Consider the following 144,179-nt stretch of genomic DNA (forward strand, 5'->3'; position numbering starts at 1 on the left):
TTGTAAACCCATCAGATTATTCAAAGTAGTAAGCAGAATATGAAAAACATTTGGATAATTTGGTCATGCCTGTCCATTCTCTTATTTCCTCGCAGTTTTTACCCTTCTCCTTGGGTAATGGTAATCCTACGCTTTTGTGCTTTTAACTTTTAAAGAAACTTTTGCAATGTCACCGAGTGGCTTGTTCCCACCTATGAAAGATTCTGCTCACCCATTCTTGTTGCAGTGTGGAGTCAAGGTGTTTCTGGGCGCCTTGTCACTATGCTCCCAGCAGAAGCTCACCCCTTGCCATGCCACATTCCCTCAGATTCCTGCCATCTGCAGCTCTTCATTGCCAGATATGTCCCCACACCATCCCTACAGAAGGCTCATATTCCTCTCTCCTGCCTCAGTCATGTCCATGTGCTCCTGTTCTCTCCCCTTTGATCACTGCTACACACTTAAGCCAGAGCTTCCCTTGGGCAATGGAAAAGCACTGCAGCAGATCCTATGCAAGAGCCCTCTCAACCCAACACAGGCACTTAGAAAATGCAGCTGTCAAACCCCAGGGCACACTGCAGTGACCCTCTCCAGCAGAAGAGACGCTTCTCAAGAGCCACTTAGATCCTAACAGGCTCAGTCAACCTGAACACAACGAGAACCACTCTTCTAACGTTTGCAGACACTTTCTGGAAGACACAGTGGAAATGCTTCAGGTGTTCAGGCCATTTCTCTCTTGGTAAAGAAGGAAACAGACAAAGTTATTTTGTTTGTTTTAATTGATCACTGGTTAAATTGTAATACATTTCAAAGCAAAATATTCTGTTCAAGGACGTTGTACCAAACATTAAATCTACTTTTAAACAAGGCTTAATTTGACTATTTTACCTTATATACATACAGGTATAAGTTTCATTTCACTAGTAGCAAAATTACACAGTACATTGCATTTCCTGAAAGATGGCAAAACCAGGAACTGAGTGTCGGTTCTGTCATTCCACACACTCCAAATCAGAAAAAAACACAGGTATTCAAAGTACAATCACAACTACAGGTAAATACAATAAGGACTTCAGAGAAAGCCAAGACCTTATGAGAGATGACAATCACTTCTAGAAATCTACATTGCAAATATACAGTACATTCCACTAGAGTTTTGGGAGTTCCCACAATGCCTCTTAATCCCCTTTTGGTAATAAAAGCTTCTATGACAACATGTATCCTTCATAAAAAGTACTGAATTAGTATTTTTGGAGCATATGCTGGAAGCCTAATGCAGTCTAAGCTGCAGTTCACAATAAGCTCACCCAAACAGAGAGTAAGCAAGCATTGCAAGATTCATCAAGTTCAGAACCAGAGCTCAGCTCCTCGTCATTGAGCTTCTGGGTGCGAGAGCTGCTCTGCACCAGGGACAGGCTCAAGGGTGGGAAATGATACATTCCTTTTACAGCTTTCGCAGGTCAATCACCTGCAGGTTCTTGACAGAAAATGTCAACTGAGTCATACAAGAATAATTTTAACTTATTTACAAAGCAGCCGTTACATTGCAATTATTAGACAATTAAGGACACAGCTAAGGAGCGACAAGGTTTCCACACTTATGCTATTCCTGAAAACACTTCTGTGAGCAGCAGTGAGTGCAGCTGCCAGCAAGTATGCAAACACTGCCACTGCTGGGAAAACTGCAGTCTGGCCTCGGAAAGTGGAATGGTGCACAGAACCCAGCAGCCCCAAAGGCCTGATGAGATTTCTGTTATACTCAAACTCCGCTTTGGTTTGTGCAAAAAATTGACCTTGTGCATGTAGCTTTCACAAACCAACTGTTGCTCTGTGCTTGACAAGAAAAAATGGGAGGAATTGTCCAGAATTACCAAGAACATGGAGGTAAAACAAGGCATTTTTCATGAGCACTAGTTACCCTCACTAGTTACCCTGACTCTGCCACTGTTCCAAGGAAATGTACTTCATCAGCGCTTTTGGAGGTTTTCTGTTCTGTACTGGCTGAAGAAGCTACCACTGATTAGAAAAATAGCTGAACTTGACCCAGCTAACAATGCTGAGGACCTTTTCCTTCCAGGCTTTATGTCTAACTAACCACGAACACTCTTTGCTGCTCCTAAGGAACTCTGACAGCACTAGAAAACACCAAAAAGACATGCCTGAGGTTGAAGACACCAACTGATTTCCTCCAGTTAAAATACATCATTTGTTTCTATTAGGCAGATTCCAGCCACACACACTCTTAACACCAATTCTTCTTCATACATCTCTGTTTTGAAAGCTATTTTGCTGGACTCTCCAGATCTAACAGCAATGTAACACAAGTAATTTGTAATTAAAAAAAAATAGTGGAAACCTGCCCAAACATTTTTTGAACCTGCTTTATATAAACTTTGGGGGGAAAAAAAAGCTAAGGACTTGGTACTCCAACTTGTTAACAGTCAGTCAGCAGTGTTCTAAAAGGGATGGAAAGCAGGCTGCAAACCAGGTTCTCTCTACCAGTCTAAACCTGTTTTTAGCTGAGGTAGGCAGCAATAGGTCAGTGGAGAGAGAATTAGAAAACAATATTTCAGATGTACTTTAGAGCCCTGGTGTTTTTCTCTACTCTTCCTGTTATCTATCTTGTGCTGTTTTCCCTTTTTTCTTGCACTAACCATCTCAGCCTACTTACTTTTGTAAAGTGAGCCCTGGTAGACTGCAAACAATACATGATATTAGTCAGGTGTTGTTACCAGACAGAGGAACAACCAACGCGGGCCAGCAGGCACCATGACTTGCTGCAAGAGTCGAGGAGGTGCTTCATAAGAGAACCTCAAGTGCCTCATGCAAATCCCTGGAGTACATGCATGCATGCAGAATATCAGCCTGCAGGTAACACCTGGTGACCTCACCTTCAAGCTTCACAGCCAGCAGAAGCAGATATAAAGTTCAGCTTTCAGGTTGTGGCTTCAACACTTCAAAACTTAACTGTGCAATGAGCAACTAACATGAATAGAAAATAAACATTTTAAGAAAAGAGAGAATCCAGCCAAGTCTCTGATTAATATTTTTTTTCTGAAGCCTGCTCTAAAAGCTTTTCAGTTTGTAGACACTAAGAACACAACTACAGTGAAATATGTGTGTCATTTGAGTGCACTCCTAGTTCATACAGCAGACAGACAATTAACTACCAAGTACAAATCAAAAGTTTGAAAAGCCCTCAATCCCAGATTGTCTACCATTTTTTATTAGTGTTTTAAGATGAATTCATAAAACTGCTGGACTTTTTTCTTCCAAATTACCATCTCCTACTAAAGCAACATTAAGACTCAATACACAATTATATGAAATATACTTTAACTTCCCTCCTCCCAGGTTCTTGTACTTAATATATAAGCCTTACACTAAGAAACACCTTTGGTGGTCCTCATGCTGCTTTGTGTTGCACAGAAAACAAAACTTCCATTTATTATGTTCATATTCACCACTTGAACTTTTTTTTAATTTCCAAGTTACAGTTTGCTTACAGAATCTTTATGAAATCCCCATTGTTTGCACATTCTTGTATGTAACACAGAGAAATGGCACAGTGACAAAAAATAAAACCAAAATCAAAACACCCTACCCCAAATAGTTTCGTTGTCAAGATTTATCAGTTTACCAAACAAAGCTTCTCCCAGATTCTTAGCAGCAAAATTCAATTATGTAGAAAGGAGAAAGACAGAGAAATCAGCCAGTTCCCCCACAGAACTAGAGCTGACTAAGCCATAAAATAAGCTGAGCAGCTCTGTCAATCCAACAGAAGTTTCAGTAATTATGTAATGGCTCTTGGAAGAATCCATAGCCAAACTTCTTGAATTTCCATAATTTTTAAAAGAGAGAGCTAATTTCAAGAGATCTTCAGTTCCAGGTAAAATACCTGCACTCATGTTTTTTCTGCTAATTAAAATCACATCTAAGGTTCTTCTCTGGTGTTCCAAGAAAATTTTGCAAGCAAGACTAGAGAAATTTTTAAAAGCTTAATGTAGACATCATCCAGAAAACAACCAAATATACAAAGCAGAAGAAAATCTTTTCCTCCCAACTGTCATGTTTTAATTTTTCAAACACATATTTTGAGAAAAGAGCAATTAAAAATGTATGCCTTAAAATTAAGTTGCCTATACATGCTGAATGAACATGGGTTTTTAAAGCAGTCCTTCCTTATTCTAAGCAGTCCCCTTAAAAATGCTTTATCTCTTACTTGTATATAGCACTACAAAGTCATTATAAATTTGTGCTTTTCTTTTTAAACCTATTCCTAGATAGTATTTGCCCTAGAACTGTAAAAAGGTCTCCCACAAACCTATCCTACCAGCAGAAGCCTTTAATTTCCATGGTTGAAGAACACACACACACAGAGAATTAATGAAGTATCCAAAGGAAAAAAGATTAACTCTTACTTTAAATCAGACAGCAAGTTACATACATTTATAAAGATATCTACTAAGATTTAAGACTGCTTCAAAGCAGTAACTAAAATACAACAGCAGCTATGAATAATACATAACCTTCCTGATTCATAACTGATCCTAGCTTCACCAAAAAAAAAAAAAAAAGAAAAATCACAGCAGCTAAATATATATGCAAATATACACAAATGAAACCTTTGATCAGAGGTTAATAAGTAACTGTGTTGTATCAGAGCTAGAGACTAGACTTTGCAAGTGTTCAGCAGCTCTTGGGCTGGCGCAGCAGTGGAAAATCTCATCCAATGCACCTTACAGGTGGCATTAGAATCTCATGTTTCCTGTTCAGAAGTTGCTCAGCTGAACAGTTATCTCTGCTAATAATACAGCTTTCCTCTCAGTTAAGCATGCAAAATGTACAAAAAGGCAAGTGATCAAAATATCCCCTTGGATGCCCAACTGTCCGGTTTCAGGAGACTGCTGCTGAAGATTTAATAGCTCAGCACTAATTTTCAACATTTTCAAACTTGATATGAAAATTTCATTTTGTTATTACACAGAGTATAACAGTCATTGGTTGTTTGCATCATCCACCCCAGCACTAGTGAAAAAGTGCCTTCTGAACAGGGATGAGAAAACATGGCAAGTTTTGTTACCAAGCTGTGTCTCTACTCATCTTGCACTAAGCAGTGCATGGAAATAGGTGAGCAGAAAGTCAACAGTACACCAAGACATGCCATGTTTTCACATGCACTGATGCCATGCGTATCTCAAAAATACACAGGTTCAAACATGCAGCAAAATGTTTGTTAAAGCACTTTAAATGCTCATCAGATGATAATGAGTGATTTAATACTCAGACAAATCAAAGCACAGTAAAAGGTTTGTGCTTACACTTCAAGTTTCAGAGTAAAATTGTTTCTATCAGAGTATTTGAAGTGCAATGAAAGCAAAGTTCCACTGAATTCAGAAGCAAAAGACACCATTTAAAGAACTAGGAAAATAAGCACAGGTCAGACTACTGCAATAAATAAACAAAACAGCAGGAACATGCAGACCTCAGAGTCAAAATTTCTTTTTAGATTCATGATATGTAAAAAAAAAAAAAGTAAAAAGAAAAAATAAAATCCAGAACAACCCTGTCTGACTTTCCCACATGTGCTGTCTTTTTGGCTAAACAACTGTTACTCCATTGTAAGGAACACAGACATTACCAGAAAACATTATTTACAGAATGATTATCAGATTGATTATATAAAATACAGATGAAAATATACACCCTTAGGTTTGAGACAAGCCAAGCAAATTTACTGCTGCTAACTAAAGCACTTTGAAGAAGGCGACAGGCACCAAATATCAAAACTGAATCACAAAACTACTCGAAGTAACAGACAAATTTGGGACGGTAGAGGTACAGCAAAAATCAATTAAGTTGGAATGATTTATAACTAATACTAGCCTATCACTTATTACTTAGCTTCATTCAAATTCTATTTTTCTTATACAAAACTGAAGAGAAACCTTTACTCCCAGACTGTGATTTCTTCAGCAGCTTTTTTCTTAATGCATCTATGTAATGCTTTGTACTCTACATCTTACAAAATACATCCCCACATGTAAGTGCATAACTAGAAACTGTGCTGAAATTGTGGAAAAGCGCTTCATAAATCTCAGGCGCAATAAAGTCATAACAATGATCAGCTTCAGTTTCTGGAAGCAGTTCTGTGAAAGGTGAAGTTTCAGAAAAGGGACTTTGATCCCTGGTTTTCAAACTCTGACCATGCATCATTCAATTCCATGAAGATCATTTTGGCATATTGCTCATAGGGTTGTCCTGTGGCCTGGAAACAAAGAGAATGCACCATAAGTATAAAAACATTAGAAATTAGGTCTTTAGAAAAGATTCCATCCCTTTTATATTGCTGTCTTATTCAAAAGCTATAGACTGCTCTGTGAATATAATTTTATAGAGAACTCTCTCCAGCCTTATCCAAAGTTTGCCATGGGTACTTTTTAAACAAATACAAATCCTTGGTTTCCTTATGTTACTTTCAGTACAATTCAGAAGTAATTTAAATTTAGCTAAAAACAATTTTCAAAGCTGTTCTTTTCATAAATACTTTAAGTTACTATTACTTACTAATCAAATTAAGTCATTTTTGGAATTGCTTCCTGAAAGATCTTGCAGCAGTCTACAAGGATAAAATCTGAGTCCTCTTTAAGACAACTTCTTTTGAATGAAATTCCCAGGAGAAAAATCTGTTGCTGGTTGTGAATGACACTAAGACTCAGCATGACTGGCATAGCGCTTCCTGTGTGTTTGCTTCCATACTCCTGATTCCCTGCCTGTTTCACAGCTGCCACTCTGGGCCAACACAATCCAACCCTTGCGGTTAATAAACGCCCAGTCCCAAAAGATGGTTCTGTTCAATAAAAAAGGGAAGCCCCAGAGCCCCGTCCAGTATCCTTCCCCTTCTCCTGCTGCTTAGCTTTTGCCACCTACAGTACTTTATCGACGCATAACAGGTAAGTGGCAAAATAAAAGAACAAGGAACACAATATGCCTTAAACAGAGCTGGGTTCTGACACTGATGCATTATGGGCCTTACAGAAAACACCTAAAAAAACTGCCACAAAGGTGGAAGAAGTCACATACCCAAGGACTCTGAAGGAGAGGGGAACTAAAAAACCAAAAAATGTCATGTTTGTAATGGACACAAGACAACATAGGATTTAGACTACTGTTCACTAAACCACCAGTGAATGCAAACCTGAAAATTCAAACCAGGTATATCCAATGTTTCTCTTTCTATCTAATGCAAGAGCTCAAGAAGCTACCTTGATAAATTGGGATGCATTTAGAATTTTTAAAAAGACAGCTGCAATGTGTGGGAATCCACAAAATTAGATGGTTTTGGGAAAGCTGCAACAAAGGCAGGCCTCAGAGACAGCAGAACTGTGATTAGAGCTAAGCAGTAGCCATGAGATAGGTCAGCAGAAAATTATTTTAAAAGTAGAAAAGCAAGGACAAATATAACAATGGTCTGTGTATTAACGCTTGTCTAGAATAATTCCCTAAGCTACAGAAAAGTTTATCTAGTGAGATATTAGGAACTTTCAAGCTTAATAATGGATTGTGCATTGTGTTTTAAGGCTTACAAGCAGGTATTGCATTCTAAATAAGCAAGCATTGTTTTAACCAAAGGTACATGTGCTTATAGTGGTTGTACAGAACTACTGTCAATATGTTTCTGCTTAAAGTAAGTTATAACATTAAGTTCTTGGTCTGCTGCCTGGGATGGCATTTTCCCATTGTCACAACTATGTAATGAGACTGATGCTGAAAAATAAAACAGCTCAAGGCACGTTCCACAGCAGTCCTGTCCAGTTCATGATTTGTACACAGACCCCCAGCTGGCGATACAATGTAATATTCATTACCTATTTTCATCTGATAACTCGACTATTCTAGTAAGTTAACTTTTTTTTGTAAAAATGGTTTAGTAAATGAGGTTCAGCAGGTTTTTCCTACCAGTTTTGCTGTGGCAGTCTCTGAGTCTCCATACTAGTTCTAACAGACTTGAAGTACCAGCTCACAGAAATGAAACAGATTCCAGTAATCAGCATTAAATCTGCCATCTGTCAGTCAGAACCCAGCATGACTGACGCCGGTGCTCAGTACAGCCCTCACGGGATATTTCATTTGTTAACCCTTCTCTGTTGAATTCTGTGCTGTGTCAGGACAGAATACAACATGAATAATCCTGTACTACCTGAATGCAGTAGGACACCACATTCAGAAGACAATGGAACCACAGTGAAGAACATCTAGAGCGCTGACTGAGAAGCAAAGCATTCGCCAGTAACCGGTATGGTATGGTAAAAGCAGTTTGTATTCCTCCTATAATCAAGAAGATCAGAGGAAAACTCTCACCTTATCAGGATGAACCACAAGCACTGCTTTCCTGTAGTATTTCTTTACTTGTTCAGGAGTTACTAGATCTGCCATGCTGACTGGTTTCCATTTATTTTCTCCTTCCCAAAGCACTGTATGTAGAGTGGATATTAATGCTCTGATATTTCTCTCCTTTCCTTCTATCCATTCAAGAATCTGGGAAAAATCAGAATATATAGAACTGAATGCAGCACTGTAAGCATTCTCAGTCTCTAGAGACATAATCTTCATTCTCTGCAAGACCACACGATCATGGATCAAGTGCAGTTGTCCTACTGCACTCACTCTCCAAATTCAACAGCCTTAGCCACTCAAAAGTGATACTTTATATCTATCACTAGAGAATACTTCATTGTTACTAGTTTATTGCAGAAATTCAGTCATTGCAAGAGAAATTAATGGAGTAATTAAAAATATGTTACAATTAGATATTACATTTATCTTGTCCCTGTCAGGGCACATACACAAATTATTACTTGATTTGTACAAAAGTGTGAATATATTTTAAAACTCCTATTGTACAAACTTTGTACAAAAGATCATGTTTGGTAATAATTCATGTTTATTTAAGCAACCTGCAGAGGCGCACAGACAAAAGTGCTCTTTGAGATATCCCCAAAGTCAATTAAAGCAATGTTGCTCAGACTTTAATGGCAATATTCATAACATAGGGATACAGTGTCTTCATTGAACCTTTGCTATCACCAGTGAGAATGGTAACTAAGTATCTGTACTTATTTCCACTCATGATGATTTCTGTTAAAAGGTACTCATGCACTCTCTTCAGGAAGGACACTTTGTGAAAACAAATTTCAGCATTCCTTTAAAGTTCATTTACAAACTTTTCTGAAGCACCATAAAGACTAAAAAACTGGAAGCATATTAATATGTGAAGCTATCAATGACTAACAGGTCAAAAAAATCTGAACAAGGAACACATTCCAAACTAGTTATATATCCTGTCTCCAGAACTGCACCTTCTAGTAATTTCTTAGGACAGCAGCAGCAATTCTTAACCAGAAAATGAAAGTACGTGATCACCCTGAAGACAGCTATTCATTTTTAAAGCGTATTTTTGTATTATCAGCTACATCCATCTTTTCTAAACCATGAGCCTTTCGTTTCTCTTTTGGTCATTGCATCTTTCTGCTCTGTTATCAGCAGTTCTAAGCATAAGATCAGATTTTCACTTGAATCAAAATCACTGTTAAACAAACCTTGAGTTTCAAGGGGTCCATATCTTTAGACATCTCTTGTTTTCTCATCTCAGCAATTGTCTTTGGTCCCTTTTTATCAGATTTTGCTGAAAATCCTTGATTAGATAAGAGATCCTCAAAGTCATTTTCTGAAACTTTTGGCTTCTGACCTATGAGAAGAGAAAAAACATTAAATGAAAAGTTTCACTGGAGAATACATTAACAGGGGAAATATATTGCCCTTAGATACACCTGGATGGCATTTATCACTGCCATGACAAATATCCTTCAGTGACGCTAAAAGCCATAAAAGCAAAAAGGATAAAAATAAAAAGGATCTTTAACAAACTTTCAGTCCAGCTGAGCAGATAACCTAACATGCTAACCTCTGACTAAATACTTGCAGGTCATCTTTTTTTTAAAAATTGAGTAGATTTGAGGGAGCACACATCCATCCATAATTTTGGAAATGGCTCAATTTTTCCACTGTAAGTTAGTTTCAAATGCTATGTAGCAGTTTTTCAAGTAACCATATACTCAATAGTATCATTGAAAGCATGTAGTCAACACCTAAGCATGTTTGAAACTTATCCAGAATAATTAATGGCTAAAATACCAACATGAATATTCATTATAAAACCAACAAATTTCAGAGAACTGTAGAATAACTGAACTCTGAAGAGGCCTCTGGATATTATCTAGCCCAATCCCCACTCAAAGCAGGGACAACCAGGTACATGTTAGGTCCTTGTCCAGCTGAGGTCTATCTGTTTTTAAGGGAGAGGAATCACAACAACCTGTTTCAGCATTTCATCATGCCAATTGATTTTTTTGCCTTGTTCTACAGACTTCCTGTGCTGCAACCTATACTCACTGCCTCTGCATCCTGACACCTTTTTCCAGATATGGACCAACAGAATAATTTCAACTTAAAGAAGTACCTGCTGATGACTTATATGTCAGTTTAAGGGAAGCATAATCCTAATACCGACACACAAGAAAATAAAATTTTCCAAGAAAGTTCATACAGAAGAGGTCAAGCCTAACCCTATAACTCCAGGTTTGCCTACTCAGTTGGAACATGTTAAAGGACTGTATGATTCCATCAGGTCCTGTTCCCATGTCTCTTTCAAGCACAAGAATTTTCAGTTAAAATTACTGAAATTTTAACTTCTACTGAATTTTAGCTTCTCAAGACAAGCTACTCTTCTTCAGCTAGGAAAAACAGTGTATCCTTTATCTTTGTATCACAAACAGACTAACATGAAGCAACATTATCAACCATCTCTCCCCGGATGGATCAAATTTACCTTTCTAAACTCACTCATACAAAGCCAGTTCCCATGTGGGTGAGTAATTATAGCCTTGAAACTTTATGCCCAAAACTTGTGTATACCTGTGCTAACATCAGTTTGTCTGTTATGCACTGGGATAGCTTTGGAAAGGCAGGATACCACATTTGGCAAGTGTTTTTCTGTTTTCTACTGGACACAAATGTAAATAAAAATATGAAGGTAGAAGAGCTTCTGCAGGAAACAGCACACCCAACTAACTTCACATGGGACATTATAAGTAATACACATTCAAAAAACTTACCAAAGCTTGGTGCTCTGACTCCTCTTTCTTCTCGTCCCCCAATAACACTGAAGTTTACTGTGTAGTTGGGCTTAGCTGCTGTGCTGGACTTAGTTTGGGACTGCCATGAAGTACTTTGTGGTTTGGAGGATTTCTGCCACTGACTTCCTAGCTTCTGAGATGGAGCAGTCTTCTGACTAAATCCACTACCCAAGAGTCCACCAGTGGATGAACCTAACAAAAAAAAATACTAACTTAGTTGTTCAGTTTAACAGTCACCTGTTTAATACAAGTTAGACAGTTTGGTCTTGACATATAACCACAAAGCTTACAGTGTAACAGGAAAGCATAGGTAAAATGAAGTTAAGAGTCTCATTAAGAAGTAATTTGGATAGCAGGAGCTGGAGGCTTTACTGAAAGTCTTCTCTTACAACTCAAGGTTTCAAATGTCAGTTGTAGCAAAAACATGCACCCTTATCTGAAGGGTCAGGCACGTGTCAGGCTAGGAGATAATATGGCTGTGACAGTAGTTCTGCCTCCCACTTCTGCTAATATGCAGTGCCTAATAAGTAACTAATTCCAAAAAATGGTAACAGACTGAGAAGATTTTCAAATGAATGTTTTCAAAGTCTCTAATGGTTCCTTGCAATACTGTTTAAGGAAGATGAGAACATTATTCTATAGCAGCATTCAAAGGGAATATACTGCACATGAGTAAGAAAAGTACTGCAGCCTGCAGGAGATACTGGAATCACCCTCCTGTGGCATAGGCCAAGCCTGTCTGAGTACACACAGCAATGCAAGCTTGATTCCCTCTTTCAAAAATGGCTCCTCACACTTCAGCTCTCCTGACGCCTCCCTTTTGAAGGCTGTTCATACCTCTAACTTGCACAAGAGGATGTCTCCCCATGGCCATGTACAAGACACCACATTATATCTTGAAATATCACACCTGATAAAACCCAGTAATGCAATACAATACCCAGTAAAATCTAGGAATGCACTGCTTTTTCATGAAATCACTCAACTGCAGTCAACTCAGTTTCAGTCATTGACAATTTGTGAAATTTACAGAAAAAGAAAATTGTTACTAATCAGAGCAAATAACCCCGCATACTGAAACATTATCTCTTTCACCTATTCTTTCAAAGCATTCTACGTTCATTATTGCAATTTTCAAGGCTGACAAATTCCTCCTGTAGGACAAGTCAATGCCTCACTGTTCAAAAAAACTTATCAACACCACATTCCTACTTTCTGATAGAAGACCATTCCTAAAGAAGAGTGTAATAACATCAACCAGCACAGCACAGTATTGGTATCCTACCAGTATGCTAATACACTACTTTTAGCTGCTATTTCTTTTGAGTTTACATAGCATTCATATTTAAGCAGCTTGCACTCATAAATTTTCTCCCAGAACAATGTCTTGTATGTGGAAGCAAAAAAACTCCTTTGAAAAACACAACAGAGTGTGGTATTCCAGTTGTATTCCAAAAGTGAATTCCAATTCTTGTGATGCCTCAAAAATTCATTTCAAGCCTGGGAATGTTAACTAGGACAGTCACATCTGGCTACTTCTTAATGTAGTATTTCTTCCTATTGAAAGATAACTGAAAGAGTAATTAATCAACGCAAGTCCTGCTAAAATTAGTTTGATTTCTTCCATCTGATTCAGTGTGGGCTATACCTACATCTTCAAGTCAAGAATACATTGACTTTTTTAGTGCCACACTATCTGTGCATTTAAAAACCTGCGCTAATCTGAATTAATAAACTAGGAAATTTCTGAACTTTTTTTTTACTGCAAAGCAGCCTCATTGGTACTGCTTCAACATCAGAATTTTGTAGTGTTATGCCCAAGCTACATCAAGAAGACAAACACTGCATGGTACCTAGTCTTTCTACAAGAATTCCACACAATTCAATACACAGTGCTAACTGCCAAGGCAACAGGGTAATACCTCCAACAGCTCCAAGCTAAGGGAAAAGCAGGTTTGCTCAATTCAGCGACACTAGGCTGCTCTGAATCATTCTGTGTACTCTCTGCAGCCGGTCACATTTGTTATGGCAGGGTGGGCTCTGAAATGCGATGACTTCAGCTCTTTTGTGAGTGCTACAGGACTAAATTCCTGAGTTTCAGGCCAATAAAACACCCTGGAACAACAGTTACTCTGCAGTGTGTCTTATCTTCCAGAACTCCTTGTGCCCTTCACTGCAAACTGACAGATACTCATAATGCTTTTGGTACTGGTGAGCAATGTATGGCCCTTGATTTGTGCTCATCTTACAAACATGGTAGATGTGAATAACACAGCTATGAACATCTACTGAATTCAAAGGAAAGTACTGAATTAACTGTTACTTTGTAACTAAAAAAATTTAGCTAATTCAATCCAGCTTTCATTTTAAATCCTTCAAGAACAGTATTAATCAATGTTAAGTAAGAAACCTCATGCTCAGTTACTGAATCAGCAACTCCTGATTTCTCTTGCCATCTCAACCCGGTTCTCAAGCATTAATTATTTTTACTGTCCCTATATCACATTTGTAGTTATCTTCTGAAATATTATTCTGGATGTTAAAAAAAAAATCTGGAAAATTCAATCTTTTCTTGTTACTCACCAGCTCTCAGCAAATACCTCAAGCTAGATGTTGACAATTAAAAGGAAACACTTCCCTTTATAGGCTGTCCGTAACATTTATTAGTGCAAGAAGCAAATCAAACAGTAAAGGCACTAAATATAGTCTATCAAAAGCAAGATCTTACCTGGAAGACCAGATCCCAGATTAGCAAGATCAGCAAAAGGATCAAAGTTCTGAGCTTTCGCCTGGCTAAAAGACAAACCTGAAGACACACTGGACTGGCTTCCGGTGGTAAAAACTTGGCCTGTATAATAAGAAGACACATCACATACGTAGTCAGTTTGCAAATTGAGAGAAAGAATAGAAGTAGTATCTACACAACACCTCATGCAAACCTCCCCAATATTCTACTTCACAACATCTTTTTCCACCACAAGAATCATAATACCTTCACAAACAGGCTTCAGCTGTGGTGATGCTACATTGCTGGTTTTTGAGGAATCTGCCCAAGAATCCCACCCACTTAAGAGATCTGGGTGGCTTGTAGACGATGATATTTTAGGTGGCTCTGGTGTTAAATTGCCTACAAAAATAAAAAGAAATGTTTTCGTGTTTAAGAAAACCATAGTAATAGTATATATATTTGCCAATACCAACAGAATGTGTATCACATTGTCAGCTACACAGCTTGCTTAAATCTCTCAGTAACAGTCTTAAATAGGACTCAGAAGGGTTGTACCACTGGAATTTCTCCACTTCTATTCTAAAATATCCCACACACTTCATAGATAAGGTATTTTCATGCACAGGCAATGCTATGAATTTAAGAGCTTAGGTCTCCTGACCAAAAGGACTAGCTCAGGTACAGATCTAGGGCATGTCGCTGTTCCTGACAACACAGCTGGTAAGTGGAAAGCAGCAGTGCTCCATGAATGGTGCTGTTTATCACTCAGCAGTCTGGGTGTTACACAGGTGAAGCCAGGTCACTTCAAAATGCAGGTTTGCCTAACCCAGGTTGCCAGTAACAAAGGGGCCTCTCGGCCAACTAATACACTCTTTGAGGTGTAACACACAAATGAATGCACACAATTGAAGAGCAGGATACAGGAAGAGTGATTTTTTTTTTCTGGGAAAAGGTTAAGAATCTCTAGCTGCATGGATAAAACCCACGTTTTTATACACCATGGCATCTAAATGAAATTGTTGTGTTTAAAAGCATACAAGGGTGCTGCCACTAACTCCTGGAAAATGTCATATCCCATCTAACGGTATTATAACTGCCATCCCTGACACTCCCAAATTATTCCCCACTTACACACTCACCAAACTATGAGGTGAGACATCCTCAGAATGAGATATGCTATGTACAGAACACTCAAAACCGCATGCCAGCTCAGAGCATTCTCCTTGAGCAGAGCTTGTGGACACTCACAGTGAAGCAGGAGAGCTTTTGAATGTAACCCCTACTTTAATGCTGTAACAACTATCAGTGCTGCAGGGAGAGGGGATATTTCAGTAAAGCACATTTAGTGGTGGTCTAAGACATTTCACAGACATAGGGCTAACCCAGACATCCTTACAAAAGCAGTAACATTCTGAGGCTTTGAAAGTCTCAACTACTACATCACAGCTTTTCACTTGCCTCAGCATCTCAGCTTTACATTCTAAATATTAATATCAAATCCTCTTAATTAAGGAAATAATTAGAAGTAAATTAAATACCCTTATAGTACCTCAATCTACTAATACCATTCATAATTAGATCTTACAGCTGCAAAGTGAGCTCATCAAATACTGTGCAACAAATATCTGCTGAAAGCCTATATTTCAGCAGTACTCTCTGCTGCATGTTAGGGAAAACAAGAGAATAAAATGCAAGAAGTACCCACCATTTCCATCCCTTTCTCCAGACCCAAGCTTCATCTCCCTGCCTCTAAAACCATGGAAGAAACAATACGTATTGGTCGCAATACTCAGGACCCCAGCTATTTGTTATACCACAGTGTCACTGGCTATAAATCAGCACCTATTCATCAGCTTAGAACTTTGTTGTATCATATTCCACTCCCAAAATTTAAGCGGGCCTTGAATATTGATTTTCAGGCTAGAAATTATTTTGTCCTACAATCTCTGCTATTAAAGGTCTTTTTACAGGAGCATAAGAAAATTAACACCATCATATGAAATTAATTACTATGAAAACAAATTGAGAGAAACAGGAACAAATTAAACTACAGATGAATGCATTTGAAGGCTTGAGAACATACTATAGGAATGATCTGTTTTATAACAGTTGGCTTAAAGAAGTCAAGTTCATTGCCTCCCCCGCCCTGAACTAAGCAGGAAGTAGCCTACTGCTACATACAGCAGTAAATTCACTATAAATAGTAAAAGCTCATATACAACCACTACACTTTTCAGAAAAATCTGAAACAATGCAGTGCACAATATACTGAACAGATAACTCATTCCTCCTGAAACAATGTGGGCATTATGTCAGATTTTAACACCAAAAAAAAGTGTTATCAAAGTCAAAAAGTTGAGCACTGTTCCAGGGCTCAACTTTTTGACTTTGATATTTTGACTTCTACATATTCTGAAGAGGTACAATGAAACCATACCGAATCCCTATTTTTGTAGCTGACACATTGCATTTCACAGGGACATTAAGATAAAGTAGCAGAATTCCTACAGAAGTGGTAAAACATGAACTATAGCTCAATATTCCACATACGGAAGCAATTAAGATCTTGAACATGTAAATCCAAACCTGGTTGTCTGAAGTTTTTTAATATGCATTTTGATAATCCTTAGCCATACAGCAATGAACCACTGGAGGTCACAGCAAAGAATGCTGTTCTTTACTAGCACTGCTCAAACCAAGCTAAGGTGCAATAATAAGTTGGTGGTAATCAGATCATACTTTCAGCTTCCCAAAATAAGAGACCTGCATTTTACTACACACAACTTCACATGAGGGTTTTCTTTATTTAACTTGTCATGTCTACAGGAAATCCTTTAATCACAAACAGGATTTTCTGTGAACCAAGAGGCTGGTTTAGTATGATGCAAGGTTTTTTTAACCTTATCTAAAGCCTGTCTGAAAACTCAAGTTCACAGAAACTAACTTCTCCTCAGGAGAAAACTACACTGACCACTCAGGGTTCTTTTGATCACCTTCCAAATCTCCTGCTGTCTTTGAGGGAAGTATATCTTGACTCAGCCTGCACTAAAGATGATCTGCTACTTAAAAAGTACAAAAGAAAATGAAGTTAACTTGTTAATACACAGCTATTTAGCAGCAACAGCACAACATTTTCCTATTACAGGACAGAATGCCTTAAAAGACCAGATATTGTGTAAGAACTATCTTTCATTTTAAAACTCCTATGATTTTAAATTTTAACCCAACATCTGAGAAATACAAGGTTAAAGTTCTACGTCTTGAACTTGTGTTCACTGAAACATCTTTTCTCCTGATATCTTTAGCAGTTTAGTAATCATTTACTAACACACAAAGCCCATCCATCACTAAAATTTGATTCTAGATGCTTACAACTGCTCCAAGAGTAGAGTCATTAAATCTCATTACTACAGCTTATTTTGAATGGTCACTGCCATTGCTACTAACTTATTTTTGGTTTAAAAATTTTCTCCTTTTAATGATATCATGTTTGCACTGTCTTCTGCTCACTTATCACAGTTCTTCTGAACATGTAATTTGAGAACATGTTCTTATTTTTCCTCTCTTTTCCAGTTACTAGTGATCCTGTCCTTTCAGGACTCAAAAAATCACATTAGGTGCAACATAATTATCAATATGCCTTACTTACTTGATAAAATTGATACCTGTAACTGGATAGGATGCTAAAGGCTCAAATACATACATCATTTCAGCTAAACACATATATGAGCTCTCATTTGAAAGACAAATGTAAAGGAGTATGAAATGCTACCCCAGTTCCTCCACCTCCATACAGTTTTTAAAGACTGCATTGCAATAGAGAAATATTGGGAAATCAGTGTAAAACAGTAGGCTAAAGAGAAAATGGGTATATTTTAAATACCTTTTCCTATGTTAACAGAAAGCTCCAGAAATTACATTAAAATAGCAGGTATCTAATACACTTACCAGGGTGCAAACTATCAAATAAAATCAGGAGTAAGCACAAAACAATAAGCATTGAAGTCAGATGTAAAAATATTCCTTTTTTTTCTCTACTTGCTCAAATGTTATTAACAGCTGACTATTGATGGTGATCTTAAGGCTGCAAATAAACATTTAGTGAACAGAAATCCATATTTTTTCCCCACTTTAATTTAATATATAAAAGCTTTTTCTGTGTCCTCTCTGATAATAGAGTTCTGGTATTACTAAACTTGGAGAAAGGAACTGGGAACATTCTTATAATGTGTAAAAATATTTAATGTGAAGAAATTAAAAAAGACTGAGACAGACTCTTCTCCGTGTTGCCCACTGGAAGGACAAGAGGCAATAGGCAATAAAGAGGCAATAAACACAGGGAACTCCATTAAAAAATACTTTCTTTCCTCTAAGATCTCCCCAAACTCGGCATAGATTGCCCAGCTATAGAGTCTATAGCACTGGAAATGCTAAAAGCCAGAAAGGACATGACACAGTCCTGAAGAGCCCACTCTACAAGACCCTGCTTGAGCACATCAGCTAGAGTATCTCCTCTTGGAGGAGGAGAGGTCCTGCCTCTCCAGTGAGTTAGATTTTGGGTGAGATCATAAAATATGCTGAGCAACACAGAGTCTAGCTTCTGGCTCTGCACAGGAAAGCCCCAAGGATCACATCATGTGCCTGAAAAGTGTTCTCCAAACACTTCTGGAACTCTTGTTAGGCTAGTGCTGTGAACACTTCCCACTGTTCCAGTGCTCAACCAGCCTCTGGGAGAAAAACCTTTTCCTGTTATCAAACCTAAACGTCCCCTAACACAACTACAGGCCATTCCCTTGGGTCCTGTCACTGATCACCACAGAAGCCATATCAATGTAGACCTCTCCTCTTCCCCTCACAAGGAGGTTGATGACTGCAATGAGGTCTCCCCTCAGTTTCCCCTTCTCCAGGAGGAACAGAGCAAGTGATCTCAGCTGCTCCTCATACGGCCTCCCCTTAAGCTCTTCACCATACTCGTGGCCCTTCTTTGGACAGTCTCTAATGGTTTAATGTCTATTTTTATATTATGGCACCCAAAACTGCCCCCAGCACTCAAGGTGAGGCAGCCCCAGCACAGAGCAGAGTGGGACAATCCCCTCTCTAGCCTGGCTGGTGATGCTTGCCTGATGCACCTAAGGACATGCTTGGCCCTCCTGGCTGCCAGGGCCCTGCTGACTCATTCAGGCTGCCATCAACCAGGACCCCCAGGCCCCTCTCCATGGTGCTCCTCCCCAGCATCTCATTCCCCAGTCTGTCTGCATCCAGGTTTCCCCATCCCAGGTGCAGAATCTGGTGGAAATAATGCTCCACAGACCAGTATTGATCACATCTTCTATTGTGCAAAATATTTATGTTTGGTAACCTCACACAGGGACAGCAATAGTGGAATAAAGCTGGCAACTTTACAAGTACTCAACTGAAACATATGGCTCTTACTATCTACAGGAAAGAACCAAAACATTGCAAAGGAGGCAGCAAGTGGAATCTTCTCAGTAGAATCAAGCACAGCTGGAATATAACGGTTAGTAATATGATAGAGAGGGCAGTCAGCTGAGTAGCCTTTTATTTCAAAGAGGAAGCCCTTCTCTCAGTCAGACAATGCATTTTTTTCTGTCCAGTTTATCTGTACCTAATACTCAGACTGCATCACTCAGACTCAGCGTCAACTAGAGCAACTGCTAAAGAAAGAGAGGCAAGTCAAAGCTGCATGCAATAAGCCCAGGGAAGAAATCACTGGATTCAGGAAAAGGTGTGTGATAGCACCATTCCTAGCTACCTGCATGTTGTAAGTAGGTGTCTGCATGAGAAGAGACCTGGGCTTCTCTGTTGGACACAGCCAGCTCCAACAGATTCACCATAAGCCACAGCTGAGCTTCCCAAACTAGGTGTCTTTGGGAAAACATGTTTTCCCAAAAAATACTGCACAGCAGCTGTAAGAGAAGGGACAGATACGACAGAAACAGCTCTGAGGACATTAAGGTAGGTGGAGAAGGAAGGGGAAGCCGTGCTCCAGATGCCAGAGCAGAGATTGCCCTGCAACACATGTAAAAAACCACAGTAGAACAAATATTCAAGCTGCATCCTGTGGAGGACCCTACACAGGTGGACATGTCCTCGATGAAGCCACAGCCCAGGGAGAACAGCCCACACAGCAGGAGGTTCCTAGCAGGACCTGCAGTGCCTGGGAGAACCACATCCTTATGGCAATCTCTTCCGAAAGGACTGCACCATACACAGACCTGTGTTCTTAAAAGATTGTATCCTGTGGGAAGTGCCTATACAGAAATAAGGGACTGAGAGAGTAGCAGAGAAGAGCCTTCACAGACTGATCACAACCCATATCCCTATGGAGAGAACCCTCACTTTTCTTTGAAAGCCAGATTTTAAAAAGGTTAAACACTAGTAGCTCTACCACTCGACCATTTTTGCAAATGTCTGTTTCTCCTTAAAGAATGATGAGAAGACTGAACATATCACAAAGATTTTTGTTTAAAGATTAACAGATTTTAAAATAAATGCATGAGGAAAAGGCTTCACCAAGAATATATCGGAGAAATGAAACAAATAAGATTAGAGTATTACATAATGTACTTTGTAAGTATATTAGCAGAATACATTCAGGTCAGGAAGGTGCAAGCCAGCCTCAGCCTGCACTTTAAGAACTGGCTGTATTATAACTTGACTTGCTCATTTGTCTTCCAAAGCTTCCAGAAAATCTTTAAAACCTGAATACAGTCAACATAGCATACTATCATCTATAAAATAAGTTTCCAGATGTTTGGGTACCCTCAGTTATTAGATTATTGAGAGGAAACTCCAACTCCTAACATATGGTTAGCAATACTAGAAATTCTGTCACATCATGAATAATAGCATGACATTATACAGGAAGCACTTGCTTCTTGGTGCATTTGCATCTGTACTTCCATAGTACATAGCTAATTAAAACAGCAATCACAACAAGTGGATCTATTAAGACACTAATCCACTAAGCTGAAACACAAATGCACAGAAGAGAAGAAACTGTTGAGAAACAGAACACCAGAAGCACACTTACCTAAATTTAAGAAATCTGAGCTGGAAGAAGGTGGAAGTGAACTTTGTGTGGAAGGAACTGTATTAGCTGTAGATGTTGAGGTTGGATTAAGGAAGTCCCCAAAGAGGTCTGGACCAGACAGGGCTTGATTCTCTGAGCTTGACGACATTGTGAATGGGTCAAATGGATCGGCTAAAAAAGAAGCAGAAAACAAAATTATCTCATGACAAACTGGAGAATAAATGAGGCTGAAAAAACCTTACTCCTCTGAGGGCATAGACAAGAAGCAAAATTCATGCTAGTAACTGCAGCAGCCTTCTATGAATTTTGGCTGTGTGGCAAAGAGTAACCATCTATTCCTTCCTCTAGACAAATGAACTTTCACATGGTACAGCCATACATAATATAAACAGCTATGTCTTCTAACAAAAGCAGCAAGACTGCATACGATTCAACAACATTATTATTTTCATCCATTTAAGACACATCTTAAGTTTGCGTGACCATCTGAGACACAGAAGAATTGCATTTTTTAAATACTCTATAATGTCAAATCTGCAACAGATTTGAAGAAAATGGACTATGACACTATTAAAAAGAATATGAAGTAAAACATTCATACTACCATTCAGACTTGAAGGCATTGGCGATTCTGGGGCAGAAACACGTCAACCCAAGAATGAAAACCAATAGAAGTAAGACTTCAGCAGGTCTCTAGTGATCCCAATGAAGAAAAAACTAACTGGAAGAGTATTTATAGTCAGCATGGAGTAACATGTGACAGTCAGATGGAATCAGGGCTTTAGATATTCCTGTTTCTGCTGCCCTCTAGGGTCAAAACCCCTGAAGAGCCCAGGGAGTCCTGCCAGATTCACTCAGAAGCTGAAGAGAAGGAATAATCCTGCTGTAATACCTCAGCACATCCTCAGGTAATGACAACACTTTACAGGGCTCAACAACATTTCAAGCAAATTTACTATAGCATCACACATAAACAAAACCTCAAGTTTGTTATGCAAGCCAAAATACAACAGTGGCCAAATATTCTCACTTCTGCAAGTATCTTTCTTAATACAATTAATAACATTGAATGAGAATGACTACAAGAATGAGATATATACATGACTACTTATCAGATATTTCATGCAATAGGCATGGCTAAAGAAAGATAACATAATTAATGTTTCCTTTTATAGAATTCTAACTATGTAAAAATGGTAAATTACAATTATTCTTCCCTGACCACTAGAACAAAGTTTAATAGTAAATTTCCTCAAAACAAGAAAACATGTTAAACCATCTAAATGCTCTGTGAAAAATACTTCTAGTTGTCTATAAATGAAAGCTTTTAGTACCTATGAATTATCTTTCTGCAAACAAACAAAATCTTGTAATGGTTTTCCAGCTTATGCAAGTAATATTCCCAGAAATCTTACCATTAACTTTAGGGAGAGAACTGTTATTCCCATAAAGTGACAAAAAGATGAGTATCCACTGGTAAGAGGAACAGAATCTCTGAAGTAAAATACCTTGCTTAAATACCAAATAGACAGCACTATGTAGCATTCTCTTTAAGGACACTGACTTGTCAACAACATTAGTAAAACCAGCAAGAAAACATCTTTTAGCAGTATCATTATCCTACTGGTTTGAACAATAATCTACAGGATTTCCAGCTGCTCAGCAGTCTTATGTGATTAACACTTAAAAATCACACAGACATTTGACCTAAGCAGCACACCTCTATACATCTAATGCCATTGCTTTACCTAAAGTTCAAGTTACGACAAGTCTATGCCTTAAAAAGGAAAGTCATGGATTTAGAAAAGGATCTAGCATGCAACATTCATATGGAAAAGCTAAGAATTCCTTAAGATACTGAGTTCCCTTGAAATGCAAAATTTGATACTTTTCTATTTATAGAATTTAAAGTTAACAGGATGCTGGCAACATAACAGAATATCTGGGTAACCTACAGGAACTTCTCTCCTTCATGCAGAAGTAACACCTGATCTACTCAGTCTTGCTACAGACAAGTCTTCACCATTCACTATCTTGAAACACAGTACTTATTTTCTAAGCACAATGCAAGCAGCAGTTTTCACGTGTTGTCCAGGTGACAAGTACTGATATTAAACTCACATACCTGAAGACACAGCTGCTGCTGAAGATGAACTCTGAGTAGCAGCTGGATGCTGACTGCTGAAAAAGAAATCTGTTCCTTGTCCCAGAAGATCTCCAGTGTGCTCGTTTGAAACCTGTGACACACTGCTCACAAACAGATTGTTCAACAAGTCAGCATTACTTGATGACGAGTTTATTTCTGAGATAGGTTGTTTCTGTTCTGCTGAAATATCAGAGTCTAGTCCCAGCAAGTCTACATTCTCTTCAGGGAGAGATTTTTGTAACAGTGCAGATGGTGCTTCAAAACTGGCTTCAAAAAGCAACTCTCCTTCTGGAGTAGAGTCTTTCTCATCAACAATTACTGCACTTCCTTCATCTGGAAATGTTGGGAACTCCTCATCTGAAGGATCACTCTCTTCCCTGTCATCAGACAGCTGAACACAATCATTTTTAGATGAGCTGTCTTCTATTCCACTTTCTGGAGTTTTTCCTTCTTCAATAGAAAAAAAAAAAAAAAAGAGTAACATCTTTAAATAATGAGCATTATTCTTCTGACTAGGGTAAGAGAAACTTTCATGGTGACATCATATGAAGTTAATTCCTAACTAACTAAAACTCATATAACAACTGATGAAAAAGGAACTACATGCTGCCTGCCACCTCTTTGTACAGGTCAGAAAAAGCAGCAGTTGACTACCATATTTGCCACTCCACAAAGGTAGGCATTACAAATTTTTCTCAAAATGAGACTGACTTGGACATTCACCTCAGATCACTATGTCTCTTAGAGCTTACAAGATTTCTCAGTAACTGCTGTACTCAGTAAAAGCATAAGGAGCTGCTGACATTTTTAACAACAAAGCAGCAACCAGAAAAGGGAGTAAAAAATGTGCTATAAAATTACATTTTCTTAGTCCTACTTACTGATCTGGACCCCACAGGCTAGTCTACTTTGTTTCCTCTGTTCCTCAGCCAAAGTGGGGCTGTGGGAGTGAAAAGCTTCCTTGCAGACCTTTAAGGTTAAGATTTTTACAGAAAAAGAAAAATTTAGCTCAGCATTTAAGTTATACTCAACACCAAACCCCCTTACTTGGTGTTTATCCAAATGAAGCAGAATAACCGCTTGTTATTCTGCAGAGCTCACTCTTTAAATAGCTTTTCCTCATGGTTAACGAATTAGAGAGTTTTGCTACCTAAGAAGGCTTAAGCATTCACTGGAAGGCATACAAGACAAACATAAACCACACAGGACTTCAGAGGAAAACCTGTACCTTTCCAGTCCAGGGAGTGAAAGAAGTTGTTTGCATCAGTACTACCGCTGTGCGGGGATTCTGTATCAGTAGGTGCACTTTCTGAAGACTGCTCCAACTGGGATGCCTCTGCTTCATACTGTGCAGTTGAACCTGGCTGTCTAGGCAACTCTGGTTTCCCTATAAAACATAATTTAAGCCAGAGCCCTTAGAGAGAAACTTCTCAATCCTCCACATGGCAGCTGATACTTGTCTTTCAAGCTGACTGCTGTAGGAAGACAATTATCTCCAATCTATTGCTCTGCAAGTGCAAATACCTGCCCCCACCATCTTTGAAATTAGCATTAACTTCTTTTCAACTGCAAAAACTGATAAAACCCAATTTTGAACTAGGACATTAAATCAGAATCATAGAGTAAAACTCAAGCATTCTATTTACATTTGTAGGAGAATGTAATTAACACCTCACTTGTACCAACCATCCCCTAAAACACTCAAGAGCTATGCAATAAGAGACGTAGTAACACTCAAGAGCTATGCAATAAGAGACAGAAAAACGCAAATGCAGTAGTAGAAAAACCCAGAATATGCAAAACCACTGAAGAACATGGAGTGGGTAAAAAAGGGGTGGTACACTGTATGATGCTATTAACTGCTTCTTATATTTCTTATTTTACTGAAATGAGGTATTAAGTGATTCTTGTGTAAGATTCAGTTGCACTGTTACCTACTGCTGTATCACCTCTCAAAACCCTAGTTTCCTCGAGACAAATGAAGAAGACTTCCTAAATTAGTCAATATTCATCCACTGTTTGAAAAAAATGGATGGATGGATGGATGGATGGATGGATGGATGGATGGATGGATGGATGGATGGATGGATGGATGGATGGGAGAAACCTATTTGTCCAAATTTAAATACACAACTGGTAGAGCACTTTTTCATTCTCCTTCCACGTTCTCAGTTGTAGCTTAGAGATGCTGAAAACATAGTCTGTCTCAGAAAACACACATAAAAGATCATAACTGATGAAAGAGTAAATTCAATTTTAATGGCAAGGTTTGTTTTTTTTTTTTAAATCAGTTCACAGCGCTTACTTTTGTCCTATTCCCTTCCCACCAGTCTTAAGAAATACTTTCAGCGTAATTTGAAATCCTTACATTTCCTGTACCAATCAGAAAATGGAAGCCATTAAGAAAATAAGAGTAAGTTTTACAGAGCCCCGTCATCAATGACGATGTAAAGCTAAACACCTTAGCTTTAGAGAGCTGATAGTTGTGTTCACAGAATGATTAAGCTAAGTTAAATAGAAAACAACCTAAATCATAATACAAACAACACATACCCTGCTTAAAAGAAAAAAAGGCCAGCAGCAACACTCTTGTATGAAAAGAAATGTACTTGACAGCACAGGGTAAGATCTCATGTATAACTAAAATCACCATAGTAATCTTTGTCATGCTTCTTTATCCTTGAAACACAGAGAAGGCTTAAGAGCCTGAATGAAAATGTCAAAGCTAATCACTGATACCAGGAGAAGAAGAAAGATACTGAACAGCACTAACTGCAACTAATGCAGGCATCTACAGATAAAGATAAATACAGATGATAAAATAGTGTCTGCTGGAACATATTAGGAAAAGAGCAGGAAATTAATTACAACATTACATGGCTATGCATAAAAATGTTGATAAAAACATTCTTAGCTAAAACCAATTGTGAGGAATGCTCACATAATTTTAAATTAAGTTATACTGGTGCCAGTTTAGCCAAATAAATCCCATTCAAGACATTGTGCCTACAAATACTGACTGTTCTAATTCCATTTGCTAGAAGTCCCTCCCTGCAAATGGCCTATTCATAGCTTTGTAAGCTATGAAACCAAGCACAAGTAAGCACAGTAGAAGTAAGACAGGTATAATTATAATCCTCATTCCTGGAGGATAACTTAAGCTCCTCCATACAATGCATATTTTAAACTGATATTTACAGTTAAATTTTTACTGATTTCTTTCAATTAATGGAACATCAAAAATTAAACAAAAGCCTCAAACACTATGTACACTGAAAACCTTCTCACATTCTCTAGTTTTTCAATAGATTCATTACCAAATTTTGATAAAATCTCTTGCTGTTCCTCTCGGGTGGAGAAGAGGATCTTGGGATTCAGTCCCTTTATATTCATGTTATCCCAAGGCGGCTGTTCACAGCTGGGCCTGTCTCTGGGCTCCACCTCTACTTCAAGATTGACTTGAAATAAATCAGGGTATTTCTCTTGTATGTCACAGGCATCCAGATCATATCTGTAAAGACACAGACAAGAAGTTTCTTGATGCTGATGGCTAACTGGATTAGATCTATTGCAGTCCAAAACAAAACTCCAAAGCAATTAGAATAAGACATTAAAAATGCTGTATTTGTTTACTTTTCCCATTTTAAACAGGTAGTATTTTTTTACATTGTTTGTATCATGAACAAAACATTTTCTTTCCTTAAGGTGAGTAAACAAAACACTCTTATTGCAATCAAAGTAATCTAATTCCTGCACTGACTATATTTCCTAGCCCTAGCATATGTTGATATTTGGCAGGTTAAGCAGTTTCAAAGACAACTTCTTCCAGTCTCCTACAAAAAGGTGTCAACATACTTGGCAAATTTCACTGTAGTGGCATTTCGGGGCACAAAGCCTGTATGGAACTGAATTTGAAACATCTTCATTGAAGCCATCTGTTGAAAACAAGAAACAGGAAACCGTATAAATCCACATAAACAGTATGTATAGTGTTCTGTCTTTAACATAATGCAAAGTATTACCAGTATTAAAATATTTTGGAGTACTTGCTTTGCTACAAAAATTTCCATTTAATTACAGGTGTACTTTATCTTGAAAGATTTAAATGCACTTGAGACAGAACATAAATAGATCTATTACTAGCACTAACAAACCAAAAGACCTTTAGTCAGGTATGTTTCATCACTAACCTCAAAACAGACTATCAAAGTCTAAAGTATTTCCAGATCCTGTTCTGGAGGCTAAAATTGTATGACCCTTGCTCCTTTTCAGAATAGCATATGCTCAGAAAAATCCATTGTGCAATATGCCAACCAAGAAATATATGTACGTCACGTACAAAGGAATAGATTTAAAACAGTTTTAAACATACCACAATTAAAAGGACACTTCAGAAGCCATGCAAGGAGGGTTTTTTTGTGCAACTTCAAGTCAGCCATTCATTCCAGACAGAATTGTAGGGCTTTTGTGGACTGACTCATTTTTATCACTCAACTTTCACAGAAAAACTACTTTCTCATGCCTGATGGGAATACAACTGTCCAGAAAATGCTACTATAGAATATTCAGGTAGCTCCTGATCTTGCACAAATCCTAATTACAGCTTACTGATCAATGTAGCCTGTATTTGTTTCCTAGCATTAGTCACAACACCTGTGATATAGTCTTGCCAGTCCTTACAAAGAAGTCATGCAGTAGTAGGCCAGAAAATATGATATAACACAACTGAATTACGAAAGCTTTTCTTGTAAATGAGTATTTACCAAACATCATAGCCAGAAACCAAATAATACAAAAAGCATTGCCACAGATTAAGGGGGCGTTGATCCTTCCCCTCTATTCAGCACCAGTGAAGCCTCATCTGTAACTGCAATGCCCAGTGCTGGGCTCCTGAGTACAAGAGAGACATGGACACACTGGAGAGAGCTCCCCTGATTCTTCAGTCCCTACCATCATTTTCCTAGAAGATAAACTGAACTCTCTCTCTAATTAGCTGGCAGAAAGTTGAAGACATTCATAACACCCAGCTCTAAACAGAGGAGAAATCTTGAAATGTGGTGGTTAATCTCTGTAAGAGATCTGCAGAGCACTTTAGGGGCAATTTACAGCACATAAAACTAAGGACACATTGAATATTGTTCCATCAAACCTCCAAACCCAGATCATCACACACACTGTTGATGTGTCATGCATTATAGCTGACAGCTGAGAAAATTCTAGTATTTTCTATCAGTGAACAGATGCCAGAAAAACCACATCAAAGAAACTCTATCATGAATAAAAGTGATGTGGTACAAGGAGTATAACCTAACCTTGGCTAAATTTTGTCAGTTTTGTGCTTTTCTCCTGATGACCTTGAACCATACAGTAGTTGTTTTTGCACATCAAGGAATCATTTCACTGAGTTTTTAGTTTTAAGGTATTCTGGAAGGTCTTGTTGAACATGACAAAATTTGATACCTTCCTACTCACAAAGCAGAAAAAAAAAACCCAGGGGGAAAACAATTTCAGTAAACGCTAACTATGTATGAATACACGTGTATGTCCCACATGTACTGAAACAGGCTGAAAAACTGTCTTATCAATTTCCACAAACCTCCAAGCTCTAAACTTTGTGCTATCTGTCCTTATATTTTACATGGATTTCCAAGTTTAATTGGGTTACTTATCTGGAGAAAAGAAGAACACGCCTCTCTTTTAAAAAAATTTGAAGACAGGCTTCATTAACAAGTTTTTTGTGGTCTTGCAATACATTTGCATCCACAGTTGAATTAAGAAAGGAAATATGCATTCTCCCTAGCAGGACAAAGACATGTAAGAAAATCAGCTACAAAAACTGAACCTGACTTTAGAAATAGGCTGTAAAACCAAATGGATTTTTCTGGCCTGTTTTGTACAGGCAATCTCTGGAATCCCACTTTTCTGCTGAGTGGTATTTTTCCTTTGTTTGCAGTTTGTGCGCAGAGAATTAAAAAGTTCTGGCTTGTGCAACTGAACAGATAGTAATTGCTGCCTCAAAGAAATCTGGCTGGGGACTTTCTTTACAAACATAACAATTATCAGTACAGAAGTACTTTCCAGAAATGCTTACAAAAGCATCTACATGTACAGCATTATGAGTGGACATAGTCAGAAGGCTTGAAAATGTTGAATTTACAAATGAATGAAAACCTCAAACACTTCTCCAAACAAAGAATAGTAAATAAAGCAAAGTATTCAGTAGATAACTAGTAAGTTACAAAACTGCAACCAAAAAAAACCACGTCTTCCATTCAGACTCCTAAATTAATCATTACCTTGGCTTGTAGTCGTCCTCCTAGAGTTGACCTGGCATGATAGATCACAATGAGAACATCTCCTTGGACTGTTATACCCAATGGGATTACTGCTTTACCATCTTCAATTTTGAACTCCCTAAAGGAAAAAAGAAAACATAACCAGAGTCAATTCAGTTTAAAAAGAGATTAAATAGTGTATTACTTTAGATTTAGCCTGCTTTCTCCAAGGTTTTCAGTAGCTGAAAAGGTACAAGGACTTCAGTATTCTCCCATTTTTCTTGTCTATTATTACCCACATCCAGCAGTGTTAGTACCATTTGCAACTGTGCCGACACCAGAGCTGTACAGGGGCTAATAATCAGTCACCTCACAGCTGCCATGTCTGGGGGATCCTTACGGTTTCCATGACTGAGACACGGTGTTATGCTCAGCACAAGTACATCAGGGATCAATGTTCCCAGTGTTACATCACATGGAGTGAGAAGAGAGTCTTGCTCACTGCCTCACAGTGTCCAGTGTGCCACCCCACCATCACCCCCACTGTTCTGCAAGACCAGCTAATGTAACAACCACATTCACGATTCACCTTTTGAGATCAGCTAAAAGGGGACAGAGGATTCTAGAAACACATAAATGCTAGAAAAACATAACCTGCTGTTTCAGAGTAAGTCATAATCTGTACTTACTTCATTTTGTCATATTCCTGGGAGGTAGTGGTTATTCTCTCATCTCCCACATAAACCTCACAAAAAGGCCTGCAGCCATTACGCTGCTTACTGAAAAGCGGAACGGGAGTCATGACAATTGATCTGACCAGGATAGGCTTGCTGTGAGGAATAATGGGTTCTTCAGCCATCATGTCACACATGTACTCAATGTATCTGCCAAAACCAGATGGTACTCATTTAGTCAGAGCACAAAATTCTAAGAACCGAGTGAACACATAAGCAAGTTACTTCTTACCCAGTCACTAAGCATTGTTAACAGTGAAACAATGGGAACACTTACCACCACCCCCAGCAAACAGATTTTCAAATCTGACAGAATGACACTAAAGGAACTATAGCTTTACATACTTGTAAAATAAACTAGTCTCTATTTCAAAAGGTCTTAAAATACTAATCTAGGAGAAGTATTAATTTTGTATCTTATACATGATGGCTCACTCAAATCTTCCTAAAGGCTTTAAATTTGTCCTGATTATTATAAATAATTTTGTGGAGAATTCCTTTAAGTATACATGAAGTAAATGTGTACAAAAACATAATCTGTAATTTATACTGAACTAATACTTTATTTCCCATCCTTCAAAATCTAATCCATTTTTTAGGAAATACCCTTACTACCAGTGTCACTTGTGATTCATACTTTATAGTTATAAGATCTATCAAATTAAGTCAAATAAACAGTTTAAAACATTTGTCAAAGTATATGCAAGTCACCTCTGCATGCACTCCAAAAAAAAAAGCACTACTTTTTACCCAATTGACAAAGATAATTTCTGGTGTTCCCTCAGAGCTTGCAGTGCTCAGACATAATAAAACCTATTGTAATAAACTAGGAAACATGAAATAAGTCTCACACATGTGGAAGAGGATTTTATAATTAAGAAAGCATTCAAAAGCTCTGCATACCCTTGTCTTCACTCCTGACACTTCTTCACCACAGGATATACTTGACCCATTTCTGATGGGTACTTACAGGCTCAGAAAATTCAGAACCACCTTTAGTTCACGATACAGCAAAGTACTTGGAAAAACAGATGCTTGAAAACAGACATTACTGAAATAATTTATCTTTCTAAAGACATCCTATACCATATTGAGAATACTCTACTTGCTTCAAGAGTACCTTACCTTTTATGAGAAGGCCAAATGCCAGGTGGACAGCGTTTCATACTGAACATATAAACAGCAGCTTCAGCAGTAGTGAAGAGACGACAAAAACACAGAAAAGAACAGACTACAACAGCAGATGCTGCTCTTCCATCCTAGTAAAAAAAAAAAAAAAAAAGGTAGCTTTGTAGTAAAACTAGTGGAAAAAGCATTATCCAAGTATCCAAGTTACTGAAGAGCACCCCATTATGTATTCTATATCCTATCATTATTTAATGTCATGATGTTCAAAGTCTAGTCCCATTGATTTGAAGTTTGAAGTTTGTAGCTTAGTGTGAAAGGTTTTCATTTAACTTCGACATCATACAAAAGATATTACATAATACTTTCTTGTTCAAATGTGAATAACTACTTTAGCTTAACACTATTTGAAATTTTCAGTTTATATTCTTTACCTTACTGTCACTAATACCTATTTTTTAGGTTTGTTTCCTGGCTGCTATCTGAAATCCCAGAACACTGCTACTTTTGACTGACAGCCATGGACTTCTGCTGCAAGAAAAGTACAAAGACTCAGAAGAACTAAACCACACTAAACTCTTTAGACTTCTGTCTAAAACTGTTAAGAGCTTGCCAAGAAACAAAGAGAAATAGATTAAAACAGAGATTTTTTCTGCAAGAATCCCTGCTACACACATATCCCAGATACATCCCTGTATCATAAAAGGCAGAAGATTTGAAAGAGATAATGGTTGACAGAAGAGGACTTCTCCAGGTTTGTTGGCTAGCATCATGGAATAGAATTTTTACCATTCATTTCTTAAAGTTCTGGTGTACACTGTACATCTGACACAAAGCCATGTAAATACAAAAGTTTGCCTCACATGTGAGGAAAATAAATGAGTTGAGTACCTTGAACAAAACACTTCAAGGGAAAGATGTTACAAAAACTGGTGCTAAATCATCACATCTGCTTCTTACCTACTTGACCAGCAATCAGTGATACCGAGGTAGTAGAATTCTGTATTATTCTGTATTATTGCATTAATACAGAATTAGATGCCTAACCTTACAACAGCACTGAAAATTATACTGGCTTTCAGGAGGTGACATCAACTTGCTTTCTACTTTCAAAACACTACATAACTCACAAATATGGTTTGTCAGATTAACAAATCCTGGTTTTGACTCTGATAGTGATATTCCTTATTGATGGCTATACCATATCCCCAGACGGGTTTTGAATGCTTTCCAGCAGCATTGCAAGTATATACATAGCCATGTTTCATTTTTTACTCTGCAGCAAAATAAGAATGTCAAAATTTCACATGCAATTCTCTTAAACAAATGCAAGAGTGACCTAATTTTCAAATTCATTCCTCTCCCTACCATGTTTAACATAAGGTGGCTCTATAGACAGTTTTATGGCTTTTTTTGGTTATATCAAAGTTAATAATACTTTGGAGAATAGTGCAATCTACAGAGCAATCTGGTGCTAGCAAAAGCAGGTAAACCAGAAGTCTTATAGTCAGTTTCTGAAATTCTGTGCCTACAGACTCCATTCTAAATGGACAATAATGGGATATGCAGTGTGCACCCATCTATCACACAGAAAACAAAAAAATGGAGCAAATACTGAAAGAGTAGAGCAGTTTTTTCTTTCTTCCAAAGGATACTTTCCCTTAATACTGCCTGTATACTGCCTTCCACTCTAAATGCAAGTAAGTAATGGCTACATTACCAGACCAATTTCCCTAACTACAAAATTGATGCAAGTAACTTCCCTACAACACAGCAGGAAGGAGTTGACTCTGGGGCATCCAGTAAAGAAAGCCAGTAACAACCACAAACTGAATAGATACCAGCACCCTCCTTCACAATTTAAAGTTCTATTGAATAAAACACTTCAGACTTAAACCAATTTCTTACAAGGCAATGCACAATGCAAACATTTTTCTGGTCTTGTTTCAGCCATAAATGCATGTTCTTGCATATGCTATAGAGATTCTGAAGATTTGGTGCTCGTCTTGCTGGCCAGCCACATTCAGAAACCTGCAGTGAAAGAGACAAGAGACGTTGAGAAACAGTATAATACTGACACATATACACAACTTAGATTATGCAAATGTCTACAAGGCAATTTTACACTTGAATGCCACCCTCATGTTGAAATTAAGAAAGACACTCAAGAAAAGCAGTGTTACACAATGTAAACACCTCCTTTTAGAATGAAGTGCAATAAAGCTTCAGTTCTGTCTACAAATCTGCTACACAACAAGTACCAAGAACTCAGATTACTACCTGAAATATTCTTAGAGCAAGGAGTAAAATAAAAGAGCTTTCAACTTAATTTGTGCACACATATTTAAGCAAAAAAAACCCCAAAAAACAAAAAGACACCACCAAGAAAAACCCAAAAAACCCCAACAACAGAAAGATTAGTCTTCTTTTAATATTTGTCCTTTGTTCAAAGAGCTTGAATGGTTCAGTAATATTCCATTTATAATTACAGCTTCAAAACACTAACAAAAAATCAGTTTCACTGCTAAGAATTTATATCCTTAAAATCAATTGTCCAGTAAGGATGCAGGATATGAAACTTGATTCTTGGGGCACTTGTAACACCTGAAGAGTAGATATATTAAGGACCGAGAAGCAAGTTACAAATGAAGCTTTTTGTATTTATTTTTAGTCTCCACTGCAATTGCCAGATATTGACGAAGAAGCAACACGGTCTTCAGTATCAGCAACATGACTTCCTATCTAGATAAAGACAGGGTTACTCTGAGATAAATTACCTGAACTGATTATCACAAAAAACTGTGTTTGTGCCAAGCACAGGAAAAAAGGCTGAAATAAACAGTCTAAGTCTCCCACAACTTTTCATTATACTCTGGTATTTTAATTTAAAAATAAGACCATTTCAGAAAGCATCACTTTGCAAGAGATTTAAATTGCACACTCCTTTGTTAGTGCAAGCTTATGCAAAGTCATCAGTAAACAAAGAAAAGCTAAGGCAAAAAGTCCTTTATATCCCTGTTCACCACAGGATTCAATGTGGGCTTCAGTATACCACAAATATTACAACAGTAGTGTGTGCTGGATACAGCGGGAGTAATTTTCTCCATAGTAACTAAATGAAGCCACGTTTTGTATTTGTGAGGGAACCAGTGTTGATAACACAGGGATTTTTCTTTTATTGGTAAGCATGGCTTAGACAGAGTTAAGATCTTTTCTGCCTCTCACATCACCTCACCAGCAAGCAGGCATGGTGTGCATAAGAAGCAGGGAGGGGACACAGCCAGGACAAGTGACCCCAGCTAACCAAAGGAATATTCCATAACATAGGACTTCATGCTCAACTCATAAATCTGTGGGAAAAAGAATGGAAGGGGAAACATTTAGAGCGATAGCATTTGTCTTCTGAAAGAATCATAATGCATGATGGAGCCCTGCATTCCTGTACACCTGCCTGCCCATGGGAAAATGTGGATAAATTCCTTGTTTTGCTTTGCTTGTCCCTGTGGTTTTTGCTTTACCTATTATACTCCTTTTATTTCAACCCACAAGTTCTCACTTTCACCTTGTGATTCCCTCCCCATTTTCACCAGGGAGGAATAAGCAAGCAGCTTGGGTGCTGGCTGAAGGTAAATCACAACACCGCAAAAGAATCATATTGAAGTGTTGCAGCTTCAGACCAGAACACAGCCTAAAAAAAAGTGTATTCAAAAAAGCAAAAAGTACTGACTTTTTTCCTTTTAATTTACCATTTACTTTCCACTCAAACACTAGGTTTCCTACAAGATGTAACAAAAACAACACTACTTTCTGTTTATTTAGCTGAGTTTTCAGCTCTAGGTGTCCTGACAATTAGGAGAATTATGGATGGTGCTCAAACTCTCAGAGGAACCTATTCCAAAAAGGACTCCAAACTAGCAGAGAAGCTAATTTTAAATCTATCATTAATTTTAACCAAGATTAAAGAAATTTGTAGAAGATCCATACAGACAGAAAACAACAAGAAACCAGTCACATGTAATTTCATAAATCCCTTCTAAGCGAAGTGTCATAATTAAGAATTTTTAGAAGCTGTTTTCCTCTGATCATGTTTAAAGGCTAGCCATAATTACCTTTGGTCAGCATTAAAGTAAATCTAAACTTCTTTAGGTTCCTACAAGGCTGCTCTCAACCAGCACTGAACAATGAAGTTAGTCAGTATTGCTAAACATCTCAATTTCAATAGAAAGGTAAGAATTCCAAATACAATTAGAGTTTCCAAGTAAAGTAACTGCCTTCCTAAATATTCTTAGACAATAGAGTGGTCATGAACCTGTAATGTTTCAACTAATTATGACCTACTATGACTTCTGAACAAAACCAAGATCATATTACCATTCTTAGTACCAACACATCAGAAATACCAGGTGAATAGACACCCCAGACTTGCATAACCAAAAAAATCCATTGGTAAGCAAATTCCCAGTCACAGAATTTATCATTCCGTAAATAGAGACTGATCACTTTGCAGGATGTGGAATAAATCAGTTCACCACATCAGTCTCAGACTTTCCAGCAATCTAGTGCTAAAAAAGAATTGCTGAACATTTTGCTTTGAGGTACCTGCTACAAATAATCATGCAGTAGATTTCCTGTGTAATCAAGCTTTTTTGCCTTCCATCTTGAACAGTCTCTGCCTGAACCTCATATTGAACCACATAAAGAAGCTGATTGCATTCATACAGAGAGGCAGTAATGTCTTCTTTCAAGTGTGACAATACTTTATCTTGTTCACAAGGAAACAAAAGGAAGTGACAGCACTAGAAAGAATACCTTAAATATACCTCACCTCAACATTTTAAGTCAACTCTGGTAACTGAAATAATGCTAAGGATGGCTCTGTATACTAAGGGCCAAAAGGCTTTATTATTCTGTAACAAATAATGGTTCTAGACTCTCTTCTTGGCAGACAGTATTGTGTGGAAGGGGCATGATCCCTACAGAGTGTTAAGGTGCTGGACAACTCACAACACAGTAACAGTCCCAACTGTTGAGCCAGGACAGTTGAGTTTTACTTAGGAGCAAACACTGAAGCCCAGTGTCTTGGCACCTAAAAAGATCTTCTCAATACCTTGTTGCTGAATTAGGCAAATGCCTTCATATTAGTGTCAGAGAAATTGTCAGGAAGGATAATGGAGGCTCAGGTAAGCTACAACAATACTGAAGATGGTGGGAGCAATCAGTCAGCTATGGCTGAGTCATATGGGAATCAAATGGTATGTAGTGGGACAAGGAGAAACTCCACTGAACAGGCTATGCAAATCAGTCACCATGTACTTGATACAGGAAAATGGTAGAATATAGAAGACTCTGACATTTTAGTAAGACTTTCATTACTTTAAGTATTCTTCACTTAAATTTGAAACACATAATGTACATGAGCATGTTTTCAAAGATATTACTATCGTAGAAAAAACAGACTTTAGTCTGCTTAAGATTAGCAAGATTTTTTAAGATTAAAGATTAGTCCACTACCAGTTAAGTTTGGTTTTAAAGCAAGGACAAGGAAAACATAGGTAACTCTTTGTGTTTATACTTACTCTTTTGTCATCGTTTCGATTAACCTACTTTAACCTATTTTACAATAGAAAGCTGAAGGTAGAATGAAAACATTATGTTTCAAGGCCTTTTAGAGAAATACACAAAAACCATACAAACCCTGTTATGGAATCTTGAAGGTCTGTATGTTCTCGGAGAGAGATTGTACACAGCATAATGGCCAGGATGTTTAGAGTCCAGACACAACCGCACATCTTCTATGTTATTTTTGATGGCAGATTCTACACCTTCAGCTGGAAAGGACATCACTGAAGACAGAACAAACAGCAAGTGAATTTTTTCATGTATTAAGAGCAAGGAAAACTTATGTTTAACAAATATATACATATCATACCAGCAATTCTGGAAGTGATGTATGATATATCCAAGTCTCCTTTTGCATAACTGAAAGAGAACACATTGGTTTTAATACTGGGACATACAACCATTCAAGTCGTTAAGTCTAAAGGGCAGATCTCTCAGGTGGCACCCACCACTACAAACAATGTCTCATTTCTTCCATCTGAGGCTTGTTACATTCACATTTATAGGGTTTCAAAACAGAGCTTTCAGAACAGATTCTGTGTTTAAGCAGTTACTCTTTTAAATTAGTCGCACCAAAACCAGCTGTGGGATTTTGTACAGATACCTTTAATCTTTAACTCACTCCACTAGCCCCTGCTCTTACTGATAAAAATGCATTGAAGGGTGTCAGTTTGAAAGCCTAATGATGATACACTAATATCTTTAATGAAGAATATCTCAATGCTTAAAAGAAAGACTACTAGTTGAACATCAAAGTTTAAAATTACATAACTCTTTCATTTTACTCTCTATCACAGATGGCCATGCTGCCCAATATCCAAATTCCATATGGACAGTGTTAAGAACACTTTCTTGTCTAGCCATTCAGGAAGGACTCTGGCAGCACACCTGAACCACCACCAGACCTTCACTGCCAGGACTGAAGCCCCTCTGCAGCTGGAGAACCAATGGGTGTCCCACTTGACTCCCTACACACCCCACACTCACACAGGCAGACCAGGTTTCCTTACCCAGGCTTCCCACAGCAGAGTCCCAGATCTCTGGCTGCTAAAAGAAATTTAATCCTCCTGCAGCAACAGAGTAACAGCTGGAGCTGCTGCCTCCCAGGAGGGACTCCCAATAAATGAAACAGTAAGCTTTTATACTCTCATCGTTTATGGGTGCCAAAGTATGGGGTCTTCCTGCGGGGTCCTCGGCTCCTGCAGTGCCTCAGTGTCCAGTCACCAGGCTGGGTCACAGGCCCCAGTGTCCTTTGCTGTGCCAAACATTGGCAGTTCCTGGCCTCTTGCCTCAGGCTCCCAGCCAGACTCAACCAGCAGCTCCTACTGCAGCTGCACCCCGAGCTACCTGCACTCAACAGAGAGAGCACCACAATCTCTTTCCTCATTTAAATAACTCCTACAAAAATTCACTTCCAGAACTCCCATAAGTGAGCAAGGCATTAGTCATTACTCATCTCTCTCTCATACAACTGTGCACAGTTTAAAAGTGCAGCCTTTTCAAAAAAAATCTCCCAGTGATACTTAGGTCAATTCCTGGCACCTTTACCTAATCATCCACACTATGTCAAAAATTAACTAATTTAAGACCACTATTACTTTTTTTGTTTCTAGGGTATCTGCTATGTAGCAGAATGAAAAAAGAAGAGAAAAAAACTGAAGAGAGCCAGTGTAGGCCAACAACCTTGAGTATAACTACACAGGTGTGCACTCCTGGATTGGCAAAATTAGAGCAAAACTCACCAAAAGAATTTGATTTAGACTAATAGGTGAATTTGATTTACACTACCTTAAATATCTCATTAGTCTATTAACTTCAGAATATTAAAATGTCTTTAAAACACTATGATGCATATTTAATTAATTCAGAGGCACTAACCAAACTTCTGTATCACAACAAAATTTCAAGACACTGCTTAGAAGAGCAGACCTAGGATACTGCACTCAAATTTTGAAACACCAAGAAAGAACACTAAGTTTGGATTCTTTACTGCTTGCTACTAATGATGGAAGTTACAGGGACTGATTAAAAGTATACATTGTATATATAAATGTATATTTAATAATCAAGGATAGTGAGGAAGATCTTAGATTAGGAAAGAAAAATCTTCTGAATGCAACGCCATTTAACAGTATTGATTCAGCATGGCATAATCAGTGTCCTAGCAATGATAATGACTCACTGTCTTTAAAACCACAAGAGAGTTTGAGTCTCTCTAGACACAACATAAAAAAAAAAAAAAAAAAAAAAAAAAAAAAAAAAAAAAAAACCAACACAAAACCCTCAACCTTGAGAAAACTTGCATAAGAAGGTAGACCAATGGGCACAATTTCAAAATTTTTTGCACCTTCGGAAGGATATATTTCATCATGTAAGATCAGGTGGTAATCCTGCTGCAGCCAAACTAATTAAGGCAGAAATTTACATTCAGAGCTAATAATGATTGCTTACTAAAATTCGTGATGGCTCTAGTCCTTTACAGAGATGAGAAGTGTCAAATGCTATTTGTTGCTACATCCAGCAGTTTCAAGTAAGAAAACGTGTAATCATTCTAATATCAATTTTTTTCTGTATCAAGGTAAAGGACCAACTAATATCACAGCTGTAGAACACAGAACCTTCAGCACTGTAACACCGAGGTTAAGCAACAGCTCGTAACATTGGCACAAAACTATTAAGAGCAAAAAACCAACAGTACTCACACCCATTCCCCTGGGAAGACTTTCAGATAATACCTTCTTACTACAACACCACTCAACTGAGCTTTGGTTTTTACATTTGTCTAAATTAAAAAGCAACATTAGGAGCATGGATCTCACCACACACACATATATGTAAGAGTGCAGTTTAGTATGTCAACAACAGAGCACAGCATAACCAACTTAAGCTTTACATTTAGCAGGAGTATTCCAAGTATGTGACTATTACACTCAAAAAGCTTCAGAATTTTCAAGTAGTTTTAATTAAAATGAAGCTTCTTAACTGTAAAAAATCAACACAAGCCTCCAGAAAATCACCATATCCTTGGATTCACTGAACTTTATTCTGAAGACTTCACAGCTATTTCAGTAGAAAGACCTGAACACAAGGTACTCTGTTTTCAGTGGAGTGTTGTATGTCAGAATGGTAACTGAGATTTCTTTAAACGGTAAGAAGGTGAAAAAAACATGTATTCTTCACACTGTTTAAATATTCCTGTGCATTTCAAGATAAAATTCTCTAACTAAAAATCACAAATAAGGTCTTTCCTTTCATAGCCTTAACAGCAGAAATTTCATTTAGATAGCAGTTTTGCTGGCAGGTTGTAACAGAAGAACAGCATGCAAACATAGACATACAGAGAGGGTTCTCAGCCTCTCAGATCCAAAATGGGAAACTCTGTGTGTTTTTAAGAGTCTAATTAAGTTCAAAAAAACAAGTATGATACGGCATCAACATTTAGTCACTTATCTGATGATACAGACTTCTTCAAAACCAGGACTACTTTACCGTGGGACAGGACTAGACTAGTCTAGTCTCTGTGTGGAGGCAGGGAGTTATTTCCTTACAATATCTAATGGGGGCCTACAAGAAACCTGGAGAGGGACTTTTTGCAAGGGCAGGTAATGACAGGATATGAAGGAATGGCATTAAACTGAAATAGAGCAGACGGATATTAGTCTGGTCTAGTTGAAGGTGCCTGCCCACTGCTCAGGGTTTAGAATCAGACGCTGCTTCTAATCAAACCTGCTTGATTCTATGAAATAAAGCAAGTAAGACATGAATTCTGATTTTGCAGAATAAATATCAAAGCAAAAACAAGAAGTTCTAACCACATGTTAAAAACTTCTCACTGTGTAAATGGCTGGCATTATCATTCTTGCCAGAAACTAGATGCACCTAAAGACCTTAAGTAATATTAAACAAAAGACCATTCCAACAAATTTAAAACAATATAACTAAAATTAGCAATTAAACTCACAAAATAAACTGGATAAGATACAGAACAAAATTCTACAACAGTACCATCTGTTTACTAACAACTTAAGATGATAAAGAACCGAGAATGACAGACTGACAGACTAACAGCACAACTAAAATGTGAGCATATAAAACATTAAATGAAATACTGCCCTACCACTAAGCAATCTTCCTCCAGACATCTCTACACTTACAAGATTAGAAAAAAAAATCTATCCATCTTTTTTTTCAGGTTATTTTTTAAAATCCAGAAAGAAAAACAACACTAAAATTCACATCAATCTGTTCCCACTTGGTTTTGCTTCATGAAACTGAATTAATCATGCAAGTACCTAGTGCAATGCAAAGATCCATGAAATAAAATATAAAACAAGAAACAAAATTACCTTAAAAGCCAAGAAAGCAAGCATAAAAAGGCAGCTAATTGTTCCTAGATTACTACATTATAATCTTTTCAGCAAAAGAGATTGTTCTGACAAAGCAAATGAAGACTGGTCACAAGTTTTGCCTGCTGCTTTCAATACCAATAAAGATTTGATCCTTAAAACATTTAGTTATGCTTTTTGTAACCTGTATGGATCCAGGCCTCAATAAGCATAAAAACTGGTGCCCAAAAAAGATCACAGAAGCTCCACAAGAGAGAAAAAAAAAAAGTTCTCTGAGCTTAACAGAGAAATGTTGTGGCTGCACAGCTGCAGGCTGAGCTTTCAGGTACATATGGGCACATCTGCTGGATCGAGGCTCCTGTCTGTGCAGATGGTGCCAATTCACAAAGCAATGCATGTCTTCTCCATCTCCATCCTGTTACTTGCTTTTAAGGCAGTTTGTAACAAGAGGGCTGAACCTCCGTTGCTCTTTGTCCTCTCGCACGTAACTATAAGCTGCTGCATCTGCCTGACCTGAATCTGCAACAGAGGTTGTGACACTTGCAACTGAGGTTGTCTGAGGGACAATGAAGATAGTCCTCATTTACTCTCCTGTTCTGAGCAGCCTGTAATGTGTGTTTCAGTTTCAGATTTTATTATTTATTAGGACTAACAAGAGACCAAAATCAGAATCAAGTTGAAGACAGCCACAGAGAAAAAAAAAAAAAGGTTTTTTTGTCACAACAGCAAAATATTCAAGTCTTACACTGTAGTTTGGATTCGGCAAGATAGAAGTCTGTCTGCAGACAAAGGAAGTAACCCTGTAATTCAAAAAAGCAATGATAAGTAGGAAGGAGAGAGCCTACCTAATGAAATTATAGAATCCAAAAGTGTTTAAGTGGGGTGAGGAAAATGCATGACAAAGAAGAGACATTTTAATTTTTCCAGAATGTCTGCTTCTTATGTTGTTTGAAGAGTTTTGAAAAGGCAGTCAAAGATGCAACAGCAGAAGAGGTATTCTCACATCGACGACTGTATCAGCTATATCAGCAACACAAGTTTGTGAAGGCAGAGAATGAATATGACAGAAACAGACATGCTCTATAGCAGATGCAAACAAAGAATTAACAATTCACCTTGATTAAAACACAGTTTAAGAATGCAAAAGCCCAGTGGTAGAACTCTCAGCAGAACAGTGAATGTTAAATCATAGCAATGTTAAAATACTAAAGGACTTAAGCCTACCTTAGGCCCTACAGAACCGTTAGTATTGGTCATGTTAATTCAGGTTTTGCCATTTCACTGTTAAATACAGTAAGGATTCAAAATATAAGGCAATACAAAGAAGGAAAACTGCACAACTAAGGGCTGCTAAATAATATTGGCAAATAACAAGTGGAGAGAGTTTGTCTTTTAGTCACTGGAAAAATAAGTATTAAAGTAATTGACTCTCACTAGCAGAACTATATGCTTGGAGCATTTCCTCTTTTCTTCCCACTCCTCAGCCCAATGACTAAATTCACTCAGATAACACAAGAAAAGAAAAATCCAGTTGTATGGAGACAGAGGGTGCTCTACAAAACCAAGATTTGCTTATGATAGTGCAGAACTTAAACAAAAATTTGACAGTTTCACATATTGTGTCCAAGGTGATGGTCAAGAGTCACCTAAACAAAACCCTTATTCAACCAGCTGAGTCCAAAACATCTGAGAGGGACTGATGTCCCCATGATTAATCTTGGGACATAGCATACACTGTCCGACAGCCGTCTGTCAATCTATCATAGTCCATGCAAATGTGTATCCCTCAGTAGCTCAAATAGCTCTCTGGCTAATTGATCTTATTTGGCTATGACAACATACCCTCCCATTAAAAGCTACAAACTAGTACGAGGTCAAACAATTACATTTTCAAGATACTCAGTTCTAGTAATTGTCCATATGTGACTTACTGTAATTCAAACAAATGAGGTAAAAGGAGTGAGTTTATCCTTTGACTAATATTTAGTAAGTTCCATAAGCCATGCACTAAGCTGTTGTGTTCAGCCACAGAACACTAACTAGCAACTGAAAAGAGGCATACTAAGTCTCAACAATAAGACAGATGCAAAACTTATTTTGGGCAGTCACCATAATCTAAACAAACAGTTGTAGAGAAGAGCATGAGAACTGAACAGAATCTTTTCAGACAGCAAGTACTCACTGTCCAGTACTTCAGAAGTTGCTAGATGAGCTCTGCAGATGTGGTTGGATGTACAGTTACTGTTTTATTCCTTGCTCACTACACTTACTATGGAAGCAAAGGAAAGGACACAAAGCAAAAAGCTACACACATCTGTAAGGTAAGAGAAATAAAAATAAGGTGTAGGCACAGCACAAGCCATTCCATATTAAAAAGTCAATTTTAGACAGTCTTAACCCATTGCTAGAAAAGGGGAAAACTGCACAAGATGAAATTCAAAAAAGTGATTAAACTTCCAGTAGCCTTTAAGGAAGAAACCACTTGCAAGAGCAGGAAGAGAAAACTGCTTCAAACACATAACTAAGTGATTAAGGTGCACCCAGGAAGTAGTGTGGAGTCAGAAGAATAAGAAAGTGAAGCGCAGGAGTACTTCAGATGCATGTAGTGTACAACAAAAAATATAGTAAGATCTAACAGACAGCCATGGGAAAGTAGGGCTTGTAACTTTGTCAAAACTGCTTTTCATCATGCAACAGTTTGTTCCCCTTGTACACCTCCCTGCTCTGTGTCCATGGGGTTTTCCCAGCAAGAAAAGTTTAATGCCACTGTCCCAGTTACTTCTATAGAATGCTTAAGGACAAACCAAAGTAGTGCAGCTTTTGCAACTTTTAAAAAATAGAGGACCTGGCCTTTCTAAGTCATATTTAGAAGTTTTAACAGACTAAGCATAAGAGTCAACAGCTAAAAACACACTTGAAGTGGATACAGAGGTGCAGTATCTACAAATCTAACTTACCTGATCATTATAAATACTTTAGAGCAGTACTATGCACAAGTAACACCCGAATTCTAAAAAAAAATCTACATATGAAGAAATATATTTCACAAGCTGTAACACAATATCCCAACTAAAGGAACACAAAGCCTACAGTGTGAAATAGAGTTCAGTACTCTTTTGGAGGCTCTAATTCCAAGTATTCAGTAGTGACTTACCTTCTCTTATTAGAACTAAGAAAGCCCTTTAACACTGCACAGAATTTTATTATGAGCTAAAAATGTATAAATTGTACAAACTGATTCATATTCATCATAAGGAAGTATTAGAAATACTTGAAATGGGACTGACAACCTGATTAGAAAAAATAAATCACACAATACAAATCTGAAAACATACACCTCTAAACATGAAAGTATTCATACATGCAATACAGGGCACAGGAGACAAAGAGTGCCTCTCACACAGTCTTGAAGGCATAGGATTCCACCTGGAAACTAAACCGAAGAGCTTATTTCCCTGCAGGTATTTTCCCCTCCTCACATCTATTCCCTTGATTTGTACATTTCACCACTCCATCTTTTTAATTCCTCTTTTATTCATGAAGGCCCTATCTAATACTTCAATTATGCATGCTGCTTCAGCCCCCACCTGCTCATGTCTCAAAAGTTTTCAGTATTTAAAGTACAGTAGGGCAAGTAGTACTTACAGACAGGCTCTTACTGCAACATTCTCAATTCTAGTACATGACTGTTGAAGTAACTTTTGTATAATATCATACATAAAATCTCAAGGGGTAGCTATCAGCTATTACAGCTCAAACTTGGACAAATATGCTGAATTTACCATTTCTGGAGTAAACTCCTGTGCCTTCATTTACAACTCTTATCAGCACAACTTTTTATTTTTTGTATTTTTTTTTACTCACTTGGCCACAGACTGGATAACTTTAGAAGATGTATCCTTAATATTAGTGAAAAATCGCTCTGTTCCACCCCTCAGAATATCAAAGAACCCTCCATAAGTCTGGTCACATTCCGCAACGGTCAGGCCTAGAGTAGTTGAATAAAAATAATTGTACTTTATTATGGAGCCCATTCCAGGATATGACTTAAAGTATGTTGCCTATAAAGCCGGAAGGAAGTGAATGCATATACAGGCTACACTTTGCTGTAAGGCTCACAGTTCCAAAGTTTTCCTTATGACCTATGCAAAAAAAAGTACTTCCGGCAGTCAGGAAGTACCAGTGATATACCTAACACATTGTTTAATTTGCTATCTCTGTTTATGAGAAAACTAGGTAGAAAAGTCTGGAAGTAAGGCATATGTTTCATAGTGTCAATGCAAACATTGCCTTTCTTTAGTACCAGTTTCTAAAGTACAGCTTATCATAAGCAGATCTACTTAATCATCTCCAGTAGACACATTTTAATGCAGGGCTTCAGAAGCAGCTGGCATAGTTAAGCTTAAGTTTTAAGCACAACATTCCAGATAGCACAACATTCTAGCACAATATACCTATTAATATGATTGCATACAACAAACAGGAGGCATTCTTGCACAAAACAGATGACCAGACAGACTTTTGATTATAATTGCATTAGGATGCTGAATTCTTCCACAGAAATTGCTATACATATATTATTAGTGCAATCAGTTACCCAATTTTACCATTTCCCCTGGAAAATTAATATCCCTTGTCTCATTGACAGTTCATCATAATGAATATCAAGCAAGAAATATCAGGCTAGAAGGAAAACTGAATACAACATGAAATTGTCCCTTGATATCTTCTACATTAATTGAAGTGTTCCATTTTCAAATATAATAGTTAATATGGGTGCAGAAAGAATAGTAAAAAAACTAGATGCAAATAAGCCTATCAAGCTTATTTTCTTTACTATATTAAGTGTTTTCAACTGAATGTACTCTGGATTATCTATTTCTACAGACTAAGTATGTCAGCTTTGAATTGTGTCATTTTTGGAGACATGTTTTGCTTGATTCCATTTAGTTCTGCTAATCCAACAACTGTTTTTCTCAGATGGAACCCCAGCTCCTCCTCCTCACCACTGACATCCTACAGTGCAACCCTCTCCTGAATTCAGGTCTGGACAATGCTCCCATAATTAGCTGGATTCAAGGCAGTACCAGCTGCAGCTGTTACTGAAAGTGCTGATGGGATAGCCACTAGACCAAATGCTGCCTTTTCTCTTTGACGCTGTCATACATGCTTCTTTTGGAAGTGGAAAGCTAAATAGCTTTAGACTACTATCACTGTCAGATGCACTTCAATATATCATGGTGGGGTCCAAAGTATTTTTGGTCAAGAGAGAAAACGAGAGAGAGGGGCACCCAGGTGCTTACAGAAGTATTTCTTCCTCATACAGGCTTTTTGCAGTCTAAAATAAACATATATGAGGTCAGCAAGTTCCAAGCATTACTGAACTACTATCGTCCATAGCCAGAATCCCTACAATTTCTGCATTTCTTTATTAAGCTCTCTGTAGTTAGCCAAATATTAAGCCCGTTTTATCACAAAGTGATAACAACACACCACAAATAGCTGCTGTCTTTTTAGGTTGTAACAGATTTGATGTTAAATAGTTCCTCTTGAAAAGCAGAGGCAACTGTCACTTTTTTTACCTCAGAAATAGTGTCGAACACAAACTCGGGCCAAGTCCAGATTCATTAGCTTCTGCCACAAGGTAACAACACTTCAATTAAATACAGAACCCGAGGATTTTTAACAGTTTGAATTCAAACTCCGATTAAACGCTGCTCTTTAGACAATGCACTTTCAAACATCGTTACCTCATTGAATCAAAAAACTTCAGGGTTTAAAACAAGCTATTTTCACCTGTCTGTCATAACCTGAAGACTCTTCCTCTACAGCTCTTATTTATTATATCATTATTGCTTCTCATAACCACACTTTCATAAAGTTTTAGTTCACTTATGTCAACACTTCTGCCTCTGCTGGTCAATAATGCACTTTAAATTATTTTCCATAGAAAACATAATTTTTATCTTGCACAGCAATGAACTTGAGAAATTCATATTTGCATATCAATATAAAATCAAACCTTGGGAAAAAAATACAAGGCTAGAACCAATGAGATAAATACCAAGCTAGTACTAGTGCAAGATATCAAAAATCCCCAAATGACTTTTTTCCCCATGGAAGATATGCAATTGTCTTTATAGTAAAATGACATCTCTTTTTGAACATACCTGCATTGTACAAATTGTTGAGCTGCCCGGCAGGCTTGGAGCTCTGTGAAACAGACGTCACAGATGTCCGAGGCTGAGCATTGTTTCCATAGCCTCCATTTTGCTCCAGGAGCTGAGGAGAATAATACTCCAGATGAGAATTTTCCTGCTAATTTAGCCATCTTACTATGCTTGGCAAATTACTGCTCCTTGGTAAGAACAAGCAAACTAAACCTCAGGACAAAGACAGAAAGTTAAGATACACTAATTGACTCACCTGCAGTATAGTGCTAATTAAGCATTGAACAGGAGATGTCTAAGTGGGTTTCAAGTTAGAGTAATTAGAGCCTTCATATACAAAACTTTTCTGTGCAAGTTAATTATGATAGAACACAGAATGCCAAACAGCATACTAGCATACTAAAGAATAAACCAAGAGGATGAAAAGACTTTCAAAAAAGCAGTAAGAAATACTAAATTTCTTTTAAGGTCTCTGTGCTTTAAAGGGCATATTTTCAAAGATCCTACAAGTGATACTCATCAATTCAACTGAACTTCAAAATAAATCAGTGTAAAATTTTCAAAATATGAAGGAACAGGTGACCTGCTCTAAAATCTTCTACTAAACGCACATGCACTGCAGAGGACAGAAAAGAAGCCTAATCAATTATACTCCTTATGAGACATTTTACCTCTGTGATGGGGGATTTAGGATTGACATTCCTAGCTGCTGCAATCTCCTGCAGTTGGTTCACAAGTTCAGTGATTGACAGTCTCTCCTCTGGGTTCACTTTCAAAGTGGAGCCTAAAAAAAAGGAGATCCAGACAATGTAACAAACCCTTCAAAGCTCTTCTCCCAGATGATCGTAATTTCTTCAATACATTCCAGTATTTGCAACAAGCAAACACCTGAACAGAGTGGAGAAACTACTGAATCAATATCCAAATATAATTCTCATAACAGTATCCATGAGAAAAAAACAACACTAAATAGAATCAATAATATTTCAAAGAACACACCTGGGATCAGTTAATAAAGAACATCAGAGGTAGCTTTGTGTCTAATACTACTGCAGTCAGATACATTTCTGGAACGTTTCTGTAATTAACATTTCCAGTAACCTACCTGAAACCTAAAGCAAACAATTTTTTAAGCAAGTTCAAAGAAACCAAATCAAAACACCAGTTGTTTCAATGGACTAATTCAGATACCAGGCAAGACACTTAAAGAAACTAAAAAAGCAACTTTCACATAAAATTTCATAATTTTTCAATAATGGATTAGGATTTTAATAAAATAAAAAGTTGCTGCAGTTTACCTTTTTCATCTTCACATGTCAATAACATTTAACTATCAGTAAAACAACTGTTAATAACAACATGTATCTACAAAGACACCGAATAAAATAACACTGTAAACTTACGAATGAGATCATGAAACACAGAGTAGCGGGTGTCATTTTGTGGGATGACATATTTCCCATTGACTATGCGAAGTTTAGCTCCATCTTCAAATGGGTGTTGCCTAAAGCACAGCAAGTACAGGATACAGCCCAGAGCCTACAGAGATAAACAGAAATACTGCATAGGATCATGGGGACCTTTAGGCTGGAGATCCTCAAGTTCAAATGTTAACTCAGCACTGCCAAATCCACTACATAACAGTGTTCCTCAGTACCATATCTACATGTCTTTTAAATGCCTCCATGGATGGTAACTCAACCACTGCCCTGGACAGCCTCTTCCAGAGCCCAATAACCCTTACAGTGAAGAAATCTTTTCTAACACCCAACCTAAACATCCCCTTTGCAACTTGAGGACATATACTCTCGTCCTATCACTTGTCACTTGAGAAAACTATTCCTGTCAATTTTTTAAAAATCATTTAGAAGTCATTACAAGAAATCCATTTTATGAATTTCAAAGCATACAAAAATGAGTAGTCTTGCCATACTGAACATGTTCAAGATCAGGATTATTCTTCCAAAAAAAGTTCAGAAGTTTTATTTCATATCTCCACCCTGAGCTGCAAGGAGACACATTTTTATTTGTAAAGACAGAATTTAGTCTAACTTAGATATGTAGTTATGCAATGCAGCTAGATGTAAAAGAGCTAGATGATTATGTAAGTGCTAAGCAAATTGCTCAAGTAACTCTAGGGAGACACACAACACTCTCTAAAACGCATCTTCTGATAAAGGTTTGAGGAAAATGAGCCCAAAATGACAGTCCCTTTATTCCCTACAGTCAGATGGCTATTCAACACTTGAAACAAATAAAATTTAAGATCCTTTTATGAGACGTTCATTCAAGCCTCAAAAATCACAAAACCTGAACTACAACATCCTGGGGACTTTCAAGTTCCTTCCTGTGTCCAACTTGAGATTTTTGGAACCTCAGAAGACAACAACTAACGTAGACAGAAGTCAGTTCTGAATTCTAGTCTCTGAAAAATCCAGGTGTTAAGGATTAGCTAGGATAACTGAATTTGTTATTGAAGTAAATGTAAATGGATACATATGTTTTCAAATAAATTAGGATATGAAATATGCTGGCAGAGTTATAATATCATAACAGAAACACGTTCCATTTCACCTATAAAAGTTTGATAATAAAGCACCCAATACCTCCACGTAACTGTTGGCACAATGAGTTGGAAAATCCTCCTCTAAGTTTTTTCTGAACCCCAGTATGTATAGTTACTTAAGCATTTGAGCTTTCATAGCCCTCATAAATGAAGCAATCCATTGAAGATGTTACCTAAGAAAACTGCCCATTGCCTCCAGCCCTTTGTGCACACCATCTCCAACTGCCCTTGGCTGTCAATTTATCCCATGAATAGCTTCTAAGGTCTGAAAGTTATTGAAGTCTCGGAGGTGTAGGGATTTGGTTACTCCAAAATGCTTTGAGAGTCTCTCAGTCCAGGACCAGAAATAAAGTACATATGCAAATTCTGTGTATTCTTGCACATTTTTGTCAGGCTGTGGAAAAAGACTCTCTGTAATGTGTACATGGAAGCGTCATCCAGTTCACACTAACTAATCCAGTAGGACAGTATAGAAAATACCATCTCCTCTTCCACGAAACGCTTGCTCACAAAGCAGATCATCATTCAGTTACAGGAATGCCACTATTCCCTGTGCAGTCCAAGACACTCTGTGCATCAGGAGAAAGCACCCACAGCCACACAGGAGAGAAAAGTACCATGGCAACCAGTTGAATACACAGGAAACAGAGAGGCCACTCAGATTTGATTTTTGCTTCAATTGCTGGAGAATGTTTTAAATTTCTGTTTCACCTGTAACTTAGGATTGAAACAGTGATAATTTTGGCTGTTTTAAACACCGACTGTCATTCAATTTGGCTAGAAGGCAATTTCAGTTGCAGCAAGGCAAGTCCTCAAAGCCAGCACCATCCACACAGCCTCAGCACTGCTACACTTGACAGAAGAGTGCATTCCCACGATGCTGCCCAAAGTCCTTCTACAGAAGTTATCCAGATCCATCTGAGCACTCACATGCCAGAAGGCAAAAAAGCAGAACCACAAAGCAATCAAAAATAGCTAGGAGTAACTTTTTTACCTGCTGCTGGGCCTTTACCAGCATCTTATTTAAAATCTTCCTTAAGGTGACAGTGGGTTTTTAAAAGGTTCTGATAGTGTTTGAGGATTGAGGGAATAAGGAAGGGGTGGGATTGTTTGGAACTAATAAAAATATTGTTATTTTTCCCCTGACTAGCTTCAGGCAACAAGCAGCAGACTTAAGTTCTACAGTGCAGCTGCAGGATGACACAGATATTAGACCAAAATAAAATTAAGTCAAATTAAACTACATGAAACCTGAAGAGATTGTTCAGCTCACATTGAATTAAAAGCTGCAGGATGTCTTGCAAGGACCATTAAAATTTTTTAATTAGATATTGGTTAGGAGAACCCAGCTTTGAAACTTTGCTCCTCAACAAACATTTCTGAAGTCAACTGCTCTGCTTTTTCAGAAATCTTTGAGAGTGACAGGGTATGAAGAGCCTTGCAAGCATGGAAAAAAAATCACTTAACAAGAAACAGCCTGTCATTTAGTTGAATTTGAGTTCAGGAATTCACATTAATTTTGAAAACAAGTAACTAAAACATTTGGATTAAGTGTTTATTTTCTTATCTTTGAACTTAGGTAAGAAATGTACAGAAAACAGTCAGCCAAATCTAAGAAACTCTGGACTTATAATGACACCTAATCACATTCCCTTTGTGGAGTCAATGTGGTTAATAACCAGCCTTTCATCTGTGCTGTTGTTCAGAGACAGACATTACTTCCTTTGTTTTTAAGCTCACACTGTGACAAACACACAGACTCAAGAGTGTTAATCATCCTACTTGCTTTCTTTGAAAAATTGTTTTTTTTTTATCCTAAGCACAAACTACAAATCATTATTTATGCTTCCAGAGACAGGGCCATATTCCACTGCCAAATATATTTATATTTTAATTGAACACGAAGCATACAGGAAAAAATACAGGACAATAAGTTCCAGCTCAGGTACAGTAAATGAAACAGATCTTCCCAAAATACAGAAGGAAACCACCATGTTAACACTAACATATACAGAGTTATTTTAAACAAAAAATAAACTGCAATTGCCCTTTTGAGTGAGGCTTTTATTAAACACATTTCTAGTTTTGTTTTTGACTGAACGTTAACAAGGCAAACCTGGATAGGGAACGAGGTTTTGAAGGAACTTAGGAATAAAAAGAGGATATATCATCTTTGGAAGGAGGGTCAGGTATCTCAGGAAGCACTTCAGGGGGTTGCTAGAGCATGTAGGAAAAAAGTTAGGGAGGCCAAAGTTCAGTTTGAACTTAATTTGGCAACTTTTGTAAAGGACAATAAAAAATGTTTTTACAAATATATTAATGGCAAAAGGAAGGGTAAGACCAGCCTTTGTTCTCTACTGGATGTGGGAAGGAACTTAGTAACTGCAGATGAGGAGAAGGCAGAGGTGCTTAACACCTTCTTTGCCTCAGTCTTTAGTGGGAAGATGGCTTGTCCTCAGGACAGCTGTCCTCCCCTGGTTAGCAGATGGCATCAGGGAGCAGAATGGTCCCCCTGTTATCCAGGAGGAGACCGTCAGAGAACTGCTGAGTCACTGGATGTTCATAAACCTATGGCCCCAGATGGGCCATCCCAGGGTGATGAGGGAGCTGGCAGATGAGCTTGCAAAGCTGCTCTCCATCATTTACCAGTCCTGGCTTACTGGGGAAGTTCCAGGTGACTGGAAGCTGGCCAGTGTGACACCCATCCACAAAAAGGGTGAGGAGGATCCTGGTAATTATAGTTAGCCTGACCTCAGTACCCAGCAAGGTAACGGAACAGTTTATACTGAGTGTCATCATGCACTTACAGGATGGCAGGATGGCCAGGGTATCAGACTCAGCCAGCATGGCTTTAGGAGGGGTAGGTCATGTTTGACTGACCTGATCTCCTTTTATGACCACGCGACCTGCCTGGTGGATGCAGGAATGGCTGTGGATGTTGTCTATTTGGACTTCAGCAAGGCCTTTGACACTGTCTCCCACAGCACACTCCTAGAACAGCTGGCAACCCACAGCTTGGACAGGAGCACTCAGCTGGGCTCAGAACTGGCTGGATGGCTGGCCCAGAGAGGGGTGGTGAACACTGCTGGTGCTGCAGAGCAGCTGGTGGCTGCTCACCAATGGTATCCCTCAGGGGTCTGGGCTGGGGCCAGTTCTGGTCAATATTTTTATTGATGACATGGATGAGGGTGTTGAGTCTTTCATTGTAAATTTGCAGATGACAGTAAGCTGGGAGCATGTGTCAATCTGTCAGAAGGTAGGATGGCTCTGCAGAGAGACCTGGAATGGTTGGATGGATGGGAAGAGTCTAACAAGATGAAGTTTAATAACTCCAAGTGCAGAGTCCTGCATTTTGGCCACAATAACCCCCTGCAGTGTTATAGGCTGGGGACGGTGTGGGGTGTGGCTGGACAGCACCCAGGCAGAAAGGGACCTGGGGGTGCTGGTCCACAGCCAGCTGAACAGGAGCCAGCAGTGTGCCCTGGTGGCCAAGAAGGCCAATGCCATCCTGGCCTGTGTCAGGAATAGAGTGGCCAGCAGGAGCAGGGAGGTCACACCTTGAGTGCTGTGTCCAGTTCTGGGCCCCTCAGTTTGGGAAGGACATTGAGATGCTTGAGCGTGTCCAGAGGAGGGCAACGAAGCTGGTGAGGGGCTTGGAACACAAATCCTGTGAGGAATGGCTGAGAAAGCTGGTGTTATTTCATCTGGAGAAAATGAGACTCGGGGGTGACCTTACAACTTCTCTACAACTTCCTGAAAGGTAGTTGTAGTCAGGTGGGGGTTGGTCTCCTTCTCCAGGCAGCAACTGACAGAACAAGAGGATACAGTCTCAAGCTGTGCCAAGGGAAATATAGGTTGGATATCAGGAAAATGTTTTTTATGGAAAGAGTGATAAAGTGCTGAAATTGTCTACTCAGGGAGGTGGTGGAGTCACTATGCCTGGACGTGTTCAAAAAAAGACTGGATGCGGCACTCAGTGGCATGGTTTAGTTGAGGTGTTAGGGCATGGGTTGGTCTCAATGATCTTGAAGGTCTATTCCAACCTTATGGTTCTGTGATTCTGTAATCCTGGCTCAGGCTGACAGTATTTAATGCAAATGAAGAGACCAAACAGTCAGAAAAATGTGTTTTATTTGGTGTTTCTTCACATGCCACAAGGACATCAACAACAGATGTAGAAACTGAACAAGAGTTTCCACAACATCTTGCAACTAATCTAATAAACTGAATCAAGTTCCAAGATTCCATAAAAAAATCTTTTAAAGCATCAGCATTACATTTTCTCAATTTGTCATTTGATACACTGCTGATACAGGTAAGAACTGAACAGCTTGACACCGGCCTTTGTAAAAAACATCCCATAAACTAAGTCATTAAGAGCTATAATACTGGGGAGTACCTCAGTACTGCAACATTATGCAGCTGGAAAAGGTACAGCTGAGGATTTAATATTTACCTTTAATTCTCACTACAGATTTTTTAGTGAATGTGAACACTTTACGAATGATCTCTGCATTGTTCTCATTCTTGATATCTGTCTATTTTAGCTACAATCCATACCTGGACATAACCATTTTGAACTCAGCAATAGGCTGTCCCAGGATGATATGCATGGCAGAGCATGAAAGGCAAGAATTTGAATCTAAGTAAGTATTCTTGATTTATGGTGCCAAGCTCCAACTATTCTACCGAATGTTAGAGAGTTCAGCATTGCCTCTCAAATAGAAGTCAAGTTTGATACAGGAAAAAATCTTGCACAGTACATCTCATTCTTTTAACATTTAGATACAGAATCCATACTACTTGAGTTTATTTTGATCTAAAACAGCATCCTACATTTATTTTGGTGCTTTAGTTATTTAATCAACAAACTAACACAAAGCCTGCAAAATCAGCTTCACTATGACATGAGCAACTATGATGCAGCAAGAAAAAAGACTTCTTACCCAAATGTCCTGCTTTTCACCAATTGGGAAATTTGAATACAAGTCTATCATTTCTGGTGTCCTGTACATTGGTGTTGTATTCCTTGTGATCTGGAGAAGACAGAATTGATTGAAACAATATTGAACAATGAGCTTTAACAGCATTCAGCCAAGGAAACAGCTCTCCATGTAGAATGGACAGTACACTCATTTTCAAAACTCATTTCAGAAACACTTGTCAAGGAAAAAGCCACCAACTGAATCCTGCAATAGCCACAACAGCTTTGACAGATGAAGACACATGAAGGTCACATGAAGACAGTAGGACTCAATTAACATTATGATCATCAAGAGCCCTTCCAAACAGCAAAGCACATAAAGTGACTGGTCTACATGAGGCAAAAATGGAACACTAATTCCAAAAATCAACAATAAGCCAAAAAGTGAATTCACACTCCAGTGCGTCTCTCACTTTCTCAGCATACTTAATGACAGTGCAGACACATCCAAAGAAAAACTCTGGTCATAAGAATACCTGGAAAGATGTTTTCTACCATCTTTTTGCACAGACTATACAAGACAGTGGTATGACATCATCATTTCCTCAGTGCAATGCTTTCCAAGAATACCAGATTGCAAAACAGGGGCTTGTGATGTCAGAAGTTGTACACATGAACTTAAGTGTATTTCTCCCACTGATGTACTACACCAGATTTACTAGCATTACTCTCAGATCTAAACTAAGAACAAATGCACTTTGTAAAAGTACACTGCATGCTAGATTTAGTTACTGTAGTCCAAGGCCCTGCAATACTGCCCATTCCTATTCCGCTGAGCAGACTCGCCTCTCATTTACAGATCATTCAACTGAGGAAAAACAGATGAGAAGATGATCATCAGTGTGATACAACCAATTTCTTGTCCAGTGCAATTAGAAGAAGGCCTAGTAACCACTGCAGACTGCAGAATGGACACTGACCATGCTGAAGTGTTTCTATATGTAGCTACAGAACAGAAGCTATGATTGTAACTGCAGACAGCTTTTGAACTCTAGCAAAACAAATACAAAACCAAAACGTTATAAATAATACTCTAAATGAAAAAATCTTCAGTTGTCTTAGATGTCTCACAAATTAATACCAGATTAATAGTAACAGTTAAATTAATTCACTGTTGACATTAGAATTAAATCACATTAAAACAGTCTCACCTCTTCTTCAACTACTGCTCTCTTCTGTGCAGACCAGTTGTAGTCCGGATAGTAAGCTATAGTTGTAGCACTGCCGAAGTCACAAAGTTTAATTGTCCCCTGATTACTAATAAGCAAATTTTCCACCTTCAAAAACATGTAGAGCAACAGGTTTAAAAAACATGTATTTTTTGCCCTAACACACACACTTTTATACACACCATCTTACTTGTGCATACATATAAAAACTAATCACTTCAGCCAAAAATATCGTTTACAGGAAAACAAAGATTTCAGACATTACTGTAGTTTTATATGCTAGCAACATAGCCAAGTTTTGAAAGAAGCACCAAGCACACTATAAACAGGAAACATGACAGAGAGCAAGAAATAAATCCCACGGGGGAAAAAAAAAAGTAATTTCATTAGAGCCTAAGAAAAGGACAGTTTTTCAGATAAGAACTTGTAGAAGCAGTGTCTTAGAATCCAAAAGTTTTCAGGCATAAAACTGAACACTGTTAGCTCAACTGCAGTGGGATGAAGGTTAGGACTGCTATATGCAAAAAGCAGGGAGGTACTAGTAGAGAGGCAGACTGCTAGGAGACACCCATAAAGAAGCAGCTTTGACCCTGTGCAGAGAGAGAAAACAGCTATTTGAGAACCACGTGCTGCCTGGATAGTTCATCATCCATTATCCCTGCCTTTTTCATTTTCATAAATTCCAACCGTCCTGTATTGTTAATTAAAATGTGGAAGAAACTTAAGGAAAGAGTAGGTATTGGGCAGACCTACTTGGAGTCATAATCACAAAAAATAAAATTAAAAAATAAAATTTGTACCTCTGTAAAAAGTTAGGTAAAGGTGTCAAAGTTAATTGGCTCAAAAACTCTGACTAACAGTTTTCTATGCTGCTGACCTTAGTTTAGACTACAAAAAGGACAGTACAGTTAAATGATCCCTATTTGGCTCCTGGCTGTAGTAAGGCCTCTGCCTCTTGCAGCACAACAATCATTTAATCTTGTTTTGCAGACTCTGCAACATGAGACCAGCACAAAACCAAATTCCTGTCTTTTCCCATGTTTTAGTTCTGTTAGGAAGGTACATTCCTTGAGAAGAAAAAAACTGTTCTGAATTACAGGATTAGCTCAACATCTATGCAGCTGGCTATGAAAGAAATTGTGTATTTATTTGTAAATAGGTTTTTTTACTTTTTTTTTTTCAGAAGAGAGATGCACCTTTTCTACAAAAGCTAGGGGCTGGCATATAGAAATGTCAGTGAAGAATGGTTAATGTGTCTTTGACACAACCTCACAACCTAAAAGCCTGTTCAATGGCACCAAGCGAAAAAAACAGAAAGGGAGTGCTCTGTCACCAAAGCTAGGTTATATTTATGGGCTATACTAATAGCTAACATCAAAGCTTTTATCAAGAGTGATGAAAATAATTAACACACTTACTAAAGAGTGGTCTTATTTTCCTTTCCCCAAAGTAACTGAGTACATGCTTACTTAAGGAGAAACAAATTTTCCTATTTTTACATTAAATGAAATCAAAACAGGCTGGATAGACACATGTGAAATTTAGACACTATTCCAAGAATAAGAATTTCCTCTGTCTTATTTTTTTAATGCTACAGAAAATTCAAATATACACAGTACAGCAGAATCTCACTGATGATGAGGGCTTCTTCATCTAAAGCATATGGAACAGGTGAAGGTGAACCCCGTCTTCAAAACACAAAATTCAAACCCAGGTAAGTCCCTTAAAAGCTCCTAAAGGTAGAACACGCTCTACAGCATAAGCCTATAGATTCCAGGTAAGGCTAATTAATTAAAAAAAAAAACCACAAAAAACCAACCAAACAAAAAACAACCAAAGAAACCCCTAAGAAACAAAATCTAACCTGAATTATGCCTACCAAATTTTACAATTCAAATTAAAAACAAACACTGAAGTACAATGCAGTTACCAGTTCTAAAACTAACAGCTTACTACACATTCTCAATGGCAATGTAATCCTTCACAGATAATTCAACATTCTTCTCCTTCAAAGCTTTACCTCTTCTATTAATACACCTACTTAACCCAGAACTGCACTTCACTAGTTTGAACTGAATATTTTATCAAAAACAAAATACTCAAGCTAACTCAATCAGCAAAACATGATACAGTACTTTTCTGTCAGCTTGTTTCAGATAGACTACAAGCAGTTTCTAAACAGCAAGCACAAGGAGAAGAAGCTGTTTGAAGAGATGCAAGTATTTCAGTGATGACCTTCCCACTCAACAGTTATGGCAAGGCAACAGATCCAAGCACTATGCTCAAGAACCGTTTTTAACACTGAGCCCAACAGGCTCCTTTGCTGTTCAGAAGTTCAGCCTTTATTTAAATATTGTAACATACCTTTAAGTCTCTATGAATAATAGGAGGCTTCTGCTTATGCATATGCTGCACTGCTCTGCAGGTCTGATAAAAGATCTTCAAAACTGTGTCACAAGAAATAGGTCCTTTAGATTCTACTTTCTTTAAGAATTCCACCAGCTGTCCTGCAGGAAGTGAGAGAAATTCACATAAGCACACAGAGAACACTGCAAATTCTGAAAGCTTGACACAAATAGATCCTTCTCAAGAACAGCTCAAAATCTTGAGTTGTATTAAATAGATTTTCTGAAAATGGCAAGTCCACACTGACTACAATGACAAAAAAAAGAGTGCTCTAAGGAACTACTCCTACTTTTCCTTTCTCTGCCTAGTCTCAAACACAAAAAACTTAATGATTACCTCATATTTAAGGCAAGGTTAAACTGTAGTCTAAAAAACCTTCGATCTTTATCCTATAAAAGTTAAGTTTGAACTCTGGCTCCACTGAACCATGCTATCTTTTACAGTCATCCCAAGCTTTTAAGTTAACAAGCAACCTGCGCAAAACAGCTGCCAGAAGTGTGCACTGCAGGGAAAAGAAATAAAGTTTACCTTTACACAGCTCTGTAAGCAGAAGAAACTCTCCCTGCCCTGTGTCTGATTCTTCTTTTCCTATAGATGCTGCAGAGCAAAACTGGACAATGTTGGGATGACCTGAAAGTTTTTTCTGGAGATAACACATTCAAGGAAGATGACTCCCAAGTTCATTGATACTATTGCATCCAGTAGTTCATTTGAAATGGTAGATTAAAACAACAGAAAGCATAGTAGCTGCAATCAATACCCTGCACAAAACAGGGACATACATGCCTCAGCTGTAAGAAATCTAAGGTATGCAATAAAAACTAAAAAAAAAAAACAAAACAAAACAAAAAAAAACTAAAAAAAAAATAAAAATCCTTATGATCATGGCTCAGAAGAAACTGGACTCAGTAACAGGGCTAGTTCTTTTTGTCTTTTGACAATGACTGCCTAGCAGGAGTAGCAGGGACATCTTCTAGTTATCAGCTGCTTCTCTAGATCATTGATCAAGAAAGAGCCATTGTAGCTTCACCTATCTTTCCTGAAGTATTAAGTATGCCATTCTTCAATTTTAAGTAATTAAAATAGAGTTCAAAACAAATAGAGGTCTAAAAGGGCAAGGAACTTATCCTCCCATCATTAGTAATAATATTTCATGCTAAAACCTTTATCATGTTTCACTTTCAGTTCAAAAACTTGAGGTATCATTTTTGAACTATGTAAAGGGGAGTACAGTGTAAGTGATCTCAGCTCCTGCCCGCGGAAGTTATGCTGCATTATGCCTGTCTGTGCATACACTGAGACTTGTGCCTATGAGACAAACACAATCTATTTACAGGATGCATTCACCAAGTCTGAAGAGAGAAAAGCAAAGACTTTGTAAGTAGAAGAAAGCTATTAAAAAGGGCAAGTTGGATCCACACAATTCACACTGATCTGATTTTATGCATCTCTATTCAGAGCTGCAGGAATTAATTGCATTTTACAGTCTTATCTCAGAAAGTCAGTGACAAGTAACCCTTCATCATATTATACACCTGCTTTAGTGACTCTGAGCTGTGAAATACATCCAAAGAACATTGAGCTCTTTACTCTTGGCAAGATAATGCCAGAGTAGATAGAAAATGTATAGTGCTATGGTATTCCGTCTTAGAAGTGTACTTCTCATAAGTGATGTTTAGGCTAAGATTTTGCAAAACATATCAGCAATCATAAAAATAAATGTTTGAGTAGCTTAAATTAGGATCAGTGGGTTTGCCTGCTAATTCAAGATGAAGCTGAACACTCAGAAGGGAACACATCAGCATACCACAGCTGAATAGCTGGAATTGAGGATCCAAGAAGAGCCAGGCCAGGGAGAAAATATTGAATTTACTAAAATCAAGGACTTAAAACACGCTGAGATTACATTATACCCTACTATCTGACATCACTGAAAATAAAGAGGACAGCAAGGACACTGAGAAACGTCTGCTTGTTTCCAATGTAGTCTACTGAAATTTCTTCCTCAATAGCTAGCACTACTTCTTAAAGCCAGATGGATCCAAAGAAGAAATTAATGAACATTGAGGGTAAAAGCAAAGAGCAATAAATCCAGTGCATGTGAGGGAATTCTATTTAAGATCTAAGTATCATGTGACATCAAAAGGTCTCTTGACGACATTCACAGGGCTGCAAGAATACCAAATAAGAATTTCACTTCTTGCTAGAAGTACATGGCAAATTCTACAATAGCTACAAAAATTATTTGTACACACTGTATTACTGCAATTTTTGAAGAACTGAACTTTACAGATGTTGATTCATGATACCAGATTCATGACAAACCATGAACCCAGAATGTCAGTCCTCTTAGGCAGTGTATGGCATGAAGAAAAACAAAATCTGTATAGCAATCTTTTGTTACCCAGAAATCTCAAGCAGTTAAATATGTTACAGAAAAGGATACCATAAAACAAACTTCCTGAATGATGGCTTTGTTCTTTTCCTCTTCATTAGACAACAATCGCTGTCAAAAAACCAAAATAATTTAGAAGATATTGTTACTGAAACCTACAGGATAACAATGCATAGATTTTTTTTTCCACAGAATATGAAGGATAAATTTTAGTCAAAAACCTAAAGAACTGTAATGGAGCAGTAAACAAAACTGGCTTATTGTACATTTTGACATTCTGTCATAAATAATACCCAGTTTTCCAGTTACCTCGACTATTCAGGGTTAGTGAAAATTGAGCATCTGTAACATTTGACACTCTTTAAAGTAACTGTTCCAACAGTTCTCATATACAAAGCACTAAAGTCTCCTGGCTGCAGCATTGTGGCCTAACAAGGAAAGACTCACCTTCTGTCTGAAATATTCAGCAACAACCTTCAAGTCATTCTAGACTAACTCCTCCAGATTATGTAGCCAGGCTTTTTCAATGTTACTTGTGCAATCAGTAGCAAAATTAAGCATTACTGTTTCTAGTATTACCTGGATTTGCAGTCAACATTTGACTACAAGCAGCCTGAGCATTCTCTTCAAAAGTACTGGTTTTATAGAACAGAGGAAGTATAGTAATGGTTCACCTTTTATCTGTTATTTTTTAATGGGGATACTTCTAGAGGATATTTTGAACACATAGTATATGGCCTTTGGTCACATTTTTTTTACCGTAGGATGTGTAATGAATTGGAAAAAGCCAAAGTTATTACTGGTTGTAAAATGCCAACTTACCTCTCCCACCCTTCATACAAATACCCAGTTTACACCTGATTACCAGAAGCCTCTAGAAACCAAGAATCCAGAGAAGTGTCTCTAAAAAGTACCAGGCCAAATGTTTAAACAATGAGTCAAAGTGTGGAACATTATTTTTAATACTAAGGAAATTTACTCTTAAAGTAAGAAGATAGGCTAAATCTGCTTCTGACAAGTGAAAAACGATTACAGTACTCCACTTCAGGTAACTATGAAATATTCTTTTTACCTGTGCATCAAAACATTTTGGACTGGATCAAATCTACACCAAATAAAAAAATAAAGACCAGAAGCACCTAAAAGCCCAATTCCCCTGTTTGTCACCTAAGTATGAAGTGTAGGGTTCTAACTGGAATAACCATTCTATATAGCAGGCTACAAACACCATTAATACACTGCATTTTTCCAAGTTACTTGCTCAGTCACATACATCAAGAACTAATTGTCATGCTAAAATATCAAGCTGAAAGACAGACTTTACAAACCTATAGTGAAGTAAATTAATATTACCTTCAAAGCATAATCTTTGCCACTTCCAAGATCTTGAGCTTCATAGACAAAAGCAAAACCCCCTACAAGAAGAAGGCACATTAAGTCAGTTTTAATTTCAATATTCAGGTACATCATTCTTTTTAGTCTAAGAGAATCAACACATTAATTTAGATAAATTTCTAAATGTACCAACAACACATTTTTCAGCATCTGGTCAAGACTGCTGATATTCAGTAAGAGTTCGGGTATTCTATTCCTTTCTTGTACATAAGCAAAGAGCACACAGACTTTGTTACTTTCCTGCATTTTGTTAAGTCTGCCTATGCAGATTTATTATAAAGCCAATTTTTAAAAGGTCCTTATAAAACCAAAATACAGTACAGCAAATATTACCTAATAAACTCAATTAAATTTTTTGGTATCACACAACTAACACTTTGTACAAAAAACAGCAATAATTAAGGAAGATAACTGCTAAACACACACCTTCTGTTTTTAAGATAACTGTCATGTCAGAAAGCATTTTCAAGTACGGAAGCACACACACATTACAATAATGGTAATATTGTTACCAAATTGCAACGTGTTATTTAATAAAATATTTCCCTTCCAACTCCTTTTGTCAAACTATCTATTTTCTCAAACACTTCTTTTTGCTCAAGAGCACTGCGCAAACCTCATTGAGATAGCCGAAGTTTGAGAGTACATAACTAGTTTAAAATACGCATTTCTACTTCAGTGATCATCAAGCTCACCTTGTACGACTATGCCCCTCTCAAAACATCAGCTTCAAGTAAGTTTCCCCTTCTGTCATTTTCACTCTTTCACTTGAACACAGTTCAGCTCCATAAAACTCAGATCATTAGTTGCAGTGCTTGGTTTATTACTACTGCAGCACTACAGCAGAAACCATGTTTAATTCCATAGATTTTCTGGAATACCAAAGGAATTAGAGCATGTTGTAAAGGTACTTCTACCTTTTTTTTTTTTTTTTAAGCCATCTGTTATTAGTGAAAACAATTCTTAAACAAAAACTAGTTCTTCTGTGTCATTCTTAAAAGCAGTTTCATTTACAGTTTGATGCTGGCTCCCTTGAGAAAGTAGTCTATTTTTATTGGCTACTTTTTTTTTCAGTTTTAATATACCCCTCCCCTCAGTAGGGACAAGGTTACTGGCAAAACTTCTCCTCTGCCATAACAGTTTGCTCCAAGCCCACCAAACAATATATTCTGCAAACAGTCAGAAAAAATAATATAAAAAGCACTTTCAACAAACACCCATACAGCTGATACAACTGAGGCAAATGGTAAAATGGAAATTAAGCAAAGAACAACTTCTAGGGGTGTCTAAAGAATGTATTTACATTGGAGTGTTTTCACTCATTTTTTAAACTCATGTAAATGTTTGTACATGTTTTAAGACAGTTTTCTGAGGATTTCTGTATCAGCAAAATCATCCTAGTACTACTCCCCCATAGAGATCACCAGTGTAGAGATATGTACACACCCACCCCAGCTATTGCCCAGTGAGACAGGTTTTGCATTGCTAAGGCATTCCAGAACCCCAATCACAGAAGACACCCAAGCCCTCCAAGGTCATCTCAGGTAGTATTTTCTAGTTCAGAAGTTACAGCAGAAGAAAACCGGGTTTATTTCTTTTCTGTAGACACAAGCTCTCATACATCAAGGCTCACTACACATACCATCTCATGATAATCAGGAACTAACTCTAGCTCATTTGCTTGATTTATTCGCAAGCACTCTAAACTTATCCTTGCACCACCACAGCCCTCAGGCAGTGCTCCTGTCAGTACTTCATCACTCTCTTACAGAGATTTGAAGACCCTTGCTTTTCCAACTAAGAGACTTGGATTCTCCCTCAAGTCAAACCTAGGTGTCACATAATACTGAATAACTGTATTTACACATCAAGTTGGATTTAAAACTGCTCTTTTTTATCATATCTCTGTTTTAGGCATCTTCACAAATTATTTTTTCAGATAAGCAGCTTCAGTAAAATGACAGCTAGAGAAGCATCAAAATAGGGACATCAACCACATCATAACAGTGCTTGCTACAGTAATTTACTCACTGTTTCATTACACACTTAAATAGTCATGAGAAAGTGAGGGTGTGAGTAGCTTCCTGTTTGTAACTATTTGATATGACTTGTCTACTCCCCTCCCAAACACTGACCAAATTTGTTTCCATATCAACTTTCAGTGGTTTATGTTTCAACCATAGCTTGATTGAAGCACTATAATTCTAGACTGGAATGCAAGTTACAATGCATTTTAACTGAAAGCTTTTCTATCAGAGCATCAAAACAGAAAAGATGCTCTGTTATTGTTGCCAAGCATTGATTCACAAGCTTTTTTTTTGAAGTCTAGTCAAGTATTCGCATCCACTGCAAGTCCTAGTAACATGATGAAATTGCCTCAAGAATGAAGGATGGCCCAAACTTAAAGATCTGGACATTTTCCCAACCCCTTGAAAAGCAGAGAGGTAGAATATCTTCAAACTTTGAGAGCTCCCCTACAAACAGGAACTGCTAGAGCCGAGAAAAATAGAACTGTTCTGCACCATGCTGAACATATTGCCTACGTTTACAGTGAAGAGAATGGAAGCTGGACAGCTGCCAGGTCAGGTGCTTTAGTTGTTCTTTAGGAATCATCTTTTTTTTCCCTATCTGTCAGCAAATAAAACCAGCAATGGCAGAAACTTGGCATTAAGCATTTAGTGTGACTCTACTGCTAGAGGTTTGCAAAATAAATCCACCCAAAAACCTGGACTTAATTAGGCTATCATTATCCTATGAATTGCAGAGACCACAGAATTGTTCCGGCGAGCTTGTAATACTGTCTGTTCACACTCAAAATACTAAGTAGGCCTGAAATAAAGAAAAAAAAAGTCGCTTTAATTGCAGAAGTTTCACCTTGACAGAAAACAGCTCGTAACAAATCCCCTATCTATGTGGCTTTAAGCTATGACATCTATTTTTAAACTCAAAAAAATATTAAAGTCTGCACCCATTTAAGTCTGTAGCCTATTGATATCTTTCTGACTAAGGAATGATTTTTTCATTATTGTAAAAGCTTTAGACTCAGATCAAACAGATTGAAAAATGCGTTCTTTTTCTCATCATGTTTCTCTTCTTGTGTGCTTTTTTGTCAATGTTTGTTACTCAAAGGAAGCATAAGATTTCATTACATGTGAAGAATGGTTGTTAAACGTGTGCTACAGAACTTGCTTGTTCCCCATTTTTCACACAATCTGGTTTATTCTAAATTGTTCAGTCTCATATACAAAAGAAGCAACTAAGTATTCACTAATTAGGCAGGAAATCTGTGACTATTTTACTGAAGTAAAATTGAGGGGAGGAGGAGGGCAGGTCTGTGCACTTAACAGGAGGATCCAAGAGAGCCATGACACCTGAAGCCACCATCATAACAAGAGCAAGTAGGGATTGTATGTAAAGGCCCCCACCAAAGTCCTCTAAAATCTTATCTGCAGTGAGCTACTGAGACGTCCAAGCAGGAAAAAAACCAGGATACCATATTCTAGAAGTGCTCAGCCCAGTCTGTGACATACTTGGTCTGTTCTTGCATTTAGAGGTAGTATCAGCAAAAGAGATCATCACCAGCTCATCCCCCACAGGCTGCTGCCAGCCTCCTGCAGCAGCACACTGTATTTTCAATCAGCCCAGTCCTACCCCAGCACACCTCTGTGAAACAACCAGGAAAATGCATCCAAGCAACCTGTGCAACAAGTCTCAGCCTAGAGCACAGCCAGACACGGATTACCACCAATACTGGTGCACACTACAGGGCTGGAAGGAGCTGTGGGCTAGGGGAACAACTGAACCTGCGGTGCCAGATCACACCATGCAACGTCAAACCACAGGCACTGTTCACACCAGCTACAAAGCCGAGCACACGAGCCTACAGAAAAGTCTGCATTGGCAGATGACACACAGCTCACCATGGATTTGAAATCCAGATTCAGAAAGCAGCACTTGACTTTCCAGAAGGGAATCTGGCATGAAAGAACTATCTAGAAGAAAAACAGATCCCATATTTGTAACCATGGAAGGGAATACATGTAAGCCACAGTTGGGGATCCATGTATCAGGAGGTATCACAACATGTCCAGAGTTGAAAGATAAATGCAATTTGAGCAACAAAATAAACTATACACTACAGACAAATTCAAGTCGGAAGATCGCAGGAGAGGCTGGGATTTCTTTATTTCACATCTATTTTATCTTTATACTCAATATACTGCAAGGGCTCTTCTAGATGGGCTACACTGGCTAGCAAATTATATTTTCCAGAAAAACCAAGCAGCTAGCCCAACTTCAGTTAGCAAAATAACGAAAGAAAACAACATAAAATAAAACCATAACACTGAGACAAACATGGAACACAAAGCAGTGGTTATAAAGAAATTGTAAAGAACTGTAGGTTAAAGCATGTCTCCATTTTAAGTCATCTAACTTGTCATCTTTCCCCCCAACATTTTACAATGCCTGTGTCATATTATGGAAAACAGCAGGCTGCTGTCAAAGTTAAGTCTTAAAATACCTGCTCCAGAACCAAGAACCAAATAGTTTATTTGCCTCAAAAACAGCTTCCTGCCCTAACTTTCCTTTGTCCTTCAGTAACTGCTGTGGTCACTGCCAGCAAGAATTTTACAGTATCAGCAGCACAGACAGCTCTTTTAGCATTCACATCCTACTCAGTGCTTACATTTCAGTCGCAACTCTGACCATAAAGAAGCTGTAAGTAAAGGCTGAAGGCAGAACAGGAGGACATGACATCTAGTACTGTTTAAAATGCAACTTACTACATAAGAAACTGCCAGGTTTTCTCTAAGATCATATGCCAAAAGTGCTTGAGCATTCAAGTGACAAATTATTGCCCTAAAGAAGATAAAGCAATGAAGATCTAGGGGTTGTTTTACAGCTCAAAAATTTAATAAGTAGCTCGCAAGTGGTTTGAAGTAGCTAATTTTTCTTCTATGCTGATCACCAAGATTTCAACAGAAAACTACTTAGTATCAGATAATTACAAGAAGAAACTACAGAAAGAAACTCCAGCAACCAAAAGGAGCTCTAAACAGAGTTTTGAGGTATTTAACCTAAATAATATCAACCATCTCTACAAAGTTAATGGAATATTTAACTGCAGTAGTATAGAAAAGTCCACATTTTAGTCCTTTGAGAGTAGCCTTCAATGGTTCTTCTGCTGGAGGAAATAAAGTATTTTCTCTAACCACAAGCATTAAGACAATTCAAATTTCTTCTAATATCTAAGTAATTTGCACCTATCAAACATATCATCTTTTCTAAAACAGATTAACAAGCCGTGTGCCAGGCTACCTACCCAAAGCTTCACTTGAAACTGGAAACTGCACAGATATTTAGCTACCTGTACTCTAGCAAAATCTATGTGCACAGCAAGACCAGTCTCCTGACACACGTGTTTAAAGCAAACACATTTCCTGCATTCTACAGTCTTCCAATCGATCCCAAACAACAGAGGCAACCTTGCATGTTTGGCATATTATACATTGTCATTTAAAGAAAAAGGAACAAACAAACAAACAAACCCCCACGCAAACCAGAATTTTCATGAGGTTCTTGGTAGGTTATAAAGACCGTGACAGACTACAAACTCCTCCGAGTTCTGATAAGTGGTGAAGGCATTTTAAACCACGAAGCAAGCGAAGAAACGGCCATACACCACAGCGGCTCTCGGTGGCTATTCCTGAGGCGGGACAGTAACACCAAGCACTGCTGCGAGCCCCGGGCCAGGGGACACCGTGTCCCACCGTGTCTGGGGACACCGGCTCGGCGCGGAGCGGGCGGCACGGACACCGCCAGCCCTTCCCGAGAGGCCGGAACCGCCGCCCCGCCCGCCGCCCGCCCGCCCCCACCCGGGCGCGGCCTGCCAAGGAGGAAACCCTCCCGGTCTAGGAACAGGAGCCGGGGAAAACGGGAGCGGGAGGCCTGCGGGGAAGCCCATCCCAGCCCCGCAGCGCCGGGGTCCGCCCCGCACGGCCCGGCCCTGCCGCCCGCTCTTACCCTCGGCAATGACCCGCTTGATGCGCAGCTTCATGTCGCCCATCTCCACCGTCTGCCCCACGAAATCGTTCTGGTCACGGCTGGCGGCTCCCAGGGAGCCGGGGCCCGCCAGGAAGTCCAGGGCGGACTGGAAGAGCGACATGGCCCCCGGCAGGCAATGCAATTGAATGGGACGGGAAGAGATACAAGCAGAGTGAGATGGAGTTGGAGGGCTCCGCCGAGCCACCGACAGCCGCGGCGAGAGCCCGCCTGCCTCCCCTACTGCCTCCTCAGCCGCTCTTCCCTCAGCTCCGGGCGGCTTCCGGGAACGCTGCGTCACTTACGCGCTCCCGGCGCGGCCCGCCCGCCGCAGCCCGGCCGGCCGCGGCCCCGCCCCGCGGGAGGAGCTCCGGCTCCGCGCCTGCGGCGTCCCCTCCCCGACGCCTGCTCCGACTCCCGCCCGTCTCCGCTCCTGCAGCGTCCCCTCACCGACTCTTGCTCTCTCCCGGGCTCTCGCTGCCCGCGGGGGACGCGCGAAGCTCGCCTTCCCGCCCTGCCCTGGAAGGGTCGCCATTCCCCAGGCAGCGGTGTGTTTCCACAGTTTAACACTTTGGTTGGCAGCCGGCGAGAGATAAATGTTCTCCTGTCCTTCGGCACCGCTGGCGCTTGGGCAGCAACTGCGCTTTTCCCACGGAGCATTGCTGCCGTCCTGTCCCTGTTCGACTGCCCTCGGGATCTTTCCGCGCCTGTCGCTTTTCTCCGCAACCCCGACGGGCTGGCCTCCCTGCCCCAGCCACTCCCCTCCCTGCATCCTCACTGCCAGCACCGGGACGCACGGGCGGGCGTGGTGGGGAGCGCTCTCCGGGTGTCACACTGTCGTGGTTTGACAGTGTGGGTGCCAAGTGCAAGGCACCCACGAGAGCCGCTCACTCCCCCTCCTCTGCTACTGATGAGCAGAGGACGAAAAATTTAACGTTGGGTTCGTGAGTTGAGGTAGAGAACGGGAGACGCATTCCAAGGTCAAAACAGGCTCAACTTAAGAGATGCAAAGTGAGTTTATTACTAACAAAATCAGAGGAGGGTAATGAGAAGTAAAATAAGCCCTTAAAAATAAGCCCTTTCTTCCCCCCAGCCCCTTCCTCCTTCCCACCAAGAGCACAGGGAGACAGGGCACAGGGGTTTTGGTCAGTTCATCACCCGAGGTTTCCTTCTGCTGCACAGGCAGAGGAGCCCTTCCCCTGTGAGACCGTGGGATCCCTTCCCACGGGAGACTGTTCTCTGTGAAATTCTCCAGCATGGCTCCAAATCTCAGGAGCAGCCGTCCTCCCAAATCTGCTGTGGCATGGGTTACTCTTTCACGGGGTGCAGTTCTCCAAGGACAGGCTGCTCCACTCTGGAATCAGGGCCCCTCTCTCCACTGGGTCTCCCACAGGATCACAGCCTCCTCTAGCAGCCATCCACTCCAGCACTGGCATCACCCCATGGGCTGTGGGTGGATCTCTGCATCCCCCGTGGATCCCCATGGGCTGCAGGGGTACAACTGCTTCACCATGGCCTCACCATGGCCTGCGGGGGAATCTCAGCTCTGGTGCCTGGAGCAGCTCCTCCCCCTCCTTCTTCACTGACCTTGGTGCCTCACATATTCTCACCTCATCCTTTTCTCTGGCTAGAATGAAAACTGCGCCCCTACTTTTGTTTTAATGTCTTCTTAAATATGTTATCACAGAGACATTACCATAATCTCTAGTTGGCTCAGCCTTGGCCAGCAGTGTGTCCATCTTCAGAGCCATCAGGGATTGGCTCTGCCAGACATAGTGGAAGGTTCTAGAAGTTTCTTGTAGACACCATCTCCATGCCCCCTGCTGCTACCAAAGACCAGGCCGTGCAAAACAAACACACGAATGTTTGGAATAGCCATATCCACAGAAAGTGTCAGCCTGTGTTTTTACAGGAAAAGGTGACTCCTCTTTGTGTGTTTGGCAGATCCCAAACTGGTCAGCCCATTCCCAGAATACTGCTGTATGACCTGAGAGAGCAGATCACTAAAGAAAGGCTTTCCTCCAAACCTTTAGTGTCAGAAATAACACCAATAGTCAAGATTCTCTTTCAAAAGTTTAGTCCATATTGTCTCCACCTTGCCAGCAGCCAACCTATTGAGACAATCCCGGACATCCCTGGGATGTGGTCTGCGGTCTTCTGATGTACTTCTTTTTCTTATGCAATTCTGTAAAATTTCAGGTGGCCATGGCTACTTTCTCCTGCACAGATGACTGGTTCAATTTTTTAAAGTTATATTTCTCAATCAACTTCCATAAACTAAGAACTTGCTCTTCTTCATGCAAGAGTGTAAATTACAGGGGCATGGCCTCTTGTGATTCCCGCACTGTTCTGTAATGCTTGATCAGTCAAGAAGTGTGGTCTTAAAGGCGAGGAGATTTATATGAAGATCCCACAGTTTTGTACCTTTAATTAAAAAAAATTATCAAAGATTATAATAGAGAACTTCCTTCTATCTGCAGTAGAGGTCAGCCGCTATTTTTCCTCTTTCAATTCTCCCTGTGAGAAAACTTCTTTTGTTACAGTAACTGACACCAGCATTACTTCTTTGCAGGAAATCCTACCTGCAGGAGTGTCTAACTTTCAGTCCTGCTTTAGTTTCTGACTTTCCTGATTATTTTTGTTCAGGAAAATGCTGTAATTATTTTTTTACAAACAAAAACAGCTGGTTAGGCTTGCTACACCATATTGTTCCATTCACTATCTCTTGTATCATTCACCTGCACCTTCCCCTTCAAAGACTCATTAATAAAAGGCCACTGGAAAAAGGACAGGAATTTCTATAAGAAACCATAGAAGCAATCTTTCTGGTTTTGAAGGTCTAGGCTTTATTTTAGTAGCTTTCTTGTTCCCAAATGAAACACTCGGTCACAGATGGAACATGAAGCAACTACTTCGTATTTGTTCTGCTTAAATGAGGACTGAGGTTTCTGATGTAACTTCAGTCACAGACTGAGTGACCTGGTCTAAAATAACCTCTTTTGGATGTTTGAGGTTTTCTGGGTTTTTTGCTAATCAGCTTTAATGCCATGCTAAAATTCCCTGACTATTTCACTGCTAAGCCTCACATTTATCTCAGCTCAGAAGAGATGTCCCAAAGTCAAAAGAAACAGCTGAGGATGACACGGCAGCAAGACTTTGTCTCAGCAGCAGCATGCCTGATTGAAATGCCATAAAGTGTGTTGTCTAAGAATCTTGTTTCTTTATCAATATGTACCTTTTTAATGTATAAAAATTAGTAAATAACATTCCATCCATGAAAACTGAATATATTTAAAACTTTAAAACTTTATTTAAAACTTTATTGTTTTATTGCTTATGCAAGAGATTTGACTGTTCAGAAAGGCTCTTGACACAAATAATTAAAATTCCAGTTCAAAAATTATATGCAGGTTTGATAATAAAAGCTCAACCGATTGTTGCTTGAAATTGTTCAGGTCTGTCATAGCTTACAGTGGGAACTTGTTCTCAGAAAGATTGCATGAGGACTAACTATGTTACACATGAAGGAGGTATAAGAAAAAATGTAGGAGGTATAAGAAAAAATGTAAAATGTAGGAATGTTACACTTGAAAAAATCAGGATGGATTTGGCACTGCAACTACGGCAGGTAAGATAGGAAAGCCTTTATATGATTGCAGCTTTTCTGGATTAAAAAAAGTTTAAAAGAATACTTGGGTAATATTTTACTGACCTGTGGTTTCAAGCATCCAGGATAGTACTAGAGATCAAGCAGATCATTCAGTGAGTCCAGAAGGCTCTGCAGTGGTGGGGCCTGACCCCATTTTCATTTATTGCTGAGGCAAAAGTGTGATTAAATGCTACAGTTTTTAAGAATATTGGTCAGAAAAAAGTATTCTTTTTATTTATGCACCTTGAGAGGCCTTTGGGTTTTTTTTTAGCTGCTAAAGGTGGTAAGGCTTATTCATTTATATCCTGGCATAGTTCCTGTTGAAAAGCAGAGGAAAACAAGGTTGTGCCATCTTTTACTAGTTTGCATCCCAGTTCTGACAACCACACTGTACTCCAGTGGGATGCTTGAGCTCCTAATTAAAATGCTCTGCTCCAGCCTTCCCCTTGTAACTCTCACAGTCTTCTTTCTTCTACAACATCACCCAGAAAGTACCGCAAATCATTCTGGCCAAAAACCTTGGGTGGGGAAGGTGGTAAGGAAGGATTTCCTCTTGTGTCATAAAGTCAAGGCAGGGCAGAACCATAAACTCGGGAATTATTAAATGAAAGGTTCCTTTTTTCTATAACCATGTAGTAAAGATAGGACTTTAATTTTCATTTCAGTAATTGCTTTCAGCTTCTTAGGGATTAAATTAATTAAACAGCAATGAATTAGCATTCTACTTTGCATTTCTCTATATAACCCTTAATCAAAATATAACTAGAAAATGGCAAATAATAATAATGTCTCTGTAGATCTAGATAGGGTTCATTAGGTTCAACACATCTGAAAATCTATTTTAGAAGAACATCTCAGAAGAAATATTAAATACTTCCTAATGTTTGTACTTTTTATTGCAATTGCTCTTGGGATGTAGTCCAAAAGAATGAGTCATAAAACTAATCCTCACAGATAGCAAACACAAGAGGCTTGACCATTATTAATTTAGTATCTTTGATTTGCATGCAGAGACCCTCCATTTCTTCTCAGATCACAAATATACCAAAGGCACACTTAGAGCCAAGCTGACACTTCTGTCCAGTCATTTTCTTTCCTAATTGGCTAGCCTAGGTTTGAGTGCAACTGCACCCTTTTGAAAGATTTAGGCTTAGTTCTGCCTCACACAGTCCAGCAAGAATCAGCAGATTTCGGAAGTAAACAGCCAGTAGTACCTCTGTGTCCCACCCAGGGGAATTTGTGCAGTACACATATTTTGTTCATGTTACTTTTTGTATTTGTTGCAATACAAATAAGCTTTTATGGTCTTCTGACGTACTATTTTTCTTATGCAGATTATCACCTGCTATATGTTGGGAGATTTTTATAATGTGCTCTAGCTGCATATTTCAAATAAGAGCCTGTTCATTTGATATTAAAATAATGAGGTTAATAAAGCAGTATTTGAAGCATTTGGAGATAAAGATATTTCAATTTATCTCTATGCATGAATGCTACTTTCTAATATCACTCAATAACTGCTGTTATTGATTTGGGATCCCTTTCTTTATAGCTGAGTTTCGAGTTTAAGTTATTATTTTCTGATAATAGGAAAATATGCCAATGATTCAAAAAAAAATTATTTCACTGGTTTTGTGGAACAATAGTTTTGTCTCTAGCTTTGGATTAGACAAATTAAGCAGATGTATCTTTTCTCTGTTTGCTGGTTTCAAACAAGGCATCTTCTTTATCTTTTTGTTCTTCTTTAGGAAAATGTTATATAGGGAAATTAGCTATCCTTATAAATAAAATTATTTACTGGTTATTAGAAAACTCACTGAAATTTGTGGATAGGATCTCTGGAGATTGAATGTACACTGTATCTGTTCCAGTCTGTAGTTAGGGATTTCTTCTGCAGTTGATGCTCCTGACTTCCTTAAAACACCAAATAATGACAAGGGAAAAAAAGAGTTGGTGTCTATCCAATTCCTTGAAGAAAAGGTCTTTAACTTTGAAGCCAGAAAGGAAAGTGAAAGAAGAGTTTCAAGTATGTGTTCTTAATGTCTGAAATACACTGTGGGGTTTTTTTGGGTGATGTTACTTTACTTGTTTGCTTGTTTGTTTGTTTGTTTGATGATAAGCCATGATTATTAGACACCTCAATTTAACAAATAATTTCTTTATTGAATTTAACATACGGCATTTTATCAAAACAGTCTTCTTCTATGAGAACCAAAGCATCACTGTTTCACTTTGGAAGAGTGAAGTATTATAACAGTAAAATTGATACTAGCTGTAATTGAGACAGCTGTAAAATTGAGACCATATGTCCATTTACTAAACTTTCTTTCAAAAGGTCATTATAGTGATTTTACTGGTCATCTCTGCAATCCCTTGCCACTTAAACATTGTACACCTTCATTATTAAAAGTGGAAGTTACTCTGACATTTCAGAATTAGCAAGCTACATTACCATTTATTAAGCAATACCAATTTGAACAAATTTTAATAAAGGTTAATGATAGATTTTATGCCAATGTGGCCATATGCAAACTAAACTGGGATTATTTTCAGGCAATGGTAAGGTCCAGGGTCCTGTGAAAAAAAGCAAAACTTATAAATTAAAAAAATGCAATATTACCCACAAAAGAGTTGCAGAAATTAATTTTGTGAAACTAAAAGAAAAATGTGCCTCATGTATAGGTCACACGGACTGACTGCAGCACTCCTGTGCTAGATCAAGTCAACTCTACCAGGACAGGTAAGGTTCAGGTACAGACATATGGTGACCTCACTTCAGCTCTGGTATATCAACAGAGCAGTAGATTGAGCAGTTTTTGCAAAGGAAGAAGCTTTTAAAAACTTGCTTGAGGCTAAGGATATTATCAGCTACTTGCATTTGGTTAGACTTATCACTGGAGCCTTTATCTCTCTGTTAACAGGGGCGAAGTACCCGTATTGCTTTGTTGTTTATTAAAATTTCCTGGTATTGCAGCAGTCATAGCATTCCAGAATTGTGTCTTAGTTACCAATTAAATGATAAATTTGCATGCCAGAATTGCCATTTTTGATATTTAAGCATTTTCATCCTCTTTAGTCCTTAAAGAGAAGCTAAATGATTTTGAATGCCTTCTTTTCATTTTAAGCATTGAGCCAGAAAAATAAAAGGAAAATTATGTCCTCCAAGTGTTTTTTACATTTTATTACATTTCAGAAGTGGCCAAAATAAACTTAATTGAAAATCTATACAACCAATTCCAATTCATGGAAAATTCAAGTTTGAGAGAATGACTACAAATTAATAAAAAAATTACAACATAGGAGTTCATCAATTTTCACAGATACAACTACAAAATTATAATGTTCAAAGCAAACAACACTACATAAGAGCTAGGTATATGTAGGGCTATAACGACCAATGCTCAGAAATGAGTATTTCTACTGATTTGTTTAAACGTAACTGAAGCACCTTAACTAAAGCTGTAGTTGTGGAAGTTCTGGCGGAAATAATTACAGCAATTTGTGCTATTTCTGCTCTTGTCACACAGGGAGCTCCTAAAGCTACCTCACTCACTTCATCCATTCAGTGCGAAGCTGATTGAGTAAGCAATAGCAGACTTTCCTGGCAGAATAGAAATGGCATCAATATTCACAACAATATTCACATTTTAATGTCTGATCACATCAAAGGCCTAAATTATTCACGTTACCCAGTCAAAGCTAATTTAATTATTAATATCTCCTAGATAGATCTGCGTGCATTAAAACTGTAAGGAGACTGTGAAAGAAATCAAATACAAGTAATTTTCGCAATGTGGTTGCTCCCTTAAAAGTGGAAAGAGAAAGTGTTTCTCTCCACTTGAGTATTTCAAAAAATGTCTAAGAGGTCCAGGTCTATCAGGTTTGGTGAAAATAAGCTACGAAATTAGGAAGTTACTCAGGACTGAGAAGATGAATTTGTATCCTTAGGTCTCAGGAAGCCATACTACAAAAAGACAAGGAGTTCTGTTGACTTGAAATTTACATAAAAAATCATATGAGTTAGTCACAAATTGGAGAAAAATAGTGAAAAATGCTAGGGTCAAATTACAGCTCACTGTACTGTAGGTTGATAGCTGCTGAAAAGGACATGTACTGATCTGCTCATCGCCTCCAGTCCTTTCTTCTCTCAAAGAAAAGAGTAATTCCCATGCTACTTTAAATGTAAGTGTTGTATTTGTCTAAAAGACCAGCTGTTTCAGACTCAGAAATATTCCAGAAATAGTGGGCTGCAAAAGGCAGTGTTAATAAGTTTGGGATCGCATGTCCTGTCTTGTTGCATGGTAGCCTCAGTGACACTTCTGATCACAAGTGACTTTTGACTTCAAGAACATTCATGTCATGGCTATCCTTGTTGTGGTTTTTAAATTTATAGAGTAGTTCAATATAAAATTGTTCAATAGAACAATGTCTTCATTACAGTGGTTCAGTATTGTAAATGCACGGCCACCCCAACCAGGGCAGAGAATGATGCATCTGACTCCATCTTATCAGAAAGCTAATTTATTATTTTATTATACTATATTATATTAAAGAATACTGTACCATACTATACTATACTTAGCTATGCTATGCTATGCTATGCTATGCTATGCTACGCTGTGCTATGCTATGCTATGTTATGCTATGCTATGCTATACTAAAGAATACAGAAAAAATACTTATGGAATGCTAAAAAGATAATTATGAAAGCTCGTGACTCTTTCCAGAGTCCCAACTCACCTTGGCCCTAATTGGCCAGTGAGTCAAAACAACTCACACTGGAGTCCAATCAAGCAATCACCTGTGGATAAACAATCGCCAAACACATTCCACATGAGCACAGCACAGGAGAAGCAAATGAAATAAGAATTGTTTTTCTTTTCTCTGAGGCCTCTCTCGCTGCCTTTCAGCTTCCCAGGAGAAAAACCCTGGCCAAAGGAATCATGTTCAGGGAATGTGAATGCCACAGCTCATATCTTAAGAGAGCATTTAAGAAACATGGATTCCTTTTTAATTAAGTTTTGTTGACTCCAAACTGTGACATGAAGCACCAAAGTCTTTCAGCTGTCTCACAAGTTGTTTCCACCAGAATATCAAAGGCACAGAGCCCAACATTTCTTACAGAAAGAGGCAATGTTTCTGTTGCACTTCAGAAAAGGCAGAGATTTGGAGCCTTACGCACCCTGTAAACAGATTGGAAAGCCTAACTTTGTCTAATGTTAAACTTTAATTCTGCTTCACCAGGCACACGACCACCTGGCTAATGAATTGCCACAGCTCACTGCTAGGGTTACTGGTAGATGTACATGGTGTAATTTAGGCTGGTTTTAACTTACTTAGTGCACTTTGTGACCCAATTTATCAATTGATTCTTGTATGTTGTACTGATGCATGGATGAGGGAAGAGCAGAAATTATATCAATTAGAGATTTTTGATGAAGGTGGCTTTCTTGAGGTTATAAGCCAGAGAACTAAATTGTAACAGAGAGCATTAAAAATTAATCCATACAGTAAATACTAACATTACACAAACCTTATAATAGCTCCAAGGCATAGATCAAAGTTTTTATGGACAATTTCAAGCAGTTCTTCTTCAGCTCTATCTGATGTTCCATAAAGGAACACGGAGATGGCAAGATGATGTGACACAGATAGCATATGATAGCTGTAGAATACAAACATACAACCCAAATACAATTGATACAGTCCTTCCTGCTTTTTGCTTAAGAGAAAGGAAAGGCTTATTATATGTATCAGGGTGGAGTTTACTAACGTCCTGTTGCTGTAAGGAAAGTTACGAGATACCTTTTTTGCTATTTGTCTTTTATGTTAGAAAACTATGTTTTCATCAGAGTCTGGTCAAATATCAGACATAGGTGATACTCCTTTAAAACAAAAGAGGTACTTTCTGTCATCCTCAGCTACTGCCCCTCTTCATCCTTCAGTTTCAGCTAGACACAAGGATTTAATGCCTTAAAGACTGGAGACTGAAATCTACAAATATTTATGGCTTGGTTTTGGTTTTTTTCCTTTTGTTTTGGTTTTACAGAAACTGTTCTAATTGTGACTATCTTCTCCTTGGCTAATTATGAGACTACAACATCCATTTGCCATGAGCCAATAAGCTGACAATTCTTTGAAACACTAAATAATATTGTGTTAATAATAACTGCAGTCTAATTAGACTGCAGTTACCTCTATAATCCATTTTTTCCTTTTGTTTTGAGAGATGCTTAGCATGAAAATAGCATCCACAGGACAGGCAGATTAGTTGTCAGCCTCAGTGAAGGCTGGCAAGGTTTCAGTGTAGCATACTGACAGTAATAGGCTGAAATCAATTTTACATTTCCATTTCACACATTAATCCTTTTGTTAATCTTTAATTTGGCCTTTGAAGACTTCAAAGGACATTGGCTCTTTTGGTCTCCTGTCTTCTCATTATCTTCATTGCTAGTATTTGAGATCTCCATAATTTGCTGTTAAAAAGATCACACGTTTCTTATCTAGAGACAGGTTCAGGTATTTTAAAAAAGACTTTGAGAATTACTGGAATAACCACATTCCCACCTAACTCAAAAATAAGTGATGTAGATGTTCAAAAATTACTCTCAAAATATGTATACAATATGAGATCAGAAGCCTGTATTCTTTCCCTTGGGAAAAAAAAAATTGTCAACAATTTGATAACCAAAACTCATTTGTGCTTGGTTTATTCCAAATCTACCCTTTTTTTGACTAACTGCAAACTATCAGGTGTCAAACACGTGCGCAATATCTGAAGCAGGAAGCCTTGTTACTAATTGGAATGTCTGGATACTATGTTGTGGATCATAATCGCATGCAGTGGCCTTCTCCTCTGCTCCATAGAGAAAGCAAAAGTATTTAAACACACCACTGCAGCAAAACATTGGCTAGATTGCTGCTACATTTTACTTACTTAGGACATAGCAGCTACTCAGAACAAGTATTTATAGAAACTAGTATTGCAAATTGCCTAGTCAAATGTCACTTTAATAGTCACATTCTGTTCATGTGAAAGTGTCAAGGTACCAGTAAAATATCTCTTTCTACTTCTTTGATTTAGTTATCAAAAAAATTCATGCACAAGGAAGGGCATTTTTTTTTGCCTGAGCATATAAGACTAATCGAAGCTGTTCTTGTCTTAAACTCTGAAACAGTTGAATTTTGCTTTTAGTCACACCCTATAGCAGAGAAGAATACTAGGAACAAATTAAGGTAATTGCAAGTGCAGCTTAAAACAGATTAGTTACATCCAATATGACCATACTGCAAGTTGCAAGTTGAACAGCTACATCTAGGAAGCGCTCCCATGACTGTAATGTGCTGTGCAGCCCAGGCTGGGGTGCTGGGCATGAGGTGTGTGCAGCACAGCTAAAATGCAAGGATGGTGCAAAGAAGAAGCTAGACCTGGGATAACAAAGGAGTTGGAGAAAGAACATTACTGAGAATGCAGTCTTTGTTTCAGGACCATCCTGACCCATGTCTTTGGCTTCCCTCACAAGGCTCCTAAAAAATTCCAGGAGCCCCATTCTACCATGAGAAAAGATTTCCTGAAACTGGAGAGAGGCTGTGATCATGGTAGGTACTCTGAGACAGAATTTGTGTTTCAGAATTTGGTGTATTACTTTTACAGTTGCTCTTATCTGGGTTAATACTCTTCTACAGAGACCAGCTTTCTCCAGAGATTTTTCAATCCAACGGGCTGCATATACTGCAGAACTATCAACTTGGGAGGAATCTTTTCCAGAGAATGCACCTCCACCATGGACTCCCTAGCCTCCATACCTATCAAGATTCATCTTCTGGCCAGTCAGTCCAGCATCAGCCTGAAGGACAAACAACTAAATTTATTCACAAGACACAATAGCTCGTCCATTATCATATAAGGTTGTTGAGTAAAGCTTTCTTTTCTCTTTGTCATGTATATGACTCTGTTCATCATATTCACATTTCTATGCAATTGCTGAAAGAGTTCACTGGGTGGCTGGAGTACTCTTCAGAAATGTACTAAGCCGTCTGTGCTGCAGTCACTTTTGAAAACTTTTAACAGAGCAGCACAACTGTAAAAATGACAAAAAGAGTGCTCCGTTCAAATCAGCAATGATGAAATGCTCTCTCTGGGTTACTGGTCAAAGTCTTTGCTCAGCAACACTTTGATGAAGGCCAAGAGCTTAGAGGGACATACACAGATCACATACAATCTAAAAGGTTAACAAGCTTCACCTAGATACACATTCTAAATGTGAAGCAGGGGCTTAATGAAACTGCAGCTCAATGTTTTCAGCTCAAGACTACTGAGAAATTCTAGCTCAGTTCACTGAACTATTCATTAATAGTTCAGTGGTGACACAAATGATACTACACTTCTTTCTTTCTTCCTGCTCCCCTGATAATGGTCCCAAATTCTTGCATAGGTTTTGTGTGCCTCCTACAACTCTATGAGTTGATCTAACTTACTCAACCAAGAGAAATATACTGCCTCTCTGTCAGATTAGTAAAGCTGGAAAATATGTGCTGATAAATGAACCCCTGAGTGCTGAGAAATTCCATCCTGAAAGAGAATAAATGTCATTAATCCACTACTTTAAATCTCCAAATAAGCAACATGGGAACAAAGCCAACATTTATTTCTCAATTAATGTAGTATCCCTTCATTATTTCAGTGTGATTAAAAGTACACCTCATAGTTTTAATCCTTTTGACCTCTTAACACAAACAGACAGTTTCGTGTAACGTAACTTTGTACAATTTCATAGCAGTGGCTTTCTTATCTAGTGCTAACACCTGGAAAGCAGAAGATATGTTAAATTCTAATGACTATTGATACTTAGTATGTTAGGTATCCCTTGAAATTTATTCAGCTTTGTGAGGGATTTCAGTTTGATAGATATCAGATTGATTGTTATTTCTGGTTTTGATTTATATTGTGGAAGTGAAGAGATAATGCCAGCTAGCCATTTTAGCACATAACTTAAGAATTGGGTTTTCCTTATTTAAAATACTTTCTGGAAGGAAGACAAAGATCCAGGAATGTGTACATGTACATGTACATAGCTCTCCAAGCATGTATAGCTTCAGTTTAGGTGACAATTGTCCAGTAGGAAAGCTCCAGTAGAAATAATTGAAGCTTCCTTAAAAATGCAGGCTTTTTGGTTAAAGGTATGCCATGCAGTTCAAGAGAACATTTACAAGCATGTGGTGGAGTCCAAGTCTGCATAGGCTGTTATTTATCAAAGTACTATACCTTAGGACCACCTTCTACGAACTTTTCACTTGGAAGGAGATGATAAATGGTGGCCTCATCAAGATACTTCTCTGGAATGACTTTTTAACAACTTTCACCATCAGGTCATTCTGTATTTGCTGTAGCAGTATGTCCAGTGCACTGAAATCACAAGTGTGTGCACTCAGATGGGCTCCAGTGCACCATTTCATTCCTTGTATTCCATTGGGACCTAGTGAGGAAAAAAAAGTGGATGTTGAACACTTAGGGCCAAAATGAAGAGTCAGGGCCAAAACCACCTGTCTGAAAGCTGGAAATGAACCTCACAGTTATTTTCTGCAACTAAAGATAAACAGAGGAAAGGAAATGGGATGAAAAATGATGGATTGCTGTCAATGCTCAAACTCACTGTAGGAAAGAAAAAAAAACACCACCAAAAAGGTTAACTATGAGATATTGCATGCATTCATTGCCTCAGAGAAGTAAAATAAAAACACAAAAGCTACAAAATCCCATTATTTTAGCAGCTGATGCTAATCCATCTGGTTTACTATGTTGATGTAACTTCAAACTGTGGATTAGCAATAAATTTTGGAGAGCCCTGAAAAAATGAACAACTGTAGACCATATGATAGGCTGTATCCTTTGCTCTCTTCTACATGGCTTTTATGCACATGCAAGTATCAACTGGCATCGCTCCATCCTTAGTACCTGTTTTCTTATGGACTAAAGTGGTCTCTCTATTTTCCTACTCTTCAAATAAGCTTGAATAGATATATCATATATCAGCCTGTTGACATGTTCTGTACACTCCTAACAAGAGGCAGAGACACAATCCATGTCGTATTGCAACAACAGCAGCAATACATTAAGTGCACTCAGTGCACTCAATCCACAGCAAATTACAGAAATTAAGAGTAGACCACTTTGCTGTACTGGAAACACCACATGTATGCTTTGCCTTTCCTGTCCTGCAGGTTTCACAGCCCAGAAAACAGAGAACTTACTGTCTTTGACCCAACCAAAGTGCATTGCTCTTACAGTAGGCTCAGTGACTAATCTACTGAGTGCAGCAACACAGCTGTCAGCAGCTGGTAATTATTCAGAAAAAAACCCAAACCTGATTGTTGGTAATTTGTTAATGTTCCTTATCTCCAGGGGAAAACAAGGAAAGTAGAAGTATTGTTTTGAAGAGACGTGCTCAGAAAGTGATAGAATAAACAGACATATGTGCTATATAAAAACCTACCTTATGAAACTCACATCACCTTGGAACACAAGAATGACAGCACCATTTTTGACAAACATAAATTCTAACATAATACCAGACAGGGTAAATGACTTCTGTTTCTCACCCTTAAAACATGAGTTGTAACATGCATCTGTTACAAACCTGTGTTTTCCCATCTGGTCTGACCCAGGGCCATGTTCCATTCCATTCCAGAGCCCTTATGCTTGCAATCAGTTTTATGTGCCAGGAGGACTGCTAAGGGCATATATTCCTCAGTTTCATCGGTGGCATAGCCTAACATCAAACCCTGCATTAAAAATTGGGGAACTGCATTGAAAAATGGGGAAATAGGCCACCCATTTCCATATTCTCTTTCCATTCTGCACCTGTCTTTGTCTCATAGTATTTCAGAATCACCCAAGCTTAGCAAAAGACAGCAGTAATATGCAGAGTTAATACCCTTCACATACAATCAGACTGAAATAACATTTATATGCACAAATTACAGCCACAACAGGGGCTGGTTCCCCAAAATGGCTCTGCCTTATACACCTCTAAGAACCCACTGCAAAGGCTTCATTAACATAAAGCTCATCAAGACTGCTCAGTCTTCTCCCCACTAATGACACAGAAATTTTTACCAGGCTAAAGGACTTGAAAGATCAGAAATTTACTGACTGACAAAAACCTTAATTGTAGCTCTACCCTGTTAAGGCCATTGAATATAGGGAAAGCTACTTGCCTTGAAACTGGTGAAGGCTGTGTTCATACTTCTGGTGATTAAGAGAGTGCACAGTGTTCAACTGCTGATTCTTGCAATTTGCACAATAGTTTTTAAGGAAAGGCTCCAGTCCATTGTAATTGTAACTGCTTGTGCTTAAACTAGATGTGAGTAAGTGCTTGGAATTACCTGATCCCTTGCTCCAGTGTCATCATCAGTCTTGCCATGGGAGACAGCTTGCTTGATTTCTTTAAATTGTTGTTCTAGGGCCAATAAAACTGTGCAAGTCTTACAGTCCAGTCTTATTTTAGGTTAGCTCATACATTCCTGAGATTGCTAGAGAAGTTTTTAAGGATTATCTAGTTATCTCAGCTAAAACTTTTTAAGTTCTATGCATGTAAGCTTCGTATACTACATTTTTTATTGCTAACAGAAGCAGACAATCAGCACATTCAATTAACAGTTTCAGGGTGTGGGTAGGTTAGTACTACTAAGACAAACTTGAATTTTTGAAACTGATAGGATACATGTAATTCTACAAGATACCTGCCAAAGCTTGTTATGCTTATAATGATATTGTTTGTTATGACAAACCCTTGCTTATTAGGGTTCAAACCATTTGGGTATTAAACCTGGGAGAGGAGTTTGTAAATGTTACCAGAAACTGGTATTCAGTTTTCTTGTAGTATGTTCTAGGATTCAATAGAATTAGAGGAAAAAGTACACACCATACATGAAAAGGGAAGACTAAAGGAGAGTAGTGATGTAAGTAGTTCAGCTGCTGGAAGGAAACTCCTTCAGGATGCATAAAGAATACATGAAGAATTCCTTTGGTGTGAATTTCCAATGTCACAGGCTTGTGCACCCCAAGGACAAGGAACATTAGTGTTGAAGCTTTCATTGTACAAAGCTACAGATGTAACCACCTTCTGACATTTGTCCAAATACTAGCTCTGCTTCATCAGAAAAGCAAGAGATACCCGACACTTTCAAGAATGTCTTCTACAAATATGCCACCTAAAAATAGCTCCTTTAATATCATCAGTGAGAAATACATATCAACAACAGCTGTGAGTCTTCTCCCAGGCCTGGATACACACTTCATTTTATTCTTCAGAAGACCATAAAAACATTGCTTTGGCCACATACAGAACAGACCCACAACTGAACACATATAGGATCTCATTGGGGAATCACAGAGAGTCACAGAATATCCAGAGTTGGAAGTGACCCACAAGGATCATTAGGTACAATTCTTGAGTGAATAGTCCATACATCATTTGAATCTACAATTAATATTATCAGCACCATGCATCTCACTCTCCTTTGGAAGAGTCATCCTATGCTATCCTCTTAAGGATCCTTCTTACAAATTTTTTATAATCTACTATAGCCTGGCATGTGATCCCCCCACAGAGCAAAATCATTCCAGCTTTTACCATATGCTGTGGAGAAAATATGTCAGTAAAATCTCTGAATTTTACGTATGCTGTTTTACAGAGAGATCCTGAAGATTAACAAAGGATTAATCACAGGGGAAACTCAGTGTAAAACCTTAGCACACTTATGGGTCTCTGTGCAATGACCCCTCTCTTCAGTTGGTATGAACATTTAAAAGATGCATGCATTTGGGGCCCATCATAGCAAATCATCCTATCTTCACACTGGCCAGAAGCAGATGTCTATAAGAGCAGATCAAGTACATGGGGCTCTTTCTCCAAATACAAGAATTTCAGCTCTTTGTTTTCCTGAAGCCAAAGGAACATAATTTATTAACAGATGGTGTTACCAGTCTTGGATATATTTTTATTACAGCAATTCACCCAGTTGTCCTTGGCAACCCCAAAAACTTTTAGCCTCTACAAGATCCTGGTGCAAGAAGCTATGCAACTTCATTAGAGATTTTGTGCAGAATCATTTAATTTTCTATTTTGTTTGTTTCAGGAGTCCATCTGGTCTGCAAACCTTTCTGTTTTATGTAAAAACATAGAGCAGACACTAACAGAGTTGGTACAACAATATGATGTACTAGGCCTATGATAATCATATCACACCTGTTTCTCACTTCTCTTACACATATTTCCCTTGACATATTTAGAGGATTCCTCTGTTACCATCTTCAACTTTTCAGCAGTTTTAGAAGCATAACTGCCTGAAGTATTGAAATACAAACTTCATCACTTCTAATCCATATGATAAACCCTCTCCTCACATCTCACTGCTCACATTTGTGCACCAAGGATCACATGAGATGTTTCAGATAAAAAATATTAGATCATTGTGTTCATGAGATGCAGCTAGTCCTCTGTGCTGTAATTATGGCCTTGGTGGCTTGTTCTAGAAATAAAATCACTGCATTTGGAAAGCTCTTTAGGTACATTCTCTTTCTATGTCCATTTTGTCTGGCAATGCACTCATTCCAATTTGGTAACACGTTCATAGCCTCTACTGCAAGTGACAACATCAGTGCATAGTCCTAATGGAAAGTCACACAAAATAGCAAGCCACCTTGATCAGAATCACATTCAAATGATCTTATTGTTCTGTGAACAAAGGGCATTGTCCTAATTACTCTGTGAAGACATATATCTTTCCACACTTCACTCTTCCCCTCATTTTCTTAGATTCCTCAACAACATCTACCCTGACAAACCTACTTTTCCATGATACCACCTAGCGTACTTCTTACATTTCATAATTTTTAATTTGCACTGGAGTACTATGTCTTTCCTTTTTTCTGTTCATTTTTTGCCCTTTTTTTCCTCCTTTTCCTTCTCTTCTGAATCATAGTGCCACAGCTGAGCTCTTTACTGGCTCTGAAAGTCTTGACTGGCAGCCAACTATTGGAAGAATTCTGGAACAAAAGATAATATATCAACATTGATTACATGTTGTACTTCATTAATCTGTTTTTCTATCTGTATTGTACTTATCTCAGGCAACCTTGGCATCTGGATCAATTCTGAGATGAGCATCTAGAAGAGCATCACTTATCTGATCACATAGCTCATCTAGAAGATAAAAATATATCACATTTCTTTCTTGTGATCAAAAAATATTTTTGATTTCTTAATAAATTGTAATTTCCAATGGTTGAGAGACTTCTGGTTTTTTGGCATCAGACAAGAAGCAATTTTATCAACTTACATCTTTAAAGGTACATCCTACCCTATTGTCATTTCTCACCTCAAGTCAGTACTGACATTTTACTATGACCTCCACAGGCTAGCAGCCTCCTTGTTGAGGGGACAATAGAAAACATCTGCAAAGGTATCTGAAATAATAAGGATAATTTCAAGAGAATGAAATACTCTTGCAGTAATTTTGGAAGAAGTATTTAAGCTAAGACCTTTCTTTTGCAGTTTTGCATTCTACTCCTCTTTTATTTTAAATGTTGTGTTGCATTTTCTGTGTGCATTGCCTGTTTTCATCTGCATCTTATAACTGTCAGAGGTCTGCACTTCTGCAAGCGTTTATCCTTTCTGTACCTGCAGTGTGGACCTCTGAAATATAATGTGTCCATTTTTGTGGATGACAAGAAGAATTGCTATCCCTACAAAAGGGTACATTATATTGAAGTCTGCTCCTGCAATTATGCACTGCTATCTGGCTCACTCGGGTTCAGAAAAGCTTCTGCAAACATTTTCTCAGGGTCAAGCATTGTCCCCTTGCCACTTTTTAGTTACATTTCTGGAGTGCTGGTCTTTCTGTTTTAGGAAAAAAACACTGGAGAAAAAAGGTTTTACCCATTCCATCTTTAGCACCTATGACCTATTTTCACACGAGACCTGGGTATACCAAATGCATTTGGTTTGCTAAAAGTTAATGAACAGTTTGGGGGACAAATTGGGATTGTCTCATCAGGATAACTGAACCAGTCCATGTTATTACTTTGAAACTACAAGTTGAGAGAGGTAGCATATCTGCAAAACCAACATGAGGTATATGAATTAATTTTAACCCATCATCATTACAACAAAAAGCCATCCAAAATATGTTCAGCTGCACAGGTACACCGCTGGATCTACAGCTGGATCTCTGTATTAGTGACCCAGATGCCTACACAATTTGTAACAGTTAATACTGTTATACATGTAATTGCCATTTGAAAATAGCATGCCTTGAGGGCCCACAGAGAAAATTAATGTAGAGGCATAACCGAATGTCCACTTTAAACTACATTTTTACTTTTAGAGATAATCTGGCTGGGAAGCACACAAACATCAGGATGAAATTATAAGTCAAGGGTAGAGTTATTCTGTATTCCAAAAGATCTGTAATTCAATGCAGGGTTCAAGTATAAATAGAAGTTTAGTATGAGAACTGTAATTATCTTTCATCACAATCTAAAAGCAAGGAAAAGGCAGAAATGCTAGCCGGTAGTTTTGATGAACCATTATTCCATCCATACCACCACACTCAAATACAAATTATAACCAGAAGAAAAGCATGAGTGCTAAAAATAAAGGAGGCCCTTTTATTCACATAGGCTACAGTGGTCTCAATGTCTTCAAAAGATTTCCTAATGGAAGTGCACTGGTTGCTTCTTCACTGACACAATTTTCATACCATGAATCAGCAATTTCTGTACTTTTTACATTTTATTTCTAGCATTTTCCCCAAGCAAGTTAAAGGTAAGCATGTAACTGCATTTCTTAATCATTTGCAAAGTTCAACAATTTAGACGCTTGGAAAAAAGCAAAACAAAAACCCCACCATCTTGATAGCTGTAAATCCTGTCTTCAGCTCTTTGTTCTGCTTTATTTCCCACCTTAAGCACTATTCTGCTGGAATTTATTGCTACTCAAAGGTTAAGAATTCTGATCCAATGCCATAAGGGGAATGGATTATATTTCACCTCCACTGATAAAAATGCTTCACTGCTTGAAGACACAAGGACATAAGATGAAGGGCAGAAACAACATGTAGTCATAATTTCAGACCCAGAAGTCATTTGAGCAAGCAAGCATAAAATCAGGAATGCCACATCACCTGGCCAGGTTGATACCCTGAGGTAAGCTGAGCTCTGAAGACTGAGAAACTCATTCCCACCAATGGGTGCAAGGCTCAAGCAGGAATGGCATAACCTTTAACCACTGGTATGTTTTATTGCCCATGTGCACCATTACAACATTACAATGCTGTTTTACAGCAAATGAGTGGTAGCTCAAGATATGGTGCCATACGCTGCAGAGGTCTCAGAGCTGATAGGCTGTTCATTAGGGGCAGGGCAGACCAGCTAGCGTAGCTGGTCTCGCACTATACCATTCCCCTCTAATGAGTAAGAATTTGGATACACAAGAAAAAGTTACCACAAACCTTTAGTGTTTGATACCACTCTCTGTTTATCTTTTTTTGTTTGTTTGTTTTAATTTCTTCTACTATAGAAAGAGTAAGACATTATGTTAGTTTTACTCTTAACATTAAAATGCTCCATTTGAAAGCACTACCTTTAATGTAAATTTGAGTCATTACCATGGTATCTTGGAGGCTGAAACTTCCTCCAGTGACTCACTTACCACAGCTTCCTGATAAATATTATTCCAAACAAAGCTGTATGAAAGATAGCTGAATTTAGTGATCAGTTAGAGCTGAAGCTGTCTTGCAGTTCAAGACCTGGGAAATACAATGGTTTTATACATCCTAAACTTCTTGTAAATTTGTGTTACCAAAAATGTGACAAATAGACATATGCAGTATTATAGCAGTATCTGGAATGCAGCTCTGATGTAAATCAATGCTTAATATTCCAAACATTCCAGAGAATCAAAGTTCAAAGATCACCTATAATATACATGTGCATAAAGTGCTACTTTTTTTCATTGCAGAATAAAAAAAAAAGGAAATTGCAACACTAGTATACATGGCAGCTCCTCTTCTACTGGTAGACTGATCCATGCTTTTCTCAAGCAAAAGTTTAAAGTTACCTATGTCAGATTATATTGCATGCTAAAAAAATAAGACCAATTCTATTCAAGTGAAAAAAGGCACTAATCCAAAGTGTATTCAAAACAATTAATTTGTTTTTTCTTTTCTCCATTGGGAGAGATATCACTGAACTTTCATCAGGTAGCATTCTTCTCTGTGAGCACCAATAAAAGCAAAGATACAATCAGCATTTTTACTTACCAGAATGTCCTTCAGCAACAGATTCTTAGGTAAAAAGAAACAGTTTTTCTTTTTTTGACATGTTTTGATATCTTTAGCAGGCCTGCAAGTGAGAAAGAACCAATGCAACTGGACTACAGAAGAAAAACAGGCAGGAGGTAAAGTGGAAATGTTGTCTTAATGCAAACAGCTGATGTCATTGCTTCTCCTGTTTGTTCCCCAAAGGGTCAACAGGTAAGACTAATCCTACCTATTGTAAGGTGGCTTTTACAATGCACTGCTACAGAGACTTCTTTCCTAAGACTTCAGAGTGGGTAACCTCCTAAACTGTGCAGAAGTGTATCATTATGAAAGAAATGTGAACATAGGTAATCCAAACTTCAGTGCTCTTGCAGACTTCCCTGAGCTTCTATTCTTACTCCTTATTCTAAGTGCTAACTAAAGAGCATTTTAAGATATTAACACCAAACACAGATTTTATTTGAATTTGTAGGGGTAAATGATGTTTTCAACTAGGCACAATATCCATACTTTTTACTCAGCTGCAGTAGTGAACTGCGCAGAAATGTATCTCTCTTTATGTGAGAAAAAATGTTCAATACAGATCCAGGTGGACGAACTGCTCTCTCCTTCCACAATACTGTGACTAAGTCAGGAGCTGTAGAACAACAAAATGGCACTCTCTGTAGGAATAGGGATGAAGACAGTAGGTTCATTACAAGTTCATTACCTTAAATAAAACTGAAAGCTGTATCCTAGCTCAATAAATTTTTGATTTGTTAATGGTCAAGGCTCTCACAATTCATTATAAAGACTCATACATTTTGTCTCATTGGACAGACACTAGTAGGAAGCAGACTCAAGTATCCAAACAAAGCAAAGAAGTACTGCCCATTTGGAAGCACTTTTTCCCTTTGTCTTGTTTCAGAACACAGGGCAACAACACAGTGGAGCACCTGAATACAGCAGTGCCAAAAAGCTGCCTAGGAATAACAACAGTTGTGTTTCGTCTTAAAAAACCTTGTCCTTCTGGGCAGCTCTACACTGTTGCTATGCATCATGGTGAGTTCAGCTTCTCTAAATCATTTGTCACTTCTGAAAATGATGCTCCAAAACCTAAGCATGTTAAACAGCAGCAAGAGTGGTACTGAAATGCAGGGGCAACTTCACTGCAACTTCACTTCTGCTGACAACAGAAGGATTTACAACTGCCCGTCAAGAGTAAGCTACAGTCCTTACCAGGCCATCAGCAAACATCTCACAGATGATGTGTGTTCATTCTGAAGTCTTCGATGCTAGGAGGAGGCACAACTTCACTTCAGGAGCTGAAGGCAGAGCATTTAAACAAATGAGACAAAGCCAACCCTCAAAAAAATAAAGCAAAATGATATCTCAGCTGCAATGATAGCCTGTGGCAATGCAAGTGATAGCTAGTGTGCTGCAACCAGCCAGTCACTAACAGGGAAAACCACTCCTCTGGATAGTGATATGTGAAGAGGACTTAGTTGAAGGAAAAAGACTGTGTTCACCTTTTTTGGTTTTGTCTTGGCTTTTTTGTTTTTTTTTTTTTTTTTCTTTAAATCCTAGAAACAAAAGTTTTCAGCACATAACACCAAGAAACACCAGTTTTCCAGAGAACAATGATTGCTTAAGTGTTTGTGGAGAAGTACAATAAAGAGGAAGACTTTAAACTGTGTTAATAATTATCACAAATGCCCGTGAAATCTTCTAGCTATTTCATTGCCTTTCTTTAGTTTCAGAATTTAATATGATACAGTAGAAAATTATACTAGCTATACAGAGATTTTTGTGCCTGGAAATAATTCAATTCTGTGTAATAAATACCTGGTGAGCTCAAGTTACATCTTGACATAAAATACTTCATATAAAGCATGGGAAAATATTTGAATGAATAATTTCAGTCTCCTCCATCAGGAATTCATGTTATGCTGCATTCTAAAATACTTGTGCTTTACGTTGTTCCATGTAAAAGGTGATGGAATGGCTCATCCTGAAGGATACTTCTATCCAAATGGATGACAAGAAGATGATCAGGAGTCTTTAGCATGGATTCACTAAAGGAAAATCATGCTTGACTAACCTGATTGCCTCCTACAATGGGACAACTACCTGGATGGATGAGAGCAGTGGATACTTTCTACTGTGACTTCAGCAAGGATTTCAACCCTCTCTTTATGATGTGCTCATAAATAAGCTCAGGAAATAGTGGATGAAAGGATGGTGAAGTGGATGGAGACCTGGCTGAATGGCAGATCCCAGGGGGTTTTTAATCGGTGGACAGGGTCTGGTTGGAAGACTGTCACTGGGGGTGTTCCCCCAGGTTCTATGCTGAGCCCAGTGCTTCTCACCTTATTCACTTGAATGAATGGGTAGATGATTCCTCAGCAAGTTCACTGATGACACAAAGTTCAAGTGGCCAATACCCAGAGGGCTGTGCAGCCCTTCAGAAGGACCTCAACAAGCTGGAGGAATCAGCAGAGAGAAATTGTCTGAAATTCAACAAAAGCAGATGCAGTGTCCTGCACCTGGGGAGGAACAACCCCAGGCACCAGCAGAGGCTCCAGCTGATCTTCTGGAAAGCAGCTGGAGAAGGATCTAGGGATCCTGGTGGACAACAAGCTGTCCATGAGCCAGCAGTGTGTCCTGGGGGCCAAGAAGGCCAGTAGGATCCTGGGGTGCATTAGGAAGAGCATTGCCAGCAGGTTGAGGGAGATGATCCTGTCCCTCTGCTCAGCCCCAGTGAGGCACATCTGGAATGCTGTGTCCAGTTCTGGGCTCCTCAGGATGAGAGACACATGTAGCTCCTGGAGCAGGTCCAGTGGAGGGTGACAGAGATGATGAGAGGACTGGAGCATCTCTCTTATAAGTAAACGTTGAGCCTGTTCAGCCTAGAGAAGTGAAGATTGAGATGCAATCTTACCATTGCATAGAAATATCTGAAGGGAGGGTGTCAGAGGATGGGTCCAGGTTCTTCCTAGTGTTGAGCAATAGGACAAGATGCAATGGGCAGAACCTGATGCACAGGAAGTTCCACTTGAATATAAGCAAGAACTTTTCTACTGTGCACTGGAACAGGTTGTCCAGAGAGGTTGAGGAGTCTCCTTCTCTGGAGATATTCATAAGCCATATGGACACAATGCTGAGTAATGTACTCTAGGGGACCCTGCTGGAGCAGAGAGGTTTGACTAGGCATATTCTAGTGATCCCTTCCAACCTTACCTATTCTGTGATTGTATCTTACAAAATATTCTCATCCAATAAATACTCCTTAGTATGGTATACTGCAATTCCCACCTTGAATGTAAAAGGAAAAAAAAAATACATACAAAGAAAAGACGAGTGCTGCACCAAGATTATAGAAATATGGCAGAAAATAAATCCTCTGGCATTCCAGCTGGTCCTGGGAGATCAGAGGGGCTGGGTGGCTCTGGGCTTAATTTCTGACTGTAAACAACTGTAAGGCACTGTAAGTCTGGTCATTGTTCAGTGAGATCCCAGGTGCAGAGATTTCTGGTGTAGGTTACACCAGAAATCTGGCCAAATCAGCAATGCCAGATTCACAAATAGTGTGGTTCACTAATTCAATGCTGGAAGTTTGGTCAGGCTCAAAAAGAACTTTCACAAACACAGATGAACAAATAGTGTGGTTTATAGAAACAATGGTGTCCTGGTTCCAGCTCAGATCAGCAGGGGGGGCATGGCCAAGAATCGTGTTATTTGGTACCACCTTACATCACTGCCTGCAGTGGGGAAAAGGGACTTTCTCACTTCCAGAAGGAAGGGCATCTGTTTTTGGAGGAACAAAAAGTATGGTGGTATGGGCAACCTTTCACACATTGTTCATTCTCCCAGTCCACAGTGAGCATTTTTGCATGCTAATTACCCTCTTTTCTTTATACCTTTGTTTTTACTATTGTTGCTGTGAGTGTTCATTATCATACCTTATCTCATAAATTAGTCTTGCCTCAACCCAGTTTTCACCTTTGTGCCTTCAATTCTCAACTCCATTCCTAGAGAGGGAAAAGGGAGTGGAAGCCAAGCCAACAGCATGTGGTTTGGAAGAGTCTGGGTGGGGGAACTGAATTGGGGAGTACCATTTCTAGACCACAACAAACAGGTTGTAGATTCCTATTAGATTGCTGGTGATAAAGGCAGTAGACCTAGAAAATATAAGTGTATAGGGTATGTAAAAGTGTTCCAGGCGCTCCTGGATGCATGCTCTTATGCAGCTGGAGGCAGATATCTTACTGAAGAGGTATTCTTCTTGGGAAGAAGAGCCAGTCCATAGACTGGTCTGCATGGTAGGGGATTTCAAATGTCCATTTCCACTTTTGGGATAACTGGGGATGAGACTGTAGTCAAGTATCCTGTCGCTTTTGTCTTATACTGGGGGGAGGGCAGACAATATATAAATGAAGGACATTAAGACTACAAAGAGGAAAACTGTGGGGTTCAAGCAAAATGGAACAGAACCAGTAGCGTCACTCCTTCTTCCACTGCTTATTGTAGTGACAATGGTCATCCAGCAATAAAAGTCATCCAGCCTCTGCCTGGTGACCTATTGCTCCCATCAGGTGGCTATCACGCCCACATAATCCCTTCACTGAATATCTCCCAGCATATCTCATGGTTTCTCTCATGGTCTTATCCCTACATTATTTGTGCCATGGCTGCAGTCACACATTCAACTCAGTGCCTCCATCACACCTGCACATAATCAATTTTTTGGGGCGTTCCTATAGGGCAATTCCTTATCCCTCTCCTGAACACCTTCCATTTTCATCCATCCAGATGTTATGTGTACCTGATGGATCATTACACATGCTTTTATCCGGTTATTATTAAAGTAAAACAGTCAATATTAAAAGAACCACAGGGTGAAACAGTCACTAAAAATTTCCACAGCAGTAAGTGACCATTTGAAAAGGATGCCACATCACTGATGTTCTCCATCCTTCTTCACCCATTCCAAGACACCATGTATTTCATCTGTATTATGATGGACAGTGATCAGAGCCTTTTATCCATTTTCATGGGTCTGTTTTAACAGTTGTTGTAAATCATCACGTCATAACAACTGTAACATGCGACAGGACCTGGATAATTAAGAACACAACACTAACAAAATACAAGCATGAATATTCAAGTGATTACTTTTATCTCTGGCAATATTATCTATAAATACAGGATAACAAAGGGTTCACACAGAAATACATCCTTTTCCAATATGTAGTATCAGAAGTTGTCATGGATGTCAATCAGGACTTTGAGCTATTGACCATCCAGAAAGTAGTGGTCAATGGCTCAGAGTCCTGATGGACATCAGTAACAAGTGGTGTCCCTCCGGGGTCCCTATTGGGACCAGTGTTATCCAATATCTTCATTAGTGATACATGTGAAGGCATTGTGTGCACTCTCACCAAATTTGCAGATCATACCCAGCTGAGTGATGTGGTTGATACACTTGGAAGTCTTCCAGAGGGACCTGGACAGGCTGGAGAAGTGGGCCCATGGGAATCTTGTGAGGTTTAACAATACCGAGGGCAAGGTGCTCCACCTGGATCAGGACATTGCAGAGGATGAGAAGCTTGCCATGACCCAGCCATGGGCACTCCCAGCCCAGATGTGCCCTGGGCTGCATCCAAAGCAGCATGGGCAGCAGGGGAGGGAGGGGATTCTGCCCCTCTGCTCTGCTCTGCTCTGGTGAGAGCCCACCTGGAACCCTGCATCCAGGTCTGAGGTCCCAGCACAGGAAGGATATGGAATGTTGGACACTCCATGCTGGACACAACAGGACACGGACTCACTGTTGGAGTGAGTCCAGAGAAGGGCCCCTAAGATGATTAGAGAGATGGAGCACCCCTCCTAAGGGGAAAGGCTGAGAAAATTGGGATGGTTCAGCCTGGAAAAGAGAAGGTGGGCTTCCAGCACCTGAAGAGAGACTACAAGAAGGATGGAGACTTTGGGCAAACCATATAGTGACAGATCAAGAGCGAATGGCTCTAAGCCAAAGGAGGGGTAGGTTCAGGTTATGCATTAGAAAGAAGTTCTTTACTATATAGGTGGTGAGGCACTGGAACACATTACCCAGAAGCTGCGGATGCCCCATCCCTGAAGTGTTCATGGCCTGGTTGGATGGGGCTTTAAGCATTTGGTCTAGAGAAAGGTGTCTCTGCCCACTGCAGGGGGGCTTGGAACAGTCAATCTTTAATGTCCCTTCCAACCCAAGCCATTGGGTGCAAATGCTTTGCACAAGACCATGTAGATGATGTCAGCTCTCCCCTCAACAATCACCTCTATACCACGCTTGGCAGGCATGATTTGCCCTTAATGTAGCCACATCGGCTATCACTAACCACCTCCTTATTTTACATATGCCTTACTATAACTTCCATGGGGATTTCACCAGGCACAGAGGTGAGACTGACTGGCCTGTAGTTCCACAGGTCTTTATTTCACAAGATCACAGAATCACAAAATGGCTAATGTTGGAAGGAATCTCAGCAATCTCAGCAGGTCATTTGGTCCAACCTCCCTGCTCAAGCTCTAGACCCCATGGCAGAGGATTGCATCCAGATGGTTTTTGAGTATCTTCACTGAGGGAGATCCAACAATCTCTCTGGGCACACTGTTCCTGTTTGTGATCACCCACACAGTAAAGAAGTTCTTCCTCATACTCAGGTGCAGCTTTTCTGCTGTGCTTTTCTCTCATCTTATTGCTTGGCATCACGGAGAAGAGCCTATGTCCATTGTCTTGGCACCAGCCCGTTAGACAATTATAGACATTCCTGAGGTTCCCCTCTCAGTCGCCTCTTCTCAAGGCTGAACAGGCCCACCTCCTTCAGCTCTTCCTGGGGAGCGAGATGCTCCAGTCCCCTCATCATCTTTGTTGCCCTCCACTGGACCTGCTCCGGGAGCTCCATGTCTCTCTTGTAATGAGAGCCTCAGGTTTGGACACAGCACTCCAGATGTGCCTCACCGGGGCTGAGGAGAGAGACAGGATCACCTCCCTCAACTGCTGACATGCTGTTCCCATTTTAAAAAGGGAATTTGTTTGAGGAATTGCTTCTGTAAGAGTGATGCTTTCCTTTGCCTCTTCTGTTGATGTTTCCTGACCTGTCTTGTGTAGAACACACCGTCAGTGTCGCTGGATTCAGGATGTTGTGTAAAACGGAGAGGGGAACTGGAACGCCTTTTAAAGGCGAGATTGCTGCTTCAGCCACTGGGCGCCCAGCGGCACGACCACATCTACCGCATCGTTTCCGAGAGCAGCCTTCCTCCGCCCCACAGGGGCAGCGGGCGGCTCCCGCCCTTCTGAGGGCGAGGGGAAGCGCCGCCCCCGCCGCCGCCGAGCGCAGCGGGGCCATGTCGGCTCCGCGGGCTGCGGCGCGGGAGCGCGGCCCGGCGCTGGGGCCGGAGCCGGGCGGCAGCACGCAGACATCGCACCGGCTGCTGGCCTACAGCGACGCGCTGCTGTCCATCATCGCCACCGTGATGGTGAGTGCCCAGCGGCGGGAGGCAGGGAGGGAGGGGGCAGCTGCGGCTGGTCATGGCTTTCCGGGTCGCGCCCGTGCCTCTCCGGGCCGCGGCCGCCGGTGCCGCCCGGCTCCGCGCCCGCCCCGCTGTCGCGGCGTGCCGGCGGCCGCCCCGGAGCGGTGTCGGCAGTGCCGGCCGTGGCGGGCCGGGCCACGGCCCGGGAGTGGCTGTGACTTCCAGAGCTGCTCCTGGCCACGCGATCCGCTGGCACCTGAAGGTTGTGTGGTTTTAGGGAAGTGCTCAACGAGGAAAAGAACGTCATGTGCTAATCAGCGTTTTGTTGTTTCAGATTTTGCCGGTGGCTCACACGAAAATACATCCTGACCAGGTATTACGTGCCGTTGTTGTTGCTTGTGCCCTCTCAAGCAGATGTAACATCCTGGTTTAGCACGCCCGCTTCATTTCGAGTTACAGGCTTTCAAAAGCAGAAGCCATTAAGCAACATAAAACCTAACATAAATTTCACATACGGCGTGAAACTTCGGGTGTATAACTTTTAGATTAAGATTTGTGTTATATGCAGATGTTGTGACATACAACATGAATGAGCCTGTTGTAGGCCACAGATTATAACTAATTACTTTTCTATGGGAGATGAATTGCCCGTCTGACCAAAACAACTTTCAGCAAGGATCTGGTCTTCTTGTTAATAAACCATCACTGAGAGAAGCCACTTATATAGCACAATCTGAATGCTGGTTTTAAAGTCAGGTTCACAATAAATGTAATTTGAATAAACTAAGGTGGAAAAATAAGACTACAGAAAATAAATTCATTCTGAGAATACCCAGGAATTTTAGGAAACAATAATTTGAGAAAGTTTAGAGGTTTTTTCTTTTGTCATTATTTATTTTGCCACTCTTAAATAGATGTAAATGTTAGTTTAAGAAGCTCAGATAAGATCTGTAACACAGTGAATATACTGTATAAGTCTGTTTAACCCATTGTAGTGGTATTTGCAAAATTTGCTGAGGTTAAGCCCTCTCCTTTCTCCTTTTTAACAATCTTCACATGAAACCTCTGCGATGCTTCTACTATGGAAGTCAATGCTGTGAAAGTAAAAGAGGCATATTGTGTCCAGTCCTCTGAAATGCATTATTATAGTAACAGTGATAAGAGAATGCATCAATGAGTAACAAGGTGAATAGAGCATTGGGAAGCCCATTTACAGATTGATGAGATGTGTTGATACATCAAATGCCGTATTTCAGCCTACTTAACAAGTTCCTAATAAATGGTTTTCTCTGCAATGTACTAATGAGATTGTTGAATGGGAACTGCATTCTTGGGAGGCATTTTCCAAAAATACATTACATTACTGTACATCTCTTTTTCAGATTTTGGTAATAATTTTGTAACGTAACATTTATATTTTGTTTCCTTGGGTGTCACTTTCTGTTTCAGAAATTAGGTGAAAGTGTTCAGCAACTTCTCCTGGCAAAAATTGCAGTCTACTTGATGACCTTTTTAATAGTCACAGTGGCATGGGCAGCTCATGTAAGGTAGGAATATGGTGTTTAAATTTAAAGTGAAAAGCTAGAAAATGCAGGAGATAAACATGTCTCTGATGTATTTCTGTCTTGCTGCCAGACTTCTGGATTGTCTTTTGTTAAATAATAATAGGAAATCATTGTAAAGAAATGCTACCCTTAGCAGTGAAAAGCTACTCTTCCACCACTGCCATAGTCATACAGAGAAAAACAAGCATTATATATCTTTTAGAGTTACTTTTCATCTTATCTTGAAGGCTAAATAGAATTAGACTTCTAATTCTGCTAAAAAAAACCTGAATTTGTAACTTGCCTACAACAAAGGAATAGATATAGTACAGCTGGCATAAAACTCGTCTCTGTCCTCAGTAGTAGCTGTCACATAGCCAATTGTAATCTTACAGATTCTGTACTTCACAGAGCTGTGGACACTCCCACCTGCCATGTCTTGGTGGTTAAAAAATAATTGGCACACAGGTGTCATACAGGAACCAGGGCAGTTTTTGTCTGAATTTTGAAATTTACAAATGTCACTATGCAAGTGGAATGGCTACATTCCAATAAAGGCATGCAACCTGTAATTCAGTATTTGAAGCTGATTCCTCACATCCATTCCTTTACTGCAGTTCTTTTCTTTGCTCTTATAAGTAAATGCTGAGGTACAGTTTCAGGGTTTTGTGGAGGGTGATGGATCCTGTTCATTCTAAGTGACAGTTTTGTGAATGAGGAGTTTCATTTACAAAATCTGGGGATGCATACAAGGAAAGCTTTGTGTGCTGTCTCTTCAGGAGAAATTATTGTAAGCCTTAAAATTTTGAAAATACTCTGCCATTCAAATAGAAAACAGGTTCTTAATAATTGCTCCATGATTGAACTTCATTGTATCTCGCTTTTTTTTTTACTACTTTCATATTTGAGCTACTTGAGTTTTGGTGGCACCTGGAATACTTGTATTAATTCTGTGTTAAAGAAAATTGGGTGCCCCCATGCTTTCATAAATGTACAATTTATAGGTAGAGTTGTGAAATATATTTTGTGAGTTGGCTTGTTCATGATAACCTTACTTTGCCTTGCCTCGACAGGTTGTTTCAGGTGATAGAACATATAGATGATGTCCTGGCTCTTCTAAATCTGGTGAGTCTTGTCAGACAAGCTGGATGGTTAACAAGCAGATGCAGGTCACTTACATGTGTCGGTGAATAGCCAAAAGTTTCTACTTTAAATGGCATAACTCAGACATATTTCCAAGTCAGGAAAATACAAAGATCTTTAGTTTCACTGTGACTGATTGATAAATAACTTGCTTTTAACTTGCAAATGTTTTACTGTAAACCAAAAGAAGCTCTGCAGCAGGTTAGTCTGAAGTTCATCTGAGGGAACTGAGTATTTTGCAATGTTGTTTCAAACTCTGTTCTCTGAAAGTATGCAAACACACAATTATTCTAATTTTGGTAATAAAAGCACTGTTGGAGCTCCATGAGATAAAACTAGAGGAAATTATTTTTGAAGAATAGCCTAAGGCATCTAATTCTTACCTAATGTAGCTTTCAAAGCAATGCATTTCTTTATGCTTTTATTTGTTGGGTTGGGTTTTTTAATTTTTGCTTTTTTAGATGCGAAATATTTATGATCAGCTGTTAATGTTCTTGACAAATCAGAAACCACTGTTTAGAAGATGTGGTATATTTAGCATTGCTACTTTAGAAAGAAGTTTCTTAAGAACCATAGCAAAACTTTTGCCTGGGGTATTGTTAGACACAGAAAACTGTGGTGTTTTCTACAATAAGCTTGTACAATTTGCACAGAGAACGTGGAAGATGTGTACAAAAGCAGCCATTTGTTGTAGTCAAAACTCAGCAACTTCAGAAATGTGGGTATTTTTCATTATGTAGCATAAGCATTTGATCTCTTTGTAAAATACAAAGCAAGCAATGTCTTCATTGAAGATGTGTCCAGAAAATACAGAGTGTTTCAAAATGCTTTTTTCTGTTTTAGGCTTGCATGATGATCATAACCTTCTTGCCATATACAGTAAGTAACTTTCTAAAATCTGACATTTGTTAAATTACGTTGTTTGTTTCTTCATTTATTTGGAAAGACTTTACCAAGGTATTCAGAAACCCAGGAAAGTGTTGTTATAGTATAAACCCTGAATCCATTATCGTAATTAAGTGTTGCTTCTTTAAAATTCATGAAGCTGTTTTATAACCTTCAAATACTTCATGTTCTAGACCTGGCAGAAAATGGGTATTCTAGAAACAAAAATTACAGTTATGGAAAGTCATAGTATCATAGAATAGTTTGGGTTGGGAGGGGCCATTAAAAGTCCTATAGTCCAACCCCTGCAAAGATCAGGAACATCTTCAACTAGAATAAGTTTCTCAAAGCCCCATCCAACCTCACCTTGTATGTCTCCAGGGACTGGGCAACTGTGCCAATGTTTTACCACCCTCATGGTAAAAAATTTCCCATGATTTCTTTTAAAAAAGCAACTGTATTGAAGAAAGTCCAGGTTATCTGATAAGAATTTTGGTAAGATAAATAAAACTGTGTTTCAAACTCCTCATTATATGGCAGCACAATTTCCTTTTGTAATTTAGACCCAAGTTTGTGGTATCACTTCTGATTTGCTCTGCAAGGTTGATTCTGGCAGCAGAGGGTTTATGTCTAAAATCTGCATAATTTTTGGTCATGTGACCTCAAAAGAAAATTTGCATAGGAATACTATATTAACAGAACAAATCAGTTGCTTAAGATGCATCTTGACTGTTGTATGTGTAAGACAGGCACCTGTTTCTATGTAGATATATATGTCTTACATTTAGTCTGCAAAAAATAAGGCTGTGGTCAGTAAGACAATCTTTATCAGCAAGAGAACATAATTTTCATTTTGCCTTGAAGCTGAAATTGTTTTTGGAACGCTGTCCACCTTTACATTACACCCTGCTTTTCTTTTTTTTTTTTCCCTTTTTTATCCTCCCCTAAAGAAGCTGCAGAAATTAATACAACAGGGAGCCATGAAGGTAGACAAAATAAAAGATTCAAAAAGGTATCCTAATATCAAGAATTTTCACAGCTATGACATCATGTCAACCAAAACCAGTTAAGCTTTATGCTCAGGTACAAGCCACTCTGTAATTATTATGGAAGCACACTGCCAGAGTGGCTAAGGTTTAGCACTGTCAATGTCAGAGCAAAACCATCTCTAGAGATGCCTTTGGTTATGATGCCTGCATATATTTGTCGCTGGAAATAGCATTTAATGGAATTATGATGAAATGCAGATTACTATATAGATTTTTGAATATTTTCAATATTGAATGAAGACTGCTTCTATTTCTCTACTGTTATTCCTGCATTGCTTCTTAATTAAATATATGATCTTGCTGATTTTTTCCAGTTTTCCTTAATGGCCTCCTTTCCAGGGGTACCTTTTGGCATCTTCCTGTTCAGTGTCTGTGCTGTTGTCATTGGCCTTATACAGGTATTGGAGCTATCCATTTATATTTTCACTTTTACATAGACTTTCTTGTGTAAAATTGAAATTACACTTCTTAGGGAGAGGTGTAAATTGCTAAATATGTTATCTGTATAGGATTTTTCTTCAAAGTTATGCCCGTTTTGATAATACAGTACCTGTATGTAAGACAAAATTCACTGTCCTGTGAAGCTGCTTTATGCAACTAAATCTGCTGATCTCAATGTTCATGGAATTCCTTTCCCACTCTTTCTAAAAATGCCTTGGGCAAAGAACAGTTGCATTTTCCTGCTGATGTTTTTCTGAGCCATGCAGCAGTGGGTGAGGGCTTTCATCTCAAGTCCAGCAGCACTCTTACTCCTGGTGCAGTGCTTTGTTTGCTTTCAGTTCCTCATTACAGAGGTCTTCATTCCTCTTCAGCAAGGATCAAAGGTCATCACAGACTCTGCAGAGGACACTAAAATCTTCACATGCAGTGTGTTGTCATATCTCAGAGTTTCTAAGACTGACTTTCCATATGGGAGTGAAACTTGAAAGTGTTTTGGAATGTGTTGATTTATACTTCTATGTCTTAATGCTTGATATCTTTCATATATTTATTTATAATAAGTTCAGTAATGCTCTTTTCCTTGCAGGCTGTGATAGTAGCATATGGATTCTATCACCCACACTTACTGAATCAACAGATACAGGAGTCTGAAAATCAGAATTTCTATAAACATCATATCTTAAAGATTATCCTAAGAGGACCAATTTTATGCTTTTTAGCGGCCATCTTTTCTTTTTTCTTTATTCCTTTGGTAAGTTTTCTCAGTTAACAGAAAACTTTGATGCAGCAGTTTGTATTAGCTGTCTTTAGGACTGTGTATGAAAATAGTGATGTCTGTGTTAATTATGCACTCTTTCTCAATTGCTAGTTCTAGGGTGGGTTTTTTTGCATTTAGTTAATGAATGTATTTAATCACAAAAATCATCCTGTAACTTGATCCATGATTTTGTATAGTGTAAAAAGAATATTTTGCTAAAATATTACTTGCTTTGCCTGCTTTTTGTTTGTTTTAAGCAGGTCTTCTAAACTCTACGTTAATATCTTGTGCATCAGAAGTAGCTGAGGTAATATGGAAGCTTATGTGAAATGAACACCACATTGCACAAACAGAAGAAAAGGGAATGCAGTTGCTGCACTAACTTAGGGTGTAAGAGCAAACAGAGAAGGGAGACCAGTTAGCTCATCTGCATCTCAAAACAAATAGTTTTGGATAAGGACTGCTTTTACATGGCCTTTTTCTCTTCTGCCTTTATTTCATGTCAGTGAGTTGCTCCTACTTATTCATAGCTTTAACTCTTTTCTAGAGCCCCTACTCAGAACTGAAATCTAGTTTTTGAGTGTATGCTAAGCTTCCATTCCTCTTGTTCTTTAGGAAAAGATGGATTTAACTGAATTTTGAGAAAGATTCCACAGGAATTGGCACCATTTAAATAATCCCTAAGTCTGTGAGAAATCAGGTTGCTCTTGATGAAAGGAGCAGTTATGAGTCCAAACACTAAAAGGCCTAGTTTTTTCTGAAAATATATTTTCCTCTTCTTCCTCACTCTGTTCACTGTAGTTTGGTTATTTGTTTTTAATGTTAACAATGGTGAAATTACTCTCCCAGTTGCTCCTATGCTTAGACCTCTGCAAAGCCTGTGAACCACTTATGACCACCAATGTGTTTTTGTGACACAAATAGTAGAATCTTAGAGTATCATGAATTGGAAGAGCCTATAAGGATTATGTGGGATAATTTTTCAACTTCCATTGTAGTTACTCCTGCACTTTTTGTCAGCAGAATTAGTTCCCTACTTGCTTTAGTTTGCTTCATTACTGGTACTAAATTAGCTAGGAAAAAGCAGTATTTGGTTCTACATGCATTATTCAGGAAGTGAATGAGCATTTTAACTGAGCCTTTTTCTTTTTGAAAGCCAAGATTTCTTTTTCTCAATGTTATTAGTTCTAAGATTGAGAGTTACAGTTTCATGTTAAATCTGGAAGGTAATTTATATTTTGATAACTATATTTAAACTGTTAATTTTCTTCTCCAACAGTCTTATGTACTTCTTGGACTTGTAATCGTTTTTCCGCATCTCACTCGATTAATTACATGGTGTAAAAACAAAATTCTTGGTAAGTAACAAAATTCTTAGGCATATGTTCAGATTAGATTGTCAGCATGTTATGCAGACAGCCCAGAATAAAGCAATTTCAGTTCTGCCTTCATTTTCGGTCTCATAACATAGTGATTTTAGGGTTTATTGATGTGCTTCTAAACAGTGTCTCCCTTGCCCCCTAGTTTCCCATAACTGTGATGAGATTTGTGTAAGGCACAGCACTTTTAAAGATCAAAACTCTCTGGTTTGTCCTGATAATGCGAGTGCATGCAGACACACGTAGGTATATGAATGATGGCTGCAGGCCATCTATCCCTTTTCCCTCCTCAAGAGGGAGCATGGAGATGGAAGAACATAAGGAATCAAGATCTATGCCTTTATCACTTTCTTCCCACATTGCTGAATAGTCACACATTTTCAAACAGGCAAGCACTGCACCTGTAAATCAAACTTCCTCACAATAGTTAACTGTTCAGGGCATTACATGTCAGTAATCTAACTGCTACCATCTAAAGAGGTGCCTTCACACATGTCTTAAGTTAGCCTAAACCCATACTTCCTTCCCTCATGTGCTTTCTGCCCTCCTTGTGTCAGGAGTAACAATTGCACAACCATAGCAACCTGAGCTGCTCTTAAATCCTGCTGAGAAAGAGGTTGCCATTGCAGGAGATACCATGCAACCTACTTGGCTGAAAGGTGCAGTGTTCCTCTGAGAGGGACCACAAAACCACTGAACAGATAATGTCTTTGGAACTGATGCTCCCAAGCTGGGTCAGAAGAATAACACCTTTGTACTTTTACTGCTGCTGTTCAGACAAGTCTATCTGTTGCCAGTGCAAATGTGAGCATACTCTTCCCTCCCCCATGAGGCAGCAATAACAGGGAGGCAGAAATGCTCTGAAAGGATGAAGCCAGACTCTTAAAACCTTAGAATAAACACATACAAATATTGTCCATGCCTATTGTGATGGGGCCACTGTGTTTTGCAGTCAGGTAACGTCTCTGCCTCTCACCCTGTCAGATGGCTGAAATACTGCTTTATTGAATTTCTTGTGATTACACCTGCTTTGCATTCCTGTGGAACCTTAACCTTTTATATATATGCCTGAAGCAGTGTATTTTAGCTAGCTAAGCACTTCTGAGTTCACTCTTCAGAGATGTGTTCGACATTTCCTGTAAAAGCTATGCCTTTTGACAAAAGGCTTGAATTATTTTAAGTGAGGTCATTGAGTATCCCAGTTCAGCCCCCATGTTTTTTTTCAAGACAGGTTTTTACTGCCGTGTAGTCTAAGTTCTGCAAGCTGTCACAGAGATCCTGTAGCTCATAGGGCTTCCTGAAGGACAGTATCTGATTTGTTTTGTTAATTACAGCTTTGAGTCATTATTAATGTAGTGGAAATGGTTTGCCATACAGTTTAAAGGAAAGAACTTTTTTTTTTTTTTTGTTCCTGAAGCACTTGTCTTGAAAGAAACATAAATTTCAGGGAGAGGCACATATGCCAAAAAAGTAGAGTGACTGACATGTGTGGATGACTAGCATCCTTTTATCTAAAGAAAAGTTTAGGCAGATGGGGAAAAAAGGAAGTCACAGTAAGTTGTTGAGCTACCTTATTTTATACTTCTTTTAATGATTTAGCCTCTGGATTTGTTTCCAGGTCAGAGAGGTGAAGAGGAGGAACATCATAGCTTAGAAACCTTCACTTTTTACCTCAGTGAGCCTCTGAGTAAGGAACGAGTAGAAGCATTCAGTGATGGAGTCTATGCCATTGTAGCAACCCTGCTCATTTTGGATATATGGTAAGGCTTTGTGCTGGTTCTTACACTTTGTCCTGTTAAATATATAAACTTTTGTCTGTATGTAACATTTGAGGAAATAAAATTAATCAAATATTGTGTTTGACATCCAAAATCTGCAGTGGTTACTTTAAAGTATGAATTTCTGGAAGGACACAGAGCACAAACCAAAGATACTTCTAACACCCACACTCCAGCAGTAATGGTCATCAGTATACGTAATACATGTTGGGATGTAGAGTCTTGAAGAGCAAAGCTTCCTTTTTTTGCTTAGTTATGTTTTCAGATGAAAGCTTTTTGCCAAAAAAAGCTTTTTAGTCACTGTATAAACTTTATTAACCCAAAGGAATGCCAACCTGCATTCAGATTTCCTTTTATAGATAATTTTTTTGCAGAGCTGTTATTTGAAACACTGTTGCTAAATGATTAGAGAAGTACAGTGTGGATTCCTGTTGTTCACTACTTTCTCAAAGTAAAGAGCATAATTCAGTCTTGATCCAGATGTGTTTTTATAACAATAATATGCAAAGTAAAGTAATTTTTCTCTCCACAGCGAAGACAATGTTCCTGACCCCAGAGAAGTTGAGGAGAAGTTCCATGGCAGTCTTCTTGAAGCTTTAAGTGAATATGGGCCAAACTACCTTGCTTACTTTGGCTCATTTGTTACAATTGGTCTCCTGTGGTTTGTCCATCACTCCCTTTTCCTTTATGTAACAAAAGCTACCCGGTTAATGGGACTGCTCAACATACTTTCATTGGCTTTCATTGGTGGGCTTCCACTAGCTTACCAGCTGACCAGTGAATTTGCAGAAAAGTCTCATAACGAAATAGAAGCCATTCAGGTCAGCTGCGTTATCACTTTCTTTGCCAGCATATTTCAGTTTGCAATATGGACTACAGCCCTCCTCAATGAAGAGGAAACTTTGCATGCCTTTGCTAGGTATGGTGGCAAGGAACATGCCTTCATGTTTGCCAAGCTGGCTCTTTACCCTTGCGTAAGCCTGGGGGCCTTTTTTCTAACTTGCTTGTTAAGTGAATTTAGCACAGCAATTTTCCATCTTATGCAGATTGTAATCCCATTTGCTTTTCTTGCTTTGCGCATTTTTGTTAGAATTTCTCTAACTGCCATAAAGTCTGTGATGTCTCTCTCCAGACGGAAGGTTGTATTGTTAGAAGAAGAGGAGGCATGTTTGTCTCCAAATGAAATGCTGTCCTAAATTTCCGCACAGTGCATGTGAAGTTATGAGATCAACTTCAGCTCCTCTGACTCGCATTATATTCGTGTGTGGATTATATTGATGTAAACCAAAGCCTGTATTGACCATAACTGGGGCATATTTATGTTTAAGCTGGCCATGCTCGAGACCCTTTCTCTAAAATCTGCTATTGAAAATATTGGATAAAGAGGGGATGCAAAGAAAAGCATGTTCCCCATCTTTTAGGATTGCCTTATAGAAAAAAAATGCTGCTTGACATGTAACTGCAGCAGTGATCGATTAAGAAGTGCACAGATACCCAGAAAAATGGCAGCCAAAAACAGAAGTTGGTTGAGCTTCTATGTAAGAGAATGTGAGGCATGGAAAACATGGAGATTTCTGGATGGTACATCATAGTAGAACGTGTGTGCATACGAGTTACTGGTTGGTTTTTTTTGGTTTTTTTTTTTAATTTTTTTCAATGTTAAATTTTTTTAATGGTTTTTTCAATGGTCTGTTCTGCATAGTCACAAACAGGGGATAGCAGTTGGAAATCTAACTGTGTTTGAGTGGTTCTGTGTGAGTTTAGATGGGAGTTGCAGTTGTGATAGCAGTCTTCCAAGCCATCTGAACACAAGTTCTTTGGCCTTATCTATTCTTTTTTTTAAAAAGGGTGTAACAAATGAGGATTCATGTGGCTTTGCATCCAAGTTTGAACTAGCTTTGATATTTTCTGAGGGAAAAGAGCTCTGTGATTAGACGTAAGGTTTTTTCTGTTCTGCAGAAGCTTCTTGTCTGAAGTGTTTTAATTCTCAGGCTTTTTGTGTCTGTTTTTTTTTCTGGCAATGGAATATCCTTTTGTTATCCAGAAGGCATGGTGTCATATTGGAGAGTATGAGACTGCAATGTGTGAGAGTTACACATCAGGTAAGGGAGTTGAGTTTTCTCCTGAGTTGTGGACAACTAAGGGATCCCACAGATTCCTGTGTCTCAGGACAACAGCAGAAGAAACTAACTCCTAGAAGTTCCCGTCCATGATAATGTTGAATTATTTTTTTTTTTATTTTTTGCACTTACATGCGGCTGGATAAATATTGTGCTTTTCAAATCATCTAAACTCTGGCTGTAGAAGCCATTACGTTTCTTTTTGGCAGAGTGATTAATTTGTGTCTTGATTTATCTTAGTGCCTGACAACTTTAATGCCGTAATTAAAGGCATTTGGGGAATTTTGTTGTTCATCATGAAAAAAAAAAAGTGGCAAAATATGCTTGAAGAAATTATAGGTGAAAAAAAAAAATCTCGTTTCAGTTGAGATCAGTCTTGAAAGCACTTGTGCTTTTGTTTTGAAGCACCTTGATACTGAATATGTCATTGTGAATACTACATACTTCTGGTGAAGAGTATGTTCAGCTGTTCAAGGGGATTTATACCTAGTTGTGGTTAAATTACTTCCATTGTGTTGTGTATAGCAGTTTTTCTGATACTTAATAAAAGCACCTTTGGTTCTGTATGGTTTTGTTTCTAATGTGCAGCAGACACATAGTAGTGAATATGTGTATTTGTAATAAATTGCAATCGGTGAAGAAACAAAACTTCAAGCCATTTATTTCTTCTGTGTAGGTGAACTTTAAGGCCAATATCTGTAATTAAAATTATGTTAGATGTGTTTTTCCTACAGGATTACCAAGATCTCTTCCAACCTCAGCAGTTTTGTGATTTTTTTTTTCCAAAATACCAAAATGTTTTTAATGTTATATAAAGAAATGATGATTCTACTTCTCATGGTACCTGAAGAGAATGAAACCCAAAAACTGAATCTAGCCAAGGAGTTTCATTTCAGTCTTTATAAGGATTCTTTGTATAAAGCAATGCATAAATATTACAAGGCTCTGTATTAGCTGAGTAATGCGCCTTTTGGTGGTTTTTTTTGTGTGCATGTTTTTAGTTGGTTGGTTGATTGGTTTGGTTTGCTTTCTTTGGGTTGGTTTGTTAGTTTGTTTTTTTGGGTTTTTTTTTTGTTGACCCCACTTACAAATAAGTAATTTGTTCTGCAGAACAAACCATTTTATTTTTGCTTGTGGTCAAGATAGCATTATTCAACCCAAATTTGGTAATATCTCACAACCTAAACCTGAGGACAAATATGATAGGAGATTTTGTATAAAGAGAGCTCATTTAGCATCATTTAAAGTTCTTGAGAAACAACTTCATTAATTTGAATTGTGTCATTCTCAAGTAGGAGATCATTCCCAAATATAACTGTAACTAGTTATTAGAATTTCTAATGACCACAGGGTTTTATATCTATGAAAATGAAAGTGAAGTACAGTAATTACAATCCCAAAATCACAGAACGGATGTCATTGGAAGGGGTCTGTGAGGACCATCTAGTCCAACCCTCCAGTTTAAAGCAGGGAAGGCTAGATGGGTTGGTTGCAGAGGTCTTTGTCCAGTCAAACTGAGCATCTGCACAGAAACACCATAACCACTTAATGATGGAATCATTAAAGTTGTAAGAGACCTTTAAGACCTTTAAGCCAGTCCAGCTGTTCACCCAGCAGTGCCACTGTAACCCCCAGACCACTAAACTGCATCACCTGCACCAGATCCTCATGCCTCTCGAACACCTCCGGGGATGGTGACTCCGCCAGCTCCCTGGCCAACCTATGCCAATACCTGACCACCCTGACAGTGAAAAAATATTTCCAGTATCTGTTTTCAAAGGGCTCAACAGGATTTAACGTCCAATTACCCTTACGAGTTTAAAAAAGAATTTAAAAAATAAAAGAAAGAGTGGTTATCTTTTGTTCCATTTAAAAGGAACTTCCTGCCGTTCAGTCTGTGTGCATTTATCATTGAAAAACATCGATGAGATCCCCTGGATCCTTCATATAGGCTGCATAGCCACAGCTCCCTCAGCCCCTCTTTGTGGCTGCCCGCCGGAGCTCTTTGAGTGACGGACTCGCCGACACTCGGGAAGCAGAGGACAGCGCCGCATTTGGCTTCCCGGTCACGGCTGCTCCCCGCCCCTTCCTGCCGCTCCGCTCAGTTCCGGCCGTCGCCGCTGCCGCCAGGATGATCCCACCGGTGCAGGTGTCCCCTCTCATCAAGGTGAGGGCGCTGGGGGCATCTCCCGGGCTGTCCCGGGGGCGCGGGGAGGGCCGCCCGGGCCGGCGGGCCGGGGCGGGGGGCGGCGGGGCCGGCCGTGCCTGTGGGCTGAGCGAAGGGCGCGTCCTTGTCTCTGCCTCCCGCAGTTCACCCGCTACTCGGCGCTGCTCGTGGGGATGATCTACGGCAAGAAGCGATACGGTGAGTGCGGCGTCCCGGGCGGCCGCTTCCCGCTCCCCCCGCCCGGCCCGCAAGGGCACCTTGAAATGTCCCGGCCGCCATTTCCCTCCCCCGGCCCGGCCACGGCCCTGCCGGGACGGCCCTGCCGGTGTGAAGCCACAGATCCCTATGAAATGTGTCTTTCTGCCAGCAAAACTGGCTTTTGCTCCTTTTTGACCGAGCCCGCAGGAGCGGAGCTTTCCTCCGGCGGTTCGGGAAGTTGTGTTTTAAAGGGATTGTGTTAATGGCAGACTACCTGAAGCCGATTGCTGAAGAAGAGAGAAGAATAGAGGCGGAGGAGAAAAAGAAACGTGAAGAACTGGAGCGAATTGCAAAAGAGCTTGCAGAAGGTAGTTCCTCGGTTTAGTGTATTCATCCCACGCTGTGCTGCAGGCGCTAGGCTGCAGGACTGGTGTTCCACCGCAGTGCTCTTAAGAGAAACTGGGGCCTGCAGCCAGTGCCTGGAGGCGGGGGTTAGGGCCGTGTGAGGAGTAAATATTACTGCTGTTTCATTATACCTGCATTTTGAAAAGTTTGTCAGAGCAAGACTTAACACTTGTGCAACAGTCAGGACTTGTTAAATGGCTGAATTTCCGCCAAGGAAACAAACTGCTAAAAGATACTGGTTATTCCATGAAGAATAACTGAATCTGTATATCAGCTGTGGTGGCATGTCCCTTTTTCATCTGGATGTGCAAGCCCTTTGCTCCATGCAGTGTAGGAACCTCACAAATATGACTGAATATAGGGCATAGGCAGTGGTACGTAATTGTAACTTGAGGCTTTTAAGTGGCATCACACGTTTATTGTTAGAGGTCAGCTTGGTCTTTTTGTATTTTGAAGTGTTAGAGCTGCATTTGTTGTGTCTCCCACATGAAGAGGGTGTGCTAGAGGGCATCACAACTAATACTGCTGCTTTTGTTCTCATTCCTTTCCACCTGCAGTATTCCTGCTGCAGCATTGTTTCCCTTGTCCTTAGGATTATTTCTTGTGTTCCCTGTACGGGTCTAACAGGATTCCTTTGCCACTGCCATACAGAGGAATGTATGCTCTAGCTTTGTTTCACCTAGGGTTTTTAGGTAGACTTAAAACTAAGAAGAATTTTAAGAAAATTGATTAACAACTCAGGCTGTTCTTACACGCTCTGTAACTAACTCTTTCCGTACAAAAGGGTGACCTTTGCGTTGTTCTAAACAAAACTAGTGTTGAACAAAACACTAAAATTAACTACAGATACAGAAATTAAAATATGTTTTGTATGACTAACTGGCAGTAAAGCTTTTTGCCTTCTTAAATACATCATCTCTATTGGTCATGGACTGAAAAAAAGCCCCGTATATTTTAGATGTTCTCTAGTTAGATGAAACTTTCTATTTTTGGAGATAGAGGCTGTGCTGTAATGTTGCCAGGCCACCTAGTAAGGAAATTTTCTTGATTATTGCTGTAGAATGTTTAATCTGTTTAAAAGTGGCACAAGGGTGACAGATCTCTTGTTCCCAACAATGGGTTTGGTCTGGGTTTTTTTTCAGAAAAGCAGTTGTTAAACTCTCATTATGTGCTGTACAGTTGCAAAGATTGTTCCTTAAAGATGGACATACCTGCAGTGGTAGCTTTTTCTGGTCTCATTTGACTTGTCAGTTCAGAAAACTACCTTTTACTACTGAGTAAACTTAAAAGTTTGCCATCACCCCGGAGCTGGGAATTACAATTCTGTTGAATAAACAGAAGTGGGAATAATAAATACTAACCAGAAGGAATTTAGATAAAGATAGGTTTTGATTCCACTATGTTTTGCATGTTTTAGTTCTGCATGGGCATGGCTAATAGTTTTAACCATGTTTGTGTTTTCTTCCCTTTTAGCAAGTGAAGATTCCATACTGAAATAAACAACAAATTTCATCTGAATTTCGCACATGGAAATACATGGCTAGGTTCTGAGCTGTCTAGTAGTTTTTGAACTCTGTGTGATACTCTATCAATAAAGTACTTATTACACTTCAATTGGTATTTTTTCAGTAAATTGCACAGAACAGCAGCAAAAATAGGGACAGAATGTGACAGTAACCAACTGTCACAATTTAGCTATTGTTGCAACTGAAATACTCCATTGTATTCCCCCAGCAGTAGCCAGTTGCTACCCCCATTATCCACAGGTAATGATTCTGATCAGAAAATACATAAAATTTTACATATATGGGCAGGTGGGGGAGACTGGCAAGGCGCTGACTGCCTGAATCTGTTACTGAAATGGCTTGACTGGGGAGTTTCGTATAATCATACAATATCAAGGGTTGGAAGGGACCTTCAGGATCCTCTCGTCCCAACCTCACTGCCATGGGCAGAGACACCTCTCACTCCATCAGGTTGCTCAAGACCTTGTCCAGCCTGGCTTTAAACAGTGCCAGGGTTGGGGCACCCACAGCTCCCTGGGCAACCGGATCCAGTGTCTTACCACCCTACCAGGAAGAATTTCTTCCCAATATTTGATATAAATTTCCCTTCTTTCAGTTTGTACCCATTACACCTTGTCCTGTCACTGCAGTTGCTGATGAAGAGTCCCTCTCCAGCTTCCCTGTAGGACCCTTCAGATACTGCTAGGAGGTCTCCATAGAGACTTCTCTTTTCCAGGCTGAACAGCCCCAGCTCTCAGCCTGTCTGGGGGAGGTGCTCCACCCTCTTATCAATGTTGTGGCCTCCTCTTGGAGGAGGCACTTGCTCCTACAGTTCCATGTTTATTGCTGGAGGCATCAGAACTGCTCTCAGTACTCCAGGTGGGGTCTCACAAGAGCAGAGGGGCAGAATCCTCTCCCTTGTCCTGCTGCCCATGCTGCTCTGGATTCAGCCCAGGATCCCATTGCCTTTCTGGGCTGTGAGTGCTCATGGCTGGGTCATGTTAAGTTTTTCATCAACCATCACCCCCAAATTCTTCTCCTCAGGGCTGCTGTCAATCTCCACTCAACCTGTAGCTGTGTCTGGGATTGCCACAGTCCAGGTACAGGACCCTGCACTTTGCCTTGTTGAACCTCATGGGGTTTGCACAACCACACTGAAGCATGGATGACTCTTCAACTATTTAAAGTTGAAAAGAGGGAGCATTTATGACATTGCTGGACACATGCAGAATCAATTCCAAATGCGTGTGTAAAAAAGTCACAAACTCCTGCTCTCTATTTATCAAAGAAAGTTTTACATATTCAAATGGTTTCCAGGACGGTTTCTACCTTGCTTATTACATAAACATTAGCTCTCACCTAATATTATACTTAGCTGAATATCAATTACGGCTGCTCAATTGTCCTTTTTAACTGGGTCGGTGGGCTTCTGAGGAGGAAGAAAGACATCTTCATGGTAAACTCTTCACCTGTGTCAAGTTGGCAGGGCTCCTTGGCCTGCTGGTCCCAGTCCAAACCTCCTCTCATTCTTAGAAGCCAGTGGTATTTACGGCTCCTGCACTCTTACAATACTTCATATATCACTCGTCATTCCCAACCTTGTTTCAGTTATCCCCACCTGGTATCGATTAATTTCCTTGTTCTTTGCTAACTTCTGACTTAACCCCTTGACTCATCACCCCTCCAGCCTGTCCAGGCCCCTCTGGCTGGCATTGCCGCCTGCCAGCGGTGCTCCACACCGCTTGGTGTTGGTGCCAAACTTGCAGAGGGTGCCCTTGATCCCACTGCACGTGCCACTGACAAAAGTGCTGACGAGTATTGGCCCCAGTACTGACCCCAGAGGGACACCACCTGTCATGGGTCTGCATGGACAGTGAGCTCTGGATCACAATTCTGCATTTCTGGGGTTTTTTTTCAGCTTTGTTGTCACAGTGGATTATTGCTCAATTCTTTCATGTGGCAGAGCAGTCAGGTTTGATTCTTGTCAAGCTATGTTGTAATCTGAGGAATCTCCCACTGCACTTGAAAGCTGCATCAAGCCAAAGATGAAAACACTTAACTGGATTGTAGGCAAATATGCCATGAGCAGATTTGAGTTCTCTACAGCCCTCAACCGACCTTTCCTGAAACTGTTTTGCAATTACATACATTTTTTTTCAGGCCTGGTGCTCTGACCTGTCTTTGAAGCAGGGTAACTGGGTTTTTGTTAATAGATACCTCGGGTGGATTAGAGTGAAACAACATTGAATGACTAGTATGTATATATAAGGCAGGTTCATTTTTAAACAATTTGGTTGCAGTGAAAAGGAGGTATGTAGCTGTTTTTGTTCTTTTCCATAAAAAAAATGTGAAAATCACAAGGAAAATACATATAAGGAAAAGAAGGAAACAGAGGGGCAAGAGTGGATAGTGGAGAGGAAAGATCCAGTGACAAGATTGATTGTTTCAATTTGTTTCCATGGTCATCACTCTGATGGTCACAGTCTTGATCTGTTGGGGGTGGAGTACAATGCAACAAAGAGTGGGATGGGTTATTGTAGGTTCAAGCCTATGTGGGAACAGCCCAACAGCTCTGCCAGAGAGGGGTTTTACCTTATCTGATGCAACACTATGGAAATGAGTCAGGGTGGTTCTTCAGGGATCTTTGATGGCTTATGTTGCCTTCAAATGGCACAACTGCTGTTTGGCCCTGCTTCTGGCAGCTGCATAGTTTTGCCAGTTGTGCCTTATCAGAAAGAAAGAATACCCTCAGGCCTATGTGGGAACAGCCCCATGCCTCCTGCCCTGGGGTGAATTTATAATGCTTGTATCCCCATTAATCTGTTTAGCCCAGAAATAAGTTTTGCACCTTTAAGACTGGTTCTGAGAGAGCGAAGGGGGAGAGAAGAAGCGTGCAGTTGGTTATCTGACACTGTACTTGCTTCCCCGCATCTTTCTACTAGACTGTGCTGCAGACTGCACAGACAGCAAGAGAGAGCTCTCTCCTTTGCTTTTTAGTTATTTTTTAGCTAGCTGAGGCAGAGAAATTCCCTGGACTGTGGTTTTTCTTTTTCTTGGACCTGTTTAAACCTGCTCTAGAACACCTGGAAGAGCACCGGCAGCTCGTACCTGTGACCCACCAGGCCAGGCTGGGTCTACGGCATTTCCAGTGCTGAAGAGACTGATAACAAGCTGAGTGAGCTGAGTCACAGCCCACCAAGGGGATTTTGTGAGTTTGTTATCTCTTCAGATTGGCAAGACATTTTATTGTTTAATATTGTTGGGGTTTTTTTGGTTTTGTTTTTGGTTTTTTGTGTGTGCTGGTGAATACTTTGCCTGTTAAATAAACAGGTTTTTTCCACTTTTCTCTGAGGAAATATTTACCAAGCCCGTTGGGGGAGGGTCACTTGAATCTGCTTTCTAGAGGAGCCCCTTTAGAGGTTTGCTTCTAGATTTGCCCTGGAGGGAGAGTTTTGCATTGTTAGTTGCAGTTGTGCCTCACCAGAAGGAAGGAGATTGGCATGATAAAATACATTACCCTACCTCTGCAGGATCTGCTTCTGATGTGCCTTTTTCCATATCTGATGTGAAAACACTTTGTTCAAGGCATCAGTCCCAGGTTATCATGGAAACTGGCCCAACCAGCCCACCCAAGCAAAGTTCAGCCCATGACACCTGGAAAAACAGTGGACAAATCTGTTTCTTGGCCCTCACTCACTGCTCCCATGGAAAAGGTCCACCTCTAAGAAACAGCCTCCTCCACCCTGGAGCATCCATGGACACCCCCTGCATGCATGCGTGCAGAGTCCCCTTTGCAAATACCTGGCAGCATGCCCACCCTGAGGCTGTGAGGATGAGCTGTGCTCCCAAGTGATTGTGGGCAGACAGGGCACAGCCACCCACAAGTCACAGGGTGTGATGGGCTGGCACACCATGCTCCTTGTGTGAGCAGCCCTGCTGGAGTCCTCTGAGTGCTTCACGCTGGTTACAGGGAGCAGGAAGGTTATCCCCCGGGTTTTATTTCCCAGAAAACATTTGAGAACATAGGGAGCTTTTCTCAGTATTTAAGTGTATGGTGTCTTGTGGTGATCATCAAAATCCCACTGCTTACCACTGTGCCATACAATAACCTTGTGGCATTTTTTCCACTTTAAAAAAAAAAGTAGGAAAAAAAAAAAAAAGGACAGAACTTACTTGACTTCTGCTGTGTGATAAAAGCTTCCCACCTGGTCCTCTGCTCTTGTGAGACCCTACCTAGAGTACTGAGAACAGTTCCAGTGCCCCAGACATAAGAAGGACATGGAACTGTTGGAGGCAGTGCAGAGGAGGCCGCAACATTGATAAGAGGGTGGAGCACCTCCCCCAGACAGGCTGAGAGCTGGGGCTGTTCAACCTGGAAAAGAGAAGTCTCTATGGAGACCTCCTAGCAGTATCTGAAGGGTCCTACAGGGAAGCTAGAGAGGGACTCTTCATCAGCAACTGCAGTGACAGGACAAGGTGTAATGGGTACAAACTGAAAGAAGGGAAATTTATATCAAATATTGGGAAGAAATTCTTCCTGGTAGGGTGGTAAGACACTGGATCCGGTTGCCCAGAGAGCTGTGGGTGCCCCAACCCTGGCACTGTTTAAAGCCAGGCTGAACAAGGTCTTGAGCAACCTGATGGAGTGAGAGGTGTCTCTGCCCATGGCAGTGAGGTTGGGACGAGAGGATCCTGAAGGTCCCTTCCAACCCTTGATATTGTATGACTCTAAATAAAGCTGAAACATACAACATGGAGTCAGTACCTGTTGTGTATTAACTTTCATGCAAGTGGATAAGTTTCTGTATTTTCCTGAGAGACACATTGCTTCTCACAGAACTGCTGCATAGTGATTGAGGATTACATCTTGTTTACTACATTGAGACAGGTAAATGATCACCAGGTACCACCACAGCTCTAGTTTTCCTTTTACTTGCAGTATTTTTGTAATGCAAAACAATATACTAAAGGGTAAGAATCCTGAAGGTAACAGGAGTAATAGAAGAAGAAAATCCCCAGCAAAACAGATCTCCAAACAATTTTAAAAAAGAAAGGGGGGGGGGGGGGGGGGTGGAGAGGGAGCAGGACATGAGGGTGTGTCTACTACTACAAGAGTGTAATTGAATGTTCTATTTTTGCATGAATAAACATGAAAAGTAACTTTCATCTGAAATAAGAGTCACAAGTCTGGTGTGTTGTCTAAAAACAAGACATCTCAGAGCAGGAGGAGGAAAGGAAGGATAGTTAGTTCTGATCAATTGCATTAAGTAACAGCATTATGAGGCAAAACATAACAAATCTATGAGATTTCACAACTCAGGTTGCTTGGCTAATTGTAAAAGGAACTGTAATGGGTAATGATAACAACTGTCTTCTTAAAAGGATGCATGAAAGAATGAAGCTTCATTAGTACACAATGTGGATCCTGCTCCTGGAGAAGGCAGCTATTGTGTCTTGCATGAATAGCTCGATGCTTTGGGATAGCAACCTATCCAGATTCTTGAAGTGAATGCAGATGTATTATCTGTCAGAGTGTTTCTTGGATTTAAATGGAATCATAATCTTTTAGAGCAGTTCAAAGGTTTACTATGGTCAGTTTTCATGCTTTATCCTTACCCTCAGGTTTCCTTCTGATGTCTTGACAGATACAGACTTAGATATGATACAGACTTAGATATGATCTTCTTCATTTTTCCCACTGTGCAGGCTAGGGTTGCATTCACTGTCAGTCTCATGAGGTTGTATGGAGCAGGACTATCCCCATCAGCTTTGGGATAAGAAGTGTTTCAGTGCAGGAAAAATGCTCTTCCATAATCTTACAACCTGATTTATTGGGCCAAATGTTGTCCTGACTTGTCACATGCCATCTGACATCAGGTGCATTAAATGGAGGACAGGAGGCAGGATGGAAATGGCTCCCTACCATCAGGAAGAGATGCAATTAAGGCAAACAAGATCTAGCCCTTCCCTGGCTGGTCTCAAGCCTAATAAATTATTAGAATAGTCCAGTCAGGAATGTATTTGTACACCATTATTTTGCTTTTTGGAGGGTTTTTGGGGGGGGGTTGGGGGGTTTTGGGCTTTTTGGTTGTTGTTTTTTTGTTGTTGTTGTTTGGTTTGGGTTTGGGTTTTGTTGTTGTTGTTGTTGTTGTTGTTCTTATATGGGTATTCTCATTTTGTGTGTCATATATTTCAGTGAGAATAGGTCTAAAGTATGCTACAGGTTTTGGAAGCTGGAGCTGTTCCTCCATTACAGGTTATTTCACCTGGCATATAAAAAGAAACATAGAATTAGATGCACAGTCATAAATTTCCTTCTCAGTCATTGTAGGAGATTTTTAGAACTTCTATCCAATGATCAGCTTAGGTCATACCTATAGCACCCTATATAGAGCTGTCCGCTCTGCAGAGTAATTGTACATGTAAGGTTGCTTGGAATGAGTATTGTAGAGTTAGTGGAAATTTCCCTTGCTTGAATATCAATTACTTATTCAGTAAATAATTCTTCAGAGATTTTCTAGATCATAGTTAAAACACTTCCTTTTGCTATTTAAAGTTAACTACTGCGAATCAAACTGAGATAAAACATCTAGACAGCTCTAATAATTTCTAAACTGTGTCATTTGAGCAATGTCCACACCATGGGCTGTTGGAATTTTGGTACAGTTTAGAACAAAATAGGAGTTCCTATGCAAGCTCTGTGGAGTGAAGGCGCCCAGTCATGGCAGGTATTTGATCAGACATTTGGGACAGGCCAGGAGAACCTTCTGCTTCTGCCCTTTTGAGAGTCAAACAAATCCTCAGACTATGAGAAAAACTTTCAAACAGTACTCACTACCACTGATGGTTTTCAGTACTGCCCAGGCTGGGCCCACAGAAGAGGAAAACCATGTTCAGCCAAAATAAATTGCTACTGGGCACTGCCACTACTGCTTGCTTCTAGGTAGTACCTAATTTGGGCTAGAAATGCAATGAACCATTATTTCTTAAATGTTCTTCTAGGACTTTAGGACCTTGTTTTAACTTTTCTTTGCTTCTACTTCATGACCTGTGGGACAGCAGATCAGCCCAGGGGATGTTGCATGACATTCTGCTTTCCCCAGCTGCATGGGAATTCATGCTGGATGCGTTCTCACTAGTTTCTCAGATAATAGTGTTTCGGATTTTAAGCTGGTGGCCTTCTTGACAGCCTGTCATGGTGTCAGGTTTAAAGGCAAGGTGCCTTCACCCTTGTCAGCGGAGCCAATCTTACTCTGCTGTGTCAGCAAAACTTGCTGTAATCTGTGAGAGTGTTTGTAAGCACATTTTTGACTTAGGACTGAAAAGCTAATTACTTTTTCTGACCTCTCTTTGCAGCCATTCTCTCTTCCTCTTTTTTCTTCTCTTCCTCCAGTGCTTTAATTTTTGCATCATACTCATCAGCACGGGTCTTCCACTCATTTCTGTTGTTCAGCAGCCCATCAAGCATAGGCTGAATTTCCTCATGGAAACGGGAAAACTCCTAATCAAAACACATCACTCAGTGCAATGCAGTGCAGAGGGAATGCTTGTCCGTCATACCCCAGGACAGACCCTGACACCTCACATCCAAAGCTGATGCTTTGCAGAAAGCATCAATGGCAGAAAGAGGCAGCTTGTTGCGACGCCCCAGGAAAGGGCAGATTTTCACTTGTCTACCTGTCCCTCTCCCCAGGAGTGGTGCTGCTGCACCAGGACTCAGTCAGCTGGGATTTGAACCCCTGTTGATAAGGTTGTGTAAGGGTGCTCTTTGCTTACCTTATAGACAAATGTACATACAAAGTCAATGAAACCCACTTGAAGCTTTGGAAGCTCAGCAGCTTTCCTTCGGTCCATCATTGGCTGTGAGAGGACACAAATTGACCATGATTTGCGAGAACCAAATAAATTAATTAAAAAACACACCTCTATTTTCTCCCCAAAACTGCCTTGTTGTGTCAGCTTGGCAGTTCTGTCTTGCTGTCCTAAAGACCATCCATCACAGCCACCCTCCTCCTCAGCTGCAGAGGAATGAAGAGGGCTCATTTCCCTTGCCATTTTAGCAGAAATTTTAGACAGCATTTCAAGTGTCTGTGGATGGGCAGGAGAAAAGTTTTTCCCTTGTGCCTCTCAAACAGATACCAGAAAAGGTTCATGCTATAAAGTGTTGAAGAGGTTTTAAATTGTCTAAAATATGACTGAAGAAGAAATCATATTTTTACAAGATCTTGTTGATTACCATATAGTTTGTGATGCCACTGTGGGCAGAGGGGGTGGATGAAAGTCTACTTTAAAAATTCCCAAACCTCACAGGTGGAGGACACTTAAAGGAATGACTCCTGCTTCTTTCAATGTCAAGTTCATCTATTAAAAAAAAAAAGTTAGAAATGCCCTTCCATTTCTATGACTCTATGAAGTCTGTGTTTGCAGTTTTTCTCTTTATTAGAAACTCTTCTTTCTTCTGTGACTTATCTATTTAGTTTTTAATTTTTTCTGTAGGGACCTACACAAAATGTCTGGGGTGAATCACCCCTTGATGGTTCACAGCCACTGAACCTATCTAACTATATGGACACCTGGACAAGAGGCACTTGTCACTGTCAGGGATGCTCTTCACTATCTCAGAACATACTTTTCTAAAGGATTTTGGCAAGCACTGTGATTTTAGGCAGACACAGAGCACTCAGGGCAGCACTGCTTGTAGTAAGTCTCTGCTGAGACTTGCTGTCTGAAGTGAACCGCCTGGTTCTTGCAGGATACTTACAATTGGCTGTTGCTGAAGGACGCTTATTTCCAAATCTCCTTGCTCCCAGAACTCAGCTGCTACCAGGAGAGCTACCTACATTGACACAGAGGGAAAAAAGCTAGCACCAACTTCAGTCCCATAATTGATGCACTTCACGCCTCCATTCTGAATAAAATCTCACTTCTTATCCTTCTGTTTCTTCTTGTCCAACCACAGCCTCACTGTTCCTCCTGGGAAGGGCACCTGTGGCAATAGGATTTCACCTGTCTGGTGACAGCTCAGCAGTCGTATTGCACTGCATCTCCTTAGGCCACTGCTCATCTATTGAGAAATATTTCCAATGTATTCCCCTCGAGGGTTTGCCAACTGGTCACCTTGTGGATGTCTAATTTTTTTTTTTTCTGTTGTCCTTTCTTCATGCTGAACAGGAAGGTAGGTTTCATTTCTTTTACCCTCCTTCAAATTTTAGTGTTTATTATTTAGCAATTGCTCAAGTACAGTTCAGGAATGAACTCCTAAAGGAAATCAAACAACTGAGCAAACAGCAGTAAAAAAATCTCACTGTCACAAAAAAATCTATGTAACTGGGGGGTTTGGTTTGTGTTTTGTTTTGTTGGGTTTTTGGGGTTTTTTTTGGAAAGAATGAATTTTGTGCAGAACTCACAACTGCAATCTGAAAGATTGGTCAATACATCAAAACCACAGCTATTTCTTTTGGTAATTTTGGTAGGAGACTTTGATTTAGCTTCTAGGCAGCTTAGAAATTTTATTACTTTGAAGTATAAGCTACAGAAATCCGTCAGGATATCAAGCACCTTACCTTACTCTGGACTTCCCAAGGCTTTGTGATAGCTGACAAGTCACAGGCAGTCATCATCATGGCCCTAAAACCAGAAAAGAAATTAATTTATTCCCTATTTTTTCACACTCAGGACCCTCATACCCCAGTACCGTATCAGGTATCCCATGGCCCCTTCTGAACTGATAGATGTGTTGCTATAACAGCCTTGGTTCTGACTGGGACACTCATCAAAGGCTGCTCCCCATGGCCCCTTCTGAACTGATAGATGTGTTGCTGTAACAGCCTTGGTTCTGACTGGGACACTCATCAAAGGCTGCTCTCTTGATTAAAACGGAATTATGATGGGGAACTACTTGCTTCTGGTGCTAAGATGTTTGCTGCTTTAGTGATTGCTGGGCTGAACTCCTTGACTTCGGAGTAACACCTTTGGCTCCCCCACGGGTGTGTAGCAGTGCAGTCTGCAGTGAGGTGGTGAGAGCATTTCATCACCAGTGCAGGGCATCCTGCACAGTTTCTGTCTGGTCACAGCAACAGCATCGTGCAACTCAGGTTCGTCGCCACTGGGAAAAACAGCTAATGGATTGGATGTCCCTGTTTGTGGCCTACAGGGTGATCTGGTAGAAGTATACAACCAGAAGGGATCCTTGGGAGTATATGACCAACAAGACACTTATTTGGATGAAGAACCACTAAAATTTTTTTCCCTGGGTTTCTTTCCTTGCTTCTCTAGGAGACCAAATCTGAGTAGCCAGTAATGTATCACTTACTGACTTTTCAGCTCAAAGCGTATCCTGGAGCTCTCTGCAGGTGTCCACATCACTAACCTTTCCCCAGAGCTGATTACTCACATGACAACTTCTTTCTTTGTTGTCTCCAGAGACAGATACTCAGTCCAGGCAGTCACGCTGTCGTACTTCTTAGACTCATCAACAATCTTTTGAAACATTGTTCGCTTTCTTTGGGGGGTGGAGATGAAGGGTAAAAAAAAAAAAAAAGGGAAAAAAAGAAAAATCTATGAAAATCTATAAAATAAGGAAACAAATATGTCAAGAACAGGTGGCTGATCCTGGTATTGGTAACTCTGCCAGAAAGCCTCCCAGTAGTTGCTGTCCTGACCCTTATGTCCCAAGAAAACCAAGCACCATCGTCTGCTCCCTTAACTATTGTAAATGCCTTTAAGATGAGTATAGTGGTGAGGTATGCGTGGGTCTTTGAAGGTACAAGCTACCGCAAGTTATATCAGCTGAGACATGCTTACACCTTTGTTTGCACTACAAGAAATCTTTTTTCTTAAATGTTAAGCAAACCGCAGAAACCTAGAGCTAGCTGGAGTATTTTTAAAGCTACCTGGCATTATGTATTTAGTCAGACATTGTTAACCTTATTTACATAATCTAAATGTATATAGGGAATTCTGATGAATGGTTCATACACATGAGACCTGAAGAAGTCTGAGGTTTCAATATTAGCAGAGAAAAGAGTTAGGCCATGCCACAAAGTGACTTGTGTATGTGTCCCATCGTCAATAATCCTGTGTCTTAGCTCAGCCAAGCCTTTGCTTGTAGTTCATGGATCAAGGAGGGTCCATGAACTACCAGCAGTTTGTTCCCAGCTAGTGAGGAAGTGGTGGTATATAGATAGATGGTACCATATAGATCTTGTATCTCCAGAGTAAGTGTTCTGGAGATACAATATCAATACAACCTCCCTCAAATTCCTCTTTTTTGGACTGTTTAAATTTTGTGTAATTATACTGCAGTGCAAAACACAGAAGCAGTCTCTGGTCTTGACACGGTATTTTGAAAGCACATTTTGAAAGCTTCTTGCTAATTAGGAAGATATATGTCATTGACTTTCAGCCTCATGTACCAGAAAGCAGGATCTGCTCCAAGATTTTGGCTTTTTAGGCCCTTGTGTGTGGAATAGACTATCAGCTGGACATTCACCTACAATGACCTACTTGTTACTTGAGTCATTCTGCTCTCACAGAGAAATTAGTACAGTCCTGGCCAGTCCATTTGTCACTTATGAGTATTTTCAGATCTGAAATGCTAGGCAAATAAAACCAAACCAAATGCTGACATTTCTTCCCATAAGGGATCAAATAGCCCTGCCTTGTTTGCAATAGAGGGTTCAAAAGTCATGTATATTATTTAATTGAGTAGAAGTTCAAAATTCTTTTGAATTATTTGAGTTCTCCCACCAGGTCTGAGGTGAGTATTGAAGGCAGCCTCCGAGAGCCAGTGTCTGTGAAGAGAACTGCTGCACTGGTAGGGGCTTTCAGAGTAAAGCATCACATTTGGCCTTTGTAAAGTGCCAGCTGCTTTCTGCCTTTCACACACGGAGCACGTGTTGGACTTACTTGAAGTAGAGTGCCAGGTCTGTGGCTATAATGGCAATTTCCATCAGGTGAATCACATGCTCATGCTGCCTGCGGTTGAGGTTCTGACATATATTCAGTGACTGAAAAGCAAAGGACAGGGCACTGAAAAATCCAAGCTCTATGTTGTTATGAGTTCCTGGCCACCTCCCTTTCCCAAATATGTTTATTTTTTTTTCTTTCAATAGTTCAGCTTGCTCCTCTCACATGCAAGGGGTGTGAGCCCGTGTACCACGTGTGGTGCTGTTTCCCCTTTAATTCACTAAACAGGGGAAGGTTGTTACACAGTGCCTACCCAAACCCCATCCCCTGACCTCAGTGCAAATTTGCCTGGAACTAAAAGTTAGCTGTGGCAATATTCCAGCCTTGGCCCTATCAGAGGGGCTACAGGAGAGAAAAACTGTATTAAACATATTCCTATGGGCATAAAAATGTGGCTTCTGAAGAAACCAAGATATGCATTTAGGAAGCCTATGTGCTTTGGTCCTGGGTGAGCATAGAGTCCTTTGGAAATGAGGCAGATGCAGTTTCTTGGCATCCAAGCCAGAGAAGGTCTTGTAATGACAACTCTGTTGTTAATGAAAAACTTCCCTCAAAGGAAATTATTTGTGCCCTTATACTGCAGTTCATTACCAACCTCCTCAGAGAGCAAGAATTTTCCAAATTCCAGATGATGTCTCTCTAAAATAGAGGATCCATGAAGTTTAGCTAAAGGATTTTGAGATCTATATCATAAAGGAAAAAAGGAAGGAAAAAATAAAGGAAAAAATTGAAGACATTAGTGCAGCACTTAAAAATGAAAGTAAGTGTCTAATTTTGTATTTCATTTCTGTCACATATATAAGTTCCATTTTTTTAAAAGGCTTATGAGTATTACTTAATAAGTAATGACTTCAGTCTAATAAAAGACTCTTGTGACATTGCTTATAACTCTTTAGACACTTTGTAAAACAGTCTTCCAACTACAAATTTCAGTCCAAACATTGTTTATGACTGCAGTGTAATTACTCAAGTTTAGTAAGTTTGTTTAATTCCTGCATAACTACGTATTCATATCTGGTAATAGGAACAGACACCTTGCTGAAAAGAACACCTTTGTTATCAAAACCACAAACCATTATTTAATATTTTACCAAAACTACAAACCATTATTTAATGTTTTACCAAAGGATATATAGCAAGATATAGGCAGCAAGCATTGCAGAAGAGCTGTGACTTCTTTAAGTGAGCAACAGAGCCTTGACTAGGCCTCGAATTCGTGCAATTGTTTATCTGTAGCTAATGACTTCCTACTGAGAGCAGCACTCCCAGAGGTGCTTTGTTTCTGTAGGTAGTGAGTGCAATGCCAAACATTGTGCTTTCTCCATAGATACAGCAAAAATTCGTCATCTTGTGTCCAGGATGCTTCTGTTGGCATCCTAAGTCTCCAGTAATGCTCAGGATACTGAGTGCCTGCTCTGCTTCTGTTCCACGATGTAATGGTAATATAGACTTCTGCTTTAACTAAGGGAGGTTTTCTAGGAGGTAAAGAAAGCCCCAGAAAGCATGGCAAATTGCACCCACTGGCCAAAACATAAGCCCAAACACTGCAGCAAGCTGAAAAGCAAGAAAACTTGTAAAAGAAAGTTGTCGCTCTTGTGTGTTAAACTGAGCTGTACTGGAGTTTGGTGTGATTACAGACTGGCTCCACTCCAAGCAGGAGCAACAGAAAATGGTTTGAAGTGGTAGGAAAATGCTTACTTCATCTGGTAGAGGTTGTTGGTTCCCCTGTGATCAATATCATGGCACAGAGCTGCAGTTACCATTGCAAGGGCTTCGAGGTCAGTGTAGTAACGCTTCAGTTTGCCAGTCTGAGGGAGAGAATTTATATTGCATATGTTAGCATCTCTGACAGGAAAAGGTACTGAGCGGTGACTGCTCTGTGCTGGGGATGTCCTGGGACTGTCTGGGAGAACTGAAAATATTTGTGAACTGAAACACAGTACATGGCTGACTTAGGTTAAAATGGGGAATCAGCTGGAAACAAAATATTTCAGACCCAGGCATCTGTACTGTTTATGCACTTGATGCACATGTGCAGGGTTGGCTACTCACTGCTATAGAGTGGCCTTGGCCCTGGGATTCACCCAGGCTTTCATAAGTACCCCTCCCAGTCACTGGACACAAAGTACTCTGTAAAAAGGCTCTGCATCTTTCTGGGCAATGTGGTTGTCAAAGCTGAAACATCCAAAAGATTGTCCACACCTGTGTCTGTTCTGGTGGAAATGCAAAACATGAATTTGTGTCCATCCCGGCCAGCTGACTTCAGTCGGCTGCTATTGTCAGAATCTACTGGAACAGTGGAAGTCCTGTAGTCTCTCTCCTCTACTCTTGCAGAAGGATTTAATCTGGAATCTATTCAACACCATGCACATCTGTGTCTGTGAGAATTAAAGCTCTCCATTCGTTGGCCAATACTGACCAAAGCTTCCTTCATGTACGATGCAGTGACTGTCACTGCAGGCAAACAGAGACCTCATTTAGCAGGATCTGTGCCAGGAGTGACAAAACTTTTCCCTGCACCAAAGGGAGCCCTGCATATTTCTCAGGTGTGACAGAAGACCTGCTGTAAATAAAGCTGTGCCACAGAATTAACCAGGGTGGTGCTGCCTTACCATCAGGAGCGTGAACATGGTCTGCGCAACATTGAAGCCATGACGCCAGTTGTGGTAAGTTATCTTCCGGTAGCCTTTGCTGACAGAGTACACAAACCTTACCAGAACCTGCCGGTGGGGAAGAGGATGTTAGTGTGGGTGAGGGAGATGCTGCCTGTTCATCTTGCCATAAGGGTCATGTATAGAAATCCTGGATGAGGTTCAATCTAGCTCTGCAGAGGTAGGCCCAGAAAGGGATCAGAAGGTACATGTATCATCAGACTACCCTGACAATGCTGATAAAGTAAAGAGCTGAAGTGGACACTAAAACATAGATGTTTTCTAATTTTTTTTTTTTTTTTTGGTAAATATATAAAATCACAGAGATACCTCTGGGGTAAACCAGGATCAGCACTGCCTGGAGGAAAAGCGATTTTATCTTACTCTTTGTGAATTTATTGATTTTTTCTGTTTATCTAGGTTATCACTTATAAGATTTGTCCCTTTTTCTTGCGATTTATTAATACTCATGTCTCTCTTCAAGAGATATGGATCCATAGATGTAGAGGAGAATAACATTTATATCACCAAAAGAACTACAATATAGAGCATTAAATAGAAAACTGTTTTTTCCTCTGCAGTCTACTTCTCCATGTGTACTCTCTCTTGTAGCTATGCAGTTTTCCCATTAAAGAACCAATTATTTCTTAATGAGTATTCATTTCTTGAAATCTCAAATATAAGAATCACTGCTATTCACACCTCTTCCAGGGGTTAGTTTTTCCCGAGTAGATATATTTAATATTTTTGACATTGACAATCTGCGTGTAAGAAGCATCGAGGTAATCCCCATTTACTTCCCTCCTGATTGCCATCCCGCCTTTCCAGGGTGGAAACTCTTCCTGCAGTTACCCCCAGATCCCACTAGATGGAAATCGACTTCGCATGACGTGCAGAGAAATCCCTTCGGGGGCAGCAGAGCTGATGAAATACCAGTTTCGCAATTCCTACCGGGTTTTGAGCTGCAAAAGTCGTGAGTTCTCAAGTCAGGGCTTATGGGGTCCTTTTTCCCACAGGGTCACACCATTCCTGTCGACAGGTTGGTGCCAGCTGCGCCAAATGAAGGCACATCCATGTTTGCATGGGTGTGAAAAACAAAGGGGCTTGCCAGAGTGTGTTTAAGCAAATCTTGGCTGAAAGCTGCAGGTTGCACACTCTCTCAAAGGAAAGGGGCAGACAGGGAGGCACTCCCCGTGTCGTGCCCGGGAGCTGTGTTTTCACTGCGGCTGGGAGCGGCATCGGACACAGAACGTGCGAGCGACGTTTTGCGGAGTCCGCCACTCACCCATGGAGACCTCATGGCAAACCCGCGTCTGTGGCAGGCAGACGTGGAGCAGACGAGAGCAGAAGAGATGCTCCAATCCCACATGAGAGACTGTTCCCTGCCCTCAGCAGGGTGAGAGGGCTCGGGACACGCTCCCTGCCCGGCCCCTGAGCCCCGTCCTGCGGCTGTTCTGTGAGCCGCGCTGGGCGCGCACGGCGACCTCAGTGCCGGCTGCCCCATGGGCGAGTCTGCTGTACATGCAAGACAGGAGATCCTAGCTTTTGCCAGCTCATACCTCCTGTGGGATCTGGAACTTTTTCACCACGCCAAGCTCGTAGTACATCTGAATGCCACACTTCACCAGCTCTAGCTCAGTGCAGTCAAAATCAGAGAACCTGAACTCATAGATTTCGAACTTAGTGGGCCCCGGGAGCTCTTCTTTCTGTAAGAGAAGTGGGCTGGTTTATTGCTGTGCTGCTTATGTGATTCCTAAGCTTTGCTGAATAAAAATGTATCAGTCTGAGGCTGCTTTTCTTTTGGAATATAGCACATAAATAGACTGAAATTAAGCTTTCCATGGTAACCCCATTAGTGGAGGAAGGGGGAGGGCAGTTTTGTGCAGGAAATATTGTTTGTTTCCTGTCAAGCATTTGATTTTATATAGTTTGAAGACTCAAAATGGGGGAAGACTTACAGCCCTCCTTAATTACTCTGAAAAGCAAACCAAGGTGGCTGATGTGTTTCCCAATAGACTTTGAAGCCCTTGAGATAAAGAGGCAGAGAGCAGGGACTCCCCAGGAGCTGTGGAGGGCATGTGCTGACACATACTAATGATAGTCTCACATTCAGGCAGCAAAGGAGGGCAGGGTATGCTGTGCCTTCACTCTTTGCAGGTAACAGCGCGCCAACACTGGGAACTCTTCCTTACATCTATGCAGGCAGTATTTGCTTGCCAGGACTGTTCTTTCCAGCAGTGCATTGTTCTTACCAGAATGCTTGCCAGCTCCTCTTCGTCACACTCACTTGGCTCCTTCCCCAGCTTTTCTCGTGTTGGCTGCAAAAAGCATGGGTGTGTTAAGGAGACAACTGAACCCCCCTGGACTTTTCACTGGGCAGCTTTGGGACAATCTAGGGCAGCTCTTATATCCAAATTGTGCTTCCTTCCTGGACCTTACTTCAATTTCTTGTCTTTCAACACATTTTTCCTGTTATGTTCTCCCCCTCCTTGATTTGGTTTTGTGTTTCCCTCACTTGCAAAAGTTCCCCTAGAGCCAATGTCACAGCTGGGTCCTCTAAATTCGCAACCTCAGCACAAAAGAGGTTTTGAGGAATAAATCAGTTTCTGTTCCACTCCTACAGCCCTGCCCTGAGAAGCACCTCCAAGGCTGGCTTTTTGGAGGAAGTTAGAAGGAACATAGTGGTGCAGTATGCCAAGGAGGAGGGCAGACCACAGAACCAAAAGACTTGTTCTGCACCTGTGCAGTTACTAGGGCCCAGGTGCTGCCACCACATCATGGTGGCTGGAAGCATCTCTGTGAAGTGGGAGACCTGTGTCTGTGCCATAAGTCGTGGGCCAGGCCAGTACACTTGGGTGTGAGCTCCACATTGTGAGGCATTACCAGAATTTCCTGGATCTCATCCTTGTCACATTTCACGTGGTAGAGCACCATGTCCTGAGCAATGTCCTTACGGTTCTCCAACTTGTTCATCTTATCATATGTGTCTGTGTTGAGTACAGACCAACCCAGGAACTGTGTCAAGGACTTGGGAAGAGAAGGAAACAGAGAAATAGCCATAACATCTGCTCCTCAAAGACACAGAAATATGACACTGTATGACATATTTTTAAAGAAACACAAGCTCGACTTTGTCCAAAATTCTAGCAATGAGCAACCACATCTTTGCTCCCAACTGTGACTTGTTCCTCAGCAAAGCAGCTCCCCTGCTGTTGAATCTGCCCAAGCCTTGAGAGCATCAATTCTGTGGAGGTGGAAGGACCCTCTGTCCAGTTCAGGGTACAGAAATTGATTTCTGTGTTTCTGCAGGTATCTCCACACCTGTGGAAAGGTTTCTGTCACAATGGTGACCGCAGTTCAGGAACTCTCACATCAAAGGAGAGCAAGGGGGCCTCATCACCTTTCATATGTATTTACTCACATCCTGTGCTTGCTTTCAACTTGTTTGCTGTCCAGTGGCCAATTCAAACTGATTTTTTTCCCCATGGTCTTTTTGTTTGATAAGAAAAGTCTATTTCAGGAAATGTCCTGATTGATAACAGGTGCCAAGCGCTAAATATTTATTTTTCATTGAAACTAGCATAGGAACATTTCTAAGGAGCAAGGTCTTTAATCACAGCCACTGCTGGTAGATTTAATAGCTGGCCTCCCTTTTTATCCTAGCTACATAGATAATTTCTGTGTCATTTTTCATGGGACTTGCCCAGGCAGTGAGAGCCAGCTGGCAGATATGTGAATACAGGTCAGAATGGTTGTGTTGGCACACTGTAGATGCTCACGGCTAGGAGTACAATCCAAGAATGCTGAAAAAAATCACGAGAACATAGTTGGGTTTCTCATAGCAAACTCCCCCAGTATGTCAAACAGGTGCTTTCAAAATGTTCAAGCTGATGTATAACACCTCTCTAAGCAACAAAGATACCCACTTAGCTGCATAACACTCGGGATGCTTTGCAGGTGTCCATGGAAAAATAGTGACCTCTTCAACTATATGAATTTCTTCCAGCAAGAAACTATACCTCCATGAGGGTTTCATCCTGTTCATCAAATGGTTTCCCATCTTTTCTGTTATAAAATGTGACAACACCAACAATTTCTTCCCTTTTATTCACTATTGGCATGGAGAGAACGTTTTTGATAGTCCATCCTGATTCATCTAGAGGACCTTCCTTGAAGCGACAGCAAGCAGAAAGACATCATAAACTTAACATGTTTTAGGTATTATGCTCATGTAAATACATGAGCACTCTAATTTTACATTCAGACTACAGGCAAAAGAAGTATTTATATGCCTAATATTGACTCTACATTACATTTCAGCAAAAAAAATAAAATTGATTCCTTGATAGAATTGCAAGTTTTCACAATACCTGAAAGTTAAACATCTCATCTGCAGCAGCATTCATGATGTTGCAAATCTGGGGGATCACACAGAAGAAAAAGTATTACAATATGGGCAATGAGAAGTTTACCTGCCAAAACAAAGGACTGAATTGCTGAGAAAGCAACATGAGTATTATTCATCTCAGAAAGACTTGAGGAATCCCAGGTTAAGTACTTACAAATCCACTTTCAGCCACATAGGCTGGCAGTCCAGTAACTAGTGCCCAGTGATCCGGGGTAGGATTTCTAATGAAAGAAAAATGTATAAGGGAAATTAAAGGTGTATGTTTACTGAGAAATAACCATGGAGCTGAAGAGTGTTCCACTCACTGTATAATCCAGGTTTGGACCCGGAACCCCCAGCCCATAAATGGTTCTGTTACTTTCAAAGAGTACGTGTGCACAAGCAGAGATTTTCCACATAAGTAAATACTTTCCCTTCAAGGATTCAAAACGAAACAAGTGATAAAGTATTGGTTTGCAGAGACTTTATAAAAGTTCGTTCCCAGAAGTGAAGGCCATGTCCCAGACCTTCAACACAGAGAAAGATAAAAGGAGATTCCTGGATAAGGGTGCCTGCCAGACTGAACTTTGAACACTGCTGTACCCAAGAAAGGGGGACCTTTTTTGCAGCACATACTCTAGTGTAAAGCAGTGTTACCAGAACTGGGGGAACCTCTATTATGTCATTTGCCTAAGGTGCCCAAGGCTCCTCTGAAAAATGCAGTGGCAAGAAGAGAGAGCAGTTGTTTGAAAGAGGGAGTCCCAGTGTGTCAGGATGGGAGAAAAGGCCAGAGGTAGCCTTAAGATGGGGTCAGTGATAGAAGGAGTGGAGAAAAGCAAGGAAACCTCTGCACAAGGGCATCCTGGATGAGACTCAACCACTGGCACAGGGAAGGCATGGAGGAGAGTGATGCCTCTACCTGGCAAGGACAGCAAAAAACTGCAGGCAATCAAGGCAGATTACTTCTCCATCTGAAAAGAATCACTGGTTGCAGTGAATTTTGGAGCCTGACTTCCAAGTCAGGATCCCAATGCCCTTGAGGAAACTTTATCCCACAGAAATGTGAGTTGAAGCACTCACTCACATGCTGACTCTCAATCCTCTATCAGTCCTTTACATTTCTCCACATGGATGTCTTTAAAACATGGGGAGCCTTGTTTTCACCTATACCCTGCGTCAGTACCTAGCACTCATGGACTGGGCACTTACGGGATGACTTTAATGTCTTCTTTTCCATGTAATATGTAATCAATGACCTTGTAAAAGACTATTTCCTACAAGTGAAAAGAAGAGTGGTGTTAAAATGAGTGGTGAGGCAATCCATCTAGAGAGGAGAGAGTTAAAGAAATCTTGTTTTCACGTACCCTGCCATCCGGGGTTCGAGGTCCTGAGTAGGGAGGTACTTCTCCCAACAGGACTGGCCACAGGTCAAAAAACTCCTGGTTTTAAAATTAAAAACGTATGTTTAGAGTAGAAAAGTGAATTCTGTCTCCAGTCTCAATGTAACCATTGCTCTGCCGTGCTGGTTTTGGAGTTGTATAAACAAGGCATGAAATAATAAAATTAATTCAATACTAGGCAGCAGAATGATACCCAGATATCCAAATCTGGACATGTCAGGTGCATTCATATGGTTGCAAATTACCATATACAGCCTATACTCAGAATGCTGATTCATTCAGTGAACAGTGAGCACTGGCTGTACTCAGAGCAAACAGCTATAACAAGGTTTTGTGTTGTTAATTTTCCACAGTGTGGCCATTGTCTGACCTACTACTTGCCAGATTGAAGAAGTGAAATACTTATTTTGCTCTTTTTTCTTATGCTACATTATAGTGTTGATCAAAGTGTCTTTAGCTTATGCTAATGATCATTTAATATACCTCTTCACAAGACAATATGCTGCAGGAGCTCTGTCAACAAGACAGCCAGCCTGGCCATGGGACAAAGAGGGCTCCACTGGCAAGGATGCTGTGTAACCCCCGCATAAAGTTTGCCAAAGGTGCAAACCATCAGACCAAATCAGAGGTAACTTCGATTCTGTCAGCTTGTTTTCATGAAGCCAAGTTTCATCTAAAAACCTGGATATCATGAGTATGAATGAGTCCTTGAGGAAGGTGGCTGTTTGGTCACAAGTCACTTTGTGATATGACCTAACTCTTTTCTCTGCTAGTATAGAAACCTCAGATTTCTCCAGATCTCATGCCGCTCCAGGCAAGGGTGTACTGTGTGTAAACAGACCTTTGCTTGCTGATGGCTCCTCAGGTGTCTCACTATACTTCCAATACCCACAGCCTTGGTGAGGTTTTGTTTGTGCTGCAGACTTTGATCAGGATTGTCAAAGTCAGACACCTCTTCCCCTCCTCTGTCTTCCCAGCCTCCAACTGTCCCCGTTTCAGTGATAAGCTCTTCCCCTTCCCTCTGATTTCATTAACCCATTGTCTTAATCTTTGCACAGTAAAAAAATGCCAAGTAGGAATAGTGGCTGAAGGTTAGCTCGCACTTTTACTGCCTCACTAAATCTTATTTGCATGTGTCACCCCTCAGTGGATAACAGCAAGCAGAAAGAAGCACAGCACCCATGTGAGCACTCACCTTCTGCTTTGTCATGTCCAGGAGACCGACTGAGTATCTGTCACAGTTCAGGTATGCCCTCACTGTATAGAAAGCCTTGTGGAACTGCCTCTCAATGTCTGTCAGTTCCTCAAAAACCTTATTAGCTGACCACAACAGCACCTGCAGGATAAAATCAAAATGTAAGCACAGCCTTTCTTGGAGAGATGGACTTCCTAGACGTTGGGTTACAGTTCCTGAAAAGTGCAGGAAACCTACACCACTTGTTTGCACTGGGAATTACTAGGGAGAAAGAGTCAGGTCACCACAGTGTTATGTAGGAGTCAAGTGTTACCAATACAGCACAAAAAAAGTAGTAGTGTCAGGCAAAGAGCTGTCCCCACTTAAATTTTATATCCATTAGTAAAATGTTGCATCCAAAAGCAGTTAACACCAAAAGCATTGCAAATTCCACAGGCTGGTGCTTGAAATATCTGAGTTTACACTTTCCTCAAAGTGTTTGAGCAGCTGTTTTGTGTGTGCATCAGCCTGTGATACTTTTCCCCATCTTCTGGTACATCCTACAGATGTACCTTTAAGAAAGCTATTGCTATTAGGCTTTTTCATTTGTAAAACAAGAGGTTACACAAATACTGCTCTGAAATGGTAAGGAATTCATCTACACTCTTGCTTGGCTTAGTTAATGCATGTGTGCCTGTATCCCAGGGGTGTGTCTGGCTTTCTGAGCCCAGGACATATGAGGAGCCTGCTTCTGAAGCACTGAAGCTGCAACTTGAAGCAGACTGGAGCTGTGCTTTGAACAAGAAATACTGGAAAATGGCCACAACTGGAAAAACTGTGTCTCGCCTCTTCACTGGGCACTAGTAGATGTTTTTTGAGGAATTCTGAGCTGCTTGGGTCTCTGTTTCTAATCCATAAACTGGGACAGCTCTGCCACTCGAATGAAGTCTAAGTTTTTCAGTATTGCCATCCCTCAAGTAGGATAGAGGTGTTGTCATACCAACCACTGGATAAACGTGAGCAGCAGTTTAGCTTTTTGGCACTTTACAGCATGCATTAAGTACTGAAAGCCACGAGCCCAGCAAGAAGGACTGAGAGAAACAGCTGAAATATATATAAAGACTGATGTAGAGAAGTTGGTAAAAATTTATTCTATGGTTTTCTAATAAGACTTTTACACGGCATCTGAGCACAAGCAGACTGACCTGTCTTTGCACAAGCCATTTTACCCACAGTGTCACCCAGTCTTTGCTGTTGGGACCTGCAATATTAAAATCCTAGACCACTTTTGAGAATGTAATTTGCACACTCTGTTCTTCAGTACTTTAAATTCTATCACAATGAACGATAATAACTTTCACACAGCCCTAAAGGCCTGTATTAGTCAGAAGTTTGACAATTGAGCTATTGGCAGAACTAGAGCATTATGTCCTGCGTCTCCTTCCTGCTTTCCTCCCTTTGTGTGGGACCTGCTCAGACAACAGTAATATATGAACACAGGACTCCTGGGTCCAGCCCCAGACCAGGAGCATTAGGCCTCCCACCATATGGGCCTCCACTTTATCTTCTAGCCCCTTTCTTACCCTGACTAGTCCTACTGCTAAGCTCTCAACAGAAAAAAATCTTTGCTAGTTCTACTTTAGTCAGCTATTCATCATTGCTGGTGTTACTGGACCATCATTCATGTTTTTGATAAATGAAAAAATTAGTCAAAGCATAATAAATTAATTAGAAAGTATAAGTGCCATCCAAAAGCTCCAAAATTAACTTTCATTCTGCATCCATTTCACCAAGATAGGCATTTTTTCTCTCTCCGTGGCAATCCCATTGGAGAATAGAGCATGGCTGCCATGAAGCACAGATACAATTCCATGTCCTCTTGAGTGACAGCTACTGCCTGCTGCAGAAAGTGACTGCAAGGATTCACATCCATGCCAATAAATCGGACAGTCCTACTGTAACCCAGCTAATGGGAAAGTATGGTGCCAGAATTTCAATCCAGAATATCCTAAACCCCTAATATATGTTCTTCTCTACTGATGGAGGCCAATAAAACTTGCGTATGACAACAATTTCACTGGGTCTAAGAAGAAATTCAGTAACACTTTTAAGGAGCAGATGGGGGGAAAATACCACATTCTTAAGTGTTTCAGAAAGTCTCTTGATGCTGCTGTCTGAAATAATGAAATGATCCAAGAGTGCTTCACAGCCTCTATTTCATAAACCCCTAGAGGTCAGTCCTGCTGAAACTGGCGCTGCTGCATGAGATCCTGCAGTTTTGCCAATATCAGAAGAAAGAGAGAGTAAGGAAGGACTCTGGGGAAGAAACAGTATCTGAAAGCAGTTGAGGGATCTCTTCATTTCTGCTCTTCAGGGACAAATCTTGGAAGAAGATCAGATTCACCCAGAAGAATGTATTAATTTGATTTTGAGATAGCCAGTCTGCATTTTCACTCTTACCTGGCCTCTTCGAGTCTCACAGTTGTGAAGATAACTCAAGTGATAAATTTTCAAGTTCAAGGATGCAAAATTCAGATACTTCAGAAAAAGCTGAAAAGGCAAATTGTGCAATTGGATTGAATGCAGTAGCAATTTCATATGAACCATATTTCATGATACTGCTTTACAAGCATCAAGGTAATTTCCCAGGATAAATGCTTTGCCCTGCACTGCCATGACATGAGGCTTATCCCACTGTACCTTCCCTGAAAGATCTGAGATAAACATTCTCATTATAAGTCTCTTCTAGGAGTGTGTGAGTGCCCTTAAGGGAAACTCACACCAGGGGAGCTTCGCTAAAGCAGGCATCACTAGGGTAAAAGGATCTCTGTTACATGACAAACGTAAAGCTCTTTGATAGGAATTCAGCTACTGACCACTTACTGTTTCATCAGAGCTGGTGAAGTGTGGGCCATTCAGCTTATTTATAGCCACAATGACAGCAACCAAGTCTTTGCCATTCAAGATGGGTGTCGCAAGGATGTTTTTTGTAGTGTAGTCGGTGAGCTCATCAACAAATGGGCTGAACTGGGCACACTGTTTAATAGAGAATTTACAAATAAGCATTTTTCACAACGGGTCTTGAAACCAAGTCCAAGCACAGCCCCTTAAAGTAAGCTGCCTAAAGAAAATTTTGCTTAAAAATTACTGAGGAAAAGAAATGAGTTAGCAGAAGATTGGACCATGTACAGATGATAAAGCTAATATCGAGAGCAGAAGGTGTGGCTTTTAACTGCAACACGTGCGCTTTTAACTTTCTATGAAGATCTTGCCAATCATAAGCTTTAACATGTCAAACTCTCCCAGAACAAGGGGGCTCTCCACTGGTTGTTCTCAGATCAATGTCATTCTTCATGGTACCTGCATAATTTCCTCTGACTTCTTGTTGTCACTGCGGAGTGGCTAGAGCCAGGCAGCACTGCAGAGCAACAGGGTGTAAACCAGTGCACTCAATGGCAAGGTCACACACACTCATTTTTCTTCTACTTTTACCATGAAGCTTGTTGTCAGCTTGCAGCGTCTACCCCTTGATTCTCTTAAAAACTGGAGAAAGAATAGTCCAGGGAAAGCAGATGGCCAATCACTTCACCTGCACAGGGGCCTTATTGATACCATTATCACCTGCCATAGGGGAGTGCAGGGATGGTCTTGATGACCAAAAATATTTATTCACCTGCTCAGGTGAATAAATTGTCATCTATAAGTCGTTCTGTTTGGGTTAGGAAAAACCACACAACTCTGATCATATTCAGAAGGTTACACCAGAAAGAATGATCACTCCTTAATGAATCTTCTCCCCATACCTTCCCCATTGTTGGCCTTTTCTGCCAAATGGGCTAGACCAAGCATTTAGTCTCTGGGTCTTCTTCAAAGGAGTTGTATTATGGCAATGTCTAAAAGCACCAGAATTGGAGCACAGGACTTGGCTCACTAGGTCTGAAATCCTCCCCTGTGTTTGGAGAAACATTAGAAACCAAAAAACCTTAAGTGACATTCTAATGCTTCCCTCAACACCAACAATATGACCAGCAAAAAAGAACCCAGGCAGCAGAACCAAAACAGTGTCTCAGTGTGTTCTGTGGAAGACAAGGAAAGAATTGCTGAAGGGCTGAGATATGCCTGCACAGAACAACAAATGAATGAATAAACAGATGGTCCCTTTGTAACTAGCAAACAATAGATGGAGTAATCCCAAATGCCATATTTGGGTCACACGGATTTTAGTTTTGCACCTATGATTAGAATAAGCAGATTGTTATTCCTGCCATCCAGGTTTACATGATTGAACCAGAAGTATGGGGAATAAATACTGTCATGAAAGCATAAACATAAAACATTAAAATCCCTCAGGTCCCTCCTGATATTGCAGATTGCAATTTTTGTTGGAAGAGTTTTGTTAGTCCAAGATTGTCTCTTGCTGCTTCTTATGAAGATCGGCCGCACACAGCTTGCAGTTGACTGCTCTGGGGTCCACTCCCTCTGTTTGACAGTGATGCCTCTGAATGCCCTTAGTAAACCTTCATCACAGCAAACATTTTCAAAGTTCTTTTGATGTGGAAACCCCTCTTTGGACTCTCTGTAAAGGATTTCTGTCTCTGCCACTTACTCATAGAACATAAAATTGAGCGGAAAATTCCATGTGCATTCATTGCAGATCTGACGACTTCACTCTCCCCTGCTGGCCTAAACATGATGATTTTTATTTTTTTCTAGTTAGACAGGCAAGGTGTAGCAGCACACTGTTTACAGGCATTAAGATCTAATGTAATCAATGTGCTTAGTTTCACCTCACCCCGCAAATGAAATTGGAAGGAACTTCCAGACTTGCTACTTGTTTCCAGTACACAGCTACTACACACAAGGGCTTTGCCCAAGCGCTGCGGTGTGCTGCTGCCTCTTGACCCCTGTGAGCCTCTCTTCTACCCAGATAACAAATAAATGGCAGACATACCTCACGGACATCCTTGATGTTCATGGTTTTCTTGGTCTGAGCAACATGGCCCACAATGCCGATGTCCAGTGGATAGACAATCTCGCAGTCTGGGGCGACCAGGCATTCCTCCAGAGTACTTCCCTCTTGGATGTTGAAAAGCCTTGTTGCCAGTTCAGGAGTGCCATTTCTCTGCCTGTACATGAAGAGACTACAGCGGTCAGCGTGAATAAGGGACCTGATTCTTCTCAAGGTCTTGAAAACAACTTTCTCCATGTTGATGCTTTCTTGCATGTCTTGGATCAACTCAAAAAGTATTTCACTCTCATTGTTATCCCAGGACTCCGTTTTTAGTTTCTTCTCAAAATACTGCTTGGCAAAAGCAGGGTTGCCATCAAGAAACTTCTCCACGTCGTCTTCACTAATGCTCATTGTGAATGCCCTGGATCTTGTGGGTAAGTAGCAGTCCAAAGATGTGCAAGCAGCACTCTAATTTCTCATGTGTCTCTCAAAATTTTGTAACTGAAGATGCTGCTTCTGGATTAACCAAGTTTGAGGTATCCCTGCAAAGAGAGCTTGTCATCAGGAAGATGTATTCCTTTATAATGCTGCAGGCGAGTCTGTGGGAGGACAGATCTTCTCAACCAAAGAGATTAGATGAGCTCTACAAGAGCTTTGGGTCAACTTTCCTCTTCTTAATCTAACTGCAAACAAAAACTGAGTGCTCACAATGTCTGAAAACACTCTCCTGTCTGTAGATAAACAGAACACTACTGAAACAATTCTGTTGAGGCAGCAGCAATGGGGAAGGAGTGGATCTCCTAACATTGAAATAAGCTCTTTAAAGTCTAATTAAATATATACTACTTGGGCCTAATCCTTGGCTAACAAGGTGACCATCTTATTATTTCTGCTCTCCCAGCTCCCAGCAATAGCAGGAAGTGCATTCTTCACAAAAGAACTCGGTGGCCAAGATAAAAATAGTGAAGTAACACTGCTCTTTTAGGTCTCTCTCTCTACTATTGCATAGTTCTATGGCAGCTCCTGTAAGTGTTGTTCTCTAAGGGAAGCATCAATCCTGAATGCTTTAGTCCAGGGTTTGAACTGAACTGGCAAGGTCTGTTTGCTTCTTGCTAGTAAGAGCCACGACAGGAGGCATGCTTCTAAGTGGCATCCATATGGGAAAGAACCTGGAGAGCTTCTGTTCAGGGTGGCTGAATTGAAGCACTCTGAGAAAGTGTGAGAAGCCCTGCAGGCAAAATGAAAAACAAACACCAAACAAAACAAAACAAACAAGCAATCTGGGAAGGTAGAAAAATTTTCTTGTTACTATCAGTGGAGAAAGGGGGAGAATTACGGCTGTGAGGAACAGGAGTTGTTTCATATCAATGAAGCCACAACACTGCAAACAGCAGGTTTGGGTCAGTGTGATGCTGGGAGGCAAAGTGCTACTTCAGAAGAACTAAACAGTGCTCAGGAGGTTTCATTACTGGAGAACAAGGGCAAATCCCATCTACTATATTGCTGGAAAATAAGCAAGCCTCACCTGCTCAAAGAGTAAGTGTCTAAGGGCCCAGGCTGCCTGTGTCTGTGAATATTGTCACTTCTCCCAGGAGTGGTTCAATCCAGCCTGGGAAGAAGGTGGCTTGTTGTAATAATTCTATTCTAATATCTCAGGCAGGATATTAGAATAGAATTATTGTCAAGAGGACTTGGAGGAGGTGATGTGTGCCACACTGCCTTCCACAACAGTGTTCTAGCAGAGGAACAAGGACCTGCTCAGATCTGGCATGGTGGGGGGCTGCTCCAGGCCTCCAGAATGGGGTGCATGGAGCCTTTTTGTGAGCAACAGGCAGGACTGACCCAAGCACAGGGCTTGGTGGCAACAGGGAATTTTAGCAGGGACGGCAGCGCTTCAGGTTGCAGGCTGCTCAGCAAGGTTCCACATGTTGCAGCAGTTTTCTGTGTACAAAGGGTGGCAGAAAGAGCAAGAGGCAATTTTCTTTGATTTTGACTGGAGACAACAGCAAGAACTGGCAGAGAAAGGAAAGTGGAAGACAGCTCAGGTGAATGAGACCATGAAATGAAAGTTTCAAACTGGAAAAAACAGGCCATTTCATAAATTATGTCTGCCTGTTAATCTTAAACAAGAGAAAAACAGGCAGAAAATGTGTAAGTGTGGTGAAATTATTGAAGATGTGTATAAAAATACCATGAACAAGTAAAAAGTAGAAAGTCAGAAAACTTAAGATCAAAGATGAGGTTAAATTAGGAACATGAAGAGCAATAAATATTTTCAGTTTATCATATAGGGAAGAGCAAGAATATCAAGAAAAGTACTGAAGAAATGGAGTTTTTAGAGGGTTGTGTAAAGTAACCTCTAAACTCTCAATGACTTTTTCTGACAACTAATGGGGGATCTTCTGAGGTTTTGAAAGTCTGGGAAGAAGTAGATGTAATGATGCTTTCAACAAAATAGGAAAAAATAAAGAACTGGAGAATTCTACAATAGATAGTTTTGAAAGTTTGGTTTCTAAGAAAATACGGAAACCAACCTGTTTATCTGCATACCTAGAGGAGACAAATGACAGCCAGTGTGACTTTGTCAAGAGCAAACTCTGTCATACAGCAGTTTTGTCTGTGGCAGAGCCAGAAGTTTCTGGACAGAAGGAAAGTAATGGCTGTCACAACTCTTGACTGATGAGGAAACGACATAATAGATATTTTGTGTCTTACAGTGAGGGCTTAGACAAGACAGTGAGAAGGTGGTGGCAAATGTATTTGAAAGACAAATAGTTTGTTTTAGTAGCTCACTAATGAAATGTATAATTTCTTGAGTAGGATTCTCTGTGGAGGCTTTAACAGATGTAGCACACGTCTGTATTTCCACTGATAGGTGTAAAAATATTAAGCCAGTGAGTAAGCCATGGTCAGGTGTCTGTAAATGTGTTTGAGCACCATCTTAAAACCAAAGACATTTGTATTCAGGACGAGAGGACTAGAATTCACCCAGGAGGCATGGAAAGTCCTGCTTACATGGAGAGCAGACACCTGGTGAATTCATGGGGATGGGCCCCTACCTCAGCTTAACAAAGGCTGCACAATGTGTCAAGACTTCCAGGCAGAAGGAGGTGTACATCCATTAGGATGAGCCCTCTCTTGCATAACAGATTGTGCCATGTTGTTCTAAACAGATGTCTCACCTGGAATGCCTGGGGAAAAGTCTTTCCTTTGAGGAAAGACTGGGTTTTCTCATGTCTGTTTTTGAGTAATCTCTTTTCTAACAAAGCAGTCCCCACCTGTATAAAAGGCTACAGCTAAGAAAAGGGGAACAGTCGGTTCTCCACAATCGTATAGGACAGGAGATTTTAGACCTGCAAAGAAAAGCCTTCCAAAACAGTGGGAAGAGATTGCTCCCACCTTGTGTAAGATACCCTTAGAAACACAGCTATCATCCTTTTTCCCAGGAAGCATTTCTAGTCAGAAGAGATCCATGCTCGCCAGCTGGAACTGATATGGACAAACAGCTTCTCAGAGCTGGAGGGAAACATATTTTTCTGTGGGTCCAGCCTTCCTGCCCATGGCCTGTCAGACCAATTAAAGGTAAGGAAACCGTTGCTTGTACACCAGTAAAAACTCATTTGCAGCTCTGTAAACCTCCAATTTGGGAGTAATTTTACTTATGTCTAACACAAGGAAAGCTGTAGGCTGCCTTCTGCCTTTCAGTGTCTCTCCTCCAGTAGCAATCTGGGCCCTGCCAAGACTTGGTGAAATGCCAGCCTTGTTTCATCCCACAGGGGCAGGGAGGAAAAAGGTTGAAGTGAAACCAATTTAATATCTTTCAAGGGGACTAACACGTTTTGGATCCCAAAGGAATGAAGTTTCCTCTCACCATGTCTTTGAAGAAAGTCTGAAGTGAAGTTTAGCTCTTCTTACAGTCCAGCATACTGTTGCCTGACAGTTTTTATGATCCATTGGATCTTCCTTGTGCCAGATCAAATTTGTGGAAGGAGAGAAAGTCTCCTGGGAGCTCATAGCCACTTCTCAGAAATTATTAGAAGTCCAGGAATCATAGGACTGCTCAAATGTCCAAGAATGATATGAAGTGGATAACACAGGACAGAGATATGCAGTAAGAGGATACCCTGTGTCTGAACAGAAGGTCCTTCAGGCTTGGTAAGATGTGGTGTTTCCCTGACCAAAAAAAAAAAAAGGTTTTGTGGATGCACTAAGGGTTATGAAAATGGTTGTATGTGCTTTTTGGCTGTGATTTGGGAGCTGAAAAATTGCAAAAGCATGAACTCTTCATATTGAATCAAAATTGGCACTCTTTTGGATCCAAACCTTACAGATATTCATACTTCATTTGGTCTGAAAGTTTATGTTCAGTTCAAGATAAGTGCTTTTGTTTCAAAACATTTGTTAGAAAAACAGTGCCCAACATTGATACTCTGGGCTCCAAATATGAAAGATCCAGGATTAGTTCATGCTCCTGCACCCAGGGTTTGAAATTTAGCAAGAAAAGTCCTCTTAACAAGGAGGAAGAATTCAGGTCCCAACGTACCGATGTTTCCAGCTGCAGAGGTGGAGAATCTCAGGCAGTGCTTCCTGAGGCATCCAGAGCCTTGTAATTGCCGTGCAATTGAAACCATGCAGGAATGGCAGGTGGAAATCTAAATGAACTTTGCAAATGGAGCCGGCAGGGCCAGGGCAGCCCTTTGGTGGGCTCATGTACTCATAATTAAAAGCATGACCCAAAGAGGTGTAAGTGTTCCCTAGGCTTTCAGGGATATTCAAGCAACACCATGACAGCTATTGCTGGCACAACAATGGTAACTGGAGTAGATACAGTCTAAGCTTGCAATAGGATAATGTTCTTTGAATGGCCTTAGGCAGACAATGGAGGATTTTGGAGGAGGATGAGGCTGCTATTTCAGGAAACCCGCACTAGACTGTCACACAGCATAATAACATCTGAACACGTGTGGTTGCACAGACTTGTTTCCAATAGCTTTAAACACAAATTGCAGAATTGGCATAAGACCCCTGCTATATCACATGTTGGGAGATGTCATTGAAACAGCGTTCCAATTAGAAACCTCCAGTATTTAAGCTGTCCCAAAGGCTTTGCTGGTAGCTGGGAAAACAAGGTGGAGTTTCTGGGACTAAAATTCCTCCCCTCCCAACAACTCATATGACAGTCTCTCCCTAGTCCTAGCATGAAAACTACTGAAAATTTGTGGAGCAAAATCATCTGGCCGATGTGGTGCAAAACATACTGCCCAGGAAAAGCAGCAGTGTTAGGGCTATTTATGGGACTGTGTCCAAAGCAGTGGAGGCAAACACTGCCTGGAAAGCAAAAAGAGGGATGGGACATGCTGAGGGTACTCAGGCTGCTAAGATGCTTTTTGTTCCTTCTACATGGGAACAGTGTTTTTCCCCCTAAACAAGGAGCTGAGGGGATGGGAGCTGCAAGTGTCTAATCTAATTTGATTAGACATTATCC

General features: G+C 39.9%; 4 protein-coding genes across 5 annotated transcripts; 2 read left to right on the plus strand and 2 right to left on the minus strand.

The window, feature by feature from the left end:
- Positions 1 to 740: 740 nt before the first annotated feature.
- On the minus strand, positions 741 to 68,621 carry GAK (cyclin G associated kinase). Its single transcript, XM_059837086.1, has 28 exons — positions 68,311 to 68,621; positions 62,245 to 62,306; positions 60,943 to 61,002; positions 59,025 to 59,139; positions 58,455 to 58,597; positions 56,073 to 56,198; positions 54,884 to 54,973; positions 48,775 to 48,910; positions 48,043 to 48,155; positions 47,372 to 47,483; positions 45,066 to 45,189; positions 37,166 to 37,215; positions 36,931 to 37,079; positions 33,145 to 33,267; positions 31,237 to 31,370; positions 30,067 to 30,261; positions 29,399 to 29,516; positions 26,958 to 27,037; positions 26,420 to 26,613; positions 24,331 to 24,489; positions 23,082 to 23,552; positions 20,957 to 21,127; positions 14,167 to 14,301; positions 13,903 to 14,022; positions 11,154 to 11,366; positions 9,579 to 9,727; positions 8,341 to 8,517; positions 741 to 6,247 (listed from the first exon to the last, which is right to left on the minus strand). Exons 1-28 carry the CDS (start codon positions 68,450 to 68,452, stop codon positions 6,146 to 6,148), a joined length of 3,963 nt encoding a protein of 1,320 aa, XP_059693069.1. The 5' UTR covers positions 68,453 to 68,621; the 3' UTR covers positions 741 to 6,145.
- Positions 68,622 to 96,630: 28,009 nt separating this feature from the next.
- Positions 96,631 to 108,455, plus strand: TMEM175 (transmembrane protein 175). Of its 2 annotated transcripts, XM_059873368.1 has the most exons (10): positions 96,632 to 96,799; positions 97,128 to 97,166; positions 98,243 to 98,340; positions 99,411 to 99,462; positions 100,324 to 100,359; positions 101,729 to 101,812; positions 102,442 to 102,606; positions 103,892 to 103,970; positions 105,610 to 105,751; positions 106,302 to 108,455. In XM_059873368.1, the coding sequence occupies exons 1-10, from the start codon at positions 96,668 to 96,670 to the stop codon at positions 106,963 to 106,965; spliced, it is 1,491 nt and encodes a 496-aa protein (XP_059729351.1). In that variant the 5' UTR covers positions 96,632 to 96,667; the 3' UTR covers positions 106,966 to 108,455. The 2 variants fall into 2 exon arrangements, with proteins under 2 accessions (XP_059729352.1, XP_059729351.1); XM_059873369.1 differs by lacking the exon at positions 101,729 to 101,812 and having other exon boundaries at positions 96,631 to 96,799.
- Positions 108,456 to 109,896: 1,441 nt separating this feature from the next.
- Positions 109,897 to 112,273, plus strand: ATP5ME (ATP synthase membrane subunit e). Its single transcript, XM_059873371.1, has 4 exons — positions 109,897 to 110,056; positions 110,200 to 110,254; positions 110,524 to 110,622; positions 112,133 to 112,273. Exons 1-4 carry the CDS (start codon positions 110,021 to 110,023, stop codon positions 112,156 to 112,158), a joined length of 216 nt encoding a protein of 71 aa, XP_059729354.1. The 5' UTR covers positions 109,897 to 110,020; the 3' UTR covers positions 112,159 to 112,273.
- A 4,807-nt stretch (positions 112,274 to 117,080) lies between these two features.
- Positions 117,081 to 139,105, minus strand: PDE6B (phosphodiesterase 6B). Its single transcript, XM_059836648.1, has 22 exons — positions 138,695 to 139,105; positions 136,627 to 136,779; positions 136,204 to 136,293; positions 133,765 to 133,905; positions 132,534 to 132,608; positions 132,379 to 132,443; positions 131,345 to 131,411; positions 131,153 to 131,200; positions 130,802 to 130,951; positions 129,666 to 129,809; positions 129,035 to 129,100; positions 128,342 to 128,488; positions 126,744 to 126,851; positions 125,830 to 125,939; positions 124,727 to 124,814; positions 124,072 to 124,172; positions 122,558 to 122,665; positions 121,728 to 121,791; positions 120,926 to 121,000; positions 119,941 to 120,024; positions 119,509 to 119,665; positions 117,081 to 118,430 (listed from the first exon to the last, which is right to left on the minus strand). Exons 1-22 carry the CDS (start codon positions 139,103 to 139,105, stop codon positions 118,372 to 118,374), a joined length of 2,511 nt encoding a protein of 836 aa, XP_059692631.1. The 3' UTR covers positions 117,081 to 118,371.
- Between the last annotated feature and the right edge of the window lie 5,074 nt (positions 139,106 to 144,179).

The sequence above is a fragment of the Haemorhous mexicanus genome, chromosome Z (genome assembly GCF_027477595.1).
Source record: "Haemorhous mexicanus isolate bHaeMex1 chromosome Z, bHaeMex1.pri, whole genome shotgun sequence".
Taxonomy (NCBI): domain Eukaryota; kingdom Metazoa; phylum Chordata; class Aves; order Passeriformes; family Fringillidae; genus Haemorhous; species Haemorhous mexicanus.

Bases quoted from the DNA above. Each gene is read 5' to 3' on its own strand.
- PDE6B (XM_059836648.1), bottom strand. From the start codon at position 139,105: ATGAGCATTAGTGAAGACGACGTGGAGAAGTTTCTTGATGGCAACCCT. The intron at 129,810-130,801 runs GTATAGTTTCTT...TCTCTTCCCAAG, and splicing joins AGGATGAAACCCTCATGGAG to TCCTTGACACAGTTCCTGGG. The intron at 119,666-119,940 runs GTAAGCAAAGAG...TGTTTTGATTAG, and splicing joins TATGTACATTTGTCTATAAG to GAGTTTTCCCGTTTCCATGA.
- TMEM175 (XM_059873368.1), top strand. From the start codon at position 96,668: ATGTCGGCTCCGCGGGCTGCGGCGCGGGAGCGCGGCCCGGCGCTGGGG. The intron at 98,341-99,410 runs GTAGGAATATGG...TTGCCTCGACAG, and splicing joins GCATGGGCAGCTCATGTAAG to GTTGTTTCAGGTGATAGAAC. The intron at 99,463-100,323 runs GTGAGTCTTGTC...TTTCTGTTTTAG, and splicing joins TCCTGGCTCTTCTAAATCTG to GCTTGCATGATGATCATAAC.
- ATP5ME (XM_059873371.1), top strand. From the start codon at position 110,021: ATGATCCCACCGGTGCAGGTGTCCCCTCTCATCAAG. The intron at 110,057-110,199 runs GTGAGGGCGCTG...TGCCTCCCGCAG, and splicing joins AGGTGTCCCCTCTCATCAAG to TTCACCCGCTACTCGGCGCT. The intron at 110,623-112,132 runs GTAGTTCCTCGG...CTTCCCTTTTAG, and splicing joins TGCAAAAGAGCTTGCAGAAG to CAAGTGAAGATTCCATACTG.
- GAK (XM_059837086.1), bottom strand. From the start codon at position 68,452: ATGTCGCTCTTCCAGTCCGCCCTGGACTTCCTGGCGGGCCCCGGCTCC. The intron at 62,307-68,310 runs GTAAGAGCGGGC...TTCTTCTTGTAG, and splicing joins CAAGCGGGTCATTGCCGAGG to GGGGTTTTGCTTTTGTCTAT. The intron at 24,490-26,419 runs GTAATGAATCTA...TATGTTTTATAG, and splicing joins AGAGATTTTATCAAAATTTG to GGAAACCAGAGTTGCCTAGA.